This window comes from Bos grunniens, chromosome 9 (assembly GCF_055505025.1).
Source record: "Bos grunniens cultivar Pamir isolate PY7600 chromosome 9, Bosgru_T2T1.0, whole genome shotgun sequence".
Classification (NCBI taxonomy): domain Eukaryota; kingdom Metazoa; phylum Chordata; class Mammalia; order Artiodactyla; family Bovidae; genus Bos; species Bos grunniens.
In genome coordinates, this window is record NC_141173.1 from 22,888,432 (window position 1) to 23,032,610 (window position 144,179).

At 38.1% G+C, this 144,179-nt stretch overlaps 1 protein-coding gene across 7 annotated transcripts; it reads right to left on the reverse strand.

Moving 5' to 3' along the window:
* Window positions 1-268: 268 nt before the first annotated feature.
* Window positions 269-94,569, reverse strand: IBTK (inhibitor of Bruton tyrosine kinase). Of its 7 annotated transcripts, none has more exons than XR_015132646.1 (29): window positions 94,396-94,569; window positions 81,040-81,730; window positions 76,058-76,154; window positions 72,748-72,872; window positions 68,553-68,663; window positions 66,774-66,944; window positions 64,799-64,916; window positions 64,529-64,709; window positions 62,408-62,531; window positions 60,165-60,342; window positions 57,200-57,377; window positions 55,376-55,975; window positions 54,314-54,400; window positions 53,415-53,497; window positions 53,295-53,332; window positions 52,762-52,858; window positions 44,378-44,479; window positions 41,800-41,936; window positions 38,947-39,007; window positions 31,026-31,147; window positions 29,053-29,165; window positions 26,728-26,876; window positions 24,623-24,786; window positions 23,480-23,572; window positions 22,800-22,943; window positions 12,390-12,539; window positions 2,820-2,891; window positions 2,292-2,424; window positions 269-1,545 (listed from the first exon to the last, which is right to left on the reverse strand). XR_015132646.1 is itself a non-coding variant. In XM_086316926.1 (29 exons), exons 2-29 carry the CDS (start codon window positions 81,544-81,546, stop codon window positions 1,414-1,416), a joined length of 4,245 nt encoding a protein of 1,414 aa, XP_086173052.1. In that variant the 5' UTR covers window positions 81,547-81,730; window positions 94,396-94,569; the 3' UTR covers window positions 269-1,413. The 7 variants fall into 7 exon arrangements, 5 of the variants coding, with proteins under 5 accessions (XP_086173052.1, XP_086173051.1, XP_086173054.1 ...); XM_086316926.1 differs by having other exon boundaries at window positions 41,800-41,917; window positions 57,200-57,374; XM_086316925.1 differs by having other exon boundaries at window positions 41,800-41,917.
* Window positions 94,570-144,179: the final 49,610 nt, after the last annotated feature.

The following is a 144,179-nucleotide window of genomic DNA, read 5'->3' on the forward strand; positions in this document are numbered from 1 at the left end:
CACAATGCATGGAAGAATCAGAGGTTCAAATGCAGTAAAATTACTTCAGAAAATCTCTTTACAGCAACATCAATAACACATTACAAAAGTTGTTTTTTCTCAATTTACTCAAACGTATATAATATAAAACTTTTCACAGATGCATTTCAGGAAAACTGCCCTTTCAATTAGTGGCTACAATACATGATATTAGGAAGAATCACTGGTAATTCCTCCTATAATAGATGTCAGTAGAGTACAAGATATCAAACACACATCAACAGTGAAATGGATCAAGATTATTTTTTATTGCACATTTGCTTACAAGTTTGCTGCTTTGGGCAGAGCTAAAAAGCTCAAGTGTTGTTAATTTCAGCCATATTTCATCAATCTAATTACAACAGTGATTTGCCTGTATGTTCCCCGAGGCTTATTATTTCCCAGAAACATTAACCTTTGCAATTTGTCTAGGCGCCGGCAGATTTAACATTTGTTGTTTTAAAATTTTAACCACTCAAAAACAACCCAAACAGCATACTGTAAAGAAAACAATGTTTCTGTCTGTTCATATAATCCAGGCTCAGAAAATTTGATTATGTAACAGTGCAAAGGTAACTATAAACCAAACTTTTTCCACACTATTCAATTCTTGTATGTATAATTAAGCATTTATTTTAGAAAATTTTAACACCTTTAGGAACTGATTCTTTCACAATTAGGCTTTTTATAAGGTCTCCTCTCCCTATCAAAAACAATCCCCACAATGACTCCTAATTTTATCTTAGACTAAGCTGCTCAGAATAGTTTTATTTCCTTTCTACAGTACTCCACAGATTAATGTAAAATGGAGAATGTTCTGTTCAAACTGAAATAATATGGCATTCAAAAAGCTCAAGCTTTAAAAATCAGGCTAACACCCAAAGCCTGATGAAAAAAGACACAAGAATGGAGACATAAAACTACTATAGCAAACACAAAATTTTGACCATTAACAGATCAGAAGTAATGGCTGATGCTCCTACTTGAAGCTCATCAATGTCACACTAAAAAAAAAAAAAGGTATTTGGCAAAACTCTTCTAAATTATTCATCCCAAATGAATTTTTAATTATTTTTAATCCATCACTCTTACATTTTACACTTCAATCACTCACGTTTTCCTTTTAAGACTATTCAGAAGAAATAGTTCTACTTAAACTTAAGCTAATAAGTTTTTCCTCACACATTTTTACATAAAAGTTACTAAAATCACAATTCTGAAGAATTTCTTTTTTAATCATACGAACATTATATACTTAAAATTCAGTAAAGAAATTATATCCTTTCATATCCTATCCAGAATGATCGGTTACCAAATTTGTATGAACTCTTTTTCCACAGCATTTACTTGTAACAATCACGATTTATGAAACTTGTATCTCAACTCCACGGTGAACTAGCAGCCATGCTTATTCCACATAGGTACTGCCAGTGGTCCCTGTGGTGTCCTTTCAACAATGACAAACTCATCAGGGTTTCCAAATGCTTCATAGAAAACCAACAAATCCTGTATTGCACGCTCCTCAATCTGAAAGGAGGAAGGGAAGAAAACTTGCTTTACTCTTTGAATTACCACTTTCTATGCCTGCAATACAGCACAATAGGTATCCTGCAAGGAGAAGGGCTGACGCCTGAGCTAGAATAATCAGATACCCATCTTTCCTTGACTTTAATCTTGAGCAGAAGGAAAAAGAAACTGAAGATAGCTGATGGAATCCATTCACTGCAGTCTCTCACCCCGTGAGATACTTCCTGTTATTGTACGGGTTGTCTAGCTCTTTGAGCTCTTCAGGACAACCACGAGTCTTTGTTTCCTAAGCCTGGCTCTCTGGTTTTCAGCTAAGTCTATGGAATCTTAGTGTCTCTCGAATAAGTTCTGTTCTCCTTAAGTTAGCCTGGCTGGGTGTCTGTGGCTTACAACCTATGAACTCTGACTGATACAGAAGCCAGGTGGAGAGCTAGGTAAGGCCACTTCTCTACCAGTCACTTTCAAAAACTAAAACAGTCCAAAGCATCACCAGTGCTAAAAATATTAGCTTTACATAATTTTATTCTAAATTTATTATCCTGAATACCTTCAATTAATATTTGCTGAATGCTTCAGTTTTGTTTTACATTGCATTTACATTTTAATGTGCTAAATACATGCACCTCTGCAAAGCAAACAATTTTCTTAAGACCTAAGAATGAAATACAGTAACTAGTTCTTACCCTGAATTAAACCCAAAAAGGTTATCTTACCCTGAATTAAACCCAAAAAGGTACGTTACTTACCTGAATCAAAGCCAAGGGTTTCTCTCGGCTTCTGATAAGAGCTGCTTCCTGCTGTAGCTCTTCTTCTACGATAGATGCAAAAGTGACTGGTGCTACCACGGAAGGAGCGGTCAGTGAAGAAGACAGCCAGGGACTGAAAGAACAGGAATAATTAGCTTTCAGTCAGCTTGCCAAATTTTTGCACATAAAATATGCACTGAAATACTCTTTACCAGCGTCGCATTGTCTCCTTGTGACCTATAACATAAGGGGACCTGGAAGCTTCTGCATTTAAACTTAACAGAATGACAAGGTGAGAAAGAGAAACAAGGAGAACTGATATTTTATTTGAATCAGTGCTGTAAGGTTTGGAGACACCAAAAAGTGGAATAGAGCAAAGCAATATAACTGAAAGATGACTCAAACTGTAGAGCAGAGAGTATTCAGATGATACATTTCTATTTGATACTATTCTCAATTCTTAGTGTTCTCTCCCAGTGCCAAACCAAGTCTAGCTTTGAGGTCCCAAAGCTGATCAATTAACCTTACTTGGGACTGTCCGGAAGTGGTACATCTGAAATGTGGTTGCCTTCTCGTCCTGGGGAACCATGAGCAGAACATCTGCAAAACAAATGCCAAAACTGGAGACTAAAGCTTTTAGTAACATGAGTACAACTGCTTATTAATAGAAATACAGGGGAGGAATCGCAAGGCTCTGACTCGAGACTAATTAATTTATGAAGTCAGATTTACCTTTGAAATTGTAAATAAAACCACAAAAATCTCTAGATAACTATAAAATTATGTGTATAAAATACCATGGGGGAAGATCTTACAAGATATGAGGTCTGTTCTTCAGAAACAGAGTCGCAGATGTAGAAAACAAACTTTATGGTTAGCAGGGGGGAAATGGGGTGGGTGAGGGACAAACTGGGAGATCAGGATTGATATCTACACTACTGTATATAAAAGAGATAACCAAGAAGGACTTACTGTGCAGCACAAGGAGCTTTACTCAATACTTTGTAATGACCTATATGGGAAAGGAATCTAAAAGAGTGGGTGTATGTACAACTGATTCACTTTGCTGTATACCTGAACTAACACAACACTAAATCAACTACACTCCCCAAAAAAGGTCTGTTTCTTTCTAATAACATTCATATAGCCAATTTATTATAAAAAACCAAACATTAGAAAATAGACAACTCTATGAAGAATGTTTTACATTAATAACATTTTATGAACAAAAGTGACAGATTAGCACGAAGTTTCAAAACATATAAAAACACGATAGTCAGTAGCCAAATTTTGTGTGACTATAATAGTATAAATACTGTGAGCAACAAAAATACAGAAAATGCTTTGATACCCCAGAGATTATAGATACGACAGAAATTTGTTTTATTCAAGTACAGATGACATTCAATGTTAATTACTGCTTACTGCTGTTCAGCAAACTGACTCAGTTATACGTATCTATACATTCCATTCTTTAAAAACACTGTTTCCATTATGGTTTTTCAGAGGACACTGAATAGTTTTCTGTGCTATACAGCAGGCCCTTGTTTATCCATTTCACACGTGATAGCTTACATTTGCTAACCCCAACCTCCCACACCATCCTTCCCCCATCCCCTTTCTCCTTGGGAACCACAAGTTTGTTGTCTTCTGTCTGAGAGTCTGTTTCTATTTCATGGATAGGTTCGTTTCTGTAATAGTTTAGATTCCACTTAAGTGATACCATGGTATTTCTCCTCTGTCTGATTTACTTTATGATAATCTCTAGGTCCATCCATGTTACCGCAAATGGTATTATTTCCTTCTTTTTTATGGTGAGTAGAATTCGGTTGCATCTACGTACCTCATCTTCTTTACCCTTTCCTCTGTAGATGGACATTTAGGTTGCTTCCATGTCTCGGCTATTGTGCAGAGTGCTGCTAGGAGCAGAGGGGTGGCATGTATTTTTTTGAATTACAGTTTTGTTCAGATATGTGCCCAGGAGTGGGATTGCTGTGGTAATTCTACTTTCAGTTTGCTGAGCAATCTCAATACAGTGGCCACACCAATTTATATTCCCACCAAAAGTGTAGGAGGATTTCCTTTATTCCACACCCTCTCCAGCATTTGTTATTTGTAGACTTTTTAATGAAGGCCATTCTGGCTGGTATGATGTGGCACCTCATTACAGTTTTTATTTGTATTTCTCTAATAATTAGCAGTATTGAGCATCCTTTTGTGTGCCTACTGGCCATCTGTATATCTTGCCCATTTTTATCTTGTTGAGTTTTATGAGTTTTTTATATATTTTGGAAATTAAGCCCTTGTCAGTTACATAGTTTGCAAATATTTTCTCCCATTTCATAGGTGATCTTTTCATTTTGTTTATGGTTTTCTTTGCTGTGCACAAGGTTTATTTTTGTTTTTATTTCTACTGCTTTGGGAGACTGACCTAAGAAAACATTGGTATGTTTATGTCAGAGAATGTCTTGCCTAAGTTCTCTTCTAGGAGTTTTATGGTATAATGTCTTATGTTCAAGTCTTTAAGTCATTTTGAGTTTATTTTTGTGTATTTTTGTATATGGTGAGAGGGTGTGTTCTAACTTCACTGATTCACATGTGGCTGATAGAACAGAAATTTAAAACACACTAAGAACTCACAAACTAGATGAGGAACCAAGATGTAAAATGACATAACAGAAAAGAATTTAAGAAAACAAACTTAAAGATCTACTGACTGTAAAGACTAAACAACCAAATAGATTTGGTCATCTGAGAAGGCCTCACAGAGAAGACAATAAAAAGGGTATAGAATGAGGGAGGTGAGAAGCATTCCTGTAAGGAGAAAAATGAACGAAGAAACGATGAGAGAGCCCTAGTTGTGGAATTTTATGCTTAGAAAGATACATAGAAATTACTTAGATTAATCAATTGCCCTCTTTCAACAATAATCAAATGTAGGTCTAGATGGGCTTTACAACAGAAAGTCAAATAGAGCAAGAATAAATGGGGCCTAAAATACTGACTTTCTGATTCATTTATGCACATTTATTGGGTATATATCAGACTACCGTACTGAAAATCAGGTTAAAACCTAGTTCTCTTCACTCTGGTAAAAGATTTTTTTAAAGGTATTTAAATAATGATAAAGAAATGTGAGACTAGATAATTGATATTTACATCAATATGTACCAAGTACTATGAATTCACAGGAGAAATTACATAATATGGAAAAGGGTATATACACTACTGGCTTCACTGAGGAAATGACGTTAAAGCTGAGGAGAGTGGCACCGAGAAGGGGCTTGGTCATACAAATACCGGGAACACTTCAAGACTGTTGGCTTAAGTAAAGGTAGGTTGGTCTCTTCAATGAACTGAATGACTGGGTTAAGAGTTTAAGAGGGAAATAAAGTTAAAATGAAACAGAAGGGTCAGAGTACAAATGCACTAAGAATTAAAATGTTTAAACCTGATGTGTGTGTGGGCACACAAATTTACTGAGTCTATTTTCGTACACATTATCTCATTTAATCTTTCTAATACTCTGAAGAACGCACCTATTGTTCCTATTATATTGATTAGGAAACTATTAAAAATACTCAAAGAATATTCAATAATTTGATTAGCAAGCTGGGTAAATGGTAAAGACAGAACTCAAATCCAGGCTTTTTTCACTCAAAATACAAAGTATTTTCCATACACTGTAGCACAGTCCATTACAAGGATCTTCTAATTCTTCAAGGATTGGTTCAAATATCACCTTTTCTCTCTGCAAACAGAACTGAATATAAGGACTAAAGTATCTTGTATAGGTCTTGTTAAAGCCAAGCAATCAGAACTTACTTCACATTATATAATTTATAAAGTACTATCATGAATTACCTGATATAATCCTTGTAACAAATCCATATGATAGGCATTACTGTTCTCATTTCAGAAAGGTTCACAGAGGACTGCTGTAAGAATTATACCCAACTCATATCTGTTTCATACGATGTTAGAATTGTTTTCATTAATGATTTTCCAATGGATAACATCATTAATTATAAATTTACTCAAACATCTTTATCAAAATTTCATCTTAGAATGAAGTAAAACTGCTAAATAGAGCTATGACTAAACAAATACAAAATGAGTATAAGCTTTCCAATAATAAATAACAGCATTATTAAGCCTCAGGTATTTGCAGCATAGAAACAGACATCCCAACAGATAATCTTATAAAATTTAGCCTTCTGGAAATAAAAGCAACATAAAAGGGCTGGCTAAAACCTTTCAAAGATTTTTGTTCAAAGTGAAGAACATTAATCTTGCCAAATTTAGACTTCAAGAGAAAAACTTACTTTTTGCTCACATGGTTGACAATTATTAAAAATAATTTTGTATTACTGCAGAGATTTTATATAAAATTAGAGCTGATATAATTTTATCTCACATGTAGTTTTCCTTACTAATTAGAAATGCAAGATCATATTTTCTGCCTAGAAGCACGTAAGGGGATATTTATAAGTGAAAGGAAAATGAAGGAAAACACATTAAAATGAAAAAGAACACGGAAGTAACAATAAACAAACACAAAGTGCATAAACCTCTCTTTTCACGTCAGTAAGTAACTTTGCCATTCTTTTATTAGCTCCCTAGCCTGGGGCTGGGGAATGATCACATTTTCTACAATTAAGACAAGAATGAAGACAAGAATGTATTTTTTGTGGAACGTCCTGAGATGAGCCCTGCATCCCTGCCACTGAGTCCCTAAAGTATTCCTGGCTTCCTGCTCTAATTCCCACTATTTCCTCTGTTTATACTGCCCTTTCTCCTCTCTTAAAAATCCCATAAATATATGGCCATTTGATCATTATGTTACGTTAATATAAATAATCATTTAAATATATAGCCATAAATATAATGATCAAAATATTTGAGATTGAATAGGAAAAGTGTTTATGAACTAACGCTCAAACTTTTCCTCTTCAATGAAGTTTTTCTGGACAGCTCTAGCCCATGGTCGTTTTCCCTTCTCTGAACCACTCATACAGCACATAGTCATATACTGCTGTGTGACTTCTTTAACACTGTTATATTACACTGTATTTTTGTTCTGTCAGTTAACTTCCATGTATGCGTATTTAGATTTACCAACCAGATTTCAAACATATTTCAGGCTGGGTCTGTGTATTATACTTTTATATATACACCCAGGGTCTGTGTATTATACTTTTATATATACACCCAGAGATGCCAGCAGAATATGTATATCAAGTGTCCCATAATCTGTTGAATTAATAAATATTCTACTTTATTATATTTTATCATTTCCTTAAATACCACTCTCTTATAGTAACATATTTTCTATGATGAAATTAAAAATGAAATCAAAGCTGTTTTCTTTCTCAGTGACCAGAAGACAAAAAACTATTTAAAACATTAACTTCCACTTGCCAAACACCCAAGCTATGGATAGCAAGATACTATATCATACACTCCTGTAACTAAAATGTCTAAAGCACTATAACATCACAAACCACTTTTCACAATTAATAGCCTGGTGTTATAGCACACCCTAGCGATCAACTATGAAACCACACATCCTTAATATTTTAAAAGATAGAGAAAATTAGAAAATTTAAAAAATACATTCAATACTTAAAATGTAAAAATGTTACAAAACAATCTTAACATTCACACCTTGACATTTATACATCCAAGGCAAACAATACAGCTCATTACATTAAAAACAAATGCTACTTGAAATAAGAGCAATTTTGTTTCATTTATTCTTGCCCTCATTCACCAGATGCTCACTGAACACCTACTACACACTAGGAAACATTCTAATCAGTGATAAGCAAAGGTCAATCTTCCTTGCTCCCACTAAACATACAGCTGAACACAGACATTAAAAGACTAGTATTTGAAAACACTGGGCTTCCCTGGTGGCTCAGTGGTAAAGAATCTGCCTGCCAATACAGGAGACATAAGAGACAGTTTGATCCCTGGGTCAGGAAGATCCCCTAGAGAAGGAAATGGCAACCCACTCCAATATTCTTGCCTGGGAAATCCCATGGACACAGGAGCCTGGTGGGCTACAATCCATGGGGTCACAAAAGAGTCAGACACGAATTAGCGACTAAACAACGATTCAAAAACAGTAAACAAAGAATCACCCCAACAGTAAGTTTACAACAGTTCTCATGTTATCCACAGGAATACATTCCTAGTCCCCTAGAGTGGATGCCTGAAACTGCGGATGGTACTGAGCCTGTGCACACTATGTTTTTTCCCTATATATACATACCTATGGTAAAGTTTAATTCCTGAATTAGGCACAGTAAGAAACTTACAACCATAAGAGAACAATTATATAACAATATAGTGTAATAGAAGTTATGTGAATGTGGTCTATGGCTCTTTCAAAATATCTTACAGGAACATAATGCCTTTTACTTCTATGTTCTAAAGTATGATAGCAAAACTAGCATGAGTTTTTGCTTCTTTATAATTTCATGGGTAGAAGACTCATTTATAACATAATCTTAGCACCCTAAAGATACAATTATTTTTTCCCCCTCTCCTTATTAGGTTGAGAACTTTCCACTTTCCCACCCCCCCACTTGAAGCTTTCATTTAAATGGCTTCTCTTTGGCATATTTGAATTGTCAACATCACTACTCCTGTGCTTTGGGGCTGGTATTAAGTAAAATAAAGATTCCTTGGACATAAGCATCCTGAAACCCCAACAACTGATCTGATAACTGAGACAGCTACTGAATGGCTGGCGGGCAGGGTACACTGGACAAAGGGACGGTTCCTGTCCAGATAAAATGGATCAGCGGAAACGGTCAGGATGGGGAGAGATGTCGTCACACTACTCAGAACAGTGCAGAATTTAAAACTGAAAACATTGTTTACTTCTGAAATTTTCCATTTAATATTTTCACACTATAGCTCACAGCAGGTAACCAAAACCATGTAAAGAAAACCACAGACAAGGGGGTACTACTCAAACTGTGGTAAATGTGATAAGTGACAAGAGCCATGAAGGCATATAACAGGAAACTGACCCAGTAAAAGAAGTCAGGCTTCTTCAAAGAATTTGACTGAACAGAGACTGCAAGAAGCAAGTCAACAAGTCAAAAGGCAGTTAAGTGGGAAGAAGTAACTGGCATTTGAGAAACTACAAGGTCAAGGCTAAAATACAGAGATCATGTTAAAAGCTAAAGAGGTTGACAGGAGCTAGACTGTATCAAGCCTTGAAGGCCATATAAGAATTCTAGCTTTTATCCTGCAAGGTAAGATTTGCATTTAAAAATACACAAACACTAGCCAAATATGCTATAGAGAAGGATAAAAGGCTATGGCAAGACTTGTTAGCAGGCTTACTCAGACAGCCCAGGTAAAAGATTAAAGTAGTCTAAATAAGGGTAGTGGCAGTGGAGATAGTTTAATACACAAATGGATATAATACTAAAGAGATATAACTGGCATGTCCTGACAGACTGGATATAGCTGAGGACGATGGTCATGTAAAACTTGTGAATGACATTTACTGAGGAAATCAAGAATAGGCTGGGTTTGTGTTTTGGCTGTATTTTTGCTTTTATGAGAAGGCTATGAGGAAAATCTTCAATTTGGTTTGGGACATAAAAGTTTAAGGTATTTCTGAACATTCAAATAGGATGGCAATATCAAACAAGGCAGATGGAGACCTAAGTCTGAAGCTCAGATGCCAGATGTGGACAGGCAATTTCAGTCTTTCATGTATAGCTGATAATTGAACAGTGAAACTCATGAAACAACACAGAACATAAGTGAAATGAAAAGATAACCTATAAGTGAACTTCAAGTATGATGAGTCATATAAAAAACCCATGGTGTTGGCAATATGGAGGCTACTTCTGAATTTATCCTGAACTGTTTCAGTTTAGTTGTGGGACTGGAAGCCAGAATAAAAAGAAGTGGGCGATGACAGCTCTTTTGAGAAATCTGGCTGTGAAGGAAGCAGGGAATTGGGAACAACAGGACAATTCTAGAAGAAAGTGAGGAGGCTGAGTGAGGGATTTGACTTCCCTCGCCACCCCCCACCCCCCCGCCACTCCACATGTGAGACACCTGTGCATATTCAAAACCAAATGGGAAGAATCTACTTAAAAGGAAAACACTGATCCATAAGAAAAAGAAAGACAGTTAATAATTTAAGCCTTCATTAGTGGAACTGGGTTAAGATACAACTACAGGTATAAATCGAACCCGTGTCTCTCATGTCTCCTGCATTAGCAGGCAGATTCTTTACTGCTGAGCCACCAGGGAAGCCCATAATGACTTATTAGAAGATCCTAATTGAAATAAATGGGCTTCCCTAGTGGTTCAGTGGTAAAGAATCCGGTTGCCAATGCAGGAGATGTGGGTTCAATCCGTGGGTCGGGAAGACCCTCTGGAGGAGAGCGTGGCAATCCACTCCAGTATTCTTCCCTGGCAGACTACATACAGGCCATGGGGTCGCAAGAATCAGACATGATTTAGGAACCGGACAACAGTGAAAATAAATACTATACAATTAAAATATGAGACATAAATTGAATATCGAGGCTGATAAACTTCCTCTTCATAATGTGTTGTCACTTTTGTGTAAGGTTGGTCTCTTCTGTATGAGCAGGGGCTATGTTAATTTTGTTCACCATTGTAACTGCAGTATCTACTATAATGTCTGATACACATCAGCTAATATTTGTTAATATTAAGACATCTTACACTGCACCCAATTTGTATTTATAAGCCTATCACAATAGCTTTAATATTCTCCCTTAATCATAGGTAAACATAATATAAAAAGGTGCATCTGTTTTACACATTAGAGTTCGATTTAAGATTTTTGTTTTAAAATAACATTACACTGCCAAAAGTACTTGAAAAGTTAGAGACAGATCATGACTTCTTTAGATCCTTTCTAATCTGATTTTCTGTACTATAAGTAAAAGGCTCAAAAACTAGTCATAAATATACATATCTGTAACAAGAAAGCCAGTTACAAAAACAACAAAACTATGTTTAAACAGTTCATCTAAACCTGCACTTTCCAGTGTTGTTAGAAGACTCTGACATTCCTCAGGAGCTGCTCACAGGACAGGTAAGGTGACAGTAAAGTAGTATGGTTCTAGACCCCTCTTCGCTCGGGTCAGGGAAGTTTATATTACCTGTTTGATATGTTATAATTGGATGAAAGATCTGATTTTTAAAAAGGAATTGGGGTGGGAGGGGAATCTGACAGTGAAAAACTGCTTAATCATTATGAAAAACAAAATTATTAATCTGGTCACAACTAATATTTTTAATTACATTTTTATTTTGTCTAAAACATTCTAGGGAGTATAATATATAGGAGATGTCATATTAGCAGAAATAAGGGAAAAAAGAAAACTCCATTTAGTCAACCTACTTGAAACAGTTTTTCCTACCAACACTGTCCTATCTAATGCCCCAAGAATGTTTGTTCTCTTTTGAACAATAATTAAAAGAGAATTTAATCATGGTGGGGAAACTTTTTAAAAATACCACTTTTAATCTACGTTTTCATGTAGGCATTTATAATATGAAACATCTTTTCAAAATACATTGGACTTTGACAACCAGTATCACAAACAGCTACAGAAAAAGATGGAAATACCTAAACAGGCTCAAAAAACCTTGGATGCATCTCAAAATGTATGCTAAGTGAAAGAGATTTTTTTTAAAGCGTGTGCTGAATGATTCCACTGATATAATAAAACAACAGAATATAAAAGTTAATCCGTAATGACAGAATTCAGATTAGAGCTGCAAGACAGGATGGGGAAGGACTGTAAAGGGGCATGGAGAAACTTCTGTGAATGGTGGTTAATAGTCAGTGACCTGAAGAACTGGTGATGCTGGTTTCACAAAGGTATATATATGCCAAACTTCAAATTATATACTTTAAATATATATATTGTTTAAGCCAACTATCCAAATATATCTTAAAAATAAACATGTTAATTTTGAATGTAAAAAGAATGTATAAAACCTGCCTTATAAATTTTTAAAGATTATTTTAGAACATAGAACCACTATAAGAACATTTAAAGGTAGGAAAATGTTTATTACCTTACAACTTTTGGAGACTGGGAATTTTCAATCCCTTTAAAACAAACTTTTTTGACATGATCTCCTGATCTCTGGCCAGTAACAGATTTCTTTTCTTCTACTAAGAAATCCCGGAATGACTTGGATGAAACTGAATGTTGAGAAGATGCCCTGTAGAAAGACAACAAAGATCATGGAAAAATACTCATTTTTCTTAAAAGGCTGTTGCTGGAAGTGGTGAGGGGACAATGAAGTGAATACATACCAAAAATTTTAGCAATATAATTACAGTTTTCAATGTGATGTTGGCTTTTTGCTGTCAATTACAGACTAATCAAAACTGTGATAAGAAAAAATAATCAATGGAGATAAACATGGGTGATAGCCCAGATATTGAAATTAGCAATGCTTTTAAAAACAGCATTATAACTATGCTTCAGATAACAACAAAAAATATGGTTAGAATAAATAAGTAAGCTCAGCAGAGGAAAAGTGTCTATGAAAAAGAAGAAAACAGAAATTCAAAGACTTTAATATTCAACAACAAAATTCACTGGAGGGGTGAAACAGCAAGCCTGGAAAAGTCTAAACTTGAAGATAAATGTTTTCAATCTTTTCTTCTGATTAAAAAAGTTTTATTGATTTAAATCAGCCATGGTGACTTACGGTAATATTAAATGTAATTGGACACCCAGAAGAAAAGGAGATAGGGCAGATAAAAATATCCAAAGAATATTTGGATATTTAATATTTAATTTGGCCATCTCCAAATCTGGTGAAATCCATAATGTGACAGACTCAAGAATTTTAGCCAACCCCAAAGAAGAAAAACGTAAAAAAGAACATACTTATACACACAGTGGGCAAACTGCTAAAAACCAGAGATCAAAAAAGAAATCTTAAAAGCAGCTGCAGAAATCCAACACAGTATGAAAACACCTGGTTATTTACCAGAAATGAAAGTCAAAAGAGAGACATCTTTAATGTGATGGGGGGGGGGGTCCCCCCACTTAATTACATTAAAAAAAGCATTAACCAAGCTAAGCCATAATGGATTCCTGACCCAAAGGACCATAAACACTGGTTGTTTTAAGCTACTGTTTAAGGCAATTGGTTACAAAGCAATAGATAATACAAGATAACAATTTCAAAGGACAATAAAGAAATATTATAAATAACTATGCAAATAAATTTGACAATTTATAAGAAATGGACATACCTTATCAAAGATAACAAAAAATAAAATAGAAAATTTGTATAGACCTGCATCTAAAAAACTGAATTAATCCCACCAGCTTTTTATTGTAGAAACTAACAAATTGATTCTAAAATTTATATGAGAATACAAAAACCTAGATTAGCCAATGCTGTCTTAAAAAAGAAATACAAAACTGGAAGAAGATAAAACAAGTTACTGTAATCAAGACAGTGTGGTATTGACATAATTATTAACAGATCAATGGAACAGATTAGAGAACTCAGTAACAGACCCCATGTGATATTTACTTTACTTTCAATAATGGAATTGCCAAAGCAAACAAGTGGGAAAAGTGTTTTTTTATAGAAGAAAATAAAAAGACCTTTATTTCACACCATACCCCCCAAATTATTTCAAGATGAATTACAGACCTAATGTAAAAGCTAAATGTCCTGGAAGAAAATTGAATTACAGACTTAACATAAAAGCTAAATGCCCCAAAAGAAAACAGATTATCTTTGTAACTTGGTGGCAAGCAAAGGTTTCTTTGGACATAAGCAGCAATAACCATCAAATCAAGGAATGATAAATTAGACTTAACCAAATCAAAAACTTCTGCTCATTAGAAGATATCATTAAGAAAATAAAAAATATCTGTAAAACATACATCTGACAAAGAACTTTTTTTCTTTGGACAAGCCAAATCTAAGATTTATATAAATGTGGTCAAAATTAAAAATAGAAAAAAATAATTCTGAATAAAAAGAACAAAATCAGAGAAACTGCACTATCTGATTTTAATATTTATAAAAAGTTATCATCAACAAGTCAGTCTATATGGGCATAAACACGTGTATGTAAGTCACATGGAACTGAGTAGAGTCCAGAACTAGACCCACACATACATGGTCAACTGAGTTCCACCAAAACTGCCAAGTAATAAAATACAGCAAGGACGATCTTTTCAATAAGTTCTGCTGGAACAACTAGATATCTGCATGGGGAAATAAACAAAAACCTTGCCCTGTACCTTACCCACATACAAAGAGACACTTAATCACAAAAGCTAAACTAAGGAAACATCTACATCAAAACAAAAAATGTTTGTAACTTTAGTCAAAGACATGGAGATACTACTACCATCTCCCTCCTTATAAAGGTTGCTATGTGGATTGAATGTTAATTTATGGTAAAATATTTAACAGTACCTGATACACAGAAATGCTATGTAAGTACGTTACTATCCACAGTTTTCACAGCATTTAACAAAATTTGCTTAAAGAAAACAAGACAATGAGAACACAAATTCTGATATGAAGAAATATAGTCAATTAACAGGCATAATATCCTTCCTTCCTAAAGTCTGATTTAGAAAAATTAATCCAGAAATGTAACTTTTTTGCTATTAATCCTGAACATCATTTTCAGAAATCCTTAAGTCAATATTATAAATAACAATATAAAAAATTTGAGTCGGACATTAATTTCATCTATTTTATTTCCTCAGAAAACAAAGTGAATACAAATGCTAACCAGTTAATTCCTCCCAAAACTAAATTCATACTTTGAAGAAACCATAAAATCCACACCAGACTAAATTCATAAACTATTTGGGGTTCCCCATAAAAGATCAGCAAAGCCTTCTAAAATCTATTATCTTATCTGAATTCAGGGATTCAGTTTAGTCGCTCAGGCATGTCCAACTCTTTGCGACCCCATGGACTGTAGCACACCAGGCTTCCCTGTCCATCACCAACTCCCGGAGCTTACTCAAACTCATGTTTATTGAGTCAGTGATATCATCCAACCATCTCATCCTCTGTCATCCCCTTCTCCTCCTGCCTTCAATCCTTCCCAGCATCAGGGTATTTTCAAATGAGTCAGTTCTTTGAATCAGGTGGCCAAAGTATTGGAGTTTCAGCTTCAGCATCAGTCTTTCCAATAAATATTCAAGACTGATTTCCTTTAGGATGGACTGGCTGGATCTCCTTGCAGTCCAAGGGACTCAAGAGTCTTCTCCAACACCACACTTCAAAAGCATCAATTCTTCAGCACTCAGCTTTCTTTATGAACTCTCACTCTCACATCCATACATGACCACTGGAAAAAACATAGCTCTGACTAGACAGATCTTAGTCGGCAAAGTAATGTCTCTGCTTTTTAATATGCTGTCTAGGTTGGTCATAGCTTTTTTTCCAAGGAGCAAGCATCTTTTAATTTCATGGCTGCAGTCACCATCTGCAGTGATTTTGGAGCCCAAGAAAATAAAGTCTCTGTTTCCACTGTTTCCCCATGAAGTGATGGGACCAGATGCCATGATTTTAGTTTTCTGAATGTTGAGTTTTAAGCCAGCTTTTTCACTCTCCTCTTTCACTTTCAAGAGGCTCTTCCATTCCTCTTCACTTTCTGCCATAAGGGTGGTGTCATCTGCATATCTGAGGTTATTGACATTTCTCCCGGCAATCTTGATTACAGCTTGTGCTTCATCTAGCCTGGCATTTCATATGCATGATGTACTCTGCATATAAGTTAAATAAACAGGGTGACAATATACAGCCTTGACATACTCCTTTCCCAATCTGGAACCAGTCTGTTGTTCCATGTCCGGTTCTAACTGTTGCTTCTTGACCTACATACAGATTTCTCAGGAGGTGGGTAAGGTGGTCTGGTATTTCCATCTCTTTCAGAATTTTCCAGTTTGTCGTGATCTACACAAAGGCTTTGGCATGGTCAATAAAGCAGAAGTAGATGTTTTTCTGGAACTCTCTTGCTTTTTCAATGATCCAACGGATGTTGGCAATTTGGTATCTGGTTCCTCTGCCTTTTCTAAATCCATCTTGAACATCTGGAAGTTCATGGTTCACGTACTTTTGAAGCCTGGCTTGAAGAATTTTGACCATTACTTTGCTAGCATGTGAAATGACTGCAATTATGTGGTAGTTTGAACATTCTTTGGCATTGCCTTTCTTTGGGATTGGAATGAAAACTGAACTTTTCCAGTACTGTAGCCACTGCTGAAATTTCCAAATTTGCTGGCATATTGAGTGCAGCACTTTCACAGCATCATCTTTTAGGATTTGAAATAGCTGAACTGGAATTCCATCACCTCCACTAGCTTTGTTCATAGCGATGCTTCCTAAGGCCCACTTGACTTCACATTCCAGGATGTCTGGCTCTTGGTGAGTGATCACAGCATCGTGGTTATCTGGGTCATGAAGATCTTTTTTCTATAGTTCCTCTGTGTATTCTTACCACCTCTTCTTATATCTTCTGCTTCTCTTAGGCCCATACCATTATCTGTCCTTTATTATGCCCATCTTTGCATGAAACGTTCTTATGTGAATAATTAATATATATCTGATTCTGGCCTAACCACCAAAACACTTTTATATGCATCATTTCATTTAATCTTTACAACAATAATCCTTTAAGTATTTTCATCACAACCTAAATTTAAAAGAGCACAACCAAAGCTGAGGCATTTGAATGACCCTCAAATCACCAGAGATAAGCAGAACTGGGATCCAAACCCAGTTCTTAATGATCACAAAACTCATGCTTGGCCATCTAGTCTATCACCGGCTTCAATAAGAATCAAAATAATACTCCTTATAAAGTGCCAAAGATGGAAGGAAAATGATGATTCACACTTAGTTTTGTTGGTATGAGCTAATAAGCATCTATTCATAACAAAATCAGCTGAAACCTTCTATCAAATTTCTATCTGCTCAATAATTAAATAGGACTGCCTCACATAAGGTTTTTCTAAGGAAAAAACTCACCAATAACTCAATACATGCTAAAGAAATCAATCATGTGAAAATATTACAAATAAAATTACATTTTATTTATACACTAATGGTTAATACTTATATAATGCTTAAGGTGCTGTTCTAAATGTGTTTCATTAACTCTGTTTACTCTTCACAACACCCCTGTGAAATAGGTCCTGTTTTTAGTCTATTTATGAACAAGAAAACAGAGAAAGATTAAAAAATTGTTCTGATCTTATGGACTCTGTGGGAGAGGGAGAGGGTGGGAAGATTTGGGACAATGGCATTGAAACATGTAAAATATCATGTATGAAACGAGATGCCAGTCCAGGTTCAATGCACGATACTGGATGCTTGGGGCTAGTGCACTGGGACGACCCAGAGGGATGGTATGGGGAGGGAGGAGGGTTCAGGATGGGGAGCACATGTATACCTGTGATGGATTCATTTTGATATTTGGCAAAACTAATACAATTATGTAAAGTTTAAAAATAAAATAAAATTTTAAAAAAATTGTTCTGACAGAGAAAGACTGGAAAGTCAGATTAAAGACTTAATCTGAATTCACACTGCTAGGCAATAGATCCACATTTTAAAGTTCAGGCAAGGCTGACTCCTGATTACCAGGCTTAATCACTGTACTACTATGTTCACAGAAAATCATTCACCCTATGCAAAGTCCTTTAATCATAAGAAAGAGATTTTCTTTACAGATTTATCAGAAATATGACCTACCAAGGCATTCACGTTAAAGATATTTCTTCAAAAGGAACTTACCTGACTTTGACTTTATCACAAAATTTTCTTCAAAGGACATACATGGGCAGAACGTTAAAAAATTAAACACAAAGAACCACACCCCATTTCCTTACCAACTCTCTTCTCCTCCCCAAAGTACACATACCTGAAAGTTTCTACTGGCAAACAACACAACTATGCTATAAAGTACTTTGTATTATTAGTCACGGGGAACACTGCTGGCAAATACTCTGCCAAAAAAATCTGATGAATGTCTTTTGTAAGTAATTCATGTCTCTAAATACAAAAACTTCACCATCATCTGTGTAAAAACCACAAGACGTCAGATTCACCTTAGTGGTAATTTGCAAACTTCTAGATGTAATAAATAATGTACACCCTAAAAAAAATTCTTTCTTTCATAGCTATTTTATACCATCTCCTTAAGAATAAGTGTAGGTAGCAATGCTTACTTACAAGATATCTTATATTTGCATGTTTATTAATCATGCATAGTGGTCACTTATAAAATGTCTTATGCAGACTTCTTTAAATGAATTCTATTATTCTTTCCACTGATCATGCCATAATTTGAAACAGTGTCTGATGTCTGATTTCCCACAATTTTACTTTCCTAACTCAAAGGCTCTGGCTCTTTTCCATTTTAGCAGACAGAAAAACTTAAGAAGCATTTGTACCCACATAAAAAATTAATCAACATTTTTTTTCTCAACTAAGGAAGCTCTAAAAATTGTGCTTTAATGAGCAAAATTTCTAGCTAAAAAGTTAAGCAACTGAACTTAGTTTATAGGTTAGCTCAAAATGGAATTTGGAAGAAGTTACATTCATACAGCCAGGCCACAAAGATCGTGCATTCTTTCACTCAAGATGGCTGGTAAGAAATGTAGTTTTATTTCTCCAAGTAAAATAAAGGATAATGAAAAGTGATCAACTCCCATATACACTTGGTGTTTTCACAACAGATTTAAAAGTCAACTGGTTAGAATTTCATTGTAATGCAAAAACCAGTTATTTTTCATATTTAACACTGTCACACCTAATTGCATGCAGCAGGAGTACTGTTACATACTGGAAGTCATCATACAGACTAGGTGAATGAATGGGTGAACAAACTAAGTAAATTCCCTACCACAACCGGTAGACTTAAAGGGCTAATTTGTGATTTGCTAATTAATTGCACATTAAGCTTATTATTAAGAAGTTGTTGTTTAGTTGCTAAGTTGTGTCTGACTCTTTTACAACCCCATGGACTGTATGTAGCCCGCCAAGCTCCTCTGTTCTTGGAATTTCCCAGGCAAGAATACTGGAGTGGGTTGCAATTTCCTCCTCCAGGGGATTTTCCCAACCCAGGGGTCAAAAACCACACCTCCTATATTGGAGGTGGATTCTTTACTGCTGAGTTACCAGGGAAGCCCGTTATTAAGATAAAAAAACAATAAAAACATCCTTTAATAATTAAGAAAAATCACATTAGATGATTCATCAGGAGATGAAGATGTCCCTTTGAGAAGTAGTTGGAAAAAATCACTATAGCAATGAATATATTCCATATATACAATCTGTAAATCAAATCAAATTAAAATGCTAATTTTGTATTAATTTTCTACTTTTTTCAAAGCTGAGCAAACTTTAAATTCTACCAACTTTATTTAGACCAACATTTACAAGAGATATCCTCAGAAAAACAAAGACCAACATTTACAAGAGACATCCTCAGAAAAACAAATCTATTCCTTTTTTTTCTAATATGATTTCTAGAGAAAATAGTAAGGAAGAAAGTATCAAATAGTATACAAGTTGTTCCTAGACTTGGATGTTCCTAGACAAGCTTTTCACAATTAATAAAAGAGCCCACCAAGTAGCCAGTATAATGTATCAAAAAAAAAAAAAAACCCACATCAAGGCACTTCACTATGAAATTTAAGAACACCAGAGATAAAAAGGGGGAAGCGGGGAAAGAAACTGGTAACATATTAAGAGTTAGGAATTGGAATGGCATTAGACTTCCCAACAGAAATAAGAAAAAGGAACTCTACGAATGATTTCCAACTCAGAATTCTGTTCCCACCTATCAGTCAAGGGTGGCGAGAATAAAAACAAATTCAAAGTTATAAGAGCTCCAAAAATGTACATCCTATACACTCTTTATCAGAAAACTACCGGTTTTGATGTGGAGTGTGCTACCTCAATCAAAGAGTAAGCCAAGAAATAAAAAAACACAGCCTCTAAGAAACTGGGGATCAAACACTGGAGGGAAGCAAAGGAAATCCCCAGGATGACAATTAAAAGAAGTCTCAAGATCATGGTATTAAGCATGCCTGAAAAAGGCCTAGTTCAGACCAGAGAACTCAAGAGTTCTAAATGAAAATGTTTCCAATAAAAAACAAAAGTCATAAGTAATCTGGGATGTTTCCCAGTAAGGGAATTATTATTATTTATTAGTTATTCTAGGGAAAAAATAAAAGCGTAAAAAAGGAACTACAATCATACAATGGTTCTGTTGTGAATCTTAACCAGTCAAAAGAGAATTTCTTTATTGGGGTTGGAATGAACTCTGGTGTTTGAAATAGGCTCTAAACAAGAGTTGGATTAAGTCTATTAGTTGGATTTCCCAACTTGAGTGATCACTGTTTTGTTCCTCTTTCTGTTCATTTACTTTTTGTTTTTTAATAAGGAAACTGGTTTATGGCATGGCTGAAATTGTATTTACTAAGCCCAAAGCTTCCTCAGGCTTCCTAGGTGGCACTAGTTGTAAAGAACCCGCCTGCCAATGCAGGAAACATAAGAGACACAGGTTTGATCCCTGGGTTGGGAAGATACCCTGGAAAGGGAATGGCAACCCACTCCAGGATTCTTGCCTGGAGAATCCCATGGACAGAGGAGCTTGGTGGGCTTTGGTCTGTGGGGTCACAGAATCAGATATGACTGACACGACAGCAGAAAGCTTCCACATGTGCTTAGTTAACTGGCTCAAATTGCAATATGTTTAGTATCTTGAGAACTAATTTAAGAAGTTTTTTTTTTCCTGGTCTTTCCATACTTTTGTTTAGGAAAAACAGTAACTCTATTTTTTTTTTTAACTTTACAATATTGTATTGGTTTTGCCAAATATCAAAATGAATCCACCACAGGTATACCTGTGTTCCCCATCCTGAACCCTCCTCCCTCCTCCCTCCCCATACCATCCCTCTGGGTCATCCCAGTGCACCAGCCCCAAGCATCCAGTATCGTGCATCGAACCTGGACTGGCGACTCGTTTCATATATGATATTATACATGTTTCAATGCCATTCTCCCAAACCATCCCACCCTCTCCCTCTCCCACAGAGTCCAAAAGACTGTTCTATACATCAGTGTCTCTTTTGCTGTCTCGTATACAGGGTTATTGTTACCATCTACTCCATAAACCTAACAGAGGCAGTGATCAAATCACTTTTGTATATTGCCTTATCAGAAACTAGAACATGCCTTGCATATAGAAGCTACACAACAAATACCAATGAATCGAAACATTCTATTAAACCCATTCCCTCAAGTTTTACTCTTTTCTTTTTCACTTGGGTTTTCTCATGTCTTTTTTTTTCTGTGATCAAGTTTTATATTTACTAGTGGTTCTGACATGTAGTCTTCCTGATGGCAATCAAAATGAGTTGCCACTCTCTTCAAAATAATTTGCATTTTAATTGGGAAAAAATATTTCTTCTTACAAATAGGAAAAAAGTGGCATTAGAAGCAATGAAAGGATCTCCCCACGCCCCTCCCCTCCCCCCAGTCAAGGGTAATCTCTAGTACCCTCTTCTATGCTTGGGACAGCAACAGGGTTTTTCCTGCCCTTCATATTTCCATGTATTTTTCCTCTAAAACTGGTTTCCACATATTCTATTAGTAGACTTTCCTGGTGGTATGGAGGCTGGGGATCTGCCTACCAATCCCATGGACATAGATTTGATCCCTGGTCCAGGAAGACTCCACATGCCACAGAGCAGCGGGGCCCAAGTACCACAACTACTGAGCCTGCACACCCTGGAGTCTGCAGGCCACAACCACTGAGCCCACACGCCACAACCAGAGAATGCCCGTGCATACCGAGGAGGACCAGTGCAGCCAAAAATAGACTTTTTTTTTTAAGTCTATTATGATATTAGTTACCAAAAAAGGAGGATGCAAGGGAAGCAGGAAGTACAATCTATTTTACATATCTCAAAATTGCCATCTGAACTCTTTGGAAATGATTCCTATTAATGCTGCATTTATGGTTAAATTCTAATGGAGAAAACTATATAACATATTGTTAAGTAAACAGCCCTGCTTAAAAGTGACAATGACAAGCTACGATAACATGATACATACAGGGAATGTGCAAAGAAATTAGGGTGCTAGAAGAGATTTATCAAACTTCTCCATGATATATATTATTTTTATAAAACAATGAAAAAATAATGCTCTCAAATTACTTTAGCAATAAACATTAAAATACCAAGAAGAAATTTTATCTACACATATGAAAAAAATTTGAAAATCATGATATACTTGTCAAAACAAACAAAAAAATAAAGTATTTCCCAAGGTCTGATTCATAACATAAAAGCAAAGGGGAAACAAAATATTTGAAAAAACAGGAGGGGAAAAAAAAAACCCAAAGCCAAGAACCACCTTAAAAGCTAATGTACAAAGCTTATTTTAATAAAAATTAGAGCATACCATGCATTCGCTGGCTTGGGGATTTTTGAAGGCACACTTAAAGCTGTTTCCATGTTATTCATTCCTGAATTATTATCTTTGGTAGTCAATGCAATCATTTTTCGTTGCTTCTGAGAAAGTTTAACTCCATGAGAAATCATTTTTCTAGAAATTAAATTAAACCAATCAGTTTTACTGCTTCTGAGAAAGTTTAATTCCATAAAAACTAATTTTGCTAGAAATTTCTGCTTAATACAGGTAATTATATTGCTTTGTGTTTATTTGATGAAATTTTACTATTAGTAGATCAAAATGACCAGAAGTTTCAACAGTGACCATATGTATATATATAAAATCAGTTTATACTACCAAGGATAAAGTAATAGCTACAATGAGCCCTTGTAATAGTGTGCATCATACTTGTATCAGAAATAGCCTATACTGATTATTTTAGAGGCCAATTTCTGGCATATAATATTGTATTCCACAAGAGCTGGACTATCAACCCAACTCAATCTTTAGCACATACTTAAGAAATAATGTTATGGAGGTTAAATTACCTATTAATAGAAAAGAGCTTAGAACTAACTTTAACATCAAATGCAGAAAAATAATAGGAAAGGTCCAGTAGGTCTTTCTAATTCTTTAGGGCAAAACTATAATACAACATGTTCTTTCCTTTTTATGATTTTGTAACCAACCCCAAATTTGTCTTTGGTGTAGTTCCACATTTTTGTCTGCTTTCTTCAATTTGCATGATGGTTCTGAGATCCATGACAGGAGGGCTGACAGGACTAAAAGACATATAAAAGTTACTTTACAACCCGCTCATTACTACCCAAATATTACTGAAACTGTAAATTATATATAAGATTATTAATGAGAGGACAGTTTAGGTCCATTTTGTAAGCTGTGGTCAACTTCATAAATGAAAGCTACTTTTATATATACATACATAAGTAATAATTAAAATGTATCTAAAGTCAAATGTTAAGTGATACATGTTTAATAAGTAAGTCTAACATTAATGATTAGAAGATGCTTCCAAGTGTTCCCACAAGTATGTTTACTTAGGCAAAAAAATTTGCAACTACTTTCTGACTATCTTTAGACCATGAACCATCATAAACCAGGACATCATAATCTTTATTCCAACTGTGCAATAGAGCATATTTCAAAATATTTACACAAATGGTCCAGATGATAGTATAACTAGTAAGGCAATTAACAGTTTTAGGCCTATAATAAACCATACTAGGTAATAAAGATGAAGAACAACCTCAATAAGCATTTTGAAAGAATACTGTATTTTAATTATATTTACTCCTTCAGTTTTAAAAACTGCACTTTCTAAATAAAAGAAAATTATGGATAGAATATATAGGCAAATTAACACTACAGTATAACATTAAATGAGTATCTTCTGACAATAACCGTGAATAACAACACATTTTATGAGACCTTAAATATCCTTTAATGTGCTAAAGAAAAGATAAGGTAAGCCTATAAAAGACAAAATGGTCTTCCTGAGTGGGTGTTTTTACTAATATACACTATTCATTAGAAAAAAAATGGTGATATCAAGGCACTGTGTGCATGTATGTCTTTGTTACGGAGGATTTACTAGTATTCATTAATGACACTACAAAGGCAACTATATTTTGTCTGGAAAAAAAGCCTATTTTAGCTGATTAGTAATTTGTATGCAGTTAGATCATTTTCTCTATATTAGAAATTTATATTAATGTTTTTAGATGAGCTCCATTAAAAATTTTCATTTGACTAAAAATGAACGATATTTTGCTGACTAACAAGTACAGTACAGAACAAAATAAAAATCCTACCTGAAAGAGCCAGACACCCAATTGGAAGAGCTTGTAGTATCAATTCTGTTACTGGGAATGGGCTGTGGAGCAGTTATTTTAAGTACTGGTGATTTTTCCCATGGTTTTAAATCTTCCCTAAAATATGCAGGAGGTGTACCATTAACATACGATTTAATTTTCCCCTGGAGGAAAAAAAAAATTTTTTTTTAATTGAGTAATAACAGGTACCCCTAGCATAGCAGTTTACACACAGTTGGTACTCAGTAAATACTGGTTAAACTATATTAAAGAATAAAATTTTATGACAATAATCATCTAGCACTTTTAATTCACTTCTTCTATAGGTTAGTATCTTGATCAGTTTTCAAATCCTCAGTGGCTATAACCTAATTACTAGAAGCTTTGGGAATAATTTTTAGGGAAATAAATCTGCATATTAAAGCCCTATTTACATGAGCATTAAGGAAAAATGTTAATAAATATAAGTGGTTCAAATAAGATATGAAGCAGTAACTTTAAAATTAATGTCCATGATTTGAAGAAGAAAAAAAATTAAAGTTTCGTATAAATGTCACACAATTCACTCTGAATATACTTAAAGGACTCTGAATAAAATGAAAGCCAAATAATATTGTCACTTCAAAAGGGATGCTAAAACTATTGCTATTAAAAGAGGTCAAGGAAGTTATTGAAATAGTTATTTCCACTGCCAGGATAGATTCTTCTATTACTGCTAGAAAGGCACTTCAACCTTCATTTAAACCTCAACTGTCTTCCAGACCAACCTTAGTGTAATATGAATTGCCCCCAAACTTTTACTCTACATAAAAAAATTTAATAAAAATTTGTTTTGTTATCAATCCTTGAGGCCTAGAAGACTCTTAATAAAGGGTACATTTTCTGAGGTCTCACAAATTTCTAGATATTCTGATATGTTTTGTGAAAGCACAGAGGTTAGAAAAAAATATCTGGTAAGTTAGAGGTTTTCATTCCCTACAGATTAACAACTATGGAATAAAATGTTAAGAGATGTCTAAAATATGGCCTCCCCAGAGTTGACCAGACTAGGAATTCAGCAGCTTGGTGTCAATTATGCTAGACTAGAAGAACTCTATTTCAGATTGCATTGTTCTTAAATATCATGGAGAAAAGATACTAAATTGTAATTGTAATTCAGCTCATTTTAAAAATCATTTTCCTTAGTTTTTAGCTGGTGTTAACTGACATTCCACAAAATAAATTTCAAGTAATCCAGCCATGAATATACAGGTGGTGCTACTGGTAAGGAATGTGCCTGCTAACGCAGGAGACACAAGAGACATGGGTTCAATTCCTGCATCAGGAAGATCTCTGGAGTAGGAAATGGCAACCCACTCCAGTATTCTTGCCTGGAAAATTCCATGAACAAAGGAGCCTGGTGGGCTACAGTCTATGGGGTTGCAAAGAGTCAGACATGACTGAGCAACTACATATACACATATATTTCAACTGCCTATACAGTATTATTATACTTTACATCAATATTATATTTAATGTAGAAAGATTAGAAATATAACATCATAAAGAGCTCAACACTGCCATTAAAATCTTTAAGAGTAGAAACATTAGGCAAATTTGAGAAAATTAATACTACAGGTATTATGTCACTAATTTTTTATATATATATATATTTTATAAACCAGTTAGAGGAGTGTTTTAGAGTAAAACACTTGTTAAAAAGCCCAGTAAAAAAAAGCTGGGTTCTTAGTAGCTCAGCTGGTAAAGAATCCGCCGGCAATGCAGGAGACCCCGTTTCAATTCCTGGGTCAGGAAGATCTGCTGGAGAAGGGATAGGTTATCCACTCCAGTGTTCTTGGGTTTACCTGGTGGCTCAGCTGGTAAAGAATCTGCCTACAATGCGGGAGATCCGGATTCAATCCCTGGGCTGGAAGATCCTCTGGAGAAGGGAACAGTTACCCACTCCAGTATTCTGGCCTGCAGAATTCCATGGACTGTATCGTCCATGGGGTAGCAGAGTTGGACACAACTGAGCGACTTTCACTTTAGAGTAAAAACAATGAGAGACTAAACTGTCTCTAGACTAGAATTTGAAGAAAATAGTGCATTAAAAAACAAAGACAAACCTCAGACTTATCTGAATGAAATCCTGTTGTGAAGTCAGGAGACTGTAAATCTCTAGGACTACCCACTCCTGCATAGCTTCCTTCAGAGTCTGATGTCAACAGTTCTGGAAGAGACTCCACAGAATTGGTCTTAACAGACTTTAACAATCCTAAAAGGTAAAAAGTTTTTAAACATTTAAACACATATACATTAAACATACATGAATTACATTTAAAGAACCAAATAATTTAATGAAGTAAAAAAACTGAAATGGAGGTTTTAAAACAAGTTTTATTCATTTCAATTACATATTAATTATAAGGAAGATTGTTATTTGGTATCTAATTTAAGAAGTGACTCAGAATATTTTCCCCCATAAAGATAAAAAAGGAAGACAAAAATAAGTAAACTCTACTCTTTTTATAAGAAAGTGTATAATTTACTAGTGGAATGTTCCCAAAATTCAAATATAAATTAATCTAATAAATAATGTCTTCTAACTTTAAGGATCAACACAAAAATTAAGCATTCACACAACTATCCTTGATGAAATTAGCCTCAAACTCAAAATTTCTTCAAGAATAGGTCTTTTTTTTGGCCATTAAATTTAACCTTTCAATCATTATTTGCTTTGGCTACAGAAAGAGTACTATAGCAGGAAGAATACCAAAGGGAAATCAAGAAAAAAAATTTTACTTCTATTACTACCTGAAATCACGTAAACGTTTTCTGACCTTGCTTCAAGTTTAAAGGAAGGGGCATAAATTAGTTCATTACTAATGTCTCTTCCAACTCTGAAATGCTATGACTCTAACACATGTGCTAACAATAACATCGTTTAAAACAAACCAAATGTCTGCTTTTTCCATAAACCTTTAGGTATTTGGAAAATCACTAGTTCCATGATTGTCTATCCATTTAAATATCTTCCCATCAATGTACCTATGCTTCCTTCTAAGGATGTGAGGTAATTCATGTAACACAGAGAATGAAAAATCACAGAATTTTAAACTTGAAAAGATCCTAAAATAGGAATCAAGATATGTAGTAAATGAGAAATACCTTTATATTAGCTATCTTTTAAAATATCTTTTATATTACCTAAAACAATTATTCTTTGCATTATTTATCAAACATATCAAATACCTCATTTGTACTTAAGTTGTTTGTATAAAGCTGACTATGAAAGAATATACTGTGGATAGAAATTGCACCAGTTTGTCTTACTGCTATAGATACACCTACAATTCCTTGAAGCCATATTGTAGTGTCATTTGTTTACACTTCAAAGTTTTATCTAAAGAAACTTAAAATTTAGGTAGCTTAATTTAGATCTAATCAGATGAATCTAGAATATAGGGCAGTCTATACCACCACTGGCCTCAACTTCTGAAAACAGAACAAAACGCTGTGAGGGGGTGCTACTCTAGTTTAAAAACACTAAAAAAACATTAATAAGCAAAGGCAATGGCAATCTTAGTAAGACATTAGATTTTTTTTTACATTAAAACAAAAAAGGCTATCAAAACATTTTTGGACAAGTAGGGAAAGTTGAGTGTAGACTGTAATACTGCTGCTGCTAAGTCGCTTCTGTCATGTCTGACCCTGTGCGACACCATAGACGGCAGCCCACCAGGCTTCCCCGTCCCTGGGATTCCCCAGGCAAGAACACTGGAGTGGGTTGCCATTTCCTTCTCCAATGCATGAAAGTGGAAAGTGGAAAATCAAAGTGAAGCCGCTCAGTCGTATCCGACTCTCAACGACCCCATGGACTGTAGCCTACCAGGCTCCTCCGTCCATGGAATTTTCCAGGCAAGAGTACTGGAGTGGGGTGCCATTGCCTTCTCCATCTGTAATACCAGATAGTATTATTAATTAATGTCTTCCAAAGTCCGACTCTCTCCAACCTATCTCCTATCTGCAGAGATCTGATATGGCTGAGCCAAGCTGAACTGTATGCATAAGATATGTGCAATCTTTCTACTGTCTCTAGGCTTGAAACACTGCCCTATTCTCTTACCATGTCAACCTGCCTCTTCTTCTTAACTAACCTCTCTACTCTGCAAGAGCCAGCTCAGCTATCACTTTCCTCTAACAGATGTATCCTCTAACAGATCTTCTCAGACTGCTTTGTGTGCCTCTCTTGTGCTCACAGAGCAGATACCAGAGTACTCAACCACAACACACACCATTTTCTGTGGCATCCCTGAGACAAGGATTATCTGTTTCTGTAGACCCAGCAGACAGCATGTAATAGTATTCAACACATGTTAAATGAATTAGATAAGGAATAGAGTCTTGAAAGATTAGATCAGAAAATACACCCTCAAATAGGTTCCACTCACCTGTAGATGGTGGACTCTGAATAATATCTGAAAGATTATAACCTCCAGAACTATCTGACCGTTTACGTGGCTTCTTTTTTGCTTTTGTTTTTGTCTTCTTGACCATACTTTCCCTAGGAAGGAAGCAAACATAAAAGTCATTTTTAAAAAGTTACGTTAGAGGTAAAACAGAACAATGAAATTTTGAGCAATGGAATACAGCATTTTGGTCAAACAGAAAACAGAAGAATACACACGCTCTAGAGTCCCATTTATCTACATGGCCCAGAGTTCCACTAAACTTCAATATAATCCTATCACACTGTAGCTCTAGTATTTCTGTGGAAGTCAGAAACAAGGTGGTATATATGAAAATACTTCGAGAAGTAAAATACTGTACATGTTCACATACAAACTATCTGGAACTAGAAATATTTGGTGATAATTTTTAAAGCATTTCAGGGGCTGCTTAATTCTTTGAATTAAGCATTATTAACCAGGAAAGGGAAAATAACACTATCTATGAGGATATAAGTATCTTATCTCATCCAAAAATATTAAATCTCATTATATAATTTATCCCCAGTTAACACAGGTCAGCTATGAATACTATTATTTTGTAAAGGATAATATACTTAAGTCAATGTTAATTTTATGATAACTTTTAATGTGGAAACACATCATACATCCATGTCACATATTTATAAATATCAAGTATCCCAACAGCTACCATCAAACTCCAGAAAAGAGGTTAAAAAAAATTCCTGGAACCAAGAAGAACTTTTCAGAGAGCAACATAGTTGATTATTATACTGCTGCTGCTAAGTCACTTCAGTTGTGTCCGACTCTGTGCGACCCTATAGACGGCAGCCCACCAGGCTCCCCCATCCCTGGGATTCTCCAGCAAGCACACTGGAGTGGATTGCCATTTCCTTCTCCAGTGCATGAAAGTGAAAAGTGAAAGGGAAGTCACTCAGTCGTGTCCGACTCCTAGTGACCCCATGGACTGCAGCACCAGGCTCCTCCATCCATGGGATTTTCCAGACAAGGGTTCTGGAGTGGGGTGCCATTGCCTTCTCCAGATTATTATATACTTACATATATATACACTCATACTTACATGTAGTAAATTACTTGAACATCCCAAAATTTTAAGAGGTCATTTACCAAGTAAAGGGAAAGTAATTCTATAATCAGCTGATAAACTAGCCTGAAACACAGACTGGAAATTCTAAACCTGACTTGTCAAACAGTCAACAGGGAGATTATGTAGAACCTGGAATATTTTATCAGAGGACTCCCAAATGCCAGGCACTATAGGTCATGTCTCTTGAACTAGTAGGGTTCTCTATACTGAGGGATCTAGAGGAATGGCTGATGAATCCCCTTGGTTCACCCTCCCCAGAAGGCAAACCTTTTCTCTTCTATCAAGATGGAGAAGAGGCACTTATTTGGTTCAGGAATAGATGAATGCTTTTTGAAAAATTCTCTAACAATGCTTTTTGAAATCCAACCATGTGCACTCATAAACTTAGTGCCTCTAATTCTTAAGCCTGTCAAGAATTCTGTTTTAGTCTTTTCTGTTCTAAGTCATTATTGCTCAACAACCACTTTCCAACTTCCAAAACATTAACATCTCCTGACTGCCATTTACTCCTTTCCCGTTCTCTCTACTCTAGCACAATATGCCTTTTTCATTTCTTTACTATGCTCTCTGCAGGGTTTGGAAAGGTACCGAAGATAACTGCACTTATTCAACCCAACATATTAAACTGGAAGGGTATATTCCTTTATGCTTAATTTTGTCATATCTGCAAATATTAATTATGCATTTATATCAAAGCTAAGAATGAACATAAATACCTATTTTCTATGTTAATTTTCACATCTTCTTTCAGTGTCAATACAAAAGTGCCAACAGTGTCCAAGATTGGGAATGGGGGAAGGAGAAAAGAAACGGAAAAAAAAAACAAAAACCCAAATCTAAAGCTTACGAGTAATTCTGTTCCATATTTACTTCTTCTTTCAAAAAGATATCTCCATCTTCTACATCCAAATAGCTAATATCTGGTCCATCTTGATATGGTGTAATGACTCTTCTCTCCATTGCTGGAATCTATAAGAAAAAAGATGTTACTTTTTTCTTATAAATTGTACAAAATGTGTAGAGGAATGACATCACCTACCTTTCTCTCGCCCCTTCAATCTACAACCAGTAAAACAGCCAGAGCTCAAGAAAGGTGCTCCTGTCCAACACACTAGGACACCAGAGATTTCCACACATCTGTACATCTAAAGGTGTAGGTTGGAACACACAGAGGAAGGAGGCAGAACCACTAGGAGTGGAGTCTGTGCCTGTGATCCTGGGCCTCTAACCACGGCAGTTGAGTCCACAGCTTCAGAGACCCGAGGAGCAGCAGGCGAGGTGGCACACACATCTCTAGCCTCCTGAAAGGAGTAGTGGCGCTCACAACCACAGGCTGCTAGGTAGCAGTGGCAGTGGGTCCTGGAACCCAGCCCTCAACCCCCACCTCCCACTGTGGAGGAGCCCAGAAACCTTATACGACAGCAGACACAGCAGAGATGCCTGTGAAACTGTGCCTCCTGCCACTCTCATGCTCCTCCTCGCCCTATGCAGAGGAGACCGTCACAAAGAGTCCCAGACACTGGGGAGGGCCCAACATCCCAATGATGACAGCAGCTCTGGCCGAAGAAAGGCAGTAAGGATCAGGGAGGCACAGAAGGAATCATGACGGCACTGAGGCACACTTCTCCCAGAGCCAGCGGAAGCTGAAAAGTGCCAGCTAGAAAATGTAATCGGACGCAACACAGGGAAGAAACCAAAACCTAGTGTTATAATGCCACCTTCTGGAAAACAAAAGTAAGGACTCTAACTTCCAACCTATCCTTAACTTCAAATGCACCTGCAGAGGAATAATTCATCAAGCACCGTGTACAAGCACTATAACACTATATCACAAAAAAGAAAATATTTCTCCAGAAACCAAACTGAATCACAGAGTGTTTCAATATAACTGAAAGATAATTCAAAATAGCCACTAACTCAAGGAGCTACAAGAAAAGTCAGAAAGGTAGTTTAATGAGCTCAGGAATAAAATTAATGAACAGAAGAAATACTTTACCAAAAAGATAGAAACTCTAAAAAAAGAACCAAACAAACATTGGAACTGAGGAATCCAACAAATAACATAAAGAATGCATTAGAAAGAAATAGAAATAGAGTTAATATATGGAAGAAAGAATAGCAAGCTCAAAGATAGAAATCTTGAAATGATACAAGTATAAGAAAAATGAGGAACAAAATATTTAAAAATGAGGAAATTCCTCAAGACCTATCTCTTTTAGGAAGGATGACACTAAGGTAATCAGTAACCCAAAAGGAGAAGAGGGAGAAGGCAGCAGAGCGTTTATTTAAAGAAATAACAGCTGAGAAAGTCCCAAATCTGGGGAAGGAACTGGATAAACAAGTACATAAAATTAAGACAACACCAAATTACCTCATACAAAATGACCTTCTCCAAGACAACTAATAAATAATAAAATTGCTAAGAGTCAATAGCAAAGATTTTTAAAGGCAGGCAGTGTAAAAAGGACAGTGGCCTATAAAGGAACCTCCACTAGGCTATCAACAGATGTCTCAGCAGAAACTCTACAGGCGAGGAGGGAGTGAAATGACAGTCTCAAAATATTAAAAGATCAAAAACTGTGAGCCAAGAATATTCTATCTGGGAAAGATATCATTTAAATATGACAGAGAGAGAAGGCTTTCTCCAATGAACAAGCTGAGGGAGTTCATCAACATTAGACCTGCATAATAAGACATGTTGAAAGCAGTACTTTAATAGAGACAAACGTAAATAAAACTTTGAGCAAGATGATAAATAGAACCAGGAAACTAAAGAGCATAGAGGTTAAACGGAGAAAAAAAGAAAAAAAAACTATAAGCCATTGCTGTTTGGTAGCAAACTCACAACATAAAAAGGGACAATTTGAGAAAGCAAAAACAAAAAAGAAGATGAGAAAAACTGAACAGGTAAAGCAAGGTAACATACTATCAGCAGAGAAAAGACTGTTTTTCTATGAGACGTTTTTTACAAAGCTCAGGACAACCACAAAACTTTATGTTACAGAGCAGAGACATGAAACATAAAAAAAGAGAACACTGAGAAAAAGACCAAAGAAACCTCCACACCAAAATGACAAAAACACAAGGAAAAAGAAACAATGGAGATGTCAAGCAACCAAAAAACAAAACATAAAATTTCAGGAATGATGCTAAAGCTGAAACTCCAGTACCTTGGCCACCTCATGCAAAGAGCTGACTCATTGGAAAAGACTGTGATGCTGGGAGGGATTGAGGGCAGGAGGAGAAGGGGACGACAGAGGATGAGATGGCTGGATGGCATCACTGACTCAATGGACGTGAGTCTCAGTGAACTCCAGGAGTTGGTGATGGACAGGGAGGCCTGGCGTGCTGTGATACATGGGGTCGCAAAGAGTCAGACACGACTAAGTGACTGAACTGAACTGAACTGAAGTTCTTATCTATCAATAATCACCCTAAATGTAATGGATTGAATTCATGAATCAGAAGACAGAGACTAGGTGAATGCACCAAAAAATAGGACTCAACTATATGCTACCTCCAGCAGACACACCTCAGCTGTAAGGACAAACACAAGCTCAAAGTGAAGAGACGGAATATTATACTCCAAGCAAATGGCAGCAAAAAGGAAGCACGTATAGCCATCCTCATACCAGACAAAATAGACTTCACGCCGAAAAATGTAACAGACAAAAAATGGTCAGTATACAGTTATAAAGAGGACAACTCATCAAGAAGACATTGAAGTTACTAATGTATGTGTACCTAACCTAAGAACTATAAAATATATAAAACAATTATTAACCAACCCAAAAGGAGAGAAATGACAGTGACAAAATAATTGTAGGGAGTATTTACCACCCACTTACATCAAGAAATGGGCTTCCCTGTGGCTCAGCTGGTAAAGAATCCGCCTGCAATGTGGGAGACCTGGGTTCGATCCCTGAGTTGGGAAGATCTCCTGGAGAAGGGAAAGGCTACCCACTCCAGTATTCTGGCCTGGAGAATTCCATGGACTGTATAGTCCATGGGGGTCACAAAGAGCCAGACATGTCTGAGCGATTTTCACATATACATCAACAGACAGATCAATCTAGAAAGAAAGTCTACAAGGAAACAGTGGCCTTAACTGAAACATCAGACCCAATATATTTGACAAATCAGATTTGAACAAGAACATTCCATCCAAATGTAGCAGAATATACATTCTTCTCAAATGCTCATGAAAGTTAATTAAGGATAAGCTACATGTTGGGACACAAAAGTCTGAACAGATTTAAGAAACCCCAAATCCTATCAAATATCTTTTCTGATTACAATGGTATAAGAAAATAGAAATCAAGAACAAGAACAATAGAAAAATTACAAATATGTAAAAAACAACATGCTACAGAACAATTGGGTTACTGAAGAAATCAAAGGAGAAACAAAATTCTACCTGAAGACAAATGGAAATATGATATAGCAAAATCTATAAACAGCAAAAGCAGTACTAAGGGTTTGCAGCAATAAAGGCTTACCTCAAGAAACAAGAAAAACTTACACCTAGAGGTACTAGAAGAACAAATGAAGACCAAAGGAAATGAAGACCTTCTAGAAGGAAGGAAATATAAGGACAGTAGAAAAGATAAAGTAAGAGCTGATTCTTTGAAAAGATAACAAAATTGACAAATCATTAGCTAGACAAAGAAAAAAGAGAAGGCCTGATAAATAAAATAAAATAAATGAAAGAAAAAATGACACCAAGAAATGTAAAAGAATATAAGAGAATACAAAAATTGAAAACCAAGAAGAAATGGACAAATTCTTAGAATCATAAAACATTCCAAGACTGAATCATGAAGAGACAGAAAATCTGAATTGATGAATCATGAGTATAGAGATTGAGACAGTGATCCAAAAGCACCTAAAAACACAGATCCAGGACCAGACTGCTTCACAGGTGAATTCTACAAAATATTCAAAGATTTAGTACCTATCCTAAAACTCTTTCAATGAACTGAAAAGGAGGGAATGCTTCCTAACTCCTTCTATAAGGCCAATATCACCCTGATACCAAAACCAGACAAAGACAACACAGAGAAAGAAAATCACATGCCCTTATCTCTGCTGAACAGATATAAAAATCCTCAACAAAATATTGGCAACCTGAACTGAATGACACATCAAGAGAATTATACCACGTGACCAAGTGGGGTTCATACCAGGGATGGAAGAATGGTCAACTTCCTCAGATGGATCAGTGTGATACACCACGTTAGCAAAATAAAGCCCAAACCACGAGATCTTCTCAACAGATGCAGAAAAAGCATCTGACAAAATTCAACACCCATTTAGGATAAAAACTTTCAATAAAGTGGGTATAATTTATGAAAAATCCACAAGTTACATACTCAGTGGCAAAGTATTAAAAGCTATCCTCTAACATCAGGAATAAGACAAGGATGCTAACTCTCAACACTCTTATTCAACACAGTATTAGAAGTGCTAGCCAGAGCAATTAGGTAAGAAAAAATAAAAGACATCCAAATTGGAAAGAACGAAGTAAAACTGTCACTATTTGCAGATGACATGATTTTACACATACATAGATACTCTACACATTCCACCAAAAATCTGTTAGAAATAACAAATGAGTACAGCAAAGCAAAGGATGCAAAAATCAACATACAAAAATCTGTTGCATTTCTATACACTAAGAATAAGTATCAGAAAAAGAAATTAAGAAAACAATCACATTTACAATCACAACAAAAAGAATAAAACACCTAAGAAAAGATTTAAACAGGAAGGTGGAAAATCTGTATGTTGAAAACTCTAAGACACTGTCAGAAGAAATTCAAGAAAATACAAATAAACGGAAAGATATTCCAGTCTCATGGAATGGAAAAATTACCATATCACCTAAAGCAGTCCAACTCAATAAAATCCCTATCAAAATCCCAAGAACATTTTTCACAGAAAGTTCTAAAATTTATATGGAACCAAAATAGATGCTGAAGAGTCAAAGCAACACTGATTAAAAAGAACAAAGCTGGAGGTATCACACGCCCTGATTTCAAACTATATTACAAACCCATAGTAATCAAAACAGCATGGTATTGGCAGAAAAATAAATACAAAGATCTCCAAACAGAATTAAAGCTCAGAAATAAACGCTTGCATATATGGACTATTAATTTATAACAAAGGAGCAAATGGAGAAAGGACAATCTCCAATAAATAAATAGTGCTAGGAAAACTGGACAGCCACATGCAAAACAAATTAAACTAGACCACTATCACACCACAGACAAAAATTAATTCACAGTGGATTAAAGGCTTTAGTGTAAGACCTGAAACCATAACAGTCCTAAAAAAGAAAACATAGGTGGCAGGCACTGTGATATGAGTCTCCCAGTATCTTTTTAGATATGTTTTCTCAGTCAAGGAAAACAAAAACATAAACAAAGTGGATTACATCAAACTAGTTTCTACAGAGCAAAGGAAATCATCAGTAAAATGAAAAGACAACCTACCAAATGGGAAGAGATATTTGCAAATGATATATCAAAAAACAACTCATATGTATGAATTCAATGGTATATTTAACAAGAAAACTATCTGATTAAAAAATAGACAGGAGTTGAATACATATTTTTCCAAAGAAGACATATAGATGGCCAACAAGCATATGGAAAAATGTTCAGCATCATTAATTATTAGGGAAATGCAAATCAAGACTACACTGAGATATCACTGTATACCTATCAGAAAGCTAGGGTCAAAATGACAACACAATATCATGTGTTGGCAAGGATGTGGAGAAAAGGGAACCCTCATACACTGTTAATGAGACTTTAAATTGGTAGAGTCACTAGAGAAGAAGGATGGAGATTCCTAAAAAATTAAGAACAGACTACCATAACTGGACATTGAACAATAGACTGGTTCCAAATAGGAAAAGGAGTACGTCAAGGCTATATATTGTCACCCTGCTTATTTAACTTATATGCAGAGTACATTATGAGAAATGCTGGGCTGGAAGAAGCACAAGCTGGAATCAAGATTGCTGGGAGAAATATCAATAACCTCAGATATGCAGATGACACCACCCTTATGGCAGAAAGTGAAGAGGAACTAAAAAGCCTCTTGATGAAAGTGAAAGAGGAGACTGAAAAAGTTGGCTTAAAGCTCAACATTCAGAAAACTAAGATCACAGTATCCGGTCCCATCACTTCATGGCAGATAGATGGGGAAACAGTGGAAACAGTGGCTGACTTTTTCTGGGCTCCAAAATCACTGCAGATGGTGATTGCAGCCATGAAATTAAAAGACACTTACTCCTTGGAAGGAAAGTTATGACCAACTTAGATAATATATTAATAAGCAGAGACATTACTTTACCAACAAAGGTCCATCTAGTCAAGGCTATGGTTTTTCCAGTAGTCATGTATGGATGTGAGAGTTGGACCATTAAGAAAGCTGAGTGCCAAAGAATTGATGCTTTTGAACTGTGGTATTGGAGAAGACTTTTGAAAGTCCCTAGGAGAGCAAGGAGATCCAACCAGTCCATCCTAGAGATCAGTCCTGGGTGTTCACTAGAAGGACTGATGCTGAAGCTGAAACTCCAATACTTTGGCCACCTGATGCGAAGAGCTGACTCATTTGGAAAGACCCTGATGCTGGGAAAGATTGAGGGCAGGAGGAGAAGGGGATGACAGAGGATGAGACGGCTGGATGGCATCACCGACTCAATGGACATGGGTTTGGGTGGACTCCGGGAGTTGATGATGGACAGGGAGGCCTGGTGTGCTGCGGTTCATGGGGTCGCAGAGAGTTGGACCTGACTGAGTGACTGAACTGAACTGAACTGAATTGAAGCATATTATAGCCAGGTACTCCACTTCTGGGTATTCATCCAAAGAATACAAAAACACTTATTAGTAAAGATATATGCTCCCCTATATTCACTGCAGCATTATTTATAATAGCCAAGATATGGAAGCAATGTATGTGCCCATCAAGGGATGAATAAAGAACCTGTGTTATATGCATTTGCATATATAAATACACATACACACACACATATATATATATATACACACAATGGACTACTACTCAACCATAAGAAAAGATGAACTCTTGCCATTTGCAATGACACAGATAGACCATGAGGGTATTATGCTAAGTGAAATAAGTCAGATGGAGATAGACAAATATTGCATGATTTCACTCATAGATGGAATATGAAACACTAATAAACAAAAACAAAATAAATGAACAAACTAAACCCCAAAATTCCCTTTGTACAGAGAACAGAGTAGTGATTATGAGAGGGAAAAGCAGGTGTTGAAACAGGTAAAAGGGATCAACCATATGCTAACAGACAGAAGTTAAATTTTTGGTTGGAAGCAACCTATAGAGTATACAGAAACAGAAATATAATGCTGTACACATGAAACTTATACAGTATTATAAATCAATGTCACCTGAATAAAAATAAATAAAACCATTAAAAGCCCATGTTTTTATAATTTCTGGATCTTTGCTAAATAAAAAATAACAAGACTCTGAAGCTTTCCATAAATTCCGTTTATAAAGCAATTTAAATAGACATTAATTTTATCATTGAAAATCTTTAATTTTGATTATCATGTTTTCCTGTACAGTGGGTACCTAAGTCTTATGTCCTCATTTTTAAAAGATCCTAATGAATCAGAATTCATTAGGAATTTGTTCTACTGAGAAGCTGGGCGAAATATACTGCTTTACTTGATACTGTAACTGAAAAAAAACATAAACCTTACCATTTTCCGGTAAAACACAGAAAGGTCCTTCAAAACACCATCACTTAAAACATCAAGAGATCTAAAAAATAAATTATAAAATTCTATCTTAAGACTCAAGTAATTTAACACCTGGTAAGATTTTCAAATATATAGAGACATTTTATATTGTTGAATAAGTAACATTTATTTCTTTTAATATGTCAACAGTAACAAACTCTTTTGGGAAGTATGTGTGATTATATATTTCAAATATATAGCAAACATATTAGACAAACATACTGAATAAAGCTCAAGCAACTCTTACGAATAATAGAAAAATATTTTCTATCATAATAAAATATAAATTTTCAACTTTCATTTTCTACAAATTAAAATCCTTAAAGAGTAATAATTAATATTATATATTATAATCATATGTAATATATAATTAATTAGTATAATTATAATCCTACAAAAGAGTATTATATTGCTAGAACAATGGCCTATCAGGTACCTGAATTCTATCTAGAATTATCATTGTTCCTAATTATCTACATGACCTTGAGCAACTCACTTCATCTCTCTAGGTTTTAAGATCTTCATGTATAAAATGACATTTGGACTAGTTCAACTGAATTCAAAGAGGTTGTCAGGAATTTTACTGATACTTTGAGGGATCAGTAAAATTTTAAATCAGTTTTCATTCCAAAGTATACTTCAAACTATTTTACAACTAACATGAAAACATGGAGAAGGAAATGGCAACCCACTCCAGTATTCCTAACTAGAGAATCCCATGGACAGAGGAGCCTGGTGGGCTACAGTCCACGGGATCGCAGAGTCAGACATGACTTAGCAACTAAACAACAATATGGAACAAGCACATTCAAATCTGTACCATTCCAGTTTTTTTAGGATTTGAAGATAATTAACTTCTGATGCTACATCAATTTGGATGCAGCTCTCCTTTCTTAACATCTATTTGCATGTTTATTTACACTTCTGAAAAACACGTATTTGACTATAAATGTTTACATTTATACAAACAAATCTTTATTTAAATGAAACTTATGCAAGTCTACTTATGTAAAATTATTCAACATAGCACATGTGCCACCCTTAATACTTCAGCTGACAAATTTGTCACAACGTAATACTTGAAAAACAGTGTGACACATCATTTTCCAACATCATATTTTAGATATGGTGTTCATTTCACACTGTGGTTGATTCTTATCTCACATATTAAAAGAGCTTAATTTGGCAATAATGAGAAAAAATTGCTATGATTAGAATTACTAATGTCAGCAAAAATAAATGAATTTATTCTGAAACCTTTGTTCTGCCACTAAAATACCAGAGGCATTTTAAATGACATTGTCTAACATCCCATACTATTAATTTGTATTTAGAAAGCATTTTTCACCAAGTAACAAAGATTAAACGCCCATAAGAATTTTTTCTAAATAGAACCCTAAATGTCAATTATTAAGAATATCTTAGTGATTCATGTTTATAAAAAGGTAGAAAACTTTTATTTCAAACATGTTTTGAAATTAGTTTTATTAAAAATCATCCTGACTTTGAAAAGTTACTTATCAAACAACTGTTACTACTTCTAATTATATGAATCAAGGTTTTTCTTGATTATTTGCAAAAGAAGTTTCATGGGTTTTTTTCATCCTCATATGAGGATATAAAAAATCTACTTTATAAGGTTTTCATGAAAATTATGAGCATCCATACAACACTTCTAGAATGCTGCCTGGCACATGGTAGTATTATTATAACTATTATTATGTAACTACTATTATATTACTATTATTATTATTAATAACTATTATTATGGCAATAAGTGTTACCTATTATTACAATTAAAGCAAAATACAGAATTATACTGGAGACTGACTTTATTTTTATTTTTATTTTTTTTGGAGACTGACTTTAAAAATGCAACTGACACCAAAAATTTTAATGTGAAATTTCTGTATTCACCAAAAAGACTCATCTTCTTATCACTGACTTTATAGTGAATAAATGTAATAAAATCTTGACCTTACACTAAAAAATGAATCTGTAAATTTATTTCATTAAAAAATTCCACTGCTAAAATAGTTGAAAAGAATGAGATTAAATTTCCTAAGATTCCTCTAATTCTAAAATGTCCATGACTCCTAAATCATTAGCATTTATCAAAATCTTTTCATCCAGGTAAACATCAATATTGTGAAATATTAGCTTATAACATAGGATATAATATTTAACTTATTTTTTCATGTACCATGTGTCATTTTTCATAATGAATATTCTATTACCATCAAAACTTGAACACATGTACCACCTTGCAATAAACCAGACCAACTAAATTTTTCAGGCCATCTGCTGCACACTAAGTTTGACCAAAGAATCAATACGTAGTATAGGGAAAATCTTAAAAGAGAATAAATACAAAGAGAAAACAGAAATCAACCAGTAACAAATCATATGCATAAATATATGTGAAGTAATTAAATGCTGACTTAATTAGTATTACAAATAGTTTCCAAAACCCAGGTAACAACTACATAATTACAAATTAGCCTAAACAAGCAGAGTGATACAAATATATATACAAATATACTTGTGGTAATATTGTCCCATGACCTTCCAACCAGAATGTAAGCTCCTATAACACTGAGAGCAAGGATATTCTCCATTTGTTCACTGTAGTATTGTAGCAATGGCTGGCATATATTATGCATCCAAATACTGATGAAATGATTAAATGTCTTACATTTTCACTTTTTCTACAAAGTTAGGATTTATTGTTATTTAGTTTCAAATTACTAACATATTTGCTATTATATATAAATAAGTGTTTTTGCGACAGTCTGTATATAATACTCAACCTACCTTGCTTCAAGTAAAGCTGCCATATTCAGTCCAATAAACTGTAAACAAGAGAGTTTCAACTGTTCAGCATTATACATTGCTGCAAATTCCAGTAGCATAGCAGCATTCTTAAGGGTAACTACAAAGGAAGAAAAGATCTATAAAACAAGATGAAAGGCATTTTAACTATTGCAAATGAAATATATTTATTTATTAACTTGTCAGGTTTGAACATTTAGAAGAAGGAAAACTGAAAGTACTGTTCTGCTAAAAAAAAGTTATACTAGGGCAAATATAGAATTTATTTTCCAACCCGATATGCCAAAGTAATTTTAAATGATTCGTTATGAGGAAAAATAAATACACACAAAATTTTAAGCAAAAGAAAATAGAAAAGGTGCATTTCAGTGTCATCTAAAAGCAAACACGTAAGAATCAACAATCTTCCACCTAAATATTTTGGAATATTTTTAACTTTCACTGATAAACAACATTCCTTTTCACTTACATATCACAGAATAGTTATTTCCTCTTCTATAAAACTAAAACAATATACTTATGATTAAGAGAAAGTAAAGGAATCATTCTATAAAATATTTTTATGTTAAATCAACTATCAGACTTTATGTGAGTATATTTACATATATAAACACATACTATATATTTAGAAAATAAGTACATTTAAATATTACTGTATTATCACTCATGCCAGTGCACAATCTGACATACTGCACAAAAGATGTTAGATTTTGTTATAATTCTTGTAACTGTATATATGAAGTATGTTTTACTGGAGACTGTCCAAGAATATTCTGCTTACCTAACATGTAACTTGGCTTCTGAAATCCCCTTTTCTTATTTACTCTGAGCCCCAGCCAACAGAAAAACACAACTATTTTCTACACCTGGCTTCCTCCATTTCCTTTCTCTTTCTCTCTTGTAACTCAGTCAAAAGTTATATGCAGACAATAATGATCTCTGCCTCACTCTGGACTGACCCAAAGTCTCAACTAATGATGAACCCAAAGTCTCCCACTTCACAGAAATAAAAATGAATCATATAAAAACTTTATAAAGAGTTGTTCAGCTGGTTTCAAGGACTGCCCAATAAACAGACACCAAAGTTCTGTTGAATCCTTCTCTTGCTAGATTCTAAGATGATCAAGAAATTCATTAACAGGGGCAATTGTGCAGCAGGAGCCAAGAAAGAATATCCAAAGGATGCCAGGAAAGTCGACTGAACAACTGAAAATATCCTCAATTTGTACATTTTATACCTACTGCATGTTGTATCCTTTATTTAATACAGAGCTGGTCCTCCATACCAGCAAGTTCCACACACAGAGGACCAGCTGTATTCACTGTGTTAATACTATGCTATTTTACATAAGGGACCTGAGCATCCACAGATTTTGGTATCTGCAGAGACTCCTAGAGTCAATCCCCTGTGACACTTAGGGACAACTGTATTTCCTTTTTCTGGTTTTTAAGATCATAGCTGTTGCTCTCTTTTTGATAACCAAGAAGAAGATACTCCACAGAGCTTAAGTGAGTAAATAAGATACCTGAACTAAGATTAACTATTAGCAAGTACAAATCAGAAAAATCACACTTTCTTAAGAGGCAAAGAAGGAGAACAAGAATAAGATTAGAAAGCCAAGAAACTTTTGTATCAGGCTAAGGAAATTTAACCATTATCTCAGAGGAAGCAATTAAAAACATATGAATAGGAGAAGACACTAACCACTTCCTATAGGAAGATTAAAGAAAGAAAAGTCAGAAGAGAGAAAGAGGACTTAAAAGACTACTATGACACTACACAGAAGGGACAAGTAACAGTGACCTCAACTAGCACAGTGACAGTGGGAATAAAAAGGTAGGGGAAATGTGATTAACATAGTTAAGAGACTGATCAGTTTTGACAGCTGCAATTTGAATGTAAGGCACAAAATAATAAAAAAATAACTTTGGCTTTCAAAGTTTAGTGTTAGAATGACAGTCCTGCAAATAACTGAAATAAGCAGAGAGAGAATTAAGAGCTTCAGAAAAAGAGATACTTTTGATCAAATACATTGATGGGATGGTTACATAAAAATTCCAACAAATACAATTCTCTGGCAGTCCATGGGCTTGGACTCTGTACTTGCACAGCCAAGGACGCAAGTTCATCCCTGATGGGGAAATAAGATCCCGTAAGCTGCACAATGTGGCTCAAAAAAAAAAAAAATTGAAAAAAAAAAATTGCAGCAAATAACAGGGTAGTTAAGTGTAGACTTACAGACCAGGGCAAGTGCATAGAATTTCCACTTTCAAACTCCCATCCTTCAGATTGCAAAATAATTTCATGCCATCTTTATTATTCAAGTTTTATGATATTTCAAAAAATTAACATATTTCAATTATAAGATTTACATGTATTCACATATTAACATCTCTGATGTGCTTACAAATGATGACAAGAAATAATTTTAACTGTCTTGACATTTTTCATGATATAAAAACAGGCATTTTACTTAAATTGCATCATAAAGTCAATAAAATACCGTAAATCCTGAATTAACCTGAGAAAACACTATGATTCTAATTCAAAATTACTTACGTTTTTCAGTTAATGCTACTTCACAAATTTCTTTCAATCGAGATATGAGAAGCTGATCAGCCACCACAAGAACACTACAAACAAAATCCACGTTTTGAGATTCTAGAAAAAAATAAAAAAGTGTCACTCATACTATTCTGTAAACATTATACCTGGGAAAAAAGTCCAAGTAATTAAGATACTACAAAACACTTCAAAAGAGAGTTAAGATGATTAGTTTCTAAATGTTGAAATTGTAAATATGATAAACAGTAATAACATCAAAATATTTCTATCTCATAGGTAGAAAACTGTTTAAAAAAAAAAAAACACCAAAATGCCCTGGTTTACATTAAGACCATAAAATGGGCAACTTGAGTAGATCTCTTTTCGTCTTAAAGGGCTAGAATGCCTGCCTTATTTAAAATCTCTCATTATTGTTACACTAATAGGGGGGAAAGTCAATTCTCATCATCAAAGATAATATACAGGTATATGTTAAAACACACACACACACACAGTGAGGGACGACGGAGGTGAATAAAGCTCCTAGGTTTATTTAAAATGGATCTGGTCATCTAAGAGTACTTGTAAACTATAGAGAAGTTCCTTAATTTAACATAACCTTGGTCCAGTGTACTATTAATGACCTTAAGCAATGCCCCCGAGTCACTGCCAGAATAGCAATATAAATAGGAAAAAAAAAAAAAAAACACCACCATAGGAAGAGAAAAATGGTTAAAAAGAAAAAAAATTAAAGTAGAAAAAACATTAAATGAGAGGTGAAGTCACTGTAAATGGCAGACTAAAGACTACTTCAAAAATTCTTCTCTTCTACCAAAGCAATGAGAATTATTACAAAAAGATGATCAAAAATCAACTCTTTCAGAATTTCTAGAAATTAGCCAAAGGCTCACAATAATCAGGGAGCACTGACTCCAAAAACTTGGCTGAATCTTGCTAACAACAGTGAGCTTTGGGACACCCTGGCTCCTCCTACATAGATTCTACTCTCCTCCATTCTCAACAGTAGTCCTGAAAGCCATCACTCCTGCAACCATGGGCTGAAATAAGCAGGTACAGACACTGGAGGTGACAGAACAGTTGTGGGGCAACATTATCAAATAACTTATTATTTAACCCATCTGGCAGTTTCCTGGAACCCCACTAGTAGGGGTTTATTTGACCTGACTCAAAGCTTACCCAGTGTGAACAGCCTCAGAAAAGGGTATTTATTAAAAACAAATAGCAATTGTTTAACACTGAAGCTGTCCAAGACAATGATAAGGGGCAGAGCAAACAAGAGGCAGGTCAAAACTTAAAAAGAATAGCTCAGGGAAAAGATGTTGTCAAGACTGAGTGTTTGTGTCCCCTGAAAATTCACATGGTGCAGTCGTAAGGGTAGGGCCCTGCTCTGACAAGATTAGTCTCTTTCTATGAGACAGAGATCTATCCATACTTCCCCAACAAGCTGTTCCACGTGTGTGTGCTCTCTCACTCTTTCTCCAAATACACTCACAAGCACTGAGGAAAAGCCAAGTAAGGACATAACAAGAGGCTTGTTACACAACACAAGTAAGGACATAATAGCAAGGTAATACACATAACCTGTGTATAAGACAGGAAGAGAATCCTGCCAGACCTTGGTCTGAGACTTCTAGCCTCCAGACCTATGAATAATAAATTTCAGTCTGTTATTTTGTTATAGCAGTCTAAGCTGACTAATACAAGTGTCCATAAGGGGCTTTCAAAAGTTTTAACATATTCCTGTGAATCTAGAAGGCCATACAAACGTGGAGGACTGTGGACATGCCCAGAAAACACTTAGGAAGGCCCCAAACTCTTACCTCTGTCTGAACTTCAGATTCTGCAAAAGCAGGAAATAAAAGCTAAGGCAGAATTGTAGGCTGCCTGCCTAAGAGTTGAAGCCATGCCACAACACACACAAAGAACTCCAAGGCATAGGCTGGGAAATTTACTGGTTTAGACATTTAAGGAAAATTCTGTCTATTAGCTGAATAAGCAGAGACCTCCATGGTCACATATGACAAAGAATATCCATCTGACAGAATTAGCTTCAAAAAGTCACTAAATAAACAGGAAAAAATAAATAAATAAAATAAATAACCCCTGAAGAAAGAGAATCTGATTTCAAGAGTTGCTACATTATGGGAATTCCCTGATTGCTCAGTGGTTAGTGCAATTGCACTGCCAAGCCCTGGTCAGGGAACTAAGATCCAGCAATTATGAAAGATGAAAAGAGAAACGTGAAGTGTGGCCTATAGGCAAAAAAACAAAAAAAGTCAAGAGAATGTCCCTAAGAATGCCAAGATCCTGAACTATTACAAAGAGTTTAAATCAATTATTTTAAATATGTCCAAAAACAAATTTAAAAAATCATGTCTAAAAATTTAAAAGAAAGTATGAGAATAACATCTCAAGAAATGAAGACTATCAATAAAGACAGAAACTATAGGTTAACAGAGATGATCCAATATGAAGAACAGGAAAAAAAAAAAAAAACTGAATAAAAATAAACAGCATACGGGATTTCTGGAATACTATAAAAAGATACATAGGGGACTCACAGAAGCAAATAAGAAAGGACAAAATATTTGAAGAAATAATGGAACTGGAAGATATGAATTGACATACATACACTACTATATATAAAATGGATAACTAATAAGGACCTCCTATTAATACAGGGAACTTTACTCAATACTCTGTAATGGCCTACATGGGAAAAGAATCTAAAAAAGGGTGGATACATGTATATGTATAACTGATTCAAACTAACACAACATTGTAAATCAAGTATATTCCAGTAATTCAACAAATAAATGCTTTAGTGGTATATAAAAAAAAAAATAAAATCAGTGGTAACCTGGAAAAAAAGAAATAATATCAGAGGGGGAGGAAACTAAGAGTGAAGAAAATCTGAATGCAAAATTAAGCAGTAAATGACAGCCAAGATAGGTGTAGTTCAGTCACTAAGTTGTGCCTAACTCTTTGCAATCCCAGGCACTGCAGCACACCAGGCTTTCCTGTACTTCACCATCTCCCAGAGTTTGATCAAGCTCACGTCCACTGAGTTGGTGATGCCATCCATCCATTTCACCTCTGTCGTCCCCTTCCAAGAAAGGGAACAACCCAAAAAACCATCAACCAATGAATGGATAAAGGAGATGTGGTGTTTATATGGTATGTATACATACATGTATGTGTGTGTGTGTGTGTGTGTGTGTGTGTGTGTGTGTGTGTGACATACAGTGTAATACTACTTGGCCATAAAAAAGAATGAAATTCTGTCATTTTCAATAATGAACCTAGAGGCTATTATGTTTAATGCTGCTGCTGCTGCTAAGTCACCTCAGTCGTGTCTGACTCTGTGCAACCCCATAGATGGCAGCCCACCAGGCTCCACCGTCCCTGGGATTCTCCAGGCGAGAACACTGAAGTGGGTTGCCATTTCCTTCTCCAAGGCATGAAAGTGAAAACTGAAAGTGAAGTTGCTCAGTTATGTCTGCCTCTTAGTGATCCCATGGACTGTAGCCTACCAGGCTCCTCCACCCATGGGATTTGTCAGGCAAGAGTACTGGAGTGGGTTGCCATTGCCTTCTCTGATGCTTAATGAAATAAGTCAGAGAGACAAATACTTCATGTTATCACTTCTATGTGGAATCATGGAATTTAAAGAACACAAATGTAAATAAAAAAGACAAAAACAGATAATGAGAACAAAGCAGTAGTTACCATTGGGGAGAGGGAAAGGGGAGAGGCAAGATAACGTTATGGGATTAAGAGTTAAAAACTACTATGTATAAAATGAGAAGGCAACAGGATATATTGTATAGTACAGAAAAATAAAGACATTGTTTTTTTAACAACTTTACATGAAGCATAATCAATAAAAATATTGAGCCACAATGCTGTACACCTGAAACTAATATTGTAAATCAACCATACATCAATTAAAAGAAATACAGAAAAAAGTTGTGATTGTTATAATTACATTAGGGCTTCCCTGGTGACTCATATGATAAAGAATCTGCCTGCAATGCAGAAGACCTGGGTTTGATCCCTGGGTTGGGAAGATCCCCCTGGAGAAGGGAATATGGCAACTCACTCCAGTATTCTTGCCTGGAGAATCCCATGGACAGAGGAGCCTGGTGGGCTACAGTCCATGGAATCAGAAAGTCAGACATGACTGAGCCACTAACACTTCCAGTTCCATGATTGCATTACATGTAAGCCTCATTGTAACAACAAAGAAAAAACTATATTAGATACATTGGAGCACTTATATAAAGGAAATATTAAAAGCTGAAGGCAGAAATGGACATGAATACAATAACAGAAAGGACTTTGGGCATCCCTGGTAGTCCAGTGGTTAAGAATATGCCTCCCAATGCACGGAACACAGGTTTGATCCTTGGTCTGGTAAGGTCCCACATGCTGCAGGGCAGCTAAGCCCATGTACCAGAACTACTGAGCCTGCACTCAAGAGCCCACAAGCCACAACTGCTGAGCCCATGCTCCGAGAGCCTGTGCTCTGCAACAAGAGGAGCCACTGTAATGAGAAGCCCACGCCCTGCAACTAGAGTAATCCCCATTCACCACAACTACATAAAGCCCATGTGCAGCAACAAAGACCCAGCATAGCCAAAAATAAATAAGTAAATAAATATTTTTTAAAATAATAGAGGACTTCAATACTCTACATTCAATATGAATAAATAACCCAGACAAAATTAATAAAGAAACAGCAGATATGACCAACACTATAGACCAAATCACCCTAACAGACATATATATAACACTCCATCCAACAGCAGCAAAACAGACATTCTTCTCAAGTGTGCACAGAACACCCTGCAGGAGAGACCATGTGCAGACCCACAAAACAACAATTTAAGACTGTAATCATATTAAGTATCATCTCCAACTACAAGGGCATAAAATTAGAAAAATAGGAAAGAAACTGGAAAATTCACAAATGGTCTTGAATAATCAGGAAGTCAAAGAAGAAAGAGAAAGCAAAGAAAATACCTTGAGTCAAAGGAAAATGGGAAACACAACATATCAAAATTTAAAGGACAAAAGAATTTCTAAGAAAGATGGTTATACTGCTAAATGCCCTAAAAAAAAGATCTCAAAAGAACAACCTTTGAAGGTTTTTACACAACAAAGAACTATAAAAAGAATAAAAAAGCCCAAACTTGGCAGAAGGAAGGAAATACTAAAGATAGAGCAGAAACCAATGATTCAGACACTAGAAAAACAAGAGAAAAGACCAACAAAGAGTTGTTTACTTGAAAAGAGAAAATTAACACACCTTTAAGTAGACTAAAAAAAAAAACTCAAAATTGCAAATGAAAGAGGAAACATTACCAATGATATCACAGAAATATAAAGGCTCATAAGAGACTATAATGGATAACTATATGCTAATGAACTGGACAACCTAGAAGAAATGGATCAGTTCCTAGAAACATGAAACACAGCAAAACTGAATAATAAAATAGAAAATCTGAACAGACTAATAACAGAATAAGGAGAATGAATCAGCAATCAGAAAGTTCAAAAACAGAATGCGTCATCAGTGAATTCTACCAAATATTTAAAGAAAAATTAACACACAAATCCCTCTTAAACTAATCCCAAAAACCAAAGGGGGGGAAACTTGCAAACTCACTTTATGAGGCCAACCTTATCCTGCTACCAAAGACAGACAAGTTCACTACAAGAAAATTACAGAACAATACCCCTGATGAGTGTATATATAAAAACCCTCAATAAAGTACCAATAAACATAATTAAACAGCATATTAAAAGGACCATACACCATGATCAAGTGGGATTTATACCTGTGATGCACGGATAGTTCAAAATGTGCAAATCAATAAAGATGATACACAACATTAACAGAATAGAGGTTAAAAATCATATGATCATCTCAATAGTTGCAGAAAATGCACATGACAAAATTCAACATCAGTTCAGTTGCTCAATCGTGTCCGACTCTTTGCAAGTCAGTATACATTCATAATAAAAACTGACAACAAATTAGAAATGCAACAGGTTTTTGTATATTTGTTTTTAACCCTGTAAATTTGTTCATTTATTATTTCTAATAGTATTTTGGTGGCATTTTTTACTACTAGAAATAATAAATGAATAAAGTTGCAGGGTAAAAAAATCAATATACAAAAACCTGTTGCATTTCTATACACTAACATTGAGCTAAGAGAAAGAGAAATTACAGAATCAATCCACTTTACAATCACATCAAAAAAGAATAAAAGACTTAGGAATAAATTTAACCAAGGAAATGAAAGATCTGCATACTGAAAACTACAAAACATTGAAAAAACAAATTAAAGAAGATACAAATAAATGGAAAGATATTTCATGTTCATGGGCTAGAAGAACTGATATTGTTAAAATGCCCATTCTACCCAAAGCAATCTACATATTCAATGAAATCCTATAAAAGTTCCAATGGTACCTTTCATAGAAACAGAAAAGGTAATCCTAAAATTTACATGGAACCACAGAAGACCATAAATGGCCAAAGCAATATGAAAAAATTCAACAAAACTGGAGTTGTCATATTTTATGATTTCTATTACAGAAATTCTGAGTCCTATTACAAAGCTAGAGTAATCAATACAGGAACACCCTGGCATAAAAAGAGACACGTAGACCAATGAGACAAAATAGGCCAGAAATAAACCTTCATGTATACAGCCAATTAACCTCTGACAAGAACGTCAAGAATACAAAACAGGGAAAGACAGTCTCTTCAGTTAAGGATATGAGAAAAACTAATATCCACATGCAAAATAATGAAACTGGACAAAAATCAACTCAAAATGGATTAAAGATTTAAATCTAAGACCTGAAACCAAAAAACTCCTAGAAGAAGAAACAGGAAAAGCTCCTAGACACTGGCCTTGGCAATGATTTTTTAGATGTAACACCAAAACCACATGTAACAAAAGCGAAAATAAACAAGTGGTGTTCCATGAAACCAAAAATCACACCAAAGAGTCAACAGAAAAGGCAGCCTTGGAATGGGAGAAAACAACTGCAAAGCATGAGAGATTAATGTCCAAAATATATAAGGAACTCATATAAATTCAATAGCAAAAACAAAACAAAACAAAACTACAGACCTAGAAGACAAACTTCTGGTTACCAAAGGGGAAAAACTGGGGTGAAGGATAAATTGGGAGTTTGGGATTGACATATACATACTACCATATTCAAAATAGATAACCAACAAGAACCTACTGTATAGCACAGGGAATCTTGCTCAATATTCTGTAATAACCTAAATGGGAAAAGAATTTGAAAAAGGATGCATATATATGCATAATTGATTCAGTTTGCTGTATACCTGACACTAATACAACATTATAAATCAACGATAGTACAATATAAAATAAAAACTTTATTTTTAATGGGCAAAAGATCTTAGACATTTGTCCACGGAAGACATACAAATGGCCAAAAGGTAAATGAAAAGGTGCTCAATATCACTTTTTATCAGAGAAATGCAAATCAAAACCACAAGATGTCACCTTATACCTGTTAGGAAGGCTATTATCAAAAACAAAACCAAGGTAACAAGTGAAGATATGGAGAAAAGGATACTCTTGTGCTCTGTTGAAAGGAGTGTAAACTGGTAAAGCCACTATGTAAAGAGTATGGAAGTTTCTCAAAAAATTAAAACTAGAATTATCATATGATATAGTAATCCCAATCTTGAGTATTTAGCCAAAGGAACTGAAATCTGGATTTTGAAGATACACCTGCATTCCCATGTTCACTGCAAAATTATTCACAATAGTTAAAGTACAGAAATACCTAAATGTCCATCAACAAACTGATTAAGAAAACTTGGTATATACAAAAAACAGAACACATAGTGTATCACTCCTATGACTAAAGACACCTGGTAAATAAAACACGGGTGTGTTCCTGACAAAGTATATAAATGCATCTCTTTATAAATTTCAGTTCAATTATTAGTCTATACTTCAGACACATTCACATGAGGGGAAAAACAGACAAGAAAGAACTTTTGTAGACTATCTATCAAGACTATATATACTCTCTGTTGTCAATTTTTCATCTCAATCATGTAAAAGTAGCTGGGTATGAAAATGTTAAATCTAATCTCAACCATTATTAACAGTTCTTATAGAGTTCATTTCCATGTAGGTAATGAAAATTTTCTATTCCATTCCTTCACTGTTAGTAATCATCTGTATAGCTTATTCTAAATTTAAGCCTTTGTCGATTAATTCAATTAAAGCAGAAAATAAGATTTGTGTAATTTTATCATTTTTAAACTGTATCTTAAATATCTAAAATGTCCTAACTTTTATTAATACCTTTTATCACAACAGCTTCATCAGTATAGAGGTAGTCCAAAATAACTTTCAGTATGTCAGAATGTATTGGCATTTCCAGAGCTGCACAACTGGAAGCCTAAATAAAAGTAAAACAATTAATTTTCAACTACAAAATAACACTACAATCTGATTGAGGTGATCACTATGAAAAACTTTCAACAGGAATCACATCAAATGCAAAAAAATATAATGTTAAAACACAAAGCTAAAATGAGATATATTTAATTTTAAAATGCCTTGTAACATGAAAAAGAATCAAGAAAATCTGAGAAAAAAGAAACAAACTGGTATTGCAAATATAACTCCAAACAATAATGGAGAATTCATTTAAGTAATTATTTTGCAACAACTTTAATTTCAAAACACTGCTATTTTCCAGCCAGTTTAAGCATAAATAAAGTCAATACAAAAGAAAAACTGAGTTAAAAATATTTTAAAATTTCTTTAGTATATAATTTCCCAAAAATATAAAGCATAATTAGCAGCCTATGTGGTTTCTACTTAAATCTTACCTCAATCCATGAGCTACTCAGCATACTATGAAAATATTCTGAAAGAAAAAAAAAATTCAATTAAGAATAGGCAACAATACCAAAACAAATAAATCTGCAACCAACAAAAAGTACACCTACCAAGTCTAGCACAAAGAACACATTTATGACAAGGAAATTCCTTTCCATCCACTGATTTCATGGTCACATCACATAAAAATGAACTGGAAAAAAAAAGTTTAATTGAAGCAAAAGCAATTTTAGGATTTGTCTTAACTTTTGATTTTCTCCTAATTAAAGGTGGCATATAACAAACAACTTGAGGGTATACATACAAATAAAATATTTTATCTCCTTCCACTTTAGGGAAAAAAATAAGGCCTTATAACGAAGATAGTATTTGTAAAAGGAACTGTGTACAGACAAATATTCAAAAAAGTCTTCCTTCTAATTTTCCTTTTTCAATACAGGCCAGGTGCTGATTAATATGACACTAACGGGCATGACAGTCAAAGGTCATTAATTCACTTATTTGTACAACCTATTTTGTGCTAAGCATAGTCTATATACAACCAGGTTTTTCTCTAAAATTTTCTACCTACAAGAGACAAATACCTAAAAATAAAAACTTTTAATAATAAACATATTTAGAATAATATACTTATTACGGAACAAAATTATACTAAAGGAAATAATCTTCATAATGATGAAGAGAAGAGGCATAATTATTTTGGTTTCTGGGTTAACATCATTACCTATTTATTAAAAAAATACAAAATTTAGGAAATTTTTTTTTAATTCTTTATTAGAGAGTAATCAGAAAAAAAAAAAATGAACTCTATGTCTTACTGAGCAGTTAACATTTTATCCATTTGCCTCAATAATTCTCCAGCATTTCCAGACATGAAAAAGATTAATAAAGGTAACAGGGTATCCACATACACATTTTGCTGCATACATGTATAAATAAAGAGAGCTCTATTTCCAGTTAGGGCCCCAAAATCTAGAGATGAAAAGTTTATCTTCATTTCCTAACTTACCATTTTTTCTGATTTAGCTTTGGTTTACTACCAGTTTTCTTGGCAATGATACTAATTTCTTCATTTTCATATCTGACTCCATCTAACCTATCAAGGATAAAAAGTAACAATTGGTGACTATATTCCCCTACCAAAACAACAAAAATCCAACAAATGAGCCCACATCTAAACATAATTATATAATTTGTATCACCTAGAAGAGTATCTCAGCAAACCCCTACTCTGTGATAAAGCAGTCATATAGTGTCCTTCAATTTTACTTAGTATTTAAAATGTGTTAAACATCATTACTGACAAAAAAAAACAAGTGAAAGCTACAACACAAAACCCTTCATGGTTTCAATTAGAAAACATGATAAACTCTCCTCCCTTGGCTCCTGCCCCGCAACTAAGGTTATACTGCCACAGGCAACATAAATACCTTAAAAATAGAGAACTCCAAAAAATCTGGTTTGTTAATATGACAAATATTGTCAGGCATTGTACACATGCTTTATGACCAAACTACACCAATAACATAAGGTAAATATTATCCCTCTCATTTTATTTACTGAGAAACTGAGGTTCAAGAAGTAAGAAATTTGCCCTAGGCTGGTTACAGTGGAGCTAAGAGGCACATATAGGTCTAACTCCAAAGACAGTACTCTTTCTAGAATACCACACTGCCTGCCACTCCAGATCCCTGTTACAGAGACACCATGAGAGTTCAAATCCATGAACAGCCTTTCTATCCTTTAATGTTTTAATCCAGGGAATCCTAGAGATAGCTTTAGTAGAAAACAGAGAAACAGGTCCCTGAAAAGAAAGAAACAGATCCAAACAGAAAGGGAAGGGGGAGAGAAAAGGAGAGAGAGAGGGAAAGTGAAGGAGAGAGAAAAGAAAAGGAAGATGAGGAGAGGATGGAGGAGGGGATGGAGATGGGTAGGGAGGGGAAGAGAAGGACCAAGATCAGCAGCAGGAGCAAAGCAAAGCTGAGCAGGGAAAAAAAAAAAAAAAAGAAGCAGAATTTCTAAAAGGAAGGCATAATGAGGTACATGAATAGATACTAAGGAGGAGTCATACCTACTACTTAAATTACTGAAACCAAATTTCTTTGCGACATTTTGCAACATTTTTACAGGATCATCTTCCCCAACACTTTTTACTTTTTTGGAAGATTTGGATTTACTCTTCTGCTTTTCACTAATTGCATGAGCTTGATTACTTTTGTAAGCTTCAAATGCTGACTTCTGATTATCTTCATGGGAATTCATTTTATTCAAATGACAGTTTGGAGTGCCTGGATATCCTTCTGGTTTTCTGTTTAAATTTAGTCTTGGTTTGAAGCCATGAGTTAAAAAGTCACAAGTATCTGTGTATATAAACTGCAAAAGGTATTCAAACAGGTCAGGATGAACCTTCTCTACCACAAAGAGATGGCAGCCTGTAGAATCTTCATCTTTCCGGTAAACATCTGTGAAGTCTAATGCGGTACCATCCGAAAGAAACAATTTCTGGAAAAAGTCAGAACGCACTGCCAAAATATATTTATGTGCAGGGAAGAGTCTACTGCCAACTTGAAATGTCACATCATGGATGTTGTCCATTTCATCCGTTTCCCTCAACAGCTTGCCAAACTCCTCAAAAAAGGATGAGGAGGACACAGTTGGAATTTCATAAAGGCTAGAAATGAAACAAAAATTATTTTTACCTTCAAAATAATGAAAAAAAAAAGAAAACACAAAAAACCAAGAGCATCCCTAGGCAATTCTCCTTAAAGTATAATTTCATTTTTACTTATTAAACTTAGAAAATCTTTCATTTGACATTTCCAATAAGAATATTGCATCTTATTCCAATAAGAATAATTTTAGATACCCTTTAAATATTTTCTGTTCCTTTATGTATTTTATTTCCCCTCAACTAACATGATAAGAATTAAGTTTTCCTTTGAAAGGAGAGTTTTCTGTTTCTATAGGGAAACACTAGAACATAAATTGGAATGACTTTTGGAGAAATTTTTTAAATGTATTTTTAAAAGTATTACTAAAAACATTCAAAAAGAGTACAGTACAGTGTTCAACCTTTTCCTGTTTTATATTCTTTCATGTCACAAGTGGAGAATATATACAGAACAGCAAATAAATACTTTAGGTCCCAGATCCCAGAATAAGTTAGCAACTCAAGGAAATAAAGATAAATATACACACATACATCAGTCCATACCCCTGGTTCTTTCAGAACTGTAAGCACGCAATCATACCTTCCCAATGTACGTTTCACTCTTCTCGGTAGGGTGACCAACTCCCCTGGTCTGCCTGGGACTGAGCAGTTTCCCAGGAGAGGAAAGTTTCAGTGCTCAAGGTGGGACAGACCTGGGCAAACCAGGAGGAATCCTGTCTCTAGGACTTTTTACCCTCTTCAGTAAGACCCTTGATATTTATCTTAAACCTGTCATCTCTGTACTAATGTGACAGAAGATGTGCACTGAGATTCACAATGCCCTCCACATGACTCTACACTACTCGTCTATCATTTCCCACTGTACTCAATGGTCAGAAATTTTTGTAATCTATGTAACAAATATTTATATTTCTCAAAATCTGAGAACCTACAGGACATCATGAAGTACCAAAGACATGAATAAATTCTGTGTGCTATGTACATACTACCTTCAATATTTTCAATAAATATCCATTTACAAGCTACAACAAACACTCATAACTTCCAATATAACAAATTCCACCTTTGAGTTAACCTAGTAATAGGATTATATGTCTGAAGTCTCTACAAGACTTGACAACAGCTATTCAATTAAATTTGTACCAGGAGCTAATGAAAACAAAAGAAAACCCAATGACTGTTCCTTCTAAAAATGAAATTTAATATAGACAAGTGTACATTTACCTTGTTTTAGGATCTGACTGCAAGACTGCAAAGTTGCATCCACTTGGATCTGTGCTGACACTAACAGCTCTATGGGCAAAAGTAAGTTTCTCAAGTCGAATTCTTTCATATACACTATTTATATCAGAGACACAAGACACATCTGGTGAGGAATTATGAAGGTTTGATAAAATCTCTGCTAAAAAGAAAAAAATAAGCTTTCATTAATCAAGGCTTTATTAAAACTGTTAAAACGATTTAGGAGTAAATGGAATAGAAAAACAATTAGAACAGAGAAATCTTTTGTCTGCGTTAAGTCCTTTTGAAGAACTACATCTTCTCTCTCTTCAACATAATTTACACCCTATACATATTTGTCTGACAGAAGAAATTTTGGTGGGTCAATTCTCAATTATTCATGATTTTTTTTTTAATTTTCTTTTTTTTTCAATTACTCATGATTTTGTCCTCCACACTGCAACCAAAGTTGTCTAAAAGGCAAATACAATGACTATACTACCTTTAAAAATTCCTCAGCTTCCATTAAAAATGTCATTTGCTTCCTCCCTTCTTCTCCTCCTTCCTTCCATTTATTCAGCAGATATCTGAATGACCACATGTGCTATGGTGACATAGTGTTTTTCAGTGTAGCCCTAGTAATACTGTAGTGAACAAGATAGATAGCATGCCTCTACACTCTTGGAGTACACAATCAAGCAGAGAAGACAGATGTTAAACAAATGATTTTATCAGTACAAGTCAGATCAAGGATATGAAAGAAAAATATGGCATGTGTGTGCAAGTAAATGTTTCTGCCTGTAGTATTAAAAATGTTTAAAGTAAATAAAGACAAAGAGATCACTGATAAAACTAAGAGTCCAGAAAAAGAATGAACACTGTTAAGACTGAGGTTGTAGCAAAGAAACTAGAGAAAGTGGAGATTTCAAAAATATTTGAGATGGAAGTGACAAAACTTGGTGACCAATCGGCTATAGAGGGTGAGAGAAAATGGGGTGTGAAAGATAGCCGTTTACTTAAAAAACACTGAAAAGCAGACACATAAGCATGAGAACGTGAATTCAGTTTTAGACCACGAATTATGACTAAGACACAATTCTAAGGACTCCAACACAAGTCAAAATGCCTCTGGTTACTCTCAAATTCACTCTCTTTTATTCACAGGGATTTACTAATCTTCCTGACACTCAGTTATTCCAATTTCTATGTTCTTAAAAGACTTATTATGTGCAAATTAGTATCTGTCTCCATGAACTGCAAATATTTGTAAATGTATCTATTGCCCCTAAAAACTCATGACTGTCTGAGAACAGGGGCCCATCTTACATATTTTTGTATCATTAAAACCTAGCCCTATATCCAGCACATAGTAAATATACCTTAAATGTTTACAGACTTGTGTAATCTATAAAGAAATAAATACTACAAATCAATTAACTATCCAAAAATCATTCCTTTGTGGCTTTATAATTTTGAAGAATATGTTTATAATTTCCTGAGTAATTATAAATGTTCTTTATGTATCTTTTAGCATATAATAACTGATTTGTTCACTCAATAGATGACTTAATGAGGGAAGGAAATATGCTGAATGCTAATGATTACAAAGAAACCTTGATTTCACTGTGAGGATATAATGACTATATATCATGGTCCTTGCCATCTTATGATAGGAGACCAACATTAGAAAAATTAATCACAAAGATAAATATATAAAAACAAGTAAAAATAAGCTACAAGATAAAAATACAAAGAGAACATTAAAAGTTAAACAGGGTAACCAAGTTTAAATAATTAGTAAAAACATCTCTGATGAAGCATAAATTAAGCTGAGATGTGAAAATCAGAAAAGGCCCTGGGACTAACCACACTGGACAAGACTGAATACCTGAAGGTCAGAGTGTCTGGAGAGTGGTAATGAGAGGGAGAGAACTCAAGAGGAATTCAGAGATGCAGACAAGGGTCAGAGCAGGAGCCTTGTAGGCCATGTTCAAGAAGTGAGGAAACCATCAAAAAGTTTTTAAACACAGGTAAATTGGGATCAGATCTTAAAAGCTCACTCTGGTAAGAGAATAAATAAAAAGAAACGAGTTGAAAAAAGGAAACATTTTTTGCAGTGACCATTTGATGTGACTTGGGCTAGGGTGGAAGGAATGAATTCTACTTTTTCTGGAAGGAAAAAAAAAAATCAACAGATTACTAACTATGGATGAAAGAAAAAAGCTACTACTAGAGTTTAAAAAAAAAACAATGTTAAGCAATCCACAAGTTTGTAAATTCATAGTCAGAAAATCAAAAATGAACTATATAATGTAATGAATAACTCCTATTTTCCATGCTAGCATCTTAAAGCTCTCCTTTATATTCATCAAGAAATGAATAAAACTTGCCTCCAATTATTCAGTAATTGTTTAATAAAGCGACCTGTAAGTTTTAAAATTCTCAATAAATATAAAAACCTTATTCTTCCTGTAATCTTCCTCTAAATCCTAAAATACCTTATAAAAGTTTCATTTTATATATTCAAAAAACAAAACAAAACAAAAACCCCCCAAAACACCCCCCAAGCATAAGCCACTCAATTCTCAATTTGGGGAGAGGGGGGTAAAAAGGAATTTGGAAGATTGTTCAAATCCACCTGCAAAGTTTTTTGTTGTTTTTTGTTTTTAATTTTATACTGCCCTGTCCCTAGAGCCAAGACTAGAGATTAGCAATACTCTGCCTCTGTTACTGATGGGAATGTACCATGATTTCAGGGCATACTAACAGATATAAGGTTGAAAATTTAGGATTTAAATGGATTGAATTCCCTTTGTTTACCTGCACACAGACAAACCAAAAAATCAAAAGAAGAGATATAGAGGTAAAACCTAGTAACATTTGTCAGTTAAACCTAATAATAAGTAAGTACAAAATTAAACATTAGCCAGAAGGTACTTTTACATGCCATTTACATATATGAACTAACCTTTCTTTTCAGAACTCTTTCTTTTTTCTTCAAACCATTTCCCTCTAAATCCCTCTCCATCTTGTGTGACAAAAAGAATTTCATTTCTACTTAAAGCAATATCAGAAATGAAGACTTGGCGTGGATAAGCCCATCGACACTGCTTCATAGAACTGTTGACAGATCTCCAGCAAAATACCTAAGATAAAACCAAATTACAGTGGAATAGAAAGCAATATAGCATCTGAACAACCAAAAAATGAAATCAACAGATCTTATCTCAAAAACTAAGAGCTCTCAGTATGCTCCAATGTTCATTTTTCCATAGTATAAGATATATATATATAAAAGCCATGATGGTGTATCTTTCAGAAAATATATCAAGCAAACATGAAGCATTAAAAATGTTTCAAAGACACTTCTCTTAAGAAGTAATGTTCAGTGTTACTCATGTGGAGCAAACATATACTACAATGTTTAGCATACAATATGCTAAAGAAAACCAAATTCTTAATGCTAAAACTTGAATGTCAGACTTAAGAGTAATATTTACAATAAGAATGAAAACCACCCTACAAAAATCCGAACTTTACTCTCAAGGGGAACAAAAAAAGATGTCTACACAACTCAAGTAAAACAAAATCTCAGAGACAGAACAATCATCACAGAATTCAGCAGCTTCCACATCGTTCTGTCAGCCTTAGTGCTCCCGAGAAATGGCCAAGGGGCTGCTGCTCGAGGACTGAAAATGACAAGAGACCAGGCGCTGGGCTTTCCAATCCAGCTCTATCTAGAGCAGCAAACCTTTTTTTCATCTACACCATAGACAGGCATTCCAAGCACGATTTCATTTGAAAAATTAATACTACTGATCTTGAAAAGCTCAATCTCCTCATAATTAAGAATCTTAAAGCACAGAATGGTATCTGCCAAGGTCACTCAAGTTATGTACACAAAATATAGACTGTACTGATCAGCTGATACTATCAGAGCTTGTCCTGTCATTTTTAAAGTTATTAATTTTACAGGAAGTAAGTATCCACATGTATAAACAAGCTAGATCTCTATTACTGTACATGAACTATATCCCAAAGTCAAATGTTTTTAATATTCAACTTTTTAAATGTAATTCTATGCCTCTGCTTCCTTCTTTTACTACAAATTAGATCTCTAATTCTTAAAGATAGTTCCCTCAAATAAAATGATCAATCACAGATTTACTCCTATAATGTACCAGTAGGTGGAGTTTTATGATTAATTCTTCAGTTTCTAAAATGTCAATTTTTATAGCAATTTATAAAACCTGAGTACACTTATTGTATATTTTTATTTTATAAACAAAAAGCAGATAGCAATCGGTTTTTCCAGTCACAGTGTAAAACTTATTCAGTGTTTCTAATGTATAATGCTATGCTAAGTCACTTCAGTCGTGTCTGACTCTGTGCGACCCCATAGACGGCAGCCCACCAGGCTCCCCCGTCCCTGGGATTCTCCAGGCAAGAACACTGGAGTGGGTTGCCATTTCCTTCTCCAATGCATGAAAGTGAAAAGTCAAAGTGAAGTCGCTCAGTCGTGTCCGACTCTTATTGACCCCATGGACTGCAGCCTACCAGGCTCCTTCGTCCATGGGATTTTCCAGGCAAGAGTACTGGAGTGGGGTGCCATTAGTTCCCTGACCAGGGATCAAACCTATGCTCCCAGCACTGGGACTGTTGAGTCTTAACCACTTGACTGCCAGGGAAGTCCCAGAGATTCTTTATATAGAGATCCAGAAATACATATATTTTCTATATGACAGTTATAATCTCGGTATACATAATATTTTGTGTACATTTAAGATCAAATTTGAGAGAAAATTTCTGATTATGTATTTTTAATACTGCCAGCTTAGTTTTTTACCTTTTTAAAAGAGTAGTTATATACCTCATATCTATATAATTCAATATCATTTTTGAATACTTGGTGTATATATCAAATAACTCATCAAATCCCTTACTTCTATTTTAAACACAATAAATGAAATTTTAAACTACAGTTTAACAAGGCAGTACTATGCAACCTGAAATGTCATACTTTCTTTGAAATACCAATTACTATTTCAAACTAATTAGTATTGGACATCAAAAACAAGTAGGGACAAAAACAAGTAGGGAAACAAGTCAGCAGGAATCCCTATCATAGCAACACAGTTTTACATTATCAGGTCCTCTACAGCTGTCAACTGAGAACAAGATTACTAAGCTTTTGCATAAATATATACTCACCCTTCCAGCTCCATCCATTGCAAGAATGCAAATTTTCTGACCCCCATTTTCTTTCAAATGTTCAGGATCAACTTTGTATTCCATATGCCCCCCAGATACAAGAACCTTTTTCAAGTTCAGTTGTCTGAATGAAAAAAAAAAAAAAAAATTTCTAGATGAATATGTTTGCTATACTATACAAGCTCAATTTTAAATAAATTACTATCAAACAATAATTTAGGGTGATTGCTGTGAAAGATAACGTAAGTAAGGTGATTTGACCTTTGGTATCCTTAGTCCCTCCTTTTATGAGTTTCCCCTACACAATGACCATTTCTTTCTATGGCAAGTTTCTACCTACTCAGATATACACCCTATATATCTAAAACCCCATGTGCTAACATACACATTCTGCCCAGATTAAATAACTGGTAAGATGAAAAAGCTCCTATATATTATCTGCATTCTTAACAGAAAAAATTTAAACCTCAAAACAAAACAGAAATCCTTATTTCAAATATGGACAACTTTAAATAGATACAGCTACTATAAAAATAATTAGTATTGCTAATTTAATAACCCATCCACTAGTCAATTCATTACACATTTCATCATATGTACACATGTGATGCCTATGGCACTGTGTGAAACCTGGCTGCTACTACTCCAATGACTGTCCTCTCTTTCAGGTATTTTTAAATGTTTAAAAATATTTTAACATTTTAACTTATAATATATTTTTATATTTTATTTTAAAAAATAAAATAAAAAATTTTTAATATTTTAAAATGTTTTTTTCAAAATTACTACTCTGTAACAAAAGAATTTTCTTAGGCAAAACTTGGATGTAACATATTTATGTAACTTAATGTTGTCAGGTTAAGTTTTATAAATGCAAAGCAAAAACAAATTCTTACATTCCATAAATCATCTCATGCTCAGAAAGAAACCTACATAACTCAGTTCTAAGAAACATGTTTGATCACATTTTCATATTTTTATAACTGAAATATGACCTTACAATTGGTAACTTTCCAACTGTTACACACAGAAGATAAGTTGTGTGTACTGATGGTTGACATCTTCTGTTCATAATGGTATCTGTTCATGAAGTTACCATCTCACTGACATTAGCAAAAGCACATTCTGTTGCATTTCAGTTCAAATCCCTGATTACTTTAAAAGCTGGATGGCTACTCTCCAGAATTCCTACACACGCCTACTCCCACTAACTGAGCTACTGCATCTGTTCAAAGATCTATTTCCCTACTTGTATTTATTACTACACTTATAATGAAATATGTAAAACCAACAAAATAGTAGTCTGAGAAGAACACTTTCTATAAAAGCATAATACTTTAAAATGACACAACAAATATGACAGGCAAAAAATTACTGTCAAATCAGATATAGATTAAGCAACTATATTAAATACTGAAAATGTATGAAAAATATAGGATTCTTCCCTTAACTTACTTCATAATTGTTTTTTAAGCACTTGCTCCTTAAGTCGTTCAAAATGAAGAGATAACATATTACAAATATGGTTTATGTACAAAAGACAGAACTCCAGCTGACTCATCTATACTTAAACCTTAAGTTTTATAATTCCCTGCTTTAACTGACTTTTTGATTAGACAGCCAACTACTTGTTTACCACATGCTACTATAATATGTTATCAGATTAAAAACTGGCTATACAAAAATATAAAAATACACCAATTAGGTATAAATACTTGGACTGAGTAGAGGGTACAGAATATGATTAACAATGTTTTAAAATAAATGTGTAATATATAAAGGCTATACATGAACCAAAGATGATTGCATCACAAACCAAGAATTATGATTAATCTATTTCTGTGCACCTAAAGCATAAAAAAGGGAAACTTATAGGTCATATTTAACCATATGTTATCTTAATTCAGAAATATTCTTTATAACCCTACAAAGAACTTTTACATATATTTACTGAACATTTGCCAAAAGATTAAGATTATCATCTTAGGCAAAAACTCTTGACTTTCCCCACCATTCAGTGTTCCCATTTGACACGTCAGAGAATAACATAAAGCTGAAACTCAGATATTTGCTGGAAGAGCTGAATTATTAAGGTATGTTTCTTTCACAGAAATTACATACTTAGAAGCCAGCTTCTTGCACTGATAGTCTGCAAGTAAGTAAATATCTCCCTTTGTGGTAACACAGACAGTAGCCCCATCACTAGCAGCAACCAAAGACAGAGTGATGTCCTTATGATGAAGGGCAGAGACTTGACGAGGAGCAGTTACACACTTTTCTCCATTGGGATCTAGTAAATAACCTAAAAAATTACATAAGCAAACAAATCACAAAATATCCGTTTTAAGAACACAATTTATTTTTCAGATATTGTCATCCTGGATTTCTTACCCAGTTGTCCACCATTTAGTCCCATAGTGTAAACAGCCTCTCTAGTCCACAGCACGGTATGAAACCTGCCAGCTGCTACTCCAATGATTGTCCTTCCTTTCAGATACTTTGCCTGCATCTATTCAAAGACAAGTAAGGCTTCAGTTTATTATATATCTATAAACTAATGGAATTTTGCACAAGATCTAGCAGACCAGGGTAGCAAATACAGGGTATACTTGCTGCCAGTAACCCCTTCATGTACTAAAGGCAGTCATCACCAATAGATCTCAGCACTAATACTGACCCCAACTCCTCTTAGAACACAAGACATTTTTCTGCAGCCACCTTAAATCAGCAGTTTTAACATATAAAAAACTTGACACAAACCATTAAACTTTTGTTAACAAGCAATATACACAACAGGCATTCTGGTTCTTATTAGAAAACATGGTACTTTTACATTTGACATATCCTGAGTCTCTTAACAGTAACACTGCTAACATTTTGAACCAGATGGTTGTTGTGGGGGACTGTGTCATAGGAGGTTTGGCAGCATCCCTGGCCTCTGTCCACCAGATGTCAGTACCACTAACCCCACCCCTACCCCCCAGTTGTAACAACTAAAACTGTCTCTAGACATTGCCAAATGGCTCTGGGGCACAAATCTGCCCTCACTTAAGAACACTGGATATGTCCGTAACAACCCAGAGCTCCGAGACAGCCACACAAAGAGAATGAAAATGTGAGTAAAAGCTACCATTCCTAAAGAAGTCTAAAAAATGATTAAATATCTACACATTCCACAGTTGGTTGAGGAAAATGGATCTTCTAAGAAGTACCACAGATCAGAAACTACCTCTAATTATCTTGGAGTAATTACTATTGATTCACTAGCCATCCAGAATGTAAAAGCATTGGATTTTAAAGCTTTATTAATAATCATTTTAAATAATCACTTAATAATTATTATTAATCATCTAATAATCATTTTAAATCCAGAGAATTAAACCAATGAAGAATTTTAATACCAGAATGCAAAATTTTATGAGTTGAAAACACACGTTATAGATGATTCTGCTGCTGTTACTGCTGCTAAGTCACTTAAATCGTGTCCGACTCTGTGAGACCCCATAGACAGCAGCCACTAGGCTCCTCTGTCCCTGAGATTCTCCAGGCAAGAATAGTAGAGTGGGTTGCCAATCCCTTCTCCAATGCATGCATGCATGCTAAGTTGTTTCAGTCGTGTCGGACTCTGTGCGACGCTATGGACAGCAGCCCACCAGGCTCCTCTGTCCACGGGATTCTCCAGGCAAGAATACTGGAGTGGGCTGCCATTTCCTTCTCCAGTAGATGATTCTAGTAATATATTAATTTAAAGCCCCAGCCCTGAGGTCTTGTGTACTAGGTCCCTGAAGTTGAGGAAAGGCCACCTTCTGCTGGTAGTTGTACAACAGAAAAAGGGACAACAGAACACAGAACAGTGGCTTTCAGGCTTATGTTCCCTCAAATAGACCTGCCAGGTGTAACTTCTGCGCCGAGACAGATTGACCATGAAGCCAATAAGCTTAAGTTTCTGGGGACCTCATGTGCACGGCCCATTTTTAACTTATAAAAAATTCTTTTTTTTTTTTTTTTTAAGGAGGGCCTCAAAATTAAGCTTCAAACCCCAAATATCTGGATCCCCCTCTGCAAAATATCTGGATCCCCCTCTGCAAAATATCTGGATCCCCCTCTGCTTGTGACCACTTGTAATTTGAATCAAAGGCAGTTTGCTGCCTAATATCCCAAGTGCTTGCTTTCTTTCTCACTCCAAACAAATTTTAATTTGTACTATGCTCAATTTCTGCTGTGAAAAATAAAATATATACCATTGAAGAAACATATACCATTGACTATAGGTAAAGTAAGTTGCTCTTATCAACACCTTCTATCTTTTTGTCCATATAGGTTTTATGGCAATGGTCACATTATTGTTTAAAAAAGAGAAGTTTACCTGTCTGGGTACATTACAACTGGAAGGCGGGGGAATGAGTCCTAATTGATGAAAAATATTTAGACCAAATGTATAAACACATCCGTCTTCAGTTAATACAACAGTATGATCCTTAGCAGCCGCTACTTGAGAACAATTATGACCACTCAGTCCTTCCACAAGCCTAGGGACCTACAAAATAAAATTAACTTTGAAATATTACATTAACCATTTATATAAAAATACAAATAGAATCTGAGGATATTATATCCCAAATGACATGACTGCTATATGGCTGAAGGAGGGGGATAAATTTAATAGGACATGGGCATTGCTTTATAAATAAAATACAAAATCCCAGTAAGACATTTTAATAAAACAACTGGATTCGATAAATGATTTTGAGCCCTTATCATATATCATACACCAAGTGCAAATTTGTTTGGTCTGAACAAAGGGTGTTCTTTAACCAAAGTATTCACTGGTGGAGTGAAGCAATAAATGAAAATACAGGAATCAACACAGCCCTTCAATGAAGACCAAACAATATTATATTCCTTTAAAGTCATCTGTTCTGGGTTCAAATCTTAATCCAGCCATTTACCAGGTGCTGCTGCTACTGCTAAGTCACTTCAGTCATGTCTGACTCTGTGCGACCCCATAGACGGAAGCCCAGCAAGCTCCTCTGTCCCTGGGATTCTCCAGGCAAGAACACTGGAGTGGCTTGCCATTTCCTTCTCCAATGCATGAAAGTAAAAAGTTGAAGTGAAGCCGCTCAGTCGTGTCCGACTCTTAGCGACCCCATGGACTGCAGCCTACCAGGCTCCTCTGTCCGTGGGATTTTCCAGGCAAGAAAGAGTACTGGAATGGGGTGCCATTGCCTTCTCTGCATTTACCAGCTATTTGATATCAAAAGAATCTCTTAACTTCTCTCATTTTCTTCATCTGAATGCAAAATAATAATAGTATTTTGGATGATAATAAGATCAATATAAGGAGTAAATGAGTTGGTAAGTGCGAAACAACCATCTCTGGCTCAGAGTAAACAACTGATAAATGAGTACTATTATCACTATTGTCATTATGTATAAAATGAGGATAATAAGGCTATAACTTCACAAGGCTGTTTAAGGCTTAAATCAAGGTAACAATACTAAATAGAAAGCATAAACAATGCCTAGCACATAATATACCCTTCAAATAATAGAAGCAATCATTATAGCTCTCTCTCCTTTTTAAAGACCTCTTAATCGATGAATATGCCAGCAGTCCCCTCAAAAAAAAAATTTACTTAAAAATAAACTAGTAAGGTATTTTCCTGAATGTAATGATTATTAGGTTTTCCCAATTAGCACTAAGTTTCAGTAGCTGACTCAATTTTGTGATTATATAATGAAAATATTGGCTCAATTTTTAGATCACAAATACCTTAATGAGAAGTTAAAAATGAATAAATCCTGGACTACAACAGGAAAAATGTTTTACAATTAGTAAACTCCTTTTAAAACTTCAACTATGGAAATATTTTAAAGCTTATTTATATACTATATCTCCTGACTCAATACTTCCTATAAGAAAAAAATTTTTGATGCTTTAGAATTTTACATATTTATTTTAAATAAATATCTTTATTTTAAACACAATATACCAGGAAAGTAACTGATCTTTTAAAATCAATTATCAGTTGGTATACTATTTTCTCCTTTCAGTTAGTTAAAAAAAAAAATTTAGTTAAGTGAAGCTTCCAATCTATCAAATTTTACCAAAGTTACCTAAACTGTATAGAGACATTTCAATTACCAAGCATGTCTGCTCATCTCCATGGCCCAATCGTCCTCCAGGACCATGACCACAGGTGTAAACCTGCCCTTTCTGAGACAGAAACACTGAGTGAAATTTACAAAGCACCACCTACAGGAAAACAAGAGAATATTATTAAATGTCTCTGTATAAAATATCCTTTATTTTATAAAAAGAAATAACAGAATATTACTAATTGTTTAAGCTAGATAATGGGTACACCAGAATTCATTATACTATTATCTCTACTCCGTACATGTTTAAAATTTTCTGAGATAAAAATTTAAAATATATACTGGTCTATATTAAAACTATGTCTAAAAACACCGACAGATGGGGAAAAAAATAAATTTAGAAGGAATTAAGCACGTGTAACCAAGAAGAGACTAAACAAAGGAAAATACAAAAAGTAACCAATTGTTTTCCAATTTCATAAAATCCCACACAACAAGAAGTGAACAGAATTAAATATGAAGTATAAAGATTACCAAATATTGATACACTACTAAAGAAAATAGTAGAAATGCTGTAAGAATATTTTTTCAATATCACCTATATGGAGGCAGTGGTGGGTAAACAGTATGTCCTTTTCATATCTCTGAAATGTTTAATATATCTTTAATATCATTACAAGGCTTTAAATAATTTATACTGATTTTCAAGCTTTTTTCAAGGCATCATCAGTACACTCATTTTACCTAAATACTATTTAAAAATCCTTTTATCTTTAAAAAATTTGCATTTGTGTTTCTTATGCTATCCATAAATATTTCTAACTTAGGACATTAAAAAAGGATTAAGAAATTTTAAAATCCTAGAATTGTTTATAAGAATATTATAAGCTGAACTGCAAGTGCTATTTATACATATCCTTAACCACTTGGCAAGTTCTGTAAATACTTTTTTATAGAACTTGTTTTTTACAGAAGAAAGTTTATCAAAGACTCTGGGTCTTTGATTAAAGCAAAAAAGTCATTTATTTAGCTGTACCACAAACATCTACAAAGTCTAAAAATAAAAAACTGTATTCAAATTTGTAATACAAAATTAAAATCTGTAAAGGAAATATTATTTTATGAAAATTGTATTCAAATTTGTAATACAAAGTTAAAATCTGTAAAGGAAATATTATTTTATGAAACTAGAATACATTTTGTTCAATCCTATATTCAACATTAGAGCGCCTCTATAATTTCCAACTTCAGCTTCCTTGGTGGCTCAGTGGCAAAGAATCTGCCTGCCAATGCAGGGTTCAATCCCTGGGTAAGAAAGTGCCCCTGGAGAAGGAAATGGCAACCCACTCCAATATTCTTGTATGGCAAATCCCATGGACAGAGAGGAACCTGGCAGGCTACGGTTGACAGGGTCTCAAAAGAGTCACACACAGCTTAACAACTAACAACAACATCAAACAACCAACGCCAGAGTATAAGACCTTCAACTTTAAAACCTTTGAATTTTTTAAAGAGGCAACTGATCATGGATTTTCACCTTAATTATCAGGAATATATTATGCTAATAACAATAATCTCTGTCCACAGCAGTCAATTCATCTGGTACAACAGCATCAGCTATTTTTCAGTGAGTAATGGAGCTCTCTACATAACCAGGCACTCAGTAAATAGTGCCAAACACTTGTTTCCTTTTTTCTTACTAATTTACACTACTTTCCTTTCAAACCTATCTACAGTGTTTGTGTTTCAACCCTTATTTTGTGGTTAAAACAAAAAAATCCTTACGTCCTTAATTTCTTCACAAAATACTTAAGTGTCCTCGTCTTAACTGAAATACAGCTTTGTCTTCATGTACACTGTTTCACCCTTAACCCTACCAAGTGAAATATGCTCAATTCTTCTATATTCTTCTATGTATTTTAGAATCAGAAGGTATAGTCAACCAGCCCATTTCCTGATACCTCCATGACTCCTGCACATTTGTGTAAAAATCTCTGCTCCTGAAAAATCTTACCTCACCAAATCTGACTGTATCTTGTACCAAGTCAGAAACGGAAAACAGGAGCCTTTCTAAGTGCCTCAACTCTGATCAATCATTCATGGCTGCTGACAGGTGAATTCTGAGGACCTGTCCCAATTTACTTTAAAACAGAGAGGTGGGAAAGAAGAGAGTGGGACTGAAGGAGGAGGGGAGAGGAAGTGTGCGCTGTGATTGATCAGCTGCTGCTGCTAAGTCGCTTAAGTCGTGTCCGACTCTGTGTGACCCCATAGATGGCAGCCCACCAGGCTCCCCCGTCCCTGGGATTCTCCAGGCAAGAACACTGGAGTGGGTTGCCACTTCCTTCTCCAATACATGAAAGTGAAAAGTGAAAGTGAAGTCGCTCAGTCGTATCTGACTCTTAGCGACCCCATGGACTGCAGCCTACCAGGCTCCTCCGTCCATAGCATCTTCCAGGCAAGAGTACTGGAGTGCGGTGCCAGATCAGCAGTGTCTACCCAAAAGCTTTCAAGTAGGTGAGAAAGAACAGCCAGCCCTGCTCTAACAGTTTCCCTCACATTCTCTAGAGACTCTGACCCCAGGCTTAAGACTCTGGTCTGTCCCAAGTCCTTTCAGCATCCTCAATTCCTTCCAAGTCTTTGTATTAATAGATGGCTAGCCAGAATCAGGACACCTGATCTGAAGAATTGAGCATATTCCACTTTGTAGGGTTAAAGGATGAAACAGTATATACAAAGACACAGCTCATTTCAGTTAAGATGACTTTGTGAAGAAATTAAGGATGTAAAGGATTTTTTTTAACCACAAAATAAGGGTTGAAATACAAACACTGGATAGGTTTGAGAGGAAGGAAGGTGGTATTTGGCACTATTTACTGAGTGCCTGGTTATGTAGACAGCCCCATTACCCCTGATGCCTCCATTGCTCCTTCACATTTGCGTAAAAATCTCTGCTCCTGAAAAACCTCCCCTCACCCAATCTGACTGTATCTTGTACCAAGTCAGAAAAGGAAAACAGGTGCCTTTCTAAGCTTTCAGGACACCACTCTACTCTCTACTTCTTTCGTCACTCTTTATTCTCATGTGGGCTCCTATTCTTGCCCTCTCAAATTTTAATATTCTCTTGGGTTTAACTCTATTACGTTTTTTAAATTGCTAATCGTGATACATTAGTGACTTCTGGTGTGAAAAACAGTGTCCTGCTGCTGCTGCTGCTAAGTCACTTCAGTCGTGTCCAACTCTGTGCAACCCCATAGACGGTAGCCCACCAGGCTCCCCTGTTCCTGGGACCCTAAATATGGTGGCTATATAATTTATCATCCAAATAATTGGGGGAATAAAAGGGGATGACAGTTATGATTACATCAGAGGAAAAAATGAAGAAAAGGACTCAGCAGACATATTCTGAGGTGTAATTTTCGGATTTAGAAAATGAGATTTATAGCTTTAAAAATTATTAAGTAGAGGTTGTTTAGTGGCAAAATTAACACTTTAGTTAAACTTAAAAACTTTGAAGACTATCCAGAGTGCAACAGAAATGAAGCTCAAGAGGAAGAAACATTGAGGCTAGATATGCATTATACACACAGAGACACACACACACAGAGCGTTATAGAAAAAGATGAGTGGGTCAATAGTACCAAAATCCACTGAAGAGGGAGACAGCCAGGATTATGACATAAGGACAAAGGCAAAACCTTTACAATTATCAATTAAAATTTTACAGTTACTTATATTTAACAACTCAGGTTCACTTACCTAAAACTAATAACAAATTGAGTTTCAACAACAAATTCACTTGAGAAACAATTTGAAGAACTTTAAATGGAAAAAAAAGCTAGAAATCCAACAGAAGTTCTACCTTTAAAAAACTACTATCTGTATGCTGCTGCTGCTGCTAAGTCGCCTCAGTCGTGTCCGACTCTGTGCGACCCCATAGACGGCAGCCCACCAGGCTCCTCCGTCCCTGGGATTCTCCAGGCAAGAACACTGGAATGGGTTGCCATTTCCTTCTCCAACTATCTGTAAAACGCCTTCTAACTTCTAATGCCCCTTATACAAACGTGAATGTGTTAGTCATTCAGTCGTGTCTGACTCCTTGTGACCCCATGGACTGTAGCCCACCAGGCACCTCTGTCCATGGAATACTCCAGGCAAGAATACTGCACAAACATCTCATAGTTTTATGATACTTTACACAGTCTAACTATGATTAACAAAATCTTAAAAGAATTAGTAAATACCTGCTTGATATAAATCCCACTCCTGGAGAACAGATCCACCAACTCTGGATGATGTTTGCTATTCTGGCTTCCATGACCCAGGGTGAAATTTGTATTATCTCCCCAAGTGTAGACATCTGTAGGATCTAAAATGAAAATGAGTTTTTATATTCTATCACATTTTAAACAAGTATCAGTGTTGTTTAATACTGAACAAATCAATTTACTTCAAATATGACTCTCTACCAAAACCAAACTACCGTATTTAGAAAGATACTAAAATTTTCTTTTAAATTATCCATCTATTAATTTATTATAACACTCTAGAAACAGAAATCAGAAGATCCAAATCAGCACAGGCCTGTCTCAACAAAGGCAATTTAACATGTTGAACCCTTGTTTCTTTAGCAGCTAAGGTTTAACTGCCAAATGAGTAAAATATCACCTGCCATATTCACTTAGTTCTCAGGAAAATATTACAGATAACTATTTAAATGTAGAATATCATTAAAACATTTCATATATACAGGTTCTAAATGAAGCACATGGTATTAGTTTCTATTATTACGTAAGGATTATTTTCCAGTACTTTGCTCTTGATAGATGCAAAATCACACTAGGGATTAGGGCAACAAAAATGAAAATGGGATAAATATCACAGCTAATTATGATATAAATCTTCATTTTTATTTTGGAACGCTTATCAAGTTCTTGAATAGAATAATAACTGTAACTTGCAATATAGTGTCCAAGACAGAAATAAAATGAAGAACATGTCCTTACCTAGATTGCTCATTAGTTAAAATGCAAATTAACTAGTGCCCCCATTTACATCTCTTCTTCTTTTCAATCAATTTACATTCACAAAGCTCACAGGGCACAAAAATTGAAAAGATAAGTGCCATTACAAGAATGAATATGTGGATAGAAGAATCACTTCCTTTCCCTTCGACCTTAAATGCTGTCCTTTCTCAATGCCCATCAATCACTTTACAGTAGCTACAATTCTAGCTGCCTTTGTTGTTCAATCACAATCATGACTGACTTCTTTGTGACCCCACGGACTGCAGCACACCAGGCTTCCCTGTCCTTCTCTAGCTCCTGAAGCTTGCTCAAACTCATGTCCATCAAGTCGGTGACGCCATCCAACCATCTCATGCTCTGTCGTCCCCTTCTCCTCACGCCTTCAATCTTTCCCAGTAACAAAGTCTTTTCTAATGAGTCAGTCAGCTCCTTGCATCAGGAAGCCAAAAGTTCTGGAACTTCAGTTTCAGCATCAATCCTTCCAATGAATATTCAGGACTGATTTCCTTTAGGATGGACTGGTTGGATCTCCTTGCAGTCCAAGGGACTCTCAAGGGTCTTCTCCAACACCACAGTTCAAAAGCATCAATTCTTCGGCACTCAGCTTTCTTTATAGTCCAACTCTCACATCTATACATGACTACTGGAAAAACCACAGCACTAACTGTACAGACCTTTGCTAACAAAGTAATGTCTCTGCTTTTTAATACACTGTCTAAGTTGGTTATAGCTTTTCTTCCAAGGAGCAAGCGTCTTTTCATTTCATGGCTGCAGTCACCATCTGCAGTGATTTTGGAGCCTGAGAAAATAAAGTCTGTCACTGTTTCCATTGCTTCCCCATTTTTTTGCCATGAAGTGATGGGACCGGATGTAATGATCTTAGCTTTGTGAATGTTGAGTTTTAAGCCAACGTTTTCACTCTCCTCTTTCACTTTCATCAAGAGGCTCTTTAGTTCTTCTTCACTTTCTGCCCTAAGGGTGGTGTCATCTGCGTATCTGAGGTTATTGTTATTTCTCTCTGCAATCTTGATTCCAACTTGTGCTTCATCCAGCCTGGTATTTCACATGATGTACTCTGCACAGAAGTTAAATAAGCAAGGTGACACTATACAGCCTTGATGTGCTCCTTTCCCAATTTGGAACCAGTTCATTGTTCCATGTCCAGCTTTTACTGTTGCTTCGTGACCTGCGTACAGGTTTCTCAGGAGGCAGGCAACATGGTCTGGTATTCCGATCTCTTTCAGAATTTTCCAGTTTGTTGTCATTCACATAGTCAAAAGCTTTAGCGTAGTCAATGAAGCAGAAGTAGATGTTCTTCTGGAATTGTCTTTTCTATGATTCAATGGATGTTGGCAATTTGATCTCTGGTTCCTCTGCCTTTTCTAAATTTAGCTTGAACATCTGGAAGTTCACATACTGTTGAAGTCTAACTTGGAGAATTTTGAGCATTACTTTGCTAGCATGTTAGATGAGTGCAATTGTGCAGTAGTTTGCACATTCTTTGGCATTGCCTTTCTTTGGGACTGCAATGAAAACTGACCTTTTCCAGTCCTGTGGCCACTGCTGAGTTTTCCAAATTTGCTTCAGGGCAGCAGTTTAACAGCATCATCTTTTAAAATTTGAAGTAGCTCAGCTGGAATTCCATCACCTCCACTAGGCTTTGTTTGTAGTGATGCTTCCTAAGGCCCACTTGACTCTGCATTCCAAGATGTCTAGCTCTAGGTGAGTGATCATACCATCATGATTATCTGGATCATAAAGATCTTTTTGTATAGTTCATCTGTGTATTCTTGCCACCTCTTCTTAATATCTTCTGCTTCTGTTAAGTCCATACCATTTCTGTCCTTTATTGTGCCCATCTTTGCATGAAATGTTCCCTTGGGATCTCTAATTTTCTTGAAGAGATTTCTAGTCTTCCCCATTCTATTGTTTTCCTCTATTTCTTTGCATTGATCGCTGAGGAAGGCTTTCCTATCTCTCCTTGCTATCCTTTGTAACTCTGCATTTAGATGGGTATCTCTTTCCTTTTTTCCTTTTACTTTCGCTTCTCTTCTTTTCTCAGCTATTTGTAAGGCCTCCTCAGACAACCATTTTGCCTTTTTGCATTTCTTTTTCTTGGGGATGGTTTGATCACCGCCTCTTGTACAATGTTACAAACCTCCGTCCACAGTTTTTCAGGCACTCTGTCTGTCAGATCTAATTCCTTGAATCTATTTGTCACTTCCACTGTGTAATTAATTATAAGGGGTTTGATTTAGGTGATACCTGAATGACTTAGTGGTTTTCCCTACTTTCTTCAAGGCTGTGTTTTTACTCTTATACACATAAATGTAGATTGAAATTAAAAAGTATAAAATAAACCTCAGTGTTCTGAAAGAAAATCAAAGTTATCAACCTATATATATTAGAGTAAAAGTCTTTGCAGATATCCACACAAAAATTTTCTCAGGTATTTTTATAACAATAAAATTTCTTTAAAATTTTCGAAACTTTACTTTAATGGAATATATTTATGGAATTTTCTTACCAGTATTTTTGAATACTACATGAGTTGGTCTATCCTTCATTACAAGATCCAAAGCTGACAAGCCTTCTTTATCTTGAATATACAGATTAACACCATGCTAAAGAAGGAAAAAATGTACATATAGATATAGACATACATGCATATATTTTTAACTATTTATCTATAATCAGTAACATTTATATTTATCAAGTTAGATGATCAAACTATAAAGAACATTAAAAATAAACACCTAATAACAATTATCTCCTATGCTCATAAACATTTATTTCTCACACAGAAGAAAACTAAGACAAATCAAATATCCAATTCTTGGTAGAATAAAGAAGAACCATAAAATGTAAAGAAGCAACATTTAAAACCAAAATGAAACAAAAATCTAAATGAACTAGATATGAAAGTTTTCCATGGTAACACAGGTCAGTTACCTAGAGGGCCCAACTCTGAGAGTGTGTGTGTATCTACATACACATTTTTTTTTTTTGGTATTTAAAGAACCAAATTCCACATCCAGATAAGGGGTATAAAGACTTCTACACGATGGCAAACAATAGTTTTTACTTTTTGTATGTTTTTCAAACTTACTGTATATAATGTGATCACCTATGCTCCATCTTTTTGACTTAAATTCTGTTATATCTACTATTGACATGAAGACAATCATTTTTTATTTCTATTTGTGTGATTTATATCTTTCCACTTAAACTTTTCTATGTGCAATTTCAGAGCATTGTCTCATCACTTACAGTTAGACTGTGTCTTAAGTCACTGCTGAGGGCACAGGTTCAATCCCTGGTTGGGGAACTAAGATCCCATAAGATGTGTGGTGTGGCCACAAATAAATGTGACAGTGAGCGTTTGTGTGTTTTAAGGATGAATTTAATCTATAGTTTTATATCTCCAGAATTTGAACATTTTCCATCCCATTTATTTAAGGCAGTTAGTATACCCTATCCTTAGTACATACTTACTGTCTTTTAAAATATAATGGGAGGAGAGGAGAAAGTGCAATGTTCAATTCATATTACTATTACATTACAGCTTTTTAAATGCAAAATGTACTCCTTTTCAAAAATAACAGTATTTTGTTGACAGTTTAATAAGGCATTCAACAATTATTTTTTAATCTGTTTCTTTTTGTTAAGACTTATTACTTATTTGGGGCTGTGCTAGGTCTTCGCTGCTGTGCTCAGGCTTTCTCTAGTCGCAGGGAGCAGGGACTACTCTCTGCCGTGGTGCATGTGCTTCTCACTGTGGCGGCTTCTCCTGTTGCCCAGCAGGGACTCTAGGTGCATGGCCTTCAGCAGTTGCGGCTGGCAGGCTCAGTAGTAGTGGTGCATGACTTGGTCGCTCCGTGGCACATGGGATATTCTCAGAGCAGGGATCATACCCATGACCTCTGCACTGGAGGGTGGATTCTTAATCACTTAACACAGGGAAGCCCTCAACAACTATTTTGACTGATGTGAGTAATCCCTGCCTATCCACACACACTGGAGTTATAGGTTGAGATGGAACCATGAAATTTTTAAACTTTAACCATAATATGTTGGAACACTGTTTTGGGTTACTTAAGAAAGGGACTCTCCTCTTATCTTGTAACAATGAATTTTAATAAACTAGAATCAATTCTTTACCACGGAGCCACCAGGAAAACCCAGTCCATAGCATTGCAAAAGAGATGGACATGATTTAGCAAGTAAACAGCAATACCAATTCTAACTTCATTGTGTTCCAGACAGTAATGACAACTGATTTCACAAGGACTGTCAATGAACAAAAACTACTCAAGATAGTGAGCTAACAAATAAAACAAAATTCAGAAGTGATCTTTTAATAAGATCTTAATAAATTTAAAAATGTATGTTGCCATTTTCTAAGTTAGATATAATAAATCCACATAGAAAGACCTAATTTTGACTTTTATAAGAGTAAAAAGGGCTGATTCCGGGGCAGTGTTCCAAGTTACGAATTTGACAAATAGGATCCCAGAAACTTAGATCCCTGCAGATTTTACTTTACCAGTTTTATAAATTCATCCTAAACTTTACTGGACCCTATTTGCATCTTCTTAAGTAGCGCCAACTGCATAAAGGACTAGGAACTTTTTTTTACCTTTGGAGTTCCCTAGATATGGTGGTCTCTGATACTTTTTAATATGCTTACTTTAAACTCTAAAGGTAAAGGACCAGTGTGTAGTCTATCTCATTTATTTAAAGATCAACTCTTTACATATCCCCCAAAGAGGAGATAAATTCACCAGCTTACTAAATAGCATCTAAGCATAATGAAAAAAAAACAAGCAAAAAAGGATTCTTTTTTTTTTTCATTACAATATGTCTAGCACTGAGATCACTGCCTAACACACATCAGGCACTAAAGAAAAATTTCTGTTCCAAATACTTTACAAACAGGTTATCATTTAGTCCACACACGCTTATGATTCAGCTAGTTCTTCCATAAGAAGTTTCTGCTGAGGTTTTTCATCTTTGGCAACTGGGAACTGACAGCATGGGTGTATAGTTATTGTACAATTTTAGCACTTAATTTTAAAATTTCATACTATAAAGTTTTTATCAAATGTAATTCATTTAAAATGTGCTTTTCTGTATAGTCTCTTCCTGCTCATCCATAACACCTTAAATGCTAGAGTTGCCAGCAGAAGCGAAATTGACAACAAACAACTCTATCATTGCAGCCCTTCCAATTAAAGAAGAGTTAAAAGGGGAAAGGAAAGAAGTCTGGACCAAACAAATGCAGATGGATTACAGCAACATGGAAGAAAGACGTTTCTATGGGATATTTTATCAGTGGGAAGCATCCACGTTGGATGTCTATCACCGATCAGAAGGACGCTTGATGAAAATCAGACAGTCAAGCCAAGAGCAAGGTGGCCCAAGGCACAATGTCCTGGCCCCTCCTGGCCAAGGCAGCAAGGATGACAGAGGATTTCTAAAGGTAAATGAAAGCCAAAGGGAGGGAAGGTCCAAAATTCATACCAGAACCTATTTCAAACTGAAGACCCAAATCCTCACACCTGAATGGCAAACCCTAGCACAGCAGAAACCCGAAGGCCATTCTCAGGCTTGAAAGGGTCGGTGGTCACCCAGTTTCCAGCAGAAACTACAGGGAGAGGCCAAAGCAGAGCTGACAGATGCTATAACTCTTACTAACCTAACTCTTCCTATACAAGAGGTTATAATAAGGGAACTAAACTGATATACAAAGGTTTTAGATATAATAGGAATTAATAGTACTATTAATACTTAAGAAAAGTTTTTCTTCACTGAAACTCACTGGGGAAAAAAAAGTGAGGATGGTACTATCATTATCCTTTTTTTTATAGTTGAAACTGAGGTTCAAGATTCAGTAACTCATCCAAGATGACTTGGTAAGTGGTAGACCTAGATAGTTTAGCTCCAAAAAGGACATTTTGCTATTAATACATACGGAAAATAATTTTCATCAGTAAATGTTACTACCTAAAGACCACTATGCAAACAATTGTTTTGAAGTCAAAAATAGAATATAAGCTCCCTAATGTCTTACAATGTGACCACAAGTTCCTTGAGGACAGGAACTTTGTTCTGCTTTGTTCTTCTCTGGTCCTCCACAAACATGACTGAATGCCGGTACAAAAACAAACTGTGTTATGTAAAGTTTAAAAAAAAAAAACTATGCAATTTAAAACTCATGATTTCTGACAGTTTTTAACTTGCATTTACTAACGAAATGATACCGGGGTATATCTCAAAACATTATTTGTCTAACCAGTACAACAAGCCTAGATTTAATCTACTTCATGGGAAATTTAAAATAAACTGATTCTGGGAAATCCCAAGGACAGAGGAGCCTGGCGGGCTACAGTCCATGGAATTGCAGAGTCGGACACTACTGAACGACTAACACTTTCTGGGCTTCCCAGGTGGTGCTAGTGGTAAAGAACCCACCTGCCAATGCAGGAGATGCCAGAGACATGGGTTCAGTCCCTGGGTTGGGAAGATTCCCTGGAGGAGGAAATGGCAACCCACTCCAGTATTCTTGCCTGGAGAATCCCAAGGACAAAGGAGCCTGGTATGCTATAGCCCACAGGGTTGCAAAGAGTCGGACATGACTGAAGCGCCCTAGCACGCGTGCAAAACTGATTCTGATTATTAATTTTTTAAACAACTATAAAAAATGTGCCTTTTCATACTGTTTACGGACAGCAAGGAGGTCAAACCAGTCAATCCTAAAGGAAATCAACCCTGAATATCCAATGGAAGACCTGATGCTAAAGCCCCAATATTTTGGCTACCTGATGTGAAGAGCCAACTCACTGGAAAAGACCCTGCGGCTGGGAAAGATTGAGGACAGGAGGAGGAGGAGGAGGCTGCAGGGCACAAGATGGTTAGACAGCATCATTGACTCAATGGACATGAATTTGAGCAAACTCCAGGAGATACTGAAGGACAGGGAAGCCTGGTGTGCTGCAGTCCACGGGGTCACAAAGAGTTGGACACGACTCAGTGACTGAACAAAAATAACAGGAAAAACTTAATCCCTAGCCAAACAAGAGATGAACACACTACCCAAATCAGAGTCCTTATATGATTTCAATAACTAGTGCCTTTTAAAGTAGCTAGTAATATAAGTATAGAAAAGGAAACCATACTTTTTAAAAATACTGATATATAGTACTGTGTAAATGACAAAATGTCTGGGATTTACTTTAAAATAACATGGGGTGGAGAAAGTCAGTGGAGACATATTAAATACGGAACACAAAATTAGCCAATAGTTTACATTATAAACTTTAGTATATGTTTAGAATTTCACATTGTAAAAAGTTCAAATTAAAAGGATATATGAGATTTGAATTCTAAAAATGGTTACAATAAAAGATATCAAGTTCTTGTCAATTGATAAGAACGCCAATCTCTTCGTGGAGATTAAGAAAAACACATGCCAGACCGAAAAGTTTTAAAAAAACAAATGACACTTACCTTCAGTAGAGACCAAACACAATCAATATGCCCATAAAAAATGCTTCTATGCAAAGCTGTCCATCCTGACTCCTTGTCTTTCACCGAGGGATCCACTCCTTTCTCAATAAGCCAATCTAACACTCCTTTTTTCCCACAGGAGGCAACAAGGTGGAGGGCATTCCGACCAAAGGCATCCCTGATGGTTGCAGCATTGTGACAATGACTGGATAGAAAGGCCTTAATCTGGTTTTCACTCCCCTTCGTTACCACAGAAAGGACATCCAAAGCATGCGTCAGGGAGCGACACTTCGATGTGCAGTCAGGGATGGAGGAATTCATCCTATTTGTTTTTATGCAGCTTCCTTCTTCAGAATAGTCAGATAATTTTAAAAAATGAAAAAGCCAGGCCACAAAGCTGCTATTCAGGAAGACTGATAGAGAATAAACGGCCTGCTTAGGGTTATAATTTAAATCCTCCTGGCAACAGTATAAAACTATATAGATTTGTACAATGTATTTTGGCATTTAAATCAAAAAATTATAAATAGCTCTATAAAGTTTATATCAAATACAAGTTCTTTCTTTAAAAAAGAAAACTTTCCACAGTTTATAAATTATTCCTGAAGTCAAGCACCAAGGGGGAGTGAGGAGGGGAACTCCCCCTCCACACTGTCTGATCCTTTTAAATATCCATAATTGCAAGGGTGACCTGTAAGAGAAGGAGAAACAAAGTAAGAAATACAGCATCTCTCTCACTCTCCTCAAGTATTTTACAACTATCCCCCTATTTAAGTGCCTCTGATTCCTACTTTCAAGAGCAAGCAAGCAAATCAAAGACAGGCTCTGACTTTAGTTGCTCCTCCTCCCCTGTGATACTCTCCGTATGGAATTTGTGGCAAAGTTAAGAGGTTCACCGACAAAAGCTCGGCCTCCTCTCCCAGTTTTGATGAGGGAGGCGAGTTCTGCTTGACTATAAGCCTGTCTGAAAGGTGGCTCCATCCACCCCCACCGAGAAAGTTGAGGAGGAAAGGAAGTGGATCCAGCTGGCAGCCCCCTTCCAGCTTGTTTGCCTGGATTCTACGTCACCATACAGATGACTGGAAGGGTCTCTCACATCCGAGGTATGCCTAAGTTCTTTGACTTCACTCAAACTTTACTTCAGGATCCAGGCATTATGGGTAGGTATGTATATGGGGAGTGATTAAGTTAATTCATTTAATCAGGCCCTGTGTGTATCACAAACCCAAGCCTACGTCAGCCCACAGTTACAGATACACCCATCCAGGAAACCTAACACCAATCAATCCTCCAACTCTGCTTTGGTGCACTCACCTCCCTGTACAAAATAGGACCTGCACGCCTCAGTAGGAAACCCCCACCTCCTAGTCAAGCATACCCTCCTTCAGAGTTGCCTCTTCCAACATTCTGCAAAATTCTCTCTCTCTTGACCAAAATCCCCTGGAAGCCTGCCTCACTGCTAGTGAGAATTGAACTCCCAGCAATCCATGGGTCATTTTCCCTTGAATAAAAAACAGCGAAGTTGTTACCAATTTTTTTAAATTTTGTCATCTGACAGGAGAGAGAGTGTGTGTGAGTGAGAGAGATGAGGGAAGGGAAGAAAGGACAGAAAGGAAGAGAGAGGTATTACTTTGTGCTATTCCTGCATTTTAGGAGATTTCAAGCCCTGAAACTGCAGTCACCTGTCCCTACTTCATATGTAACTTTCAAAGAAATGAATTTTGAGGTCACCTTATTATTGTTTTTTAGGGGGCCACCATTTTGCATTATCTGCTCTGTTGTGGTTGCCAAAAAAAAAAAAAAAATTAACCAGGTTTAAAAAACAAAAACTTTTCACTAATAGAAGAAATTTTCCCATACTGAGATATGGAGAAGTCATTCTTGCTTATACATGACTTGGCTTTAAATTTATGCTAACTAAAAACAGCCTGTCTTATGGCCTGTCAAACACACTGTACATCTGCTTTTACCATTAAAGAAGAGTGTGGCTCACCATCCAGTAACACAAAGCTTGAGTCGCAACCCACTGCAGTAACCCACTGACAGTACGTCCTGAGGAAAATTTAGGATGGGAAAAACAGGATGAAGCATCTACACTGGGGATCTACAGACTCCACGATAGGTCAGACGACCAGATTCTCGCACCTCCCCACACACAGAGAAATACTACTATCATTTACTTGAGGTATCTGTCATTTGTGATTAGCAGTACTCTTTTACCAACATGTACGCTTGACTGTATGCATTTCCCAGCAAAAAAAAATTCATGTTTATACTGGCTCCTCCCAAGTTACTGAGATGTTGTTTCCTGGGCTACAGTCTGCAGCTGAGTTGGAATAAAACCCTCATTTATTCCTACTATGGGTCACTGGTTATTTGCATCGACATCACCTTCACATCTACAGTATTCTGTATCTGTATCAATCATCCTCTCAGCGTTTTTCCAGTCTCATGTTTAAGGTTAACTTCTGTGTCTTACTCTGGAATCTGCCTCTTTTCTTCCAGAACCCTCATTACTTTTCTCCTGTATTTCTACACTCTAACCAGTTATACCTCCACAAGCTATAAACACACTTAAAGCTACTGTCTTTATAGGAAACCCATTTGAAAACTTTACCCCTTAAAACTGAATGATCAGGCTTCCCTGGTGGTCCAGTGGTTAAGAACCTGCTTGCCAACGCAGAGGACAAGGGTTTAACTCCCACAAGCCTCAAAGCAACGAAGCCAGTGTGCCACAACTCCTGGGCCTGCACTCTGAAGCCCTCCAGCAGACAGTTGAGTCCACGAGCCACAACTACTGAAGCCCACGTGCCCTAAAGGGCACTCCCTGCTTGCTGCAACTAGAGAAAGCCCTCGTGCACCAATGAAGACCCAGAGCAGCCAATTAAAAAAAGAATTTAAATAATCATTATCACTAGCACCTCCACCACCACAATAACCAACACTCTTCTCAGTCAGTATTTACTAAATGCCAGGTACCGTGCTAACATTGTTTTCTCTGCCTGGAAGGTTCTTCACCACAGAGGGAGATGTTAATTAAACAGCAGGTATTGGAACTTTCCTGGTGGTCTAGTGGCCAAGACTCCATGCTCCCAATTCAGGGGGCCAAGGTTCAACCCCTGGTCAAGAAACTTGATCTTGTAACTAAAGACCCTGCATGCCACAACAAAAAGATCCTCCGTGCCCTAACTAGAACCCAGTGCTGGTTCTAAATAAATAAGTATTTTTAAAAATATGCCAAACAACAAGTAACCAAACAACTGGATAGCTATCTGGGAGGAAAAAAAATCTATAAATACTTATTTCATACCTTACACCAATATACATTCCAGATGGGTCAAACATAAGATATAACACATTAAAATACTAGATGAAAAACAAAGAGACTCTTTTTTATAATCTCAAAGCACAAAAAGTCTCTCTAAATGTGATTTAAAATCCAAAAGTTATAAAACTCCAATAAATTCCATCAGTTTAAAACATACATAAAAAACTTTAAAGACAAAAAAGGGGAAACTTTTTCCTTTAATATATCATCTATACAAAATAGTAAGAGACCAACAGAATAAAAGTCAAAGAATATGACCAACTTTCTCACACAAAAAGGGGGTGTGGGGTGGATTTAAATGAATTTTTAAAAAGAAACTCATCTCATTCAAAAGAAAAGAAAGGTAAATTAAAACTACAATGAGACACTAATTTTATCAAAAAGACAAAGATCAAAAAGGTTGATATCACTATGTATAGACAAGGGTGTGGAGAAATAGAAACTCTACTCCATTGTTGGTGAGTGTACACCACTACAGTTATTAGAGACAGCAATTCAGTAATGTTTGCCAGAATGTAAAATGCACATTCCTTCTGACTCAAGCAATTTTACTCCTAAGAGTTTATCCTGTAAAAATATATCTATGTGTGAAACGGCATAAGTACAAGAACGGTCACTGCATCAATGCATGAAAAAAATCTTCATAGCTAAGATAGTTCAGGTATGTCCATGCAAAAGATTGTTCATGTATCAAAAAAAAAAAAGGCAGCTACATATTTTCTAATATGAAATAGCCTGCAAGATAAATTGTAAAATGTCTCTTAAAACTAGATGCATGTGTAATACTACTTATGAGAAAATGTATATGTAAGCACATGTTTATGCTTAAATATGCATGAAAGATGTTTAGAAGAACATACAAGAAAATGGTTAATAGTGGTTGCTCCAGGGAAGAGCACATGGCTGGAGACAGAAATGCAAGGCAGACTTACTTTTTACTACAAACCTCTTTTGAATGCTTTACCAAGTTCATGTACACATTTTAAAATAAACATACATCTTAAAAACACACATAAATGCTAATATGTTGATTAGAGAGGCCACAGGCAAGTCAAGAAAACTCAACCATCATACATGAGCCTCTAGTCTTTTTCCAATATGCTAATGTTTCTTGCTTTGCCCTTTCAGATCTGGAAAAATAAAATATTATTTGTCAACCACTTGATGGAGAAGGAAATGGCAACCCACTCCAGTGTTCTTGCCTGGAGAATCCCAAGGACAGGGGAGCCTGGTGGGCTGCCGTCTATGGGGTCACACAGAGTCGGACACGACTGAAGCGACTTAGCAGCAGCAGCCACTTGATAAACTACTTATCTTCAGTTTCTTCAGTGTTAGAAAACTAAACACCAATATAATATACTAGAAATTTTATATCTAGAGTGGACTACTTCACACTAAGGATTTCTCCATCACCTTTTATTTATCATCTCCTAATTATCTTCTCCTTTCAGTATTTTTGTCTTCTGGATTTTAAATGAGTAGTCAATCCATCTATAATGCCTAGATTTTAAAGCTTTTATAGGAGAAATTCTACATAAATTACCTTTTCCAAGGTATCAAATTAAGTTCCCAAAATACTTATTTCATTTTAATTTATTTTAAACATGTAGTCAGCCCTTCATATCTGCAAGTTTCACATCTGTTAATCGAACAAAGCTTGGATTCAAAGTATTTAAAAATTCCACGAAGTTCCAAAAACAAAAGCTTAATTTTGCCTCATGCTGACCAACTATATTTACATGGCATTTTCAACTACAGTTGACCCTGAACAACACAATGGCCCTCTCATAGCCAGTTTTCGCTATGCTAGGCCCCTCCTAGTCACAGCTCCACATCTGCAATTTCAGAGGCAGATCTTGGTAGTACTGCAGTACACATTTATTAACAAAAATCCAAGTATAAGTCGACCTATGCACTTCAAACCCATGTTGTTCAAGGTTTAACCATATTTACATAGCATTGGCATTGTATTTAGATATCTAAAGATGATTCAAAGTATACTTGTATGCAAATACTAAGGCATTTTACATACAGGACCTAAGCATCTGCGGATTCAGTTATACCATTGGAGTCCTAGAACCAATACCCGACTGATATCAAGGAACTTCTGTATTTATATGAATGACAGAGCAAAAACAGTTACATGACTATTTAGAGGGACGTAAGTGAGTTTACATGTATGTACAGGAAAAACTTCTGTGCAGCAGACATAAAACATTCCAAATCCATATTTTCCACTCCCATTTCAAATCACACTAAGTCATAAATTTCTAAACCTAACTGGTTCCTAACTATTACGATTTCCCCATTTGGAAATGATAGCACAGAACTAGAGAACTCCTAGTTCTTTCTAGCTCCAGTTCTGTTTCCACTAGACTACATGTAAACAAGCTAACAAAGTGTTCGGTAGTTAGCAGACATGAAGACAAAGTACCAAAGCCTCAAGTAGTTTAAAATGTTAAACTGGAAAACATGATAGGTGGCAAAGCAGTCACAAGTACTTAATTCCTTTGAGGCTCTAAAATTTTGTGTTTTCAGTGTCTTCCTAATACCTGAAAAGAACCACTTACATCAGTCACTCAAACCTACATGCAATAATTAAGGTACAAGAGCAAAGAATTCCCTAATTTGTTATGATACATAACTCAAAAACTTAAAGGGAAAAAAGAATATTAAATCTAAATAAAAGTGATGCTATACAATATGTAACAAGAGAGGCACATACAGAGTACTATGAACATAAATATGGAAGTGACTAAGAGCTGGCACTTCTCTGAATCCTACATATTTGAATTCAAATATAGCAATGCCAGCTGTTACCAATTATGTAACTACAAAGTACAATAATCTCTCCAAGCCTTCATTTCTTCACCTGAAAGCAGAGACAATGCCACCTACCTCACAGAGTTACTATAATGATAAATGAAGCTGCTCAGTATGGTATCTGCCACCAAATGTATATTCCACAAATAGTAGTTTTTATTACTACCATTTCTTCAGTAACAAAAAGATAACTTTTATCCCAGAGCTCACATTTGTTCTTGCAATATCTCTGTCACTGGTTTCCGAGCACTCTCCTCCAAGGAAACCATACATACCAAGGTTACCAATGACATCCAAATTGCCAAATATTACTTGGGGATAATGTTACTTGACGTCCCTGCTGTTGAATCATTACCACCACATTCACATCTCCAAGGAGTACTGAAAGGACAGGGAACCACTGAAGCATTTCAGCATGGGCTCGCTCTCCTACCACTTCTCCAAAGGCATTTTCCCTTCCCCTGACATTCAAGTGTTGGGCTTCTCTCAGTGTTCCACTGAGTTATCCTTTCCTAATTCATACTCACTCACCTTGGATAGTTTCAATGTCTTCATGTTACTTTAACCTATGTGCTCATAATCCTCAAACCTGCCTCCTGCCCTCATGTTTCCCCTAAATTCCTGGCCCAATGCCTAGTGTTAATCTTATCTATGCTTTGAACAATACTTATTGAAGGCATGTGATATTTTACATCAGAGAGGTTAAGTAGGCCACCCAAATCACACTATCAGCAAAGAGTTAGGATTCAGGATTCAAACATAGATCTATTTCACAGTAAAGTCCAAGCTATTTCTACAACACTATGCTGCCTCCTCAGTGCATCTACAGGTCACAAGGTACTGCAAAAATAAAAATACAAAGAGCTTAAGGGCTTCCCTGGTGAATCAGACGGTCAAGAATCTGCCCGCAATGCAGGAGACCCGGGTTCAATCCCTAGGTTGGGAAGATCCCCTGGAGAAGGGAATGGCTACACACTCCAGTATTCTTGCCTAAGAAATCCCATGGACAGAGGAGCCTAGAGAGGGCTACAGTTGTGGGATTGCAGAGTCAGACACAACTAAGCGACTGACAGTTTTCACTGTTACTCTAGATAATTCGAAAAAGTCTATTCTCGATATTCATCGATAATACTTGAGTGAAAATACAGCTCATTTAACAACTGTATTGACCGAACAAGATTTATTATCTAGTACATAGTCTACCATCAGTGGGTCACAGTTTAGTACGGGGAATGAACTGCTTAGTAGAAGGGAATGAATTTAAGCAAGTACTAAAAAAACTCATGATTAAAAATCTATGGTAAAGATATAACAAGTGACTCACAGGAATGTAGAGTCAATAGGAGGGATAGAGAGATTTCCCAAAGGATATGTATAAACGAAGACTTAAGATGAGCACATGTCAGCCTGGGGTTAATGGGCATTTGAGGCAGAAGTAAGAGTAAATATAAAAGCACTAAAATTACCTTGGTCCATTCTGAAAATTAAGAAATTCAGAAAACAGAAATGCATAATGCCTAATATATATATACTGGATACACTAGATTATAGACAGTCTTATGTGCCTTTCTTTAGGGATAACGAAAGTGGGCAATCAAAAACATATTTAGGACCCTGAATTGATTAGATGTGGTGATAACTTCTAGGTTTCTGGCTTGGGCAGCCAGGAAGAAAAGTAAGGGTAAATACTTTAGAAATCAGAGAAAACAAATTTAAAACAAAAGGAACAAACAAATTAAAGGTGAAGATTTGTTTTATATGTGATGAAGTGTTGATGAGAAATTGAGTGGAGGAGTATAGCTAGCTACAGGCAATGGTTAACCTTGAAGACTGCTTCACTATAAAGGTGCCAGTCAGTAGAGGTTGAGCCCTCAACAATGGCTCATAATCCTATGTATACACTTGGTTAAGAGTTCAGTTATATTCCTAAAACACAAATCTGATCATGCTAGTCTCTGAAATACTTAAGACCAAAATGAAACAATATATTTCATGCATTAATAGCTTTGTGACCTCAGAAGAGGAGGCCAGTTAGACCTGGCAATTATGTAGCACATAAAGTTCAGACAACACTGGGCTAGTAACTCAGATACACCACTAATTAAGTTATAAATTACCCTGGGCACATCACCCATCACCTAAGATTCAACTCTTTCCTGTAAAAAGGGAATAACTATTTATCTCCTGAGTTGTTCTGAAAAATCAATGAGACAATTCATGCACATGTAAGTACCAAACAATGTTATGAAGGAAAAAGAAACATAGTGATATATATAGATCAGAAAATGGAGTAACTATATTGAAGTCCCTTCTGCTTGGAACGTTTTTACTCAAACCTTTAGAAGGCTGCCAACTTGTCCACAGTTTACAAACGTTACGTCTACCACCTTTTGAACTTTCATATGGACAAGCATAGTGCTTTACATAAATGAACTGATTGCCCTGTATATTACCTTTACTTTAGAAAGAGGAAATTGATGTAAAAGCTTGATGTAAATTGATGTAAAATCACACAGATAGAAAACTGTGGATTCTACCTATTCTCTCTACCCAAATTGCTCTTTCAAAATGCAGTCAGGAAATCTTCAATAGGAACTAGAATAGTGTGGCAGAAAAGAATTACCCTTACTTGTAGTCATAAGAATTGGGCTCCTACTATGGATGAGATTTCAGACAAGTCCTTGTATTACTAAGAACTTAAGTTTTCTGAACTGTGTCAAACTTGGGATGCCACCAACCAGTCTCAAAAGAATGTCTGCTAGCAGCTGGTGACCACAACCTGACTTTTTAAAGGCCTCCTCTTATAATTATTATATTTTTAGACAATGAATTTGCTTTAAATCATATGTTAGCAAGATGAGAAAACACATGTGCAGGGACCAATAGCACTCATTACCCATATGTTAAAACCAAACCAAGAGTTAAAACCTACCTAGGTAAAACAAGACAAATGGCGACTTGGCTACAAGTCTCCCCAAAGCACCAGGGCCAGACTGGGTTTCTGACTTACTCTCCTGAAAAGAAATGTGACCAATTTTGTCTATTAACATTCACACTGTCACTTGTCCAACTACTTCTAACTGGGTCTGTGACACCTACATCAATCATACTAGGCTAACAGGACAAAGAAAATGTGTATGACCACACCAAATAGCTCCATTTCCCTGGACAGGGTAACCCAAGCTCTGACTCTATCTAGACCAGGATCAAAACTGCTACCAAATGTAACCTGGTTCTTACTCCTGCTTGGGCCCCTGGTTACAAAAAATTCTTTTATTGATATTTGGCCCCTGATTTTTCCAATCTAGATTATTAAGTCTGTCTCTTCCAAATTTTAAGTTTTGCATTAAGATGATAGTGATGGAGAGATACCAGCCACTCCTCGGAATAGATCCTGCCAAAATAACAGCAGAAGTCACCCCAAGACAGAACAAGAGCTTTGTGACCCCAACTAGAAGCTAGAGAAGACAGACCTTTGCCCTTCATCCTCCCAATAAAGATTTCTTGGGGTTCATATCCCTCAGAGGGGATTTGAGGCAGACATTACTTTGTCAACAAAGGTCCGTCTAGTCAAGGCTATGGTTTTTCCAGTGGTCATGTATGGATGTGAGAGTTGGACTATAAAGAAAGCTGAGCGCTGAAGAATTGATGCTTTTGAACTGTGGTGTTGGAGAAGACTCTTGAGAGTCCCTTGGACTGCAAGGAGATCCAACCAGTCCCTGGTAAAGGAGATCAGTCCTGGGTGTTCACTGGAAGGACTGATGTTGAAGCTGAAACTCCAATACTTTGGCCACGTGATACGAAGAGCTGACTCATTTGAAAAGACCCTGATGCTGAGAAAGATTGACGGCAGGAGGAGAAGGGGACGTCAAAGGATAAGATGGTTGGATGGCATCACCGACTCAATGGACATGGGTTTGGGTGGACTCCGGGAGTTGGTGATGGACAGGGAGGCCAGGAGAAATATCAATAACCTCAGATATGCAGATGACACCACCCTTATGGCAGAAAGTGAAGAGGAACTAAAAAGCCTCTTGATGAAAGTGAAAGAGGAGAGTGAAAAAGTTGGCTTAAAGCTCAACATTCAGAAAATGAAGATCATGGCATCTGGACCCATCACTTCATGGGAAATAGATGGGGAAACCGTGGAAACAGTGTCAGACATTATTTTTTGGGGCTCCAAAATCACTGCAGATGGTGACTGCAGCTATGAAATTAAAAGACGCTTACTCCTTGGAAGGAAAGTTATGACCAACCTAGATAGCATATTCAAAAGCAGAGACATTACTTTGCCAACAAAGGTTCGTCTAGTCAAGGCTATGGTTTTTCCTGTGGTCATGTATGGATGTGAGAATTGGACTGTGAAGAAGGCTGAGCGCCGAAGAACTGATGCTTTTGAACTGTGGTGTTGGAGAAGACTCTTGAGAGTCCCTTGGACTGCAAGGAGATCCAACCAGTCCATTCTGAAGGAGATCAGCCCTGGGATTTCTTTGGAAGGAATGATGCTAAAGCTGAAACTCCAGTACTTTGGCCACCTCATGCGAAGAGTTGACTCATTGGAAAAGACTCTGATGCTGGGAGGGATTGGGGGCAGGAGGAGAAGGGGATGACAGAGGATGAGATGGCTGGATGGCATCACTGACTTGATGGACGTGAGTCTGGGTGAACTCCGGGAGTTGGTGATGGACAGGGAGGCCTGGCGTGCTGCGATTCATGGGGTCGCAAAGAGTCGGACACGACTGAACGACTGAACTGAACTGAACTGAGGGAGGCCTGGCGTGCTGCGGTTCATGGGGTCACAAAGAGTCGGACACAACTGATTGACTGAACTGAGCTGAACTGAACAGTTTCTCCCCTGTGGACAGAAACTCCATAAAAGCAGGACGATGGAAGAGTCTGGGCCTTGCCCAGGTAAGAGATAAAAGACCACTTACTCCTCATTCAAAGTCAAGGAGACCTTGCAGACTACACATGAAAGGCTCCTTAGAGGTCAAAAAGGGAGGAGGCATCACCTCACAGTAAGTGATGTCAACTACCCATAAGCCTCTGCACTAGAATCCATCTTGGCTAAGAGATGAGCGGGCACACATGGGAAGTTCCTAAGCTATACTGAATACAGACTCAGAACCAGGCAAATCAAAATGACTGGCCAAATGAAACCTGGAAGAAAAGGCTCCTAAAAAGTAATTCAAACTAGCATGAGAGCACAACTCTTTTCTGCCTAATGTTTCACTTAAAAAAAAAAAAAGAATTGGATTCCTACCATCTAAAACCCTGTTCAAGTAGCTTAATCTCCCTAATCCAAATTTCTTCATCTGTAAAATGAAAACAACTTGCCTTATGAGTGGAGACCTTGCCTACAAAAATTTTAAGTTCCTGAAGGGAGGGAAGGGAATGCGATACTAACTTATATTTCTCACAATATTATAATATGTATTCAACCAGTAGGTTTAATTTTTTTTGAAGAGCTCTCTAAAATCAAAATATCTTCCCTAAAGACTTGTATCTATGTTAACTGTTACAAAGTTACAAATTATAGTGACTTATAATCAAAGAATGTTTAAAATTTTAAATTCCTTCTGTAAGCCCTGAAAATATTTCACCTAATTTTAAAACGTTGAGACATACTACTTTAGGAAATAATTTACCTTTATCAATACTGTATTTCATTCTAATGTTTTCTAAATTATTCTCTGGGTACAAGAGAAAAAATTCAACATTTTATTAGCACAAAACCCAGTTTCACAATTGAACAATTCCCCAAATTTTAGGGGGCAAGCACATCTCTGGAGGTGGCAAAGAATTACCACCCTATTAATGATAATAAAGGGATTTCCTTAGGGGTCCCTCCAGTGGTTAAGATTCTGTGCTCCACTGCAGGGGGTACAGGTTTGATCCCTGGTCCTAGTTGGGGAACTAAGATCCCACATGACACAGGACACAACCAAAAGATTAAAAATAATAATAATAAGCTAACTTCGAAATCATTTATAATAATTAACCAAGTAACACTGAGCTCCTTACGTAATATGGTCTATTGAACTTTATGATCTTGAAGCATAATGTATAATTTAGGATACTGAAAGCCGTGGACACAAGTTTTAAAAAAAATAAATTTAAATAATAGAAGAGCCATTTTTTAAAATTCCTTGAAATAAGCTGCTTTGACTAAATATCTGTACTTTCTCCAAGTATCTATAATACAATTATTTTTAGAAAGCAGCTCTTTCTGCCCTATATCAGTTTCTAAAATCCATAAAAATCAAGGAATTCAAATTAGAAAGGGCAGGAACTTCCCTGGTGGTCCAGTAGCTAGGACGCTGGGCTCCCAGTGCGGGGAGTACAGGTTTCATCCCTGGTCAGGGAGCTAGATCCCAGATGCCCCAACTAAGACCAGGTGCAGCCAAATAAATACATAAAAATTAAAAAGTTTTCTTTTTAAAAAAAAAAGGGGGGGACAGTGAAAAGGTCAAGGATCTATGGCAGGATGTGAATTTGGACATCACGGGCATAGCATCACTGGTTCTTTTATCAATTCTGATAAATTTTGACTTTCAAACCCACTACCTTCCATGCATGGGGGGTAAAAAAAGGTGTCACATCAATTTCTACTTCCTGACCTGTCTGGTGAACACCCTTTACGTTTTATTACCTACGCTGGAAATACGGAATCACGGATGTCCTGGGTTACTTATTTCGCTACTGAACTAAAACTTTTTTTTTTTAGAAATCCGCAACATGATACAAGAACAGAAGGCCTCTATCCTGTCTCCTCCATCCCCCAAGAAAAGAACGGGTCCCTTTCACAGAACAGTCGATTCACTCTGCACTTCATCGTTATCATCCCCAGAGTGAACGAAAACTTCTGTGACGCGACGAAGGGGCTGAGGGATATGGACGCCTCGAAGAATGGCTTCACATTCAGGCTCAAGGGACAGTGACACGAGACAACCACCAGAAACGAGCAGCGCGACGTCGCTGGAAGGCGTGGCAGGAGAACCGCAACGTAGCGCGCTGCCCGCACACACCATTCATTAGCTCAGAGAGGAGGCGGGGAGGTGGCCGCTGGGACCCGGGCCACACCGCCGGCCTCGCGCCGCCTCGCGCGGAGCCCGGCGGCCTCGGCGCCCGGAGTCCCCTGCCCGCTGTCCCCCGCACCCTGCGGGAAGATCACACCGTCCCGTCGCGGCCGAAGCCTCCCTCACCAGTCGCTAGATGAAAATGCGCCAGTGGTCTCCGCGGGGTGGGCGCACGGCAGCGCAGGGACTCATCCTCAGTGAAGGCAGCAGAAGAAAGTGAAGGGCGCCAGTGGAGGCCGATCCCCAGGCCCGGGTCAGCTCTGGAGGCGGCTGCAGCTACAGCCGCGTCTACAGGCGCCTGGCAGAGGGGTGGGAAGTGGGTCTGGGAGGAAAGGCCGGCGCGGGCGGGACCTAGGAATAAGACGGGCGCTGATTGGCTGGGGCTCATGTATGCCTCTTGAGGATTGGCTAGTGTCTGCTCAGAAGGCCTCGCGTGGCAGCACCAAAACTGTGGCCTTTCCCTGGCGCCCTAAAGGAACTTGACCCCGCCGGCCTTGGGACTGCCAGCGCTGGCGGGTGGGGGTGTGCGGAGGGAGACGGCGGGGTTGGGGAAGGCCGCGGTCGGGGACTCAAACCAACGGGGGATGGTGGAAATGTCCGCCTCGCGTCAGCTGTCGCCCAAGGAGAAATCCTGTTAGCCCCCACAGCCGGAGACTTAGCAGTTCACGATAAACCCTGGTGTAGAGACTGAACTTTGGGAACTTGGACGGATGCCTTGGTCACCACGCAACAGAAATCAAAGGCGTAGGCATCTGCCACCTGAGTTTCCTCCCCAACGCCCTACCAGTGGGGTCACTGAAAAGCTCAGGGCGCGGTCTGGCAGAGAGACAGCATCGCCCCTCCCACACCCAGATGATCGGGGCGGGGGTCACTCCCTGGGTCAGAAGGCGTCAAGGACTTCTTGGATCCTCGCTCTGCGGGTCCAGCCGCCGACCCGGGGCCCGCCAGTCGCCAGCTCACGCCACTCTGCCTGACGCCAGGCTGGCTCTGTCCTTTTTGCCCCCCTTTAACTCCGCACGGAAGGGCTGTTTTTTAAAATGGTCGCCTGAAAAATGAGGGAGGAAAAGCAAGCAGCCAATAATCGATACTAGGGTAGCGAAAAAGAAACACCCTGCCTGGGAATGCCTAATACAGTAGGCGCCCGTTCAATGTTTGTTCGGGGAGGGCTGGGTGACTCAGAACAAACAACTCGAAGTCAGGAGGTAGCTGTGCGGCTCTGCCACGTGGTCAGTTATACAAGCCATTTAGTCTCTTTCATCTGTAAAACGACAGAGTTGGACTAAATGTCTTCTTTGGGACGGCCCATTCAGCTGAACTCATTCAGGAGCCTGCTTTGTGGAAGCCTAAAGACATCCAGCTGGTTCGTGAAGAGAATAACTAGCTCTGTTCTGTCTCTGCCCCTTATTCTAGGTGCCCTTCTTTGACAGGTAACAAAAACTAGTTTATAAAAACTAGTTGAAGTGATTCTGAAAATAAGCTATGTATGATGACTTTTATATTCATGCACAAAAAAGCTAGCAATGGCAAGAAAAATAATGTAAATAAATGCACTGACCAAAGATCAAATATTTTATCAGTCTCTGGGCAAATTAATTGGCTTTTTAGAAGCCTCTATTTCCTCATTTGTAAAATAGGAGCAACAATGCAATTACCATTGTTAAAATGTAATTATATAGAGACATATTGCACTTAGCAGAGTGCCTGGAACACAATAACACTTCCTAAATGGTAGACGTTACTTTTTATAAATAAGTATTTCCTTAGCAGTGGAATTATTCTAGTTCCATTGCAATTATTCCATTCATTTTAACAATAGCCAGTGTCAGGCACTTGTAAACAATAGGGATCCAATTAGTGAACAAAACACTTACATAGACCCAGATAATCCCACACATAAGAATTGTTTGCAACTTGTACAAAAACTGCAAATATTATTATGATAAATTGAAGATCCCAAAGAAGTGACACTTGAACTAAGATTGGAAGAATGAGTAGATAATAAAAAGATGAAGCAGGAAAAAAAGAACACTGCAAGCCAAGGGATGTGAGATTGCTCCCCATTTCCCTGGAAGATTAGATGTCTTCAAAGATACTGGTAATTTGCAGGATGGAATACTGCAATGATTAGGAAAATGAAATGAAAAATGCATTGGAGATGAGGTTAGTGAAGGAAGAGATCAAAATTAGCCATTAAAAAAAAAACTCTCTTTATGCTGACACATAGAAGAAAGAAGAGAGAGAACTATACTAGTAGCAATTATTATCTGTGTGGTGGGTTATTGGTGATTGTTAATTTCTATCATTTTGAATTTGTCATTTTTATTTGCAATAATTAAAGTTACTTCATTAAGTTAAAAAAAAATGGAAGTTTAGAAAAATAGTTGACTGGAATCTCCAAAGTAGGGTTAGGAAATTCCCTGGTGGTCCAGTGGTTAGGACTCCGTGTTTTCTCTGCCAAGGGACTGGTTTCAGTTCCTAGTGAGAAAACTAAGAACCCAGATCCCATATGGTATGGCCAAAAAAGAAACAATTTTTTAAAATTAAATTAGGCTTAAAGCAAGAAATCTAAAGATGGCTTTAGAAGATTACAGTGATTTAGAGGCAGAGAAGTAGGAAAATAGTCCATGCATCAGGAATGGAGCTTGAGATGAGACCAAGACAGAGCATTGCAGAGATGTTTAAACCACACCATTTCCAATAAACTCCATAAATGCGATTTTTCTCATGTTAATTGTTCTATCCTTCATAATCAGAATGTATTGTGCTACCATTGAAGTTGTACAGACACAAGGAATACAGTACTGCCCCTACTTCAGCTGGTGACAGAAAAAAGAGTATCAGAATTTGTATGGTTGCAATGAACCATAACCCAGACCTGCTCAGGTTTTGTAAGAGTGGTTATCACTACCGGAAGATCAGCAATGCAGCTGGCCTACAGATGATGAGAACTTTTTTGTTTGACCTGATTTTCTTTTACTCCAAACTGCCTTCCAGGTAAGAACGCTTGGCTGGAAGCAGCTTTCTGACACCCACCTCGGCTTTGCCACTGGGAAAGACAGCACTGAGCCCTCTGCCTCAAGCACAAAAATCTCAGGGCCCCTGACGTACCCTGATATTGTCTCAGATTAGGTGAACCGTAAGGGCATCATGACTGACAGCTTTTATTAGAATTCTGTAGTGGCTCAGTGGTAAAGAATCCACCTGCCAATGCAGGACACATGGGTTCAGTCCCTGAATCTGGAAGATCCCCTGGAGAAGCAAATGACAATCCACTCCAGTATTCCTGCCTGGGAAGTTCCGCGGACAGAGGAAACTGGGCTGGCTACAGTCCATGAAGTCACAAAGAGCCAGACATGACTTAGCAACTAAACAACAAATAATTGAAGCAGAATGACAAGTAATTTCCCAAAAGAAGACAGGGTACAGTGGCAGATAAAATTAGATAACTCTTCATTGGAAGGACTGATGTTGAAGCTGAAACCCCAATACTTTGGCCACCTGATACGAAGAGCTGACTCATTTGAAAAGACCCTGATGCTGGGAAGGATTGAGGACAGGAGGAGAAGGGGACGACAGAGGATGAGATGGTTGGATGTCATCACCGACTCAAGCGACATGAGGTTGAGTAAACTCCGGGAGTTGGTGATGGACAGAGAGGCCTGGCGTGCTGCGGTTCATGGGGTCGCAGTCGGACACGATGGAGCGAATGAACTGAACTGAGGGTGTTTCTATACTATTAGATCCAGGGGTTATGGACTCTGCTGCGTCCTCCCAATGGGAAAATTATCCTTCTAATTCTCACTTAGAGGAGGCAACCTCCTCACAAATCTGTGATGCCTTCCTTGATGCCCTTTCCCAACAGTTATCCTCTCTTCTCTACTAGTTTTATAGCTTATTCATATTACTGTGTCACACTGGGTTGTTTTTAGATTTATTAGTTTTATATGTGGGTGCAGTACAAGCAAAGGTCCTGAAGGCAAACTGTCTGAATATAAAAATTTACTTCTCTTATTACCAGCTTTGAGACCTAAGGCAAATTATACAACCACTCTAGGCCTCAGTTTCCTCACCTCTGACGGGCTTAGCAGTACCTCCTTCATAAAGGCCTTATGAAGTTTAATGACTTCATATATATCTCAGTACTGCTATTAGTGGGCCTAACAAACGTTGATATCCCTGAAACCTTCTGGATGAATATATTTGCATGAGCGAGTTTGAGAGGTGGGATTGGGAGACCCAAGAAATGACCCACAAGATGGCAGTGTTTGAATATAACTTTAGAAATATAAAAGCTTGAAAGCAGAGTCCACCAATAAACCCAAAAATTCAAGGCAAATACTGGAGAAATTCAAGACCATTTCACAGCCTACATGAGGCAACAAAAATTGTGAGAAATCAAATCTATGGATTTGTCAAGCTTAGCATTCTTTTATAATCAGGACAAACTCTATTCCCCCTTTACTACGAGAATTTGTAGTGCTCGTTTCTCAGCCCACCTTAACTTAGATTTGCTTGTGTTCCTTCTTTGCCTAACTATGTGATTAAATCAGATTATCACTACTGTTTCTTTAAGAAGAGGGAGTGGGAGGAGGAGGAAGAGGGAGTGGGAGGAAGAGGAAGAGGAGGAGAGGGGATTGGGGAGGAGGAGAAGAAAAACAGGTTGGATTTAAAATGCAGGCTGGGCACATACTGCATGCCACAAATCTCTAGACCTGGCAGGAAAAGCATCTTTAAAATTGAATTTTAAAATTCACAAGTGAGTGCGTTGGAAAATAAGAACGTTGGCTCTTGATGGTCCAGAACTTAGGAGGATTCTCTGAAAGATGGATAGGAGGCTGGATTGGACAGTAGAAAGTAGTAACAGCCCCAAAACAACAAAACAGGACTGCTACAAAAGACAACAGCAGTGCCGAAAGTGTTCCACATCCAGGGTGGCTGTCAGGAGCAGAAAGAAATTCATACTAAGCCGCAAAGTGATTAACTGGACTATCACAGCAGGAGCAGATAAGCTAACTGAATCTTCCTTAGCCTCCCTCTTCAATGAGCACAGCTGGGATATTTGCCTCCAGGTAGAATATAGGGCCCTCAGTTTAAAAGAGAGGACAGTGGCCATGCAGAAGGTGAAACCTGGAGTAATCAGGAAACTTATACCTCAACACTACCTACTAGCTCTTCCTGTTCAGCAACATGACCCATCCTTTCCTCATACCCCTAAAGCAAGACAGGTATTCAGGTGTGGCTACAGGTCTTATTCCTCCCCACAACAGACAGCGCTTCCTCCACAAACAATATTGTTCTAATCTCTTTTGTGCACAGATGAGCACAAAACTAAGAATCATCAAATATTAAAGGAAAACTAACATTGTGAGAAATATACATTTACAGATTGAAAGAAGCTCAGCAGAACCTAGGCAGAATAAATTCAAAGATAGCTATGCCCAGAAACATCATAGTCCAATAGCTGAAAACCAAAGATGAAGAGAAAGCACTCCAAGAAAGATGTAGTATTATATAAAAGGAAGAATGACTTGAATCACCGTGGATTTCACACCATAAACCATGAAGATGATGTGTGTGTGTCCTAAGTCGCTTCAGTTGTGTTCCACTCTTTGTGACCCTATGGACTATAGCCTGACCAGCTCCTCTGTCCATGGAATTTCCCAGGCGGGTTACCATTACCTTCTCCAGGAGATCTTTCCGACCCAGGGATCGAACCAGCGTCTCTCCTGTCTCCTGCATCGGCAGGCAGCTTCTTTACCACAGCGCCACCTATGACAATGACAGTAGGTCAGTATCTTTAAAGAGCAGAAGAAAGAAAACTGTTAACCCGGACATTGTCCCTCAATAATGAAGGCAGATGAAGATATTTTTAGAGAAACAAAAAGTAAGAGAAGTAACTGTAAGAAGTAAAAGTAAGAGAAGAACTGGCCCACAAGAGATGCTAAAGATCTTCAATGGGCATGCTGCCAATTGGAAACAAAATTTTAGGAAGGAAGGAAGAACATGAAAAACAGAAAATGTTCAAGGAAATATAGTCAACTCTCAGTTTTCACAGCTTTCGTATTTGTGAATTCACCAATAGGCTAAAATTTATGTGTAACCCCTAAATCAGTACTCAGAGCTTTCCCGGTCATTCAGGGATACACACATTCAGGGATTCAGGGCAGCGGAAGCTCTGAGTCACCTATTGCAGGTGTTCTCAGCACGTTCCAGATGGGATCAGACGAGACAAAGCTCTGCCTTCCTGTTTTAACTCTCAGGATGCAAACAGGTGTCTTTATATATTGCCATGTTTTTTGCATTCTTGTGCTTTTTATGGATGATTTTGCTCTTTAAAGTGCTCCGCGCCCCCCAAATGGAGTGCTGAAGTGTTCCTAAGCCCAAGAAGTCTGTAAAGATGCTTTGAGCAGAAAATACATGTGTTAGATCAGCTTTGTTCAAGAATGAGTTATCATGGCCATCAGTTTAATGTTAAAAAAAAAAGCAGTTCAATCTTGGTTATCATTTCCTTTGCTATGCAAAAACTTTTAAGTTTCATTAGATCCCATTGTTTATTTTTGTTTTTATTTCCATTACTCCAGGAGGTGTCAAAGAAGCTCTTGCAGTGATATATGTCAAATAGTGTACTGCCTATGTTTTCTTCTGAGAGCTTTGTAGTTTGGGGCCTTAAATTTAAGTCTTTAATCTATTTTGTGTTTATTTTTGGGTATGGTCTTAGGAAACTGGATACAGTTTTCCCAGTACCACTTATTGAAGAGGCTGTCTTCTCTCCATTGTATATTCTTGCCTCCTTTGTCAAAGATACAGTGCCCATAGTTTTTGGGTTTATCGCTGGACTTTATATCTTGTTCGATTGGTCTGTATTTCTGTTTTTGTGTCTTGGTGTCTTGATATTGTCTTGATGACTGTAGCTTTGTTGCATAGTCTTAAGTCAGAAAGGTTGATTCTTCCAGCTCCATTTTTCGTTGTCAAGATTACATTGGCTATTCAGGGCTTTTTTTTGTTTGTTTCCATACAAATTGTGATTTTGTTGTTGTTGTTGTTCTAGTTCCATGAAAAATACCATTGGTAGTTTGATAGGGATTGCACTGAATCTGTAGATTGCTTTGGGTAGTATAGTCATTTTCACAATATTGATTCTTCCGAATGGGAGAAAATAATTGCAAATGAAACAACTGACAAAGGATTAATCTCCAAAACATATAAATAGCTCAAATGGTTCAATATCAGAAAAACAAACATCCCAATTTAAAAATGGGCAGAAGACCTAAACAGATATTTCTCCAAAGAAGACATATAGATGGCCAATAAGCAGATAAAAAGATGCTCAATATCACTAATTATTAGAGAAATGCAAATCAAAACTACAATGAGGTATCACCTCACACCAGTCAGAATGGCCATCATCACAAAATTTACAAACAATAAATGCTGAAGAGGATGTGGAGAAAAGAGAACTCTCTTGCGCTGTTGATAGGAATGTAAATTGATACAGCAACTATGGAGAACAGTATGGAGATCCCTTAAAAAACTAGTTATAAAACTACAACATGACCCAGAAATCCCACTACTGGGCGTATACCCTGAGAAAACTATAATTGAAAAAGACACATGGACCCCCAATGTTCATAGCAGCACTATTTACGATAGCTAGGACATGGTAGCAACCTAGATGTCCATCAACAGATGAATGGATATAGATGTGTGGAACATATATGCTGTTGCTGTTGCTGCTAAGTCGATTCAGTCGTGTCCGACTCTGTGCGACCCCATAGACGGCAGCCCACTAGGCTCCTCTGTCCCTGGGATTCTCCAGGCAAGAATACTGGAGTGGATTGCCATTTCCTTCTCCAATGCATGAAAGTGAAAAGTGAAAGTGAAGTCACTCAGTCGTGCCGGACTCTTAGCAACCCCATGGACTTCAGCCTACCAGGCTTCTCCGTCCATGGGATTTTCCAGGCAAGAGTACTGGAGTGGGGTGCCATTGCCTTCTCTGTGGAACATATATACTGAGCAGAATATTACTCAGCTCATATAAAAAAGGAATCTGCTTCTAATGCAAGAGATCTGGGTTTGATCACGGGTTGGAAAGATCCCCTGGAGAAGGAAATGGCAACCCACTCCAGTATTCTTGCCTGGAGAATCCCATGGACAGAGGAGACCGGTGGGCTACAGTCCATGGGGTGGCAAAAGAGTCAGATACAACTCAGTAACTAAACAGAACAACAAAAATAAAAATACAACATATCATTTGTATGATGCAGCTAAAGTAGTGCTCATATACAGAAATTTATAGCTTTTAATACTTATGTTAGTAAAGAAGAGTGACCAAAAATCAAGCACCTAGAGAACAGACTTCTGGACAGAGCAGGGGAAGGAGAGGGTGGGACAAATTGAGAGAGTAGCATTGAAACATATGCATTTCCATGTGTGAAACAGATAGCTAGTGGGAAGTTGTCCTATAACCCAGGGAGCTCAAGCTGGTGCTCTATAACAATCTATAGGGTGGCGTGGGGTGGGGAGTGGGAAGGAGGTTCAAGAGGGAGGGGACACGTGTATACTTATGGCTGATTCACGTTTTATGGAAAAAACCAACAACAATGTAAAGCAATTATCCTCCAATTAAAAATTTAAAAAAAATCAGTCACTTATGGTTCCATATTTAGAAGCTAGAAAAAGAAAAGCAATGTGAATTCAAAGTGAGGAAAGGGAAGAAAATAATAATAACATCAGAATTCAATTAAACATAAAAAGGAAAAGAAAAGTAGCAAGCTGAAAATTACTCTTTGAAAAGATTAGCAAAATTGACCAACTCCTACCCAGAGTTAGTTATCCAGAAAAAAGTAAAATTTGAGAACTGACAAGAATTTCAAAGGCTTGAAATTATACCGTACTTAGAAAGCTAACTAGTTAGCTTATCACAGTTTCAGGGTTGCTGGCACACTTAATGGGATTCCTAGGCCAGAGATAAGACTTTATTGTTCATGGCACAGCAAATGGAATGAGCTTTATGTTTGCATCACTTCCTTTTGAAATGGGAGGGAAGGAAGCAGGGCACAACCTTTCAAAGAATGAGACAGTAAACTTCCTGGTGGTACAGTGGGTAAGAATCCATCTGCCAGTGCAGGCGACATGGGTTTGATCCCTGGTCCAAGAAGATTCCACGTGCCATGGAGCAACTAAGCTCGTGTGCCACAACTACTGAGCCCATGCTCTAGAGCCCCAAAGCTGCAACTACTGAAGCTCATGTGCCTAGAGCCTGTGCTCCCAACAAGAGAAGCCACAGCGATGTGAGGCCCGTGCACTGCAACTAGACGGTAGCCCCCACTTGCTGTAACTAGAGAAAACCTGTGTGCAGCAATGAAGACCCAGGACAACCGAAAAAAAAAAAGAATGACAAAGCCACAGGACATGGTAAAAACTAGTTAGAACCAACTAGATTCAAGATAGTGGAAGATCTAACTTTTGATGGACCTTGAACCTCAATATGTACTCATTGTAAATGGCACCCCACTCCAATACTCTTGCCTGGAAAATCTCACGGACGGAGGAGCCTGGTAGGCTGCAGTCCATGAGGTCGCTAAGAGTCGGACACGACTGAGCGACTTCACTTTCACTTTTCACTTTCATGCATTGGAGAAGGAAATGGCAACCCACTCCAGTGTTCTTGCCTGGAGAATCCCAGGGACAGGGGAGCCTGGTGGGCTGCCGTCTCTGGGGTCGCACAGAGTCGGACACGACTGAAGCGACTTAGCAGCAGCAGCAGTAATACATTAGCATAAGCTACGGAGAAGGCAATGGCATCCCACTCCAGTACTCTTGCCTGGAAAATCCCATGGACCGAGGAGCCTGGTAGGCTGCAGTCCATGGGGTCGCTAAGAGTCGGACACGACTGAGCAACTTCACTTTCACTTTTCACTTTCATGCATTGGAGAAGGAAATGGCAACCCACTCCAGTGTTCTTGCCTGGAGAATCCCAGGGACGGGGGAGCCTGGTGGGCTGCCGTCTATGGGGTCGCACAGAGTCGGACACGGCTGAAGCGACTTAGCAGCAGCAGCAGCAGCATAAGCTAAGTGACATACCCACCATGATGGGCTTCCTATGTGGTGCTAGTGGTAAAGAACCCTCCTGTCAACACAGAAGACATAAGAGATGCAGGTTCGCCCCCTGGGCTGGGAAGATCCCCTGGAGGAGGGCATAGCAATCCACTCCAGTATTCTTGCTTGGAGAAGTCCATGGATAGGGGAGCCTGGTGGGCTACAGTACATGAGGTTGCAAAGTGTTGGACACAACTGAGTGACTAAGCACAGTATACAGCACATTTTTATAGGCTGGGTAATTTCATAGGCTAATGAGTAGAAGGATTGTAAGCTGTGCTAAGTCACTTCAGTCATGTCCAACTCTTTGCAACCTCACGGACTGTAGCCTGCCAGGGTCCTCTGTCCATGGAAGTCTCCAGGCAAGAATACTGGAATAGGTTGGCATGCCCTCCTCCAGGGAATCTTCCCAACCCAGGTCTCCTGCATTGTAGGCGGATTCTTTACTGTCTGAGCCACCAGGGAAGCCCCCATAAAAATTAACCATGCCATATTTCAGGGCCACTCTTGCCTTCTGAGATGGCCTACACTCAGTTTGTATAGCATGTCTGTCTCTAAATAAATCCACTTCTTACCTATCACTTTGTCTCTCACCGAATTCTTTTTGCAATGAGACATCAAGAACCTGAGTTTCATTAAGTCCTGAGACCTGGTGTGGTCTCAGTTAAAAGACTGTGGGTTTCAATCTCAGTCTGGGTTTCGGCTGGGTTCAGGTCCTGGTGAGTGGCTTCAACTCCCAATCAGAGGTACACGGTTTCACTTTGGCCCCCAAATCCGTCAAGAATGACACAGAGTGGCCCAGGTAGATATTGCAAATGTTAGTGAGTCAGCATTCCAGCTAAGGAACTCCAAGCTAAGGAAAACAGTATTTTAAAATATATTGCAAGTAGACCTGTCTGTTTTTATCCCTGAAACAGAAATTGCCTTTATTATACTAAATAGTAAAAAATTGTGTCCTCTGCTCCAGAGAAAGCCACCATGGCTATTTACCAAGGCTGTTTGCTATACCAACACAACAACCTTGAGAAGACAGTGGAGGACAAAGGCTGTCAGTGTCCTCCTCACAAGATGTGCAGAAACATGAAGACATATAAGTAGATAGGGTAGGGGTTCCTGGAGACAGAGAACCAGGTAAGGCTTTTTTGACACAAGAGAAGCCATTTGGGGCCTAAGCCATTCTGTGATCTAAGCCTGCACAGTGCTCATCCTTCAACAGGGCTCAGTGATTATTTTAAGGAACGAAAGAATGCAGGCCTAAATGACTAATATCAGGCAAGAGAAGTGAAAATAGCAGAGATAATAAATCACTTATAAAGACTACCAGTTAATGGTAATGACTAGCCTGAGGCATAGAGAAGGAAATGGCAACCCACTCCAGTGTTCTTGCCTGGAGAATTGCAGGGACGGGGGAGCCTGGTGGGCTGCCGTCTATGGGGTCACAGAGAGTCAGACACGACTGAAGCAACTTAGCAGCAGCAGCGGCAGCAGCCTGAGGCATTCTTGAGCTCCTTTGCAGAATTCAAGCTCCCTCCAGCCTTCAACCACCAGATCAACTGGAACCTAGGGAATGACAAAGGCTGACCTTTTCTGATCCTCCTGACTGCTTCAGTCAGCCAAACTTGGACTCTCTTAACCGCTGCCCCAGTTCTATGCTGAATTCTCCTCTGCTCAAGCCCCTTCAGGAATATGAATATGCCATCCCAATCCCTTTGTTGAATATACATGTACCCTTGGCAATTTTGCTATTTAGGGAGACAGTGCTTCGGGGGCAATCCCTGGTATTCTCCTTACTTGGTGCAAGTAATAAATTCTTCTTTCTCCCACTCGTTGGCTTGGTTGTGTCTTTTGACTCAATATCCACCAAGAAGTAAACCTAGTTTTCAGGTAACAGAGACCCATGGGTAATTGTCTCTCAATAAGAACCCCAATTACCAGTATCAGGAATGAAAGTGAAGTCATCACTCTAGATCCTACAAACATTAGAAGGAAAAATAAGAAAACATTATAAACAACATTAGGTTAGGGTGTCTGCCTTTGAGGAATTAGGGATAGATATTGTCTGGGAAAGGGTACAAGAAAACTTTCCAAGTTGGTAAAAAATAATATTTTGTATCTTTACAGGGCTGTGGATTACAAAATTGTATGCATTGTCAAGACAACAGATAGGCACTTAAACTTTGTGCATTTCATTGTTTAAAAGTTACCTCAAGAGGAAAAAAAATAGTAAACAATATGAACTTTAGCAGTGCTTTATGCCAACATATTTAAGTGTAAATTAATGCCTGCTATTTACTATGTATCAAGAAATATAATTTGGAGAAAAAGATGAAGGATGATATGTGATAAGGGAAGTATATTAAAAATGTTTACTGTTGTTCACAGTAAAACTCCTCCAAATTTGTTGATTTAAAGTTTTCAAAATAAAAAGAGGAAAATTGACTTAAAAATTGTATAACTCAGGGGCTTCCCTGGTGGTGTAGGTGATTAAGAGTTTGCCTAGCAACACAGGAGACACAGGTCCCATCCCCGATCTGGGAAGGCCCCACGTGCTGCGGAGCAACTAAGCTCAAGCACCACAACTGCTGAGCCAGAGCTCTAGCGCCCACAAGCAGCACCAATGAAGCCCGAGTGTCCTAGAGCCTGACCTCTGCAGCAAGAGAAGCCACCGCAGTGAGAAGCCCATGCCCTGCAACGAGAGTAGCCCCTGCTCACTGCAACTAGAGAAAGCCTGCACGCAGCAACAAAGATCCAACACAGCCAAAAATAAAGAAATCTTTTAAATTAGTTAGTCTGAATTTTCAAACAAATTGTATAAGTCAGTTACAATGTATGAACTTGATTTGGATCATAATTTGAACACGTAAGATGCTAAAAATGATGAGACACTAGGGGAAATCTGAACACTGGCTGATTACTTGTTAATTGTTTTTATGCCTGTGTAGGATAAGTTCCCAGGTCCCATAGTCACTCACCTTTACTAGTAAGGTGCATGCTCTCCAGAATTTTGCTGTCAGCATCTGCATTTCTTCCCTGAGGGCTTTCTCTGCCTGCTGAAGTCTTGGCCAGCCCTTGACTGTCTCAGGTGCTGAGGAGTCAATGCTTACCAGAGCAGCTTTTTATCCATGTTTAACTTACAGCCTTCCCTTTTTCGTTACACTTCCTCCTTTTCCCTACTGGGGCTCCTCCTCTCAGACTATTTGCATTCAAGTCTGTGGTATATTATGAGTTTCTGGAGGAACCCAGAGTATGACATTGGAATAATGACATTTTAGTTATGTTTTTTCAAAGTTCTTCATTTTTGGAGATACATATTGAAATATTCACAGATAAAATTATAGCTTGGGGATTTGTTTCAAAATAATTGAGTGTTTGTAGGGAGAGCGGGTAGAGTTATGAGTGAAAGACATGGCAGAATCACGATATTGTTGAAGTTCATTGATGAGCATGGGTATTCATTTTACATTTCTGTCTACTTTGTGTATGTTAGAAATTGTATGTGTACATAATTATTGTGTATGTTAAAATCTCTATGTATTTCTAGTTTGTATATGTTAAAATCATTGAGTGCCAAAGAATTGATGCTTTTGAACTGTGGGGTTGGAGAAGACTCTTGAGAGTCCCTTGGACTGCAAGGAGATCCAACCAGTCCATTCTGAAGGAGATCAGCACTGGGATTTCTTTGGAAGGACTGAGGCTGAAGCTGAAACTCCGGTACTTTGGCCACCTCATGTGAAGAGTTGACTCATTGGAAAAGACTCTGATGCTGGGAGGGATTGGGGGCAGGAGGAGAAGGGGATGACAGAGGATGAGATGGCTGGATGGTATCACTGACTCGATGGACATGAGTCTCAGTGAACTCCAGGAGTTGGTGATGGACAGGGAGGCCTGGCGTGCTGCGATTCATGGGGTCGCAAAGAGTCAGACACGACTGAGCGACTGATCTGATCTGATCTGATCTGATCTGTATATATTTGAAATTATACTAATCGTACTAAATGACCAATAGGGATTAATGATGATAAGGCAGGTCTGTTAGGAACCTTGGGCACAAACTCTGGTCTGGGTTCTATCAAGCAGATCTACCTCCAATGGGTCAGTGGGTCAATGTGAGGAAGACCTTGGTTTAAAAGTTGATCAGGGAAACTACGTGAATATTCAAAGCAACTTTATTTGTAAAAGTTCCAAACCAGAAACAACCACAATATCTTTCAGTGGGTGAATTGTTCAATAAGCTATGGTATATCCCAAGCTATGGTATATCCATACCCTGGTATACTATTCAACAATGGAAAGGAACTAACTTTTCATTCTTAACTAACACAATAATCTAAATGGATCTGAAGGGCAATAAGATGAGTGAAAAGAGTGAAAAAAAGTCAATCTTAAAATATCATACATGACTGCATTTACTTAACATTCTTGAAATGATGAAAACATAGAGATGAAGACAGATTCATAGTTGCCAGGGGTTAGCCACAGGAAGAAGTAGGTATAACTATGAAAGGATAGCACAAAGAAAATTTCTATGGTGATGGATCAGTTTTGTACCTTGATTCCAGTGATGGTTATACGAATCTATACATTTGCACAGACCGGTACACACAGACACATTCACACACGTACACATAAATGAATTCACACATAAAAGTGATAAAATCTGAATAAGGGCCATGGATGGTACCAAGTGAGTTTCCTTATTTGGTTTGTGCTATAGTTATATAAGGGCTTTCCTGGTAGCTCAGTTAGTAAAGAATCCACCTGCAATGCAGGAGACCCTGGTTCAATTCCTGGGTCAGGAAGATCCCCTGGAGAAGGGTTAGGCTACCCACTCCAGTATTCTTGGACTTCCTTGGTGGCTCAGACAGTAAAAAGTCTATACATTTGCACAGACCTGTGCACAAGTCTATAGTTATATAAGGGCTTTTCTGGTAGCTCAGCTAGTAAAGAATCCTCCTGCAATGAGAGAGACCTGGGTTCAATCCCTGGGTTGGGAAGATCCCCTGGAGGAGGGCATGGCAACCCATTCCAGTATTCTTGCTTGGAGATCCCTATGGACAGAGGAACCTGGTGGGCTACAATCCATGGGGTCATAGAGTCAGACATGACTGAGGGACTAAGCACAGCACAGCATAGTTCTATAAAATGTAGTTATTGGCGGGGGTGGGTGGGGGGGACTGGGTGAAGGGTATAAGGGACTTCCCTGAGCTATTTTTGCAGCTTCCTGGGAATCTATAATTACTGAAAAATAAAAAATTAATATCTTTTCTAAAAAGCAAAGAAATGGAAATAAAGTTTAAAAAGAAAAAGCATTCAGATTTCAAAGGTAAAAGGGTGAAGGTCCTAGAACTTGAGTTGCATATTCAGCACTGACAGTGCAAAAGAACAAGCTTCCTTTCCTCTGTCCAGAAGCAAGAGAGATACAGCCTTCACTGGATAACCCAGTAGCCTAATTATTACAGGCCCTGTAGCCTATAAACCCGATTATAAAGGTTCTCTCAGAAATTATAAGTTGCCCAACATCTTAATACATTCCTTTTAGGCTTAAACTAGACAATGCAGGCTCTGTTGTTTGCACTTTTGAATGCTGGCTGGTTCTTATTCTGAGGGTTTCAATTGCATATCTTAATTTTCTGAGAGATTTAAAAGGGTGATCAACAAAGCCTAAAGCATATCTCTACCCACTGAAACCACTGAGAAATTGATATCAGGCTATAATGTAATAAGGTTACACAATATCCCTCAAGAATTTCTTTGTTTTGAGCCTGAATGTAGCTGCTTGGTTACCTCTAGAAGCAGAGAGGACTGGAACTTGTAATAGTCGGTGGCCCTCCCTTTCTGAGGTTGTTATTCTGAAATCCCAAAGAAACCAGAATTCTGGCATGTCTTCCATGTCCAGAATGTGGGTTTTTCTTCTATAGCTCAATCACGCTATGCGGCACGGTCCTCCCTAAACCCCCTGAGTGACCCATCCTGGTTCTCAGATGGAAGGAAGACTAAGCCTTGGAAAACTTCCTGCTTTTGTGCTCAGTTGCTCAGTTGTGTCTGACTCTTTGCAACCTCATGGACTGTAGCCCATCAGGCTCCTCTGTCCACGGGAATCTCCAGGCAAGAATACTGGAGTGGGTTACCACTTCCTACTCTAGGGGATCTTCCCTACCCAGGGATCAAACCCGAATCTGTTGCATTGGCAGATGGATTCTTAAACACTAGCACCACCTGGGAAGCTCCTTCCTGCCTTTAAGCACAATGTTAAGTGAGGGCTCTGAAAGGGGGATACTAAAGGCAGCTGCACAATTGCCCTCTACTGTAGGCTGATCAGGAGTGGACAAGAAGACCGGCACAGGACCAGAGGAGAAAGCAAGAGAACAGACTGAAACACATAGTTCAGAAAACCGAAGTAAGACTCAGAGAAATTATCTTGGCCTAAGTTAAAGAAGGAGAAAGACAGCCAGGGTCTTAAGGACCTCATTTCCCCTATAACCCTTATGACTGCTTTACCTTCAATGTGCATGTGGATTTGGATCCTTGCTGGTGTTGGCAATTGGCTCCTAATTTGCTCAGCCTTTAACTGAGCAAGAAGAAATTAACTTATGAAGTTTACAAGAGCAGAGCCATGTGAACAACTTCATTTGAATGGAAGCTTTCTTTGGTCCCAAACAGAAAAGGTCATTGTCAGTGTCCATCTGTTTCCTGATCCCAGTTTTAGGTTTGTGGATAAAATGCAGCTGAATAAGCACTTCCTAAAAATTTACATCATTGCCCAATGGACCTGTCCCCAAATGGAGATGACAGAGAGGTACATGTTACAACTTGTGTAGCAATTTCTTCTTCATGGCTTTGTTCTTTTTAAGTCTTCTAAAACTGCCACCATTAGATACTCAGATTTTTGACCAAAGACAAAAACAAAGCAAAACATAGTGAATAGTATCATAGTCACAGTACCTCTAGACCAGCTGAGGTCCACCATTCATTATCATCATCATTGCCTACTTTTCTTTGGTGTTTTTCATGTTTGGAAGTTACTTTAACATCCTTTGTCTCCAATTATGATTTTGCTTCTCAGCAATAAATCCTGAGAAAGAAGTAGGGACTTACAATCAAAAGGTTTATAATAAAAAAGATGATGCTCTAAGGGGTTAAGTGACTTGCTCAAGGTCACAGAGCCAGTAAAAGATTCCTCATCCATCACATCAGAAACAGACTAAGCCTGCTGCCCCCTGTCATGCTAACGGATTACATGAGAGAAAAGGGAGCCCTAGGGAATTTCCTCTAATCATCCCACATTAGCTGAACTGCACAGATTGCCTTCTACTTCCTCTCAAATCCCATTGCACTTGCCATCTGTAAAATTCACTTGAGCTCGTTCTTGCATTTTGCCTTGTCTTGCTTTTTAAAAGTTGAATAAGTGAATGGATGAGTGCTGTGTGTGTGTGTGTGTGTTTTTGTGCTTAGTCGCTTCAGTCACATTTGACTCTTTTCGACCCCATGGACTGTAGCTCTACAGGCTATCTGTAGGATTCTCCAGGCAAGAATACTGGAGTCGGTTGCCATGCCCTCCTGACCCAGGGATCGAACCTGTGCCTTTTACATCCCCTGCCGAAGCAGGTGGGTTCTTTACCACTCGGGCCACCTGGGAAGCCCTGTGGGTATGTTACCACCCTTATTTTATATAAGGGTGTTAGAAACAAGGACTAGAAACAGGAAACTAGACTCCTGTATTCTCACAAAATTTAATGCTGCAATACTTATAGTTTTTATTTGACTTTAATTAAATTAGATAATAGCATGAGAAATATGGACTTTGACCCTAAGAAGACAGAAAAAAGGAAAATTTTAGTGGAGGAAGACCAGATATTTTTAAGACTATGGAGTCTACATTCATTTATCATTCTTTCTTAAATATTTTCATTTAAGAAAATGTGTTTCATTTCTTTTATTCTTAAATTTTTTTTTAGTATTTATTTATTTGGTTGTGTAAGATCTTAGTTGCAGCACTTGGGGATCTTTCAACCAGCATCCCCAGCACTGCAAGGCAGATGCTTAACCAATGGACCACCAAGAAGTCCCTTGCCATGACTTTTAATTCCCTGAATTCTTGGGGCACATGCCTGCCTCAAACTCAGTGGTAATCCTGGGTCAACCTACACCTCAGCCTTCTTCACTCCTTACCTTAGTTATGCTGGAGACAAGATAACAAGTAACAGGAAGATGAACACACTTGTGTAAATAATGAAGAGTATCTGAACTGAGAAGACTGAAGGTAAAACTGCCTTCCAACATGGCTTCATCTTAGAGTGCAAATGATGTGAGCAACATCAAGCTTCTCTTTGTCATTTCAGGTTGCCTTCCTTGGGGTTGCCTTTGTTCTCAGGCCAGGCACCGCTCCATCACCTTCTGGTGTGCAGCAGTGCTCCTGAGAATTCAGATGTCATGCTTGTTCCTGCTCCTTGGTATGTGATCTATTTTATCCCACTTGTACACGTTCAGTGGTTCAGTTCAGTTCAGTTGCTCAGTCGTGTCTGACTCTTTGCAACCCCATGAATTGAAGCATGCCAGGCCTCCCTGTCCATCACCAACTCCCAGAGTTCACTCAGACTCATATCCATCGAGTCAGTGATGCCATCCAGCCATCTCATCCTCTGTCATCCCCTTCTCCTCCTGCCCCCAATCCCTCCCAGCATCAGAGTCTTTTCCAATGACTCAACTCTTTGCATGAGGTGGCCAAAGTACTGGAGTTTCAGCTTTAGCATCATTCCTTCCAAAGAAATCCCAGGGCTGATCTCCTTCAGAATGGACTGGTTGGATCTCCTTGCAGTCCAAGGGACTCTCAAGAGTCTTCTCCAACACCACAGTTCAAAAGCATCAATTCGTCAGCGCTCAGCCTTCTTCACAGTCCAACTCTCACATCCATACATGACCACATGAAAAACCACAGCCTTGACTAGACAAACCTTTGTTGGCAAAGTAATGTCTCTGCTTTTGAATATGCTATCTAGGTTGGTCATAACTTTCCTCCCAAGGAGTAAGCGTCTTTTAATTTCATGACTGCAGTCACCATCTCAAGTGGTTTTGGACCCCCCAAAAATAAAGTCTGCCACTGTTTCCACTCTTTTCCTATCTATTTCCCATGAAGTGATGGAACCAGATGCCATGATCTTCGTTTTCTGAATGTTGAGCTTTAAGCCAACTTTTTCCCTCTCCACTTTCACTTTCATCAAGAGGCTTTTTAGTTCCTCTTCACTTTCTGCCATAAGGGTGGTATCATCTGCATATCTGAGATTATTGATATTTCTCCTGGCAATCTTGATTCCAGCTTGTACTTCTTCCAGCCCAGCGTTTCTCATGATGTACTCTTAAGCCTTACGATTCTAAAATTTTGAAATAATCTTTTTTTCCATCATATCCAGCAGGGAAAAAACAAATATGTGTCCCAGCATTCATGGTAAAAGTCCTAGGTTGTGTGCCCTCTACTGAGCCAGTCACTCTGGCCAGGTAATTCAGATAAACTGATAATCTTAAACTCTGTTCTGTGTTTCCATATTGGTGCTGGAAAGGGAATTAGTTTCCCTAGAATCTCATGGATCCCAACTAGAAATCAGTAGCTACTAGAAAGAGGGAAATAACACTAAAGAAGTAACTAACAGGTGTCCTCCACTGCCCTTTATCTTGACTGATGGGTGTTACTAGAAGAAATTAAATAATTATGTATAATTCATAAATGAAAATGTGTGATCTCTAATGTCTGCTGGATTCTCATTGCATTATTGTCCCTCCTTCACAATTCACTCTCTACTGAGCAGTTCTCCTCGGCTTATTGATCAAGTATCTTTCTTCAAAAAACAAACAAAACTCACCCCAACTAATGCCACTGAACTATTACCTTGTTTATCTGCCCTCACAGCCAAACATTTGAAGTCTTCACACAGTGGAAACCATAATAAAATGAGACAAAAGTAAGGTCCCTGCAATACACAAGATACCCATCATCACCGTCCTCCAGCTAATGAGAGTGACTACTACCTCCTTACAGTCTTCCCTCTAGTCCACCCTCCTGATATAATTTATTGAGATACCCAAAGCATAGAATTGCCCCCACTTTTTGGTAGTGAGTAAACCCCTTATTTCCTACACTCTCCCCCAAATTACCCAATTAATCCAATAAAGCTCAAATCCAATAAATAGGTTCCTTCTAACATGCTCTTATGCAAACACCCCTTGGTTCCTCATGGTGAGCGTTCACATTCCTTTGCAGTGAGTAATAAAACCAACTTGTTCAACTAAACATATGTACCTGGTGGTCTTTGGCTGGAGGGTGTTGGCAGCCCTTACTGTATCCATAGATGTATTCACCGAAATCCATTAAGTACCTTTCGTTTCTCTCCTGAATTACTCCAGCAGCCTCAAAAAAAAAAAAAAAAAAAGATTTTCCTTGTTTCCAGTCTTATTTCGTCTAATCTATATCCCAGAGTCCTTTCCAGGGTGACCTTTCTGAAATTCAGATCTAATGATGTCACTCCCATGATAAAGTCTAAGTATTGGAGCCTAGCCTGGGACACCCTCCTTGCAATCACACCTCCTACTAGTCACGCCCTCTCCAACTCCAATTCCATGCACCAGTCACGATGAATTTGCTCATAGCTCTTTCAAAGCACTTTTCTGAATTCTGGCATGATCTTTGGACCTCTTGTGATGCCTAGAAATCATCTAGCTCATTTTTATTTGTTCTCGAGCATTTTATTTGGTTTCAAGACATGGCTCAAACATTTTGTCCTCTGGGAAGCCTTCTTGAATATCTCTGGGAGCCACTGGTCTGTGTTTACTTTTCTCATATCACGTGTCATGCTGTACCGTATTTACTCATCTGTTTTTCTATGAGGTTGCCAACTTCTTGAGGACCATGACCTTGTCTTCTTCATCCTGATCCCCTCCCATGAGACATCATACCCAGGTTCTTCTGCAATGTTTGGAAAGGGAAGTGGGGTTAGGATATTCAGGGAGTGAGAACAAACTGCTTTGTGGATGGAGCCGAGAGATGACAAATGTTTTGCAGTTTATGGGGCAGTCCAGCACAAGAATTATCTCAGAGATTTATCTCCCCCAGGGACTTCCCTGACAGTCCAGTGGTTAAGACTCTGAGTGCCTACTGCAGGGGCCCAGGTTCAATCCCTAGTCAGGGAACTAGATCCTCTAACTAAAGATCCTGTGTGCCATAACAAATATCCAGTGCAGCCAAATAAATTAAAAAAAAAGATCTTTCTCTCCCAAAATGCCAATAGCATCTCCACTAAGAAACAGCCTAGATTCTATTCTATACCTTGATTCACCAACAGGTATTCGTTGGTTGAAGGAATGACTAAATAAATATGAATGAATAAGTACAACATAAGCATGAAAAAATAAAAGGGAGAAAGGCAGGGATCACTGTATTGGAGATGCAAGTGTACCCCCAAGGGGAGAAATTGATTGGCAAATTCATGCTTTGACAATTTAATTTTTTCTCCTGGTCATATTTGCTGTCCCTTTCCCCTGGGATTGTGAGTGCAGGGTACAAACTGGATTGAAAGAACTAATTCAAGTGAAAAGATTCATACGAAGATAATCTGTGGGGGGAGATAAACCCAGGTTATCTAGAAGATGCTGGTGCTCAGTCGCTCAGTTGTGTCCCACTCTTTGGAACCCCATGGACTATAGCCCACCAGGCTCCTCTGTCTGTGCAATTTTCCAGGCAAGAATGCTGGAGTGGGTTGCTATTTCCTTCTCCAGGGGATCTTTCTGACCCAGGGATCGAACCTGCGTGTTCTGCATTGGCAAGCAGATTCTTTACCACTGAGCCACCTGGGACGCCCCTATCTAGATTGTGGTGGGGGCTTTCATTTTTGTAAGGCTGCTCAGAACATTTGGCCTCTGACATTTACCTCATCTTTTTCAAGACAAGATGTTTTAATTCTGATTTGAACTTTATATTCAACCATTTAACCTAAGGCCCATTACTTGCAGCTTATTGTTGCTGCAAATTAAAATCCGCAGGGAGCAGACATGCACTGTGGTTTTATTTGCCAGTGTAAGTACTGTGTGACTCACATCAACCCTTGAGGGGAATCTCAGCTAGGTAAAACTTTTCCAGGGCTCAACTTTTTCTGGAATAACTTTGTCATTAAAGACACAGGTACTGAATCAAAAGCTAATTGAATCAAAACTGTGAATAATTTAATCTGGGATTCTAGACCCCTTTAGTGAATAAATGATTGGTACCCAGTGTCTTTTATGCAAGGATGCCAACTGCTTCTGGGTCCCAGTGCAATCCCAGTTTGAGATTGCAAACTAGAAACTGGGTCCCAGTTTCTAGTTTTGAAGGCAGTGTTTAAACTCTGTTTATATACCGAATGACCTAAAAATGATTTTGAGGTAATACCAATCCATAAATGATTAACCGATGATCAGGATCTAACCTGAACTTCAAAAAATAAAAGGTATTCTTAAAAATCTTTAAAAAAAACTTTTATTCACATTTTTTATGGAAAAACTTTTCTAAACTTCTAATTTCACTGGAGGAAATCATAGTAAAATCTTCTCATCTTCTCATAGGGATGACCATGAAGAACTTCTGTTCATTTAAATCATTATAAAGCCCACACTCCAAAGGTTTAATTTTTTCATTTACGGGTGGTAAAATGAAATATTGCCGTAAAAGAGAAATAAGGGAGGGACTTCTTTGGTGGTCCAGTGGCTAAGACTCCACCACCTCCCTCGCATGCAGGGGGTCCTAAGTTTGATCCCTGTTCCGAGTGCTGTGATTCATGGGGTGGCAAAGAGCTGGACACGACTGAGCGACTGAACTGACTGACTGACTGCCTGGGAACTAGATCCCACAGCCGCAACTAAGATTTCACATTCTGCAACTAAAGATTCTAAGCACCACAGCTAAGAGTCGGTGTAGCCAAATAAAAAAATTAAAAAAATATATATTTAAGAAAAACAGAGGGAAAGAGACAAAGGAATTGTGTAGCTATTAATATAAGAGAGAGCTACAATCAATTGAGAAGATCAGAATAAACTTCTAAATTGAGTTATTTGTAAACGAATTGAAGGATGAATAGGCTTCAGGGGAGCATCAGAAAACAATCTCTTATTTCCATGATTGCCAATGTAGGAAAAAATTGTGAAAGATGTTGAAATGGACCAAAAAGATCTGGGTGACACCAATGAGAAACTAGGTGAATTAGTTCATATTACTGGGTCCCTGGGCCTTTCAGTGTCTTTGAGCTATTTTACAGCACTGTAATTTGTACACAGGTGGTAGCAAGGCCTCAGAGAGCTCTTGTTCCCAGACAGGTGGATCCATTTGCGGATTGTCTAGTTCCCCAGCATTACGTACAGTCAGCGTAGGCACCTCATGTAGACTCCTGGTGCCCGAGTCCTCAGGCCCAGGTTGTCAGCAGCATTTATACTGCCTCACACCGAGGTCTCTTCCAGCAGAGACTGATGTCTAAAGCAGGCTTGGATGGCTTTCCCAGTGGAGCCCATCATATCTGTCCTTCCTTCTCAGTTCCTGGCCACACATCTGCCTTACTCCTGTCCCCAACATACAGGAATCCCCCTGTGTCCCCCCTTTTTAAAAATACATAGCTAAATTGTCTCTTAAGACAATACAACCATAGACACTGGGTTCTAGTCTAGTGCCTTGAAGATACAAATATCTGTTTATGTTCCTCCCTATCCATCCATCACCCTCTCTTTACTTGTAGTTTTAATCGATGAGTCATGTCTGTCTCTTAGAGACCCCATGGACTGTGGCCTGCCACGTTCCTTTGTTCACAGGATTTCCAGGCAAGAATATTAGAGTGAGTTGCCATTTTCTTTCTCAGGGAATCTTCTGATGCAAGGATCAAATCCACGTCTCCTGCATTGGCAGGCAGATTCTTTACCAATGAGCCACCAGGGAAGCCCTCTCTTTAGGACCTGAAGCATAAAATTCCCCCTGTGGATAAGAACTATAACATGGGGTCATGGGTTCCTGAGAGCTCTCAGAGTAGGAAGCTGTCTAGTAAGATGAAATGTCCTTTTATTTCCTAATTATGTCCATAAAACCCAGGAAATTTTAATAAGAAACCTAGACATTCTAGAAATATATGTTTGGAATCACAGACATGCTTAATAGGACTTCTTTAGTGTTCCACTCGGAGAAGACAATGGCACCCCACTCCAGTACTCTTGCCTGGAAAATCCCATGGACAGAGGGGCCTGGTAGGCTGCAGTCCATGGGGTCGCTAAGAGTCGGACACGACTGAGCGACTTCACTTTCACTTTTCCCTTTCATGCATTGGAGAAGGAAATGGCAACACACTCCAGTGTTCTTGCCTGGAGAATCCCAGGGACGGGGGAGCCTGGTGGACTGCCGTCTATGGGGTCGCACAGAGTTGGATACGACTGAAGCGACTTAGCAGCAGCAGCAGCAGTGGTCCACTGGATAAGACTCTGCCTGCTAACACAGGGGACACGGGTTTGATTCCTGGTCCAGGAAGATCCCACGTGCCGCTGGGCAACTAAGCCCGTGCACCACAACTACGGAGCCTGAGAGCTCTAGAGCCTGTGCTCTGCAACAAGAGAAGCCAGTACAATGAGAAGCCCTCACACCACAGCTAGAGTAGACCCCGCTCACTGTAACTGGAGAAAGTCTACGCACAGGAATGAAGGCCCCCCAAAGCCAAAAACAAACAAACAAATAAATAAATAATAAACCATTACTATCCCTGGAAGTCAAGTGGGCCTTAGGAAGCATGACTACAAACAAAGCTAGTGGAGGTGACAGAATTCCAGTTGAGCTATTTCAAATCCTAAAAGATGATGCTGTGAAAGTGCTGCACTCAATATGCCAGCAAATCTGGAAAACTCAGCAGTGGCCACAGGACTGGAAAAGGTCAATTTTCATTTCAATCCCAAAGAAAGGCAGCACCAAAGAATGTTCAAACTACCGCACAATTGGACTCATCTCACATGCTAGCAAAGTAATGCTCAAAATTCTCCAAACTAGGCTTCAACAGTACATGAACTGTGAACTTGCAGATGTTCAAGTTGGATTTAGAAAAGGCAGAGGAACCAGAGATTATTGCCAACATCTGTTGGATCATTGAAAAAGCAAGAGAGTTCCAGAAAAACATCTACTTCTGCTTTATTGACTATGCCAAAGCCTTTGACTGTGTGGACCACAATCAACTGTGGAAAATTCTGAAAGAGATGGGAATACCAGACCACCTGACCTGCCTCTTGAGAAACCTGTATGCAGGTCAGGAAGCAACAGTTAGAACTGGACATGGAACAACAGACTGGTTCCAAATCGGGAAAGGAGAACATCAAGGCTGTTTACTGTCACCCTGATTATTTAACTTATATGCAGAGCACATCATGAGAAATGCAGGGCTGGATGAAGCACAAGCTGGAATCAAGATTGCAGAGAGAAATATCAATAACCTCAGATATGCAGATGACACCACCCTTATGGCAGAAAGCAAAGAAGAACTAAAGAACCTCTTGATGAAAGTGAAAGAGGAGAGTGAAAAAGTTGGCTTAAAACCCAATATTCAAAAAATTAAGATCATGGCATCTGGTCCCATCACTTCATGGCAAATAGATGGGGAAGCAATGGAAACAGTGACAAACTTTATTTTTGTGGGGGCTCCAAAATCACTGCAGATGGTGACTACAGCCAAGAAATTAAAAGATGCTTGCTCCTTGGAAGAAAAGCTATGACCAAGCTAGATAGTGTATTAAAAAGCAGAGACATTACTTTGCTGACAAAGGTCCATCTAGTCAAAGCTATGGTTTTTCCAGTAGTCATGTGTGGGATGTCAGATTTGGACCATAAAGAAAGCTGAGCGCCAAAGAATTGATGCTTTTGAACTGTGGTGTTGGAGAAGACTCTCGAGAGTCCCTTGGACTGCAAGAAGATCCAACCAGTCCATCCTAAAGGAAATCAGTCCTGAATATTCATTGGAAGGACTGATGCTGAAGCTGAAACTCCAATACTTTGGCCACCTGATGCGAAGAACTGACTCATTCGAAAAGACCCTAATGCTGGGAAAGATTGAAGGCAGGAGGAGAAGGGGGTGACAGAGGATGAGATGGTTGGATGGTATCATCAACTCAATGGACATGAGTTTGAGTAAATTCCGGGAGTTGGTGATGGACAGGGAAGCCTGGCATGCTGCACTCCATGGGGTCGCAAAGAGTCAGACATGACTGAGTGACTGAACTGAACTGATCCCTGGTGGCTCAGATAGTAAAGAATCTGCCTGCCATGTGGGAGACCCAGGTTTGATCCCTGGGTAGGGAAGATCCCCTGGAGAAGGGCATGGCAACCCACTCCAGTATTCTTGCCTGGAGAATCCCATGGACAGAGGAGCCTGGTGAGCGACAGTCCATGGGGTTGCAAACAGTCAGACACGACTGAGCAACTAACACAACTTGTTTCTAGTTTTACGAAACTGGAACAACCTTATAGTTGCTGCCAGTCCTAAGTTCGTTGTAATGAGAATGGCTCTAGTTCCTGGTTAAACCAGCTCACTCTCTTCAGTAGATATCTTCTACTACTGCAAGCAAGAATTTGTTTTAGGTGCTATTTTTTTTTTCATTAATAAAATTACATGCCAGAAACAGATCAGGGCCCCAGTACTGTGTTCCAAACAGTTTCCATGAGAAAAGTTATTTCACAGGGAGGGCATGAAGCCCACAGCTTAGCATCGATGTCTCCTCCAGTCACATGAGAGAGAGAGAGATTCCTAGAGGAGCATCTTACTACTGAGTCTCAGGATTTAACTTTTTTTTCAGCCCTTTGACTGCACCCATCGGCCTATGAGATGTTAGTTCCCTGACCGGGGATTGAACCCACACCCTCTGCATTGACAGGGGGCGTCTCAACCACTGGACCATCAGGGAAGTCCCTCATGATTCTACTTTTAAGAGCAGCATAAAATAGTGTCTAATAGGTTACCGGAAAGTTCAAGCACTAAGAGAAACCAAAAGGACACAGGAGGAAGGCTTTTCTTCCTATATGCCCAGGAAAACTCTGAGTTAATGCCCACAGAGAGAAGAGAAAGAGATGCCAACACAGACTAGTATTAGTTTAATTGAATCTCCCTATGTGATTTGATTAAGACTTCTGAAGCAGGGGTGGCGGGGGTGGAGGATGGGGAGGTATATTTAGGGTTGTAAGATAGGGCATTCATCACAACTTTGCATCGTGCCATGTTCTGGTTATGTAATTATGAAATAATTCAACTGCCCTCATAAAATTATATGCACATTAAATGATTACATTTTAGAAACGAAGCCCTTGATCCTGCTCAGTTTCTAACCCATAATAAACTTGGCACCACTGGAGAGAGTTGGAAGGGAGACAAAAAGTGAGCATGGCTTGGCATTCTTACACTAAAATTCCTGCTGTGGAAGGTTGGCCCTTTCAAAGAACACCAGATACCAAACTGGTATTTAATTTAAAACTCTTTAACAGCAACTTGCCCAACAACCACTTCAACTTCACTGCATGTCAATTCTAACTAGCAATTATGAGACTGCTGCTAATGCCATCAACAAAAGGGGAACCTTTGAGTTAGGGGAGTAGAGGGATTCTAAAACCACAGAGATCAAGAGACCAGCATCCTGTTTCTGAAAAGGCAAATTCGATAGTAGTTTAGCCAAAATTCAGAACAGAGGTTTTGAGTCCTTTTTAACTGAAAACTGCTTTAGACAGGTGTACCTCATTTAGTTACGCTCTTTCTAATTAACATGGCAAAATGATAGTAAAATACGTGTTCTAAAAGCCTCTATCCTGAAACATTCATTTTCGTCATATTCATTTTCACAGTTAACAGTACCTCAATGAAGAAAAGATTAAGTGGGAGGTGGGAGGGAGATTCAAGAGAGAAGGGACATATGTATAAACTCTGGCTGATTCATGTTGATGTATGGCAGAAACCAACACAACATTGTCAAGCAATTGTCCTCCAATTAAAAATAAATTAATAAAAAAAGAAAAGATTAAGACCAAAGATGTCCTTTTGTAAATGTCAGGGAACAATGAGATGTAGACCGAACTTCTTTAAGAAGAAATGCCCCGATAATGGGATATTTGGGGAAATTAGGGATCTTGACCCCGATTCAACAGTTATGTATCTCAGCAGACATTCTATGAGGGCTGAGTCATCCGTTCAAGTACATCCTATTCAAAACATTTTAGACTTGCACAGCTTGTCTTATATTTCAGTTTACATTCGTGTTCGTCAGTTTATCCACAAGATCAAGACAGAAAGAAAGCAAGCACAACAGGAAGGGGGCCTGAGAAACACATCTGAGGTCTCCGAGGTCAGCATTCTAAGAACCAACCTCGGTCAGCAGCTAAGAAGCACGTGATGACTGACACATGCAGATTTGACCAGCTTCTCAGTGCTGGTTCCAGAGGAGAGCCCTCTGAGAAAGCCAGAAGTACTTTGGGTCAAGACAGAATTCTGGTCTTGGAAGAAGCCCACAAAGCAAAGCCCGCCTCAATTCCAAATGCGAGATCAGTCTTCAAAAGGGCATGCAGATCCTTGGAAACACAAATAAATTAGACCATAGTTTCTGATTTGGCTTCATTTTTCTAATTTTTACTTTCTTTCTATATATGTTTCTTTCAATATATTTATTGATTTTGAACTTTGCTAGCGGGGGCCAGCTTTTCAAACTCTGGTCTTGTCTGCGTAAAAGCGTATCTCTTTCATAAATATAACTGATTAAACCTTTGTACATATTCACATAGTTAGCATTTAAGAACAACAGGTTTAAGTGAGAAGAGTTGGAAGAGAGCATCTTTGTATTTTCAGTGGTATGATCATTGCTGTTTTCTTAGATTATTAACATTTTTCTCTTCTCAGCAGAATCTGTTTTGCAATCAGAAGTGGAGTGGCAAGAAAGTTTAAACAGCAGTGGAGCAGCAATTCCTGTGGATTTCCAGAGTTTTTCTGGCTCTCCACTAAGCCGATTAAAACTTTCTCAATGACACCAAAAAGGGCCCCCATGATTGGATATCCCCAAAGGAGATAAAACAAAACTAGAATCAAGCCTGGAGGTTCTAAAAATCAGACCCTAATACTAATAGCAGCAATTGTTTTCTAGGTTCATTTAAACAGTCCCTCAATGTAAGTGTGTGTTAGTTGCTCAGTTGTGTCCGACTCTTTGCCACTCCACGCACTGTAGCCCTCCAGGCTCCTGCTGCTGCTGCTGCTGCTGCTAAGTCGCTTCAGTTGTGTCCAACTCTGCGCGACCCCATAGACGGCAGCCCACCAGGCTCCGCCGTCCCTGGGATTCTCCAGGCAAGAACACTGGAGTGGGTTGCCGTTTCCTTCTCCAGACCTTTTAAACATCTGTGCCACTAGATGGCACTATATAGACACCTTCATTTTCACTTTTCCCATCTCAACGAAATCGGAAGGAGGCAAAGTATTAAGTAAGGGCATCCATTCAGTCCTTGAAATTGCTATCGTTTATTAATTTAACTAAATCTTTAAATCATAAGCCTAAACACCTTGTAACCAATTTGCCAATACGTTAATTCTCTAACAGCAAGTACAGTTCCATTGATGAGAGATTGGCTCAAAAGCAGCTTTCAATGTGTTATTTGGCAGCTAGGAAACTGAATAATAAGAAGGTCAGAAAATTGATAATACGTGAGAGGGCATATAGGAAAAAAGAAATACATTTACAAGAAATTGTCTAATCTTGACTTCTCTTTGGTTTCCATTAAAACTCCCAGTGCCTCAGAAGATTGTCAGGGTAATGTTCCATCAGTAGTGCTGTAATGTATTCTTTTGTTAGACCATGAGGATTGGAGACGAAAGGGCCCATGCTAGCTAGCAGGAGACACAGGAAGAGATTATGTATGCAAATCATTCCATTGCTCTCTACCGAGAGAAGGTTTGTCTTGTAATATTTCTTTTAAGTTGCACAGAGAAATCTTTGGTTGTTTGCCAAAAAGCAGAATTGGGAGGTTAAAAAGAAGGGGAAGAAAGGAAGAGACAATTTGAAAGGAGCATGCAAAGCTGTGATGAACAGTCAAAAGATGTGTGATAACTGCAGTGTCTGTGATTTCTTTCTTTTTTTTTTTTTTAGGAGCTGAGAATGGAGAGAATCTAGGGGTGGGTGAGGAATGCAAAGCAGTTTGGAGAAGCAAGGTTAAGTGTATTCAGGCCTGGGGAATTGAGGACATCTGGCCAGATACAGACCAAAAGAAACCTGGGAGACTAGACTGGCAGTGGACAGGCATAACCCAGGTCACCTGCCTTCCTAACCCAGGATGGCTACCTCTTGATCCCCCTTCCCAGGAGCAGACAGCCACATTCCACAGAGTGGAGGTGCCAGATGCTGCTTCTTTGCCCAAAAAAGATAAGTGGAAACTGAGACAGAATTTTAAAGACATCAAAGAGCCTGAGTGAATAATGGCATCCCTGGAGCTGGCTGCTCTACTGGTCCAGTAAGGTCAGGCAGGATGAAGATGCAGGAGTTGGAAGACTGGTAGGGATGGGAGTAGGGGGTGATAGAGAGCTGGTTTGAACGAGCTTTCTTCTTCCTCTAGGATAGAGTCAGTAAACTTGGTATTCTTTGTACTTGAGCTTACAAACATTGGCTGCTCTCTGAAAAGGTCACCCTGCTATTCAGGCAGAATTTGTGACTCTCAGCAGCTGGGAATACCTTGGAACCAAAGAGAACCTATTAGGAGAGGGGAAAAAAACAAAACAAAACCTGAACTCAATCACTAAGCCAAAATATGGGGGAAAAGATTAACCTCTAAAGGTTTTTTTCTTTAATTACAACAACAACACAACATTTCTCTTTGATTCATAACCTTAATAAATTCTGCTTATCATTTGCAATAATTCTAAGTTATTCTAAAGACACTTTTTTATTATTAGAAAAGAGCTTCATGTTAGTCTAAATTACTTTAGTAAAGAGATGCCCTAGTCCTCCACTAGAAGTTATGGAAAAATCCATAGGAGAACATGTTTTATTTGCCCTAATGAAGAAAGAACCTAATAAAGAATTGCTGAATTTTGGAGAGGGGGGAGCTGTGTTTATTATACCCACAATAAAATGTTAGGCTGCTACATCAGAAAAGCCTTGGTTCATTTATTTTGACACAAGCATTTGAAATAATTTAGTTTCCTTGGTAAATGGTCTGTGGAGCTCTTTGCAGTGTTGTTAGCTAAAATATTATTAATGTGAATTCACTCAACACATCTCATATTTTTGCTGAGAAGTGAGATGTGAACATTGCATTTTATGGGAACACAAATTGGATGAGGGGAGCAGAGAGAGGCACAGGGATGAACAAACAGTGGGGTTGAATTTATGAAGTTCTGCCCCCAGTGGCTCAGCGGTGAAGAATCTGCCTGATACAGGAGCTGCAGGAGATGAAGGTTCGATCCCTGGGTCAGGAAGACCCCTGGAGGAGGGCATGGCAACCCACTCCAGTATTCTTGCGTGGAGAGTCCCATGGACAGAGGAGCCTGGAGGGCTACAGTCCATGGGGTCGCAAAGAGTCGAATACGATTGAACTGACCTAGCATTCACAGGGCACGAGCAACTGGAAAAAAGAAATCAGGAAACTTAGATTTTGCTATCAATTATTCAGATTCAGCTTAAAAAATAAATTTTATGGTTAATAAACGTACTGGGGATGGTTTCACGTGGACTGTTTGCACATTGCCGGGGTTTTCCTGAGCATAATTCAGTGTCATCTGGTTCCTACGTGCTAAATTCATTCCCTTCACAAATGTTCCCTGTGTCCTCGTTCATCTAGTATTTCATTAAGTTTATGCTCGTCATCAAATTCTAACGTGACTATGCTCCCAGCCCTACCCCAGGCTGCATCAGGGGCCCTATTCTGTGGCTAGGAGCTTGGTTGACCAGTTGTCCCAGTTTGTCCAGGACTGAGCAGCTTCTTAGGATGTAGGACTTACAGTGTCAAAATGGGACAGTAGCAGATAAACTGGGAAAACAGATCACCCCAGCACTGCTCCCCCCGCCCCCCAAGTACACTTCCAATAGAGCTCTTATAGACAGACTACCATTTTGATTTTCTCTCTCTCTCTCTCTCTCTGGCTCAGAGGGTAAAGTGTCTGCCTGCAAGTGGGAGACCCAGGTTCGAATCCTGGGTTGGGAAGATCCCCTGGAGAAGGAAATAGCAAGCCACTCCAGTACTCTTGCCTGGAAAATTCCATGGATGGAGGAGCCTGGGAAGCTACAGTCCATGGGATTGCAAAGAATTGCACACAACTGAGCAACAACCTAACTTCTCTCTCTCTCTCTCTAGACTGAGTTTCTTGTCTCTTTGAATCCCCAGCATCTAGCACAGGGCCTAGTACTTCACTGACACAAATGTTTGTTGCACACTTAGACGAATGGAGAAATGTATGGAGAGAATGACAACAGTTTTCTTTCTTTATTTCCCCATGAAGAGGAGAAACTTATCCTTTCTGTGTTGCAGTCCTATTATAGAAGTGCTCATGCTCAGTCACGTCTGACTCTTTGTGACCCCATGGACTGTAGCCCACCAGGCTCCTCTGTCCATGGGATTTTCCAGGCAAGAACACTGGAGTGGGTTGCCATTCCCTTCTCCAGGGGATCTTCCTAATCCAGGGATCAAACCCAGGTCTTCTGCATTGCTGGCAGACTCTACAGCTGAGCCACCTGGAAGGGAAGCCCTTACAGAAGGTTTTCAGAGAAAGGAGGCCATCAGAAGAAGGCAGGGTTTCAACTGAAGCCCAGAAATTCCTGGATAACTTGGGCACTCTCTTCATAAGGAAGAAGCCCAAGGAGACACCATGAGCTGCCCATTCTCTCCCCTTTATGTGCAGCTCAAGCATTTTCTCTTTTAAAAAGAATTCTTTTACTCTCTGGCTTTCCATTCTGGGGCTTTAATAGCATTTATTTGTCTCCTCTACTGCTCTGAAAGTGTGTGTGTGTGCTAAATTGCTTCAGTCGTGTCTGACTCTTTGCAACCCTATGGACTGTAGCCCTTCAGGTTCCTCTGTCCCTGGGATTCTCCAGGCATGAATACTGGAGTGTGTTGCCATGCCCTCCTCCAAGAGATCTTCCCATCCCAGAGATCAAACACACATCTCATGTCTCCTTCATTGGCAGGCAGGTTCTTTACTACTATCGCCAGCTGGGAGGCTCTGAGGGCACTTTTTAAAAATTGAGGTACAGTTAATTGACAATTTTGTGTCTGTTTCAAGTGTACAGCAAAGTGATTCAGTTATATGTGTGTGTGTGTGTATATATATACTTTTTCAGATTTTTTTCCATTATAGGTTATTACAAGATATTGAGTATAGTTCCATGTGCTGTACAACAGATCCTTGTACATATATAGTACTATATATATGTTAATCCCAAACTCCTAATTTATTGCTCTAACGGCATCTTGAATTGTCTGTCTCTTATTCATTCATGGATCACCAGAAGCTATCATTGTATCTGGTCCATAGTAGGTGAGCAATAAAGGAACAAAAGAAAACGTTGAAAATAAAGAGGAATTCATTCACAAGCATTTCATCAGACTGACATAGACAGCAGAGGTGCTGAATTTAATGAAGAGAGGCTCATAATAAGAACATAGACTTAGTAAGCACTCTGTATTATTGTATTTAATCCTCACAACAAACTTCATGAAGTTTGAATCATCCCATGAAGGAGGAAATGAAAGGTCAGAGAGATGAAGTAATTGCCCAAAGTCACAGAGTTCACAAGAGGCACAGTCCAAGCTGGTTTCACATTCCATTTCATCTCACCGGCTTTTATCTGGGGACAAAGGTTTTTGATGTGGACAAAGAAAGCAGGAGTTTGAAAAACTACCTCCAGTATATATTAGTGATGAAGGATGGGGGTGGACAGGACATGCTGAGAAGGACATACATTATGACTAAAAGAATTTGTGGGGACTTCCCTGGCGGTCCAGTGGCTGAGACTCCACACTCCCAAGGCAGTGGGTACAGGTTCGATCCCTGGTCAGGGAATAGATCCCACATACTGCAACTAAGAGTTTGCATGCCGAAACTAAGGCCCAGTGTAACCAAATAAATAAACAAATATTGAAAGAAAAAAACAAAGAATTTGTGGAACCAACCAGCTCCAAAGTTCCCTTTAGATGGGATATTAAACATGACTTTCTCAAAGTTCTCATAAAGGATATACGTTCTTTATTTCTATAAGAAAAACTTTTGAAAAGTGAAGAAAACATCTTGCCTTGCTAGTCTCTAGAATAATCCGGAAGTTTTACCCATTTCAAAAACAATATTCAATTATATTTAGAGTCTTTTAAAATATCCACGAACGTTTTCTCTGACAATGCAATCATTATGTTCCAAGGTTGTAAAAAAAAGTCCTGTCCTGTACGCTCAGTCATGTCCGACTCTTTGCAACCCCATGGACTTTAGCCTGCCAGGCTCCCCTGTCCTTGGAATTTTCCAGACAAGAATACTGGAGTGGGCTTCCATTTCCGTTTCCATTTTAAAAAGTATTAACCTTCTAATATATTTGATAATCACATACTGATATGTACTGTATTAAGTATAATAAGAAAAAAAAGTTTTTCTTAATGTTTAATATCCATTTTTGACACTTTGACTTCTGGGATGAAATAATGTAAATCAAAGATAGCTATCAATTTAATTAAAACTGAGTTTTCTAATATTGAGATTAGCTGACAGTGATATCAAAGGCACAGCTGGTTAATTTACATTGATATTGGGACAAGAAAATTTTTTATAAACAACATTTATACCTCTGGATTTTCAGAGATCTTCAATATGGAAAGGGAACGAGATCAAAAGATAATGGAAAGCACATTGATTCTAACAGAAAGAACTAATCTGAAAAGAATGGAAGGTAGAGAGACCCAGTTAACTCCAGCTGTGCCAAACCACACGGGAGGGAACCAGTGTTAACTCTCACCTTTGCTTAGATTTATGTGACTTTCCTCTTTGCTCTGACTTGTTTTGCTGCTAGCACGGTTAATACATTCATTTAACCTAAATTTGTTCCCTCCATATTCACACAGCAGTTATCAGTGAGGTAAGGAAGTGGCCAGTGCAGCTTCCTAAGTACCAGGCAGATTTTTGTGGCAGCTTCCTGTCAATTTCAAGCTCAGCTGTACCAAAGGGCTTCGGTTCCCCTCTACCCCTCCCACCTGGGACCTCACCTCCATGACTTCACAGTGGACACAGAATAGGAAGAAAAGTCTCTGATCCTTTTCAGATCTATTTTAGGCACATGGATCAATACACACTGAACACCAACTTTAAGAAGCCACAGAGACCTTTACCTTCTTTTATATTTTTCCAATATTTATCATTCTTTATTTCCTATATTCAGGGAAAGTATGGGACAGGTAGAAGGCTGCAAGAAAAGTGGTCCTGTGGAATTCACAAAAAAACAAAAGTGGAGAGTTCCCTGGTAGTCCAATGGTTAAGACTCCATGCTTTTAATGCAGGGGGGATGTGGGTTTGATCTTTCGTTGGGGAACTAAGATCGCACATGTTGTGTGGCACACCAAAAAATAAAAAAAATAATGAAAGAAAGGGACTTCCCTGGCTATCCAGTGGTTAAGACTCTACACTTCCACTGTGGGGGAGCATGTGTTTGATCCCTAGTTGGGGAACTAGATACCACATGCCACACAGTGAGCCAAAAAAAAAAAAAAAAGCCCCTGAATGTTGGTGCGTCGTGAAAATGCACAGGAGGCATGAATAGTATTGGTATCTAGAATTGAGGGCATTGCTATGATCTGAAGATCCTTAGGGAACTATAACTCTGTTGAATGTGTTCTAGTAAAATTATGAGAGAAGCAAATTTAAGAGATAATAATAGCTAAGATTTATTGAGTAGTTTCTATGTATCAGACATTTTCTTACAGGCTTTATTTTATTTAATTTTCACAATCCCATCCTGAGGGAGGTACTCTACCATTATCCCTATTTTACAGATAAAGAAGTGAGGCACAGGCAAGGTAAATTGTCTAGCGTCACACACTTAGTAAATAGTAGAGCACTTATACTCAGGGTAGACTGATACAAGAGGCCAGGCATCTATTTAGCCTCTATACAAAGAAGTCTATACAAGATTGAAGGCAGGAGGAGAAGACAGAAGATGAGATGGTTGGATGGCAACACTGATTCAATGGACATAAGTTTGAGCAAGTTCCAGGAATTGGTGATGGACAGGGAAGACTGGTATGCTGCAGTCCATGGGGGTCACAAAGAGTCGGACATGACTGAGTGACTGAACTGAACAAAGAAGTCACGTAATCATGATAGACACCTCAGTGAATTAAAAAATGAACTGCAGGGCAGGAATAAGTCCTTGCATATGGTCAAATGATCTTTGACAAAGATACCAAGAACCCTCAATGAGAAACTGTCTCTTCAACAAACGGTGCGGGGAAAACTGGATATCCACATACAAAAGAATGATGTTGAAGCATCATCTTACACCATAGGCAAAAATAAATTCAAAATGGATTAAAGACCTAAATGTAATACCCTGGGCACTCCGCTAGTGATCTAGTGGTTAAGAATCTGCCTTGTAACACAGGGGATGCAGGTTCGATTCCTAGTCGGGGAACTAAGATCCCACATGCCATGGGGCAGCTGAACCCATGTACCACAACTAGAGAGCCTACCTGCTGTAATGACTGAGCCTGCGTGCCATAACTAGAGAGCCCAAGTGCTGTAATGAGAGATCCCGCATGATGCAACGAAGGTCCAGCCTGCTGCAACTAACACCTGACAGCCAAATAAATAAATAAAAAATAAATGTATTACCCCAAACTATAAAATTCCCAGAAGAATTTGGGAACATAGGGGAAAGTCTTCCTAACAATGTATTTGGCAATGATTTCTTGGATATGATATCAAAAACACAAGCAACAAAATAAAAAACAGACAAATGGGACTACATGAAACTTTAAAACTCCTGTGCATCAAAGGATACAGCTAAAAAGGCAGTCTAGAGAATGGGAGAAAATATTTGCAAATAGTACATCTAATAAGGCATTAATATAAAGAACTCTTATAACTCAATGACAATAATAACAACAATAAATAACTCTTTAAAAAATAAGCAAAGGACTTGAAGATACATTTTTACAAAGATAATATACAAATGGCCAACAAGCATATAAAAGTTGCTCAATATCACTAATCATTAGAGAAATGCATATCAAAACTACAATGAAATATCACCTCACACATATTAGGATGGCTACAACTGAAAAAATAGAACGTGTTGGTGAAGATATGCAGAGATTGGAACATTTGTGCACAGTTGGTGAGATTGTAGAATGGTGCAGCTGGAAAACAGCAGTGGTTCCTTAAAACATTTAACATAGAACTATTATATGCTCCAGAAATCCAGGTATAGATCCAAAAGAATTCCGAAATAATTGAAAGCAGGGTCTCAAAGAGAAGTTTGCACATCCATGTATGTATCAGCTCTGTTTACAACAGCCAAGAAGTTGAAGCAACACTAACATCTATTGATGGATGAACAGATGAACAAAATGTGGCATACACATGCAATTGAATATTATTTAGTCTTAAAAAGGAAAGAAGTCTTGTCACTAGAAATCTTGTCACAAGAAACGCTACAGCATGGGTGAATCTTGAAGACATTATGTGAAGTGAAATAAGCCAGTCACATAATGACAAATACTGTATGATTCCACTTAAGAGTGGCCAAATTCATAGAAATAGAAAGTAGAAAGGTGGTTACCAGGCAATATTTGGGAATGGGGTGGTGGTGGTGGATCTGACAGTAATAGATACAGAGTTTCAGTTTTTTAGGATGAGATGTTCTGGAAATCTGTTGCACAGCAATTTAAATATAGCTAACATGACTAAACTGTACAGTCAAAAATGGTTAAGGTGGTGAATTTTATGAGATATATATACCACAATTAAACAAGCAAACACACTGGAGACACTGGCCAGCTGAAAGGCACATATTGACACATTTCTTCTATGATTTCTAAGATCTATTCCTGCTCTGATGTTCTTTTGCAAGATCCCAAATTGTGCGCGGTGATTCCTTCTCTCTTTGCAGAACCTCTTTCTAAAGTCATCAGTGTCCACAATCTCCAGTCCTATCCTGTAGTACTATTTAGAGTCTCAATTCTTCTGAGTCCATCATCTAACAACTTTGCAGATAATGAGGCTCAGATTTATCAGATAAACCAATCATGTTAACATACCATCTCACTAAAACAGTACCCAGTCCCTTAAGCTGGAGATATACAGATTGACTATGCCAAAACCTTTGACTGTGTGGATCACAACAAACTGGAAAATTCTGAAAGAGATGGGAATACCAGACCACCTGACCTGCCTCTTGAGAAATCTGAATGCAGTTCAGGAAGCAACAGTTACAACTGGACATGGAACAACAGACTGGTTCCAAATAGGAAAAGGAGTACGTCAAGGCTGTATATTGTCACCCTGCTTATTTAACTTCTATGCAGAGTACATCATGAGAAACGCTGGACTGGAAGAAACACAAGCTGGAATCAAGGTTGCAGAGAGAAATATCAATAATCTCAGATATGCAGATGACACCACCCTTATGGCAGAAAGTGAGGAAGAACTAAAGAGCCTCTTGATGAAGGTGAAAGTGGAGAGTGAAAAAGTTGGCTTAAAGCTCAACATTCAGAAAACGAAGATCATGGCATCCGGTCCCATCACTTCATGGGAAATAGATGGGGAAACAGTGTCAGATTTTATTTTTCTGGGCTCCAAAATCACTACAGATGGTGACTGCAGCCATGAAATGAAAAGATGCTTACTCCTTGGAAGGAAAGTTATGACTAACCTAGATAGCATATTCAAAAGCAGAGACACTACTTTGCCAACAAAGCTTCGTCTAGTCAAGGCTATGGTTTTTCCTGTGGTCATGTATGGATGTGAGAGTTGGACTGTGAAGAAGGCTGAGAGCCGAAGAACTGATGCTTTTGAACTGTGGTGTTGGAGAAGACTCTAGAGAGTCCCTTGGACTGCAAGGAGATCCAACCAGTCCATTCTGAAGGAGATCAGCCCTGGGATTTCTTTGGAAGGAATGATGCTAAAGCTGAAACTCCAGTACTTTGGCCACCTCATGCAAAGAGTTGACTCATTGGAAAAGACTCTGATACTGGGGGGGATTGGGGACAAGAGAAGGGGATGACAGAGGATGAGATGGCTGGATGGCATCACTGACTCGATGGGTGTGAGTCTGAGTGAACTCTGGGAGTTGGTGATGGACAGGGAGGCCTGGTGTGCTGCGATTCATGGGGTCACAAAGAGTCGCACACGACTGAGCGACTGATCTGATCTGGACAGCAAGGAGATCCAACCAGTCCATCCTAAAGGAGATCAGTCCTGGGTGTTCATTGGAAGGACTGATGTTGAAGCTGAAACTCCAATCCTTTGGCCACCTGATGCAAAGAACTGACTCATTTGAAAAGACCCTGATGCTGGGAAAGACTGAAGTCGAGAGGAGAAGGGGACGGTAGAGGATGAGATGGTTTGGCTGGCATCACCGACTTGATGGACATGAATTTGGGCAAACTCTGGGAGTTGGTGATGGACAGGGAAGCCTGGCATGCTGCAGTCCATGGGGTTGCATTGCAAAGAGTTGGACACGACTGAGCAACTGAGCTGAACTGAACTGAATACAGATGTATCCATCAGGATACCCTCAGATAATCAAACTATATCTGAGAAAGAAAGGTCCTACCGAAGGAAATTTTTTGTTAGGAAGCAGGGGCAGGAAGGAAGAGTGTTTTGCCTCTCAAATAACTGAGTGGCTTTTCAGTCCACCAAGAGGAACATTAGGCCAGGGAAGAAACAGTGTGCCTGGAAGAGAAAATAATACTTGGGGATTCAGGGAAGATGGCAAAGACAAGGTATGGTTCTAGGAGAGCTGAAAATAGAGTCTGGTTGTTGGTCAATTAATTTAGGCCACATTAATAGCACTGACTGGATTGTATTACCTTCTTTCTTCACAGATGCCAGGTCATTACTTTTGGAGCTGGGTTTTTCCCTCCTATCTTTGCATGCCCAGGACACTGCACCAAATGAGGCTGTCATGCAGGAATGTATTACAAGGGAGCAGTAGAAGAATAGAAAGATAGGAAGGAGGCTAGAAGACCCAGTGTGAAGGGCACATTCCTCCCTGTCCAAGATGAGAAAGATGAGAATGATCTAACGGAGAGAAACAAGATGATGATCACTAGCAAAGATCTCTCCCTTAGCAACAGCAAAGAGAGATTTTCTCTTCCCAGGTTCCACAGGCAACTGTTTCTTTTGTTCATTGGCTTCCAAGAAGGTGATAAATGAATAGATTACAGCCAGAGAAATGGAATAAGGCCTTCTAGACAGAAGAGATGACAATCCGACAGGCTGAAAGCCAAGAGGGAACTAAATCAGTGCGTTATTTTGGCAAAGGCTCTGCTAGTCTTTAAAGTTCTTGCTTTTGTGTTAAAGTAAGATCAACCATCAGTCTCTTTCTGCTATTTTGTGTAATGCAAAGTCATATCATTTGATGATAGACTTTTTTTTCTGCTTTTTTTTTTTTGTATCTCTTCAGATCGCAAGGTTGCATATTCTTAGCATAATAAATGGATATACATGCACATATGTGGAGACCATTTTTCATTTATAAACAAATGAAATGGATTCCAGAAGTTCACATGTGGAACTTTAGTCAGTTGATTGGAACCTGGAATGACTGTACATATAAAAATGTTAGAATTTAATGGGTTTAAAATTATGCTCCCATGAGGCCTTGGCGTCCCACAAGGAACTCTTACAGAAAAATATGAGCAACAGTCTTTCTCCAATTTTCAGAGTATTATAATTATTGTATATTGCTTTCTTGACTTTAAAGGGTTTCCTCCATATATTCTCTCTCAATAATACAGGAACATTTGAAAGCTTACTGTGAGATAAGCATCTTGAATACATCATCTTATTTAATCTTCACAAGGATCTTATTTTATAGATGGAAAAACCCAAATGACTGATTTTCCTTCAGGCTACTCCAATAAGTGGAAGAGTTAGGTTACTGGATTTAAACCTGTCCACAAATTTTTTCACATTTCTCCCATTGAGAGGTAGGTCTCCTTTCCTGGAAACTGGACTGGCCTTGGTGATGCACTTGTAAGAAACAGAATCCATGGAAGTGACACTGTGTAACTTCTGAGGCTAGGTCCCAACAGGTCATGCAGCTTCTGCCTGGCTCTTTTGTGATGCTTGTTTTGGTAGAAGCTAACTGGCATGGAAGAAACCTGACCATCCTGAGACCTCTATGCAAGACAGGCCACACACAGGCACTCTGGTAGTCAGCTCAGCACTCAGTGAACCACTTACTTTCCCAGCACGTGGAGAGGGTATGGAGAAAAAGGAACCCTCCTACACTGTTTGTGGGAATGTACTGGGTTGGCCAGAAGTTTCATTTAAGTTTTTCTATAATGTCTTATGGAGAAACCTGGATGAACTTCTTGGCCAACCCAATAAATTGGTGCAGCCACTGTAAAGAACAGTATGAAGGTGACTTAAAATACTAAAAATTAGTTACCATATGACCCTGCAATCTCACTCCTAGACATATATAAGGAAAAGACAAAAACTCTATTTCAAAAAGATATATGCACCCCAGTGTTCATAGTAGAACTATTTACAATAGCCAAGACATGGAAGCAACCTAAATGTCCATTGACAGATAAATGGATAAAGAAGATGATATATATATATATATATATATATATATATATATATATATAATGAAATATTACTCAGCCATGAAAAGATTGAAATAATGCCATTTGCAGCAACATGGATAGACCAAAGACAGAGAAAGACAAATATCATATATCACTTATATGTAGAATCTTAAAAAATGATACAAATGAACTACTTTACAAAACAGAAATAAATTCACAGACTCAAAATACATAGAAAACAAACTTATGGTTACCAAGGGGATGTGGGGAGGAATAGAGATAAATTAGGAGTTTGGAATTTATATATACACATCTGTTGTTTAGTTGCAAAGTCGTGTCCAACTCTTCTGAGACCCCATGGACTGTGTAGCCTGCTAGGCTCCTCTGTCTGTGGGATTTCCTAGGCAAGAATACTTGAGTGGGTTTCCATTTCTTTCTCCAATATATACACACTACTAATATAACACAGATAACCAACAAGGGCCTACTGATACTCAATATCTTATAATAACCTATAATGGGAATCTGAAAAAGAATACATGTATATATACACATATATGGCTGAATCACTTTGTTGTATACTTGAAATGAACACAACATTGTAAATTAACTATATTTCAGTAAAAACATAAATTTCCAACATAGCCAGACCTTTAGTTACCTGCAGCCCAAGATTGACTGCAAATATATGAGACTCTGAGTGAGAACTACTGGCTGCTAGGTTAGAGTTGGGGTGACTCTTATGCAGAAACAATAACCAGAACAGCCAGTAGTAGAACCTGGGTCTGCTGGACCCTAACACTCATCTTAAGCTATACATCTCACTACATTCCTTAAACGTTTGATACTGTTATTACTTTTCCACAATGAAATCAAGTATGAGATTCAATGTCATATATACTCACCATCCCTTAATAAACCACAAGACCACTACTTTACAAGTTAACAATCAAGCTCTCATTCACTCAACCAACATTTACTGAATGCCTACTATAAGCCAGGCAGTGTAAAAACTGCTGTAGATACAAAAATAAATTAAGTATTAGCCTCATCCTCTAGTCAATGATGTGCGTGCTAAGTCACCTCAGTCATGTCTGACTCTTTGTGACCCTAGGGACTGTAGTCTGCCAGGCTCCTCTGTCCATGGGATTCTCCAGGCAAGAATACTGGAGTGGGTTGCCATGCTCTCCTTCAGGGACTCTTCCCAACCCAGGGATCGAATCTGCATCTTTTATGTCTCCTACATTGGCAAGTGGTTTTTTGTTTTGTTAAGCTACCTGGGAAGCCCCTATCAATGATGGGGAGTGGGGCTGAAAAAAAATGGGAAAAGATGCACATGTAAACAAGTGGGACAACAAACTAAGAAGAATTCTTTAATGGAGGAAAGCACAAAACAGATGCTGCATGAGCAGTCTAGAAGTTGAGTTTTGGAGGTGACTGGAGGGAGAAGGGGAGGAGAACAGAGAAGGGAAAAGACCCCTTGGTCTAGTTCATCTACTAATCTCAAGTTCTTACTCCAAGATTCCTTGAGCTCTGACCAGTCAGAGAAAGATGATCTCCTGGAAAAGCAGTCCTGGAGGGATGGTGAGCTTGAGATAGTCCAGAGGTAAATATCAGATGCATTTCAGTCAGGAAGAGTTTCTGATTTAAAGATTGCCTACATTCAATCTACCAGGCACTGACTTTGGATAAAGACATTTCCTCTCTCTCTTTCTCCTATACAAGAGTCGTAATGGCTCTAACTCCTAAACTGATTGTTGTTTCAGAGTAATCACTATGGAGATTCCTGATTTCCCTACTAGGAAAAAACAAAACAAAAACAAGCTTCAGGGAAGGAAATGATCGTTATTCCATAGTATAGGTCTACATATTGAATATAAGGAAAACATCTCTCTATTTTTGTTCAAGCAGTGAGCGGCTGCTCAAGGGAGCTATTTTTAACACATTGTATCTCTTGCTTAATGAGATAAGCTTTTCTCATAAACTTGTCTTGTTCATGTAGCCTCCCACAACTAGCGACTGTCCTGTTTATTTAGTTAACAAGTTAGTAATCTTTGTGACTGGGTTCAGGATGGGGAACACATGTATACCTGTGGCAGATTCATTTTGATATATGGCAGAAATAAAGAAAATAAAAAAACGAAAAAAAAAATATTTTCTTACTTAAAAAAAAAAAAATCTGCCCTGCCTCCTTCTGTTTTGGAAACTCTTTGGGGAACAGTTGGGGCTGCTGATGGTATGATCTTACCTGGCTTACTAGGAGCGAGCCCCTGACTTAGGCTGGCCAATAAGAGTATTGTATTCTCCTCAAACACCGTGATTGGTCCAGGATGGGCACGTGATCCAAACTGAGCCGGGGGTCTTTCACGGAGCCACATGGATGGTCAGGGAGAGAGCCTTTTTTATTTGTTTGAGGTCGTGAGCCATAGGATTATGTAAATCTGATTCTGTTGAGACTCATCTTCTCTATTACATAGACACAACCAGCCTGCAAATTAAAGCCAACACCTCCCTGCCCTCTGGGGGGCTAGGGGGAGGGAGGGAATTGGTAAATTAATGATTCCTGGAAACTTAAGTATTTGGTTCTATGCTGGGAGTCACCAGTCCTTGAACTTTTAGGTTAATTAAGTCATCCCCCCCTGCTCCCTGGCTTAAGCTAGAAATTGAACTGGGTTTCTGTCACTTCCAACTGAGAGATGTGGCTAATCAAATTTGTCCTTGTATATCCAGTACTTTGGCCACCTCATGCGAAGAGTTGACTCATTGGAAAAGACTCTGATGCTGGGGGGGATTGCGGGCAGGAGGAGAAGGGGACGACAGAGGATGAGATGGCTGGATGGCATCACTGACTCGATGGACGTGAGTCTGAGTGAACTCCGGGAGTTGGTGATGGACTGGGAGGCCTGGCGTGCTGCGATTCATGGGGTCGCAAAGGTCGGACACGACTGAGTGACTGATCTGATCTGATCTGATAGTTCTCTTCTGGGGATCCTGGACCCAATTCCAAGGGGAGGGGCTGGGAGACTTCCCACACAACACCAAGTAATTCTTATATACCAGCTGGTGGGCTGAGAATTCAACACATTCTAGTATCTATTTACCTGGAGACAGCATCAGATTCCACAGGGCAAGGGTTCTGTCCTACCAGACTTCCCCGACCTCCATATGACCCCCCACCCCAAAAAGGAAAAACCACAGACACAGACACATGTGGTCCAGATGCCAGTCACAAGCTCAGGCTGATGCTGGTATTTCTGACTGACTAGCCATAGATCACAGGTTCCTAAGACTTCCCTCCTCAGGTTCAATTAATTTGCTAGAGCGGCTCATAGAACTCAGAGAAACATTTTACTTATTAGATTACTAGTTTATTATAAAAGGATACAACCCAGGAAGACCCACGTGGAAGAGATGCAGAGGGCATGCGAGTGTGCTAAGTCGCTTTCAGATCAGGTCAGATCAGTTGCTCAGTCGTGTCCAACTCTTTTTGACCCCATGAATCACAGCACGCCAGGCCCTCCCTGTCCATCACCAACTCCCGGAGTTCACTCAGACTCACGTCCATTGAGTCAGGCATGCCATCCAGCCATCTCATCCTCTGTCGTCCCCTTCTCCTCTTGCCCCCAATCCCTCCCAGCATCAGAGTCTTTTCCAATGAGTCAACTCTTCCCATGAGGTGGCCAAAGTACTGGAGTTTCAGCTTTAGCATCATTCCTTCCAAAGAAATCCCAGGGCTGATCTCCTTCAGAATGGACTGGTTGGATCTCCTTGCAGTCCAAGGGACTCTCTAGAGTCTTCTCCAACACCACAGTTCAAAAGCATCAGTTCTTCGGCTCTCAGCCTTCTTCACAGTCCAACTCTCACATCCATACATGACCACAGGAAAAACCATAGCCTTGACTAGACGGACCTTTGTTGGCAAAGTAATGTCTCTGCTTTTGAATATGCTATCTGGGTTGGTCATAACTTTCCTTCCAAGGAGTAAGCGTCTTTTAATTTCATGGCTGCAGTCACCATCTGCAGTGATTTTGGAGCCCAGAAAAATAAAGTCTGACACTGTTTCCACTGTTTCCCCATCTATTTCCCATGAAGTGATGGGACCAGATGCCATGATCTTCATTTTCTGAATGTTGAGCTTCAAGCCAACTTTTTCACTCTCCTCTTTCACTTTCATCAAGAGACTTTTGAGTTCCTCTTCACTTTCTGCCATAAGGGTGGTGTCATCTGCATATCTGAGGTTATTGATATTTCTCCCGGCAATCTTGATTCCAGCTTGTGCTTCTTCCAGCCCAGCGTTTCTCATGATGTACTCTGCATATAAGTTAAATAAGCAGGGTGACAATATACAGCCTTGACATACTCCTTTTCCTGTTTGGAACCAGTCTGTTGTTCCATGTCCAGTTCTAACTGTTGCTTCCTGACCTGCATACAAATTTCTCAAGAGGCAGATCAGGTGGTCTGGTATTCCCATCTCTTTCAGAATTTTCCACAGTTTATTGTGATCCACACAGTCAAAGGCCTTGGCATAGTCAATAAAGCAGAAATAGATGCTTTTCTGGAAGTCTTTTCCTTTTTCCATGATACAGCAGATGTTGGCAATTTGATCGTGTCCTAGTCTTTGCAACCCCAAAGACTGTAGCCCACCAGACCCCTCTGTGGGATTTTCCAGGCAAGAATACTGGAGTGGGTTGCCATGCCCTCTTCCAGGGGATCTTCCCAACCCAGGGATCAAACTGGAGTCTCTTAAGTCTCCTGTATTGGCAGGTGGACTCTTTTTTTTTTTTTTTTTTTTACTTTACAATATTGTATTGGTTTGGCCATACATCAACATGAATCCACCATGGGGATTCTTAACCACCAGGGCTTCCCTGAGAGCTCAGTTGGTAAAGAATATGCCTGAAATTCAGGAGACCCTGGTTTGATTCCTGGGTCAGGAAGACCCGCTGGAGAAGGGATAGGCTACCCACTCTGGTATCCCTGGGCCTCCCTGGTGGCTCAGCTGGTAAAGAATCTGCCTGCCATGCAGAAGACCTGGGTTCGATCCCTGGGTTGGGATGATCCTCTGGAGAAGGGAAAGACTACCCGCTCCAGAATTCTGGCCTGAAGAATGCCATGAACTGTATAGTCTGTGGGGTCACAAAGATTCAGACACAGCTGAGCGACTTTCACTTTTTTTTTTACCACTATCGCCACCTGGAAAGCTCAATGCAAAGAGCAAGTACAGGGACAGGGCCCCGGGCTTCCTGGGCCATCAGGAGCACATTCTCCCAGCACCTCTATGTGTTCGCTTAGCAATCCAGAAGCTCTCCAAGCCATCCTACTGGATTTTTTTATGGAGGCTTTCTCACACAGGCACGTCTGACTAAACCACTGCTGCTGCTAAGTCGCTTCAGTCGTGTCCGACTCTGTGCCACCCCATAGACAGCAGCCCAACAGGCTCCCCCGTCCCTGGGATTCTCCAGGCAAGAACACTGGAGTGGGTTGCCATTGCCTTCTCCAATGCAGGAAAGTGAAAAGTGAAAGTGAAGTCATTCAGTCGTTTCCGACTCCTAGCGACCCCATGGACTGCAGCCTACCAGGCTCCTCCGTCCATGGGATTTTCTAGGCAAGAATACTGGAGTGGCTTGCCATTGCCTTCTCCTGACTAAATCACTGGCCACTGGCAATTGATTACAACTCCATGCTGCTGCTGCTAAGTCTTTTCAGTCGTGGGACTAGAAGTTCCTATCCTCTAATCATGCTGTTGGTTCTTCTGGCAACCAGTCCCCGACCGAAGGTGCTTTCCAAAAGTCGCCTCATTTTCACAACAAAAGACACCTTTATGACTTTCAGCACTTAGGATGGAGGACTTGGGGAACTGGAAACCATGAACTATGGATGAAGACCAAATATAATGAAAAATACATTTCAGTCATCCGAATGACCAAATATCTATTTCTTAGCCATCACAATATCACAGATTCAGAACTCTAGAAACAGCTTTAACCATCCATGCTTTATACCATCTCACTGTCCTCCTTCAAAACTCCCTGCACACTCATACATCGTGTTAGGTGCAAAGGTGCTGAACACACACACACACAAAACTGGGTTTTCAGCTCTCCCATGTACAAGCTGTATGTCTTTGAGCAAATCAGTGGTTTCCTCAAATTTTCTCTCTCTGTAAAATAGATATTTTTTTTTTTAATTTTAGTTTAGAGATATTTAAGCATGCATCTTCCACGTTTAGTTTGAGGTGAATAATTTAAAGCACTCAGCTCAGGACCTCTTTTGCAGGCTATCCTAGACAGAAAGAAAAAAAAAATGTGAAGGGGAACTTGGGCAACACATATTGGGTTGGCCAAAAACTTCCTTTGCGTTTTGCCATGCCATCCATGGAAAAATCCAAGTGAAATTTTTGGCCAACCCAATCCATCCAAGGGTACCTCTCTCTTTTACTTGTCAGGTCATGTAAAAGTTAACTTTACAAAGGACAGTATTCTGTGCTTACACATTTCATGTCACTCCCTGACTCCACAGTAAACCCTGAAGACTTGCCAGTCAGAGCCATACCCTCATGCTACGATTGCTTCTGGAGTCGAGGTGGTCATTGACCCAGTTAGGGAGTTGGGTTGAAACGAAGTCTCTTCCAGAAATTCTTCCATCACTCTCTTGGCAGTTGCAGACACAACCAGATGAAGGAGCAGCAGGCAGTGGGCCAGGTTGGCTGGCAGTCCTTAGGGGTGGATACTGCAGTTCCATTCTCTGCAAAGATCCACAGCCATCCCCTCAAATTCGTATTCAGCCCTGAGGAAAGAATCAACACCGCATCCTTTTCCCCAGCTTTTGGTAATCTGTTTTTGCCCCACTGATTTCCAAGAGGAATGTAAACTCTTGTCATGGTTGGTTGAGAGCTTGAGTTTAGAGGCAATAAAAAAGAATTTAAAGTTCAAAAGTGTACATCCTTGATTGTGTCTAACTTCTCCCAATGCCTAACTTGACTTCTGGATTGGCTGTTGGAGCTTGGTTTTATGCTTCAAAAATTGCTTTACTATTTCTTATGATACAGAGGGTTTGCAGCTGACCCGTGGTGCAAAGGAGTTGGCCACAAGACCAGGGTGAATACCACTCAAATACTTCCCTTACACTGTGCTCTGCCCAAAACTCAGATCTTTCCCCAGAACTGGGGAGGGAGAGGAGGCCTAACCTCTGTCTCCACAACAGCTCCTAGGGTATTAGGAGGGGGACAATATGAAGGTGAAACAAAGTTTGACTCATTACTTCTGCCTTCCAGGAAGTGGCCAGCAGTGGTCCAGCCATCCTTCACCTTGCTAAGGTTCTGTTTTCAACATTATACCAAATAAATACCCAATCTGTTTTGGTGATTCACCATCACCCAATCCCACCTGACCTGTTTGGGGCCTGCAGACTCCTTCGCCAGGGAGTCTCCCCTGCCTTCTGACTTCTGGTTGGGTTCAGCCCCAGGGAAACATCTGCAAGAGCTCAGAGGGCAAGGGGAAGGAGAGATCAGGGTACATCTCTGGGGCCTGAAACCCCTGAAACAACAGCTCTTCCTGATTCTTCCCAGCAGGAGCACAGAGATACCACTTCCTCCTCTAGTTCCTTCAGCCCTGGGAGTGAGATGCTGCCACACTGCTCCTGTCCTCAAGGATCCTTGCTGGCTTCTCTAACCTGCCCACATCTCTTGAGACAGTCCCTTAATTAAATTCTCTTCCTTTTAAGCCCTTTGAGTGGAACTTTGATTTCTGCAGGACTTTGACTGATATGCAATTAAGTCAAAAAGAGTTTGTTTGCTATGCAAGCACAATTTCAAATCAGATTTTCTCAGTTTCCTTTCAATTAGACTAAATCTACAGAGCCCCTTCTACACAGAACTTCTGGAACTCTCATGAGTAATGTCATACTTCAATCTGGGGGGTGGAATGGAAGTATCAGTCGCTTAGTCATGTACGTGTTAGTTGATCAGTCATGTCCAAATCTTTACGATCCCATGAACTATAGTCCGCCAGGCTTCTCTGTCCATGGGATTCTC

Coding starts and splice junctions, on each gene's coding strand:
- IBTK (XM_086316925.1), bottom strand. CDS start 81,546: ATGCCAAAATACATTGTACAAATCTATATAGTTTTATACTGTTGCCAG. Junction 57,378..60,164: donor AAAGAGTTCTGAAAAGAAAG/GTTAGTTCATAT, acceptor TTTTCTTTTTAG/CAGAGATTTTATCAAACCTT. Junction 31,148..38,946: donor CTGTGTTTTACCGGAAAATG/GTAAGGTTTATG, acceptor TTTTTCTTATAG/ATTCCAGCAATGGAGAGAAG.